The sequence below is a fragment of the Protopterus annectens genome, chromosome 2.part0 (genome assembly GCF_019279795.1).
Source record: "Protopterus annectens isolate FY-2018-M chromosome 2.part0, PAN1.0, whole genome shotgun sequence".
Lineage (NCBI taxonomy): Eukaryota > Metazoa > Chordata > Ceratodontiformes > Protopteridae > Protopterus > Protopterus annectens.
The window spans coordinates 723,308,679-723,452,857 of record NC_056728.1 but is presented as its reverse complement, the minus strand read 5'-3'; the positions used below and the strand labels follow the sequence as shown (position 1 = coordinate 723,452,857).

General features: G+C 41.9%; 1 protein-coding gene across 1 annotated transcript; it reads right to left on the bottom strand.

Annotated features, from left to right (window-relative positions):
- Positions 1-22,849: 22,849 nt before the first annotated feature.
- LOC122793208 (thioredoxin-like) lies at positions 22,850-119,122 on the bottom strand. The gene is made up of 5 exons (XM_044061043.1): positions 118,967-119,122; positions 100,175-100,279; positions 76,910-76,969; positions 68,423-68,488; positions 22,850-22,957 (listed from the first exon to the last, which is right to left on the bottom strand). The coding sequence occupies exons 1-5, from the start codon at positions 118,988-118,990 to the stop codon at positions 22,895-22,897; spliced, it is 318 nt and encodes a 105-aa protein (XP_043916978.1). The 5' UTR covers positions 118,991-119,122; the 3' UTR covers positions 22,850-22,894.
- Between the last annotated feature and the right edge of the window lie 25,057 nt (positions 119,123-144,179).

Genomic DNA, 144,179 nt, shown 5'->3' with positions numbered 1-144,179 from the left:
GTCTAAGCCACTCCTATAGCTATAGCCCTGGACTATACTACCAATTGGATAAATATTGTACAGTAATAATTGAACACCCTTTTAAGGGCCTTTGGGTAGCTGATAATTATTAGGTGGTGGCAGTAATTACTACCATATAGTCTGGGAAGAGGCACAGCTGGAGAATCTGTCAGCCTTTCCCAGGAGTGTCTGTGAGGTTGTATAAATACTTCTCAAGTGTGTGTCAGCTACTTGGGCATGGACACAAAGCACTGGTTGGACAGAGGATACTGGAGGTTAGCTTGCCAACTAAACTGAGATCTGGACCCTATAGCTGCACCAGCAGGGAGTCTTATTGGGGACCTGGGGAGCGACCAGACTCAGACTGACTGATCTCTGTGTGCACTTAAAGGAAACTGTACTTTACTGTGTGCATTTGTTATCCTTTCCTAAGAGACACCCTTTCTGGTGTTAGTGGTGAGGATTGAGGCTCCATGATTGCTGGGCCAGGGCACGGCTGTCACATGGTTTGCAGTGGTGGGATCCACTTCACATGTGGTGGCAGTGGATAGCCACGTCACATATTAATTTGTTGGCAAATACTAATTGGCTTGTAGTGGTATGGGGTAGAGTGAATCCTGTAGCTTATGTAAAGTGATCTCTGAAGGTGTTTTGTACTCTAAATCAGCTAGGCAAGGAGTTCAGATCACGTGCTTTTTCTTTTGTAAGCTTAGTCAGGGTGAGCAGGCAGCATGTCAGCAGAGGAGTATGGAAAGCTGACAAGGAGCCAGCTGGTGTAGATTTGCCAGGCTAGGGGACTAGTGCATAGAAACCTAAGGCAGACCTGATTGCAGCCTTGGTTACAGCTGCATCAGAAAACAGCATCCAGGAGGACAATCAGACTGGCAGTGGAGATGCAATATCCTCTGAGAATAGACAGCTCAACCTTTCTGCAGTGGACTTAAAGAAAATCCAGCTGGAGCCAGAGACTTGAAAGAGGGAAATTGCCAGAGTCATGGAGATAATGGGGAAGGGAGTAACTAGACCCCAGAAGCACAATAGGTCAGTACATTTTTTCCACAATTTAAAGATGGGGATACTTTTAATAGTTTCATTCATATTTCATATGTCTGAGAGGGTATGCAAATGGTATAGTGTTGACCAAATACTCTGGGTACAGTTCCTGACCCCCTTAATCCATGGGAAAACTAAAAATGCTTGACTGTTTTGATTATACTGTCAAAAAATGTATTTTAGAATGTTTTAAGCTAACGCCTGAAATGTATAGGAAAAAGCTTTGCGAGCATAGATGCAAGGCAGAAGAAAGTGTGTGTGTGAATATGTTGAACTGAGCACTTATTTTCATAGCTGGGTGAGTGGATGTCAGGTCACCACTTTTGAATGGCTGGCATACCTTTTGGTGAGGGAACAAGCCCTTAGCACTTTGCCTGAGGACATGAAGATCTGGTTAGCTGATAGACAATGTGCTACTTCAGATGAGTTGGGGAAGAAGGGAGACCTATACCTGGCCAGCATGGCAGCCCTGCACAGGAAGGGGACCCCCCAGTACTGCTCATGGGTCTAAAGGACCCCATGGTGGGCAGCACAGACTGCCACAACAGAATCTACCAGTAGCAGGGGAAGCCACTAGTCCAGGTACACATCCAGGAGCTAGGATTAAATGTTTTGAATGCAACCAGTGGGGCCATGTGGCATACAGGTGTCCATGAAGCAAGGTGAGGAACCAAAGGTGACAGAGCCAGTAAATGGGAAAGACAAAATGCCAATAGTAGGTTGCCTTGAGACAACAGGGGTACAGAACTACCATCCTACAGATGTCCTGAGAGGGAAGGATTTGGATGAGGCAGTACCATGTACTTATGCAGTTACACACGGTCAGGCTAGGAGACAAGCCTGTTAGTCTGGTAGCTGGGGAGACCCAGACAGACTGCATACTTGCAGCCAGGACTAGTAAGGTTGTTACTTCAGTCTCACTGCTACAGCGTAGCTCACTCCTGAAGGTGAGTCACAGCTGCTTGTGGGTACTGATGTTCCCTTGGACTGGGTAACTCCAAAGGTAGAGGTGAGTAGTAGTACCCAGGCTGACAGTCAGGCACCGCTGTCAAGAGGATGCCAGACTTCCTGTGGAAGGGGAGCTGGGAAGGGTTACAAGGAGAAAGTTGAGAGCTTCAGATCTCAGACTCTACATTGCAAGGCCTGAGGCAGGTAGCTAGGGGAGGCACCCGATTGTCAAGAAAAGGGAGAATCTGTATACTGGGACAAAGGGTTGCTATACAGAAAGTGGACCCCTGAGAGATGGCTAGAAGGAGAGTACAGCAGCTGGTAGTGCCTACAGCCTACCATCTGGCACTTCTAGCCATAGCCCATGATATTCCCTTTGCAGGTCATATGGGCATAAAATGTACAAAGAGGTGTATTATGCAGAACTTCTATTGGCCTGGAATTTCCAGAGATGTAACAGGGCACTGCAGGACCTGCGAGCAGTGTCAAAAGGTAGGCAAGGCAGGAAACAAGGTGAGAGTTGCTTTGATGCCTTTGCCTATGATTGAGAATCCATTTCAGAGGGTAGCTATGGATACTGTGGGTCCTCTAAGTACCTCAAGTTCCACCAGGAAAAAGTATATCCTAGTGGTAGTGGATTATGCTACACGATAATGGAGGACAAAGCCACTGCCTCAGGGTGAGGTAGAAAAGGTGGCAAATGCTTTGATAGAGATTTTCAGCAGGGTGGGTTTCCCAAAAGAAATACTGTGACAGAGGTGCTGATTTCATGTCAGACCTGCTGGCTTGCTGTGGAAGTCCTGTGGGGTGAAGCACATGAAGACCAATCCCCAGACTAATGGTCTTGAGAGGTTAAACTCTACAATCAAGTCCATGCTACACGCATTTGCATATCAGTAGTGGGAGAAATATTTGCCCCATCTGTTTGCTTACAGAGCTTCCCCAGGAATCCACAGGTTTTTCACCCTTTGAGTTGCTGTATGGGCATAGGGTGAGGGGACCTCTAGATTTAATTCAAGATGAGTGGGAATGTGAGTGCGAGTCTCAAGGAGTCTTATGGCTTATGTCTTAAACCTCAGGACAAGGTTCAGGTATGGGCTTGGCCCAGGAGAATCTGGCAGAAGCCCAACAGAAAAAGGTGTGGCATGACAGGAATGCTCAAGCTAGAGAGTATGCTGTGGGGCAGCAGGTAATGGTTTTCATTCCAGTCAGAGACAAGCTGCAAGCAGCCTGGGAGGGACCCTACAAGGTGGCAAGAAAAGTGTTAACTACATGGTGCAACTGCTAGGCAGAAGGCAAGGGCAAACTGTACAATGTTAACATGATGAAACCTTACCATGATAGGGAGGCCCTTGTGCTGAGCATTTGCAGTGGAATGCAGGGGGAGTCTAAGGGAGATCTGGGGACTGATCTCTGTGAGGCTCAGGCTGACACCTCAGTGGAAAGGGTAGCAATGTCCCAGCAGCTATCTCCTACCCAGGCTCAAGAAATCCAAGCAGTGTTGCAGGAATTTGGGGACATGCTCATTGGGAAACCAGGGTGCACCCACCTGGTGCAGCACCAGGTGGATACATGACCCCAAAGGCCTATTAAGCAGGCCCCTTGTAGGGTGCATGAGAGTTAGACTCAGAGGTACAGATGATGTTGGAACTAGGGGGTGATCCAACAGCTCCTGGGCCTCCCCAGTGGTGCTGGTGCCAAAGAACGATGGCAGCACCAGGTTCTGTGTGGACTACTGCAAATTAGTCAGTCAGATGATTACTTAATGCCTAGGACAGATGAGGCCCTAGAGCAGCTGGGTGGGGCTAAATATCTTACAACCACTGATCATACCAAGGGTTACTGGCAAGTGCCATTGACTCTCAGTGCTAGGGAGAAGTCAGCCTGTGTGACTCCTTTTAGCTTGCATGAGTTCACAAAGATGCCCTTTAGGATGAAGAATGCCCCAGTGACTTTCCAGAGGCTGGTAGATATCCTAGCAGGAGGGTTTGCCCTTGCTTACGTAGATATTGCCATCTATAGCCATTCTTGTAGAGAGAACCTTCAGCATGTCAGGGAGGTGCTGGGGAGACTACAGAGGGCAGGGTTGACCATTAAGCTGAGCAAATGTCAGGTGGGTATGGCAGAGGTCTCCTACCTAGGACACAGAGTGGGGAGTAGTAATGTCAGGTGGGTATGGCAGAGGTCTCCTACCTAGGACACAGAGTGGGGAGTAGTAAGAGGAGGCCAGAAAGTGGAAGCTATTGAGGCATGGCCTGCACCTGTTACTAAAAGGCAGGTGAGGGCATTCTTAGGGACAGCATGGTACTACAGAAAGTTTGTCCCTAGTTATAGTATCATAAGCTGCTCCCCTCACAGACCAGACAACAAAAAACAGGCCAGATAAGGTAGTGTGGACCTGAGCATGTGAACAGGCATTCCAGAAGATTAAACAAGCTTTGGGAGGACCCTGTCAGTCCAGATTACAGCAAAGAATTTGTTGTGCAAGTGGATGGATACTTCTAGGGAGTGGGGGCTTTACTTAGCCAGATTTCTTCAGAAGGAGAGCACCCAGTGGTCTATCTGTCATAGGCTCCAATCTAGGAAGAAATGCTATGCAGCTGTAGAAAAGGAATGTCTAGCCATAGTGTGGGCACTGCAGAAACTTCAACCTTCTGTATGGGAGAAAATTCAGATCACAACCCTCTAACATGGTGAAACAGAACCAGTCAACAAAATGCCAAGTTGCTAAGATGGAGCCTGGGGTTGCAAGCATATGATAAGTCAGTGCAGCACCGCAGTGGAGTTAACAATGCCAATGCAGATGGGCTCTCAAGACAGGGAAGGGGGTGAGGTACCCTCGGATAGACCCAACGCTTTCAAGCAGCATTTCCCAAGGGGCACTTGGCAAACTAGCTTTAGTTCTCCAGGGGGGAGAGATGTGAAGACTGGTGGTGAAGGCTGCCAGCCTAGTCAAACAGAATTTGATACACAATTCTGGCATTTGTAATGCTGTGTCAACAATATGGCAACATTGCCATCTGCTGTAAGGAAAAGTAGTCAAGCATTTCTTATTGGTCCTTCGAAATTACTTATGTCTGTTCCTTCGAAGTTAGAATTTGGAATAGAGTCTGGAGTAAGCATCCTGCCTATTGTTTTAAAGCTAAAGTTAATGACCAGAATTTACATGTATAATGTCCTTTATTGCTCTAAGTGTAAAAGAATGTAAATGCTGTTTCGGTGTGGCCTGGGAACCAGGAAAGTGTAAACAAATGATGTAATGTTTTATCAGAACTGCAGTTTCAATTTAAACGCGAGAACCAGAGATTAAGCATTTTGATCTTGGACATCTAACCTACAGCACTGCCTGTAGTCTTCAGTTATCTTAGAAGTGAGTTTTCTTATAGTAATAGCTAGGAAATTAGAAGTTAGTGTTTGTTACATCAGAATTGTACTACTGAATTAAGTTTGTGTAATCGCTGAACTCTTGAATAGCACTGTGGTGTAGTAGTATTGTCTTGTGTTTAGTATTAAATATTTTTAAACTCTTCTCAACTGTGGCTGGTTTATGTAGAGATAAGAAATTTTTAAACTCTTCTCAACTGTGGCTGGTTTATGTAGAGATAAGAATCTCTGGAGTACATTGCATATTTAAAGTTTACTGTCTAAGCCACTCCTATAGCTTTAGCCCTGGGCTATACTACCCTACCAACTGGATAACATTGCACAGTAATAATTGGACACCCTTTTAAGGGCCTTTGGGTAGCTGATAATTAGCCGGTGGTGGCAGTAATTACTACTGTACAGTCTGGGTAAAGGGGGCACAGCTGGAGAATCTGTCAGGCTTTCCCAGGAGGGTCTGTGAAGTTGTATAAATACTTACAAGTGTGGTCAGCTACTTGGGCATGGACACAAAGCACTGGTTGAACAGAGGGTACTGGAGGTTAGCTTGCCAGCTAGGCTGAAATCTGGACCCTATAGCTGTGCCAGTGGGGGGTTTTACTGGGGAGCAAGGGAGCGACCAGCCCCAGACTGACTGATCTGTGTGTGCACTCAAGGGAAATTTTACTTTACTGTGTGTATTTGTTATCCTTTACTCTTATAGGAGACTCCCTTTCTGGTGTTAGTGGTGAGGATTGAGGCTCCATGATTTCTGGGCCAGAGCGCAGGCATCACCCACTCCTTGGCAGGAAATCGGAACAAACAGATGCTTAACAAATGGAGAAACTTTCCAGTTAATGCCTTTCACACAGTGAAACTGGCTAAAAAAAGTTTACAGTGTGACAGTAACAAACGTGATTTAAAAGGTCTTTTAGTACAACCGTGCAGAGTTTCACAATAAAATACTGGAACAAGTATGCAATATACAATAAAAAGTGCTATAAATGGCTAGAATAAGCAAAAAAAAAAACCCCAGGATACATAGTTCTAGATCATATTTATCAGATCAGAGTTGGTCAGTGCCCCTCTTCCACTCAGCTTAGTGTGTATAGACAAATACTCTCAAAGTTAAGGCTTAAATACCAGAAGGTACAACCTGAAACAACTTAAAGTTCAAAAGAACCAATGAGTGCTTATTCCAGGCCCTAGACCAGCCAGCAGCCAAACAAAATAATTCTCGCTACAGTGAAGAAAGGCTTCTGCTAAGCCAAGATGGAACATGTGCTCAGAATCAAACACTGCAGACAACCAACCAGGCCCCAGAGACAGCAAACCTGAACTGGGCTGTGCTACAGCCATTAGCTACACTATTTTAGACAGAAAACACTACAAAGATGTTTATCACAGCAGAAAGCCAGCGATGAGCTTCTAAATGAACGTTTTAAACAGATAAAAGAGCAAGACTAGAGAATGCTTTTAACTACAAAAAGATCAGTTATAGGATACACTCTTGGCAGAAAATCATAACAGATGCTTAACACATGGAGAAACTTTCCAGTTAATACCTTTCACACAGTGAAACTAGCTAAAAATGCTTTACAAACAGTATGACAGTAACAAATGTGATTTAAAAGGCCTTGTTAGGCACACAATTTTAGTACAACTGTGCAAATTAGTTTACAGCAATAAAATACAGTAAAATGTATGCAGTAGAGAATAAAAAGTGCTATAAATGGCTAGAATAAGGAATAACTAATAAGCAAAAAAAAAAAATAGGATACTTATTGTTATAGATCACAGATCAGAGTTGTGGTCAGTGCCCCTCTGCTCAGCATGCATCAAAGAATTACAATTTAACATGTCTGACTTGGATTCACTTCAGAAGCTTCAAATATTCACTTCAGAAGCTTCAAGTACAAGTCTCGAATTTCAGTATTTTGAGTCCATGTCCTCGAATCCACAAAACAACGAAAACTAAACTGCAAAATTCAAAACCTCTAATACCGGAAGTTTTGAATTTTGCAGTTTTAACTACACACACACCATCCACCACACACAACTCTACATGTAAGCGGGTGGGGGGGGCAAGCACCCCTGCATCCCCCCATGTGGGGGGCTGTGCCCCCCTACTTAAATTCTGAGGTCGCACTACACACAAACCACCACCACACAAGCTACTTTCTCTTTGCACACACATCACAGCAACAAAACACACTGGACACCACAGCCCCTACCCAAACCCCCCCCCCCCCCCACACACACACGACCATAGAAGAACTTTAGAAGCGAGAAATTCAATACCTCCAGTATTCGAGGTTTTGAATTTCATGCTTCTAAACTTCGCTATTATGTGGATTTGGCTTCTTGGGCTCGAAATACTGAAATTCGAGATTTCAGTGTTTAGAGCTTCTGAACAGAAGCAGTCTGCCTTTACATGAAATTTTCACTGTCCCACAGCAAAATTTCATTCTAAATAAACAGTTTAATCAATCACATAAGATCAGCATAATACACAACACAGTAATCATTAACAAATTGCAGAGTTCATATGCTCATTAAAATACGTTAGCAATGCTTTGAGCTTAACTGCCTACAGTCAAGTGTGCATCATTACATTCAGCTTATTTAACCACTTTTTAAACTTCTACATGGTGGCACACTTAGCAGTAACCTACATGAATAACTTCACCCAGTTGTTAGATCAAGTAATCAAGGAATTTCAAAAACAGGGATATAGTACCACATTAACATTATGTAAAGCAACACAGGATATTTTGAACTCCATGCCTATTACTCAAGCGGATTCTAACATCTTCCTACTGTTATTTGTTTTGTTGCAAGACTATCTACTATAATTGTGTTGCAGACCTGTACACACACACACACGTCCCATCATGGTCCACAGTCCAAATGTCTTAAGGAATTCAAATTCCACTCGCACAGACCAGGAAGATGAAGATGTAGATTGTTTGCACATCACACAGGCGCAGGTGGTCTTCTGCATCTGTGCAACCTGAATCAAAGGGTGTTCTTAAAGAACGCCCTTAAAAAGTTTATTCTTAAAAGAAACAGGGCAACAGAGGTGTCAGTATGCCGTACGAGCCCCCCAAAAGCCCTGGTTTTATTCATATTTTGTGTATGTATGTTAACAGTATAATATTGACCAAGGGCTCTGGGTACGGTTCCTGACCCCCTTAATCCATCGTAAAGCTTAAACTGCTGCTTCTAGTCTGATATTGGTAGACTAAAGTAATATTTACTTGAATGCTTTAAGTCAACACCTGAAGCTTACAGAAAAAGAGTTGCGTAAGCATAAAAAGCATGGACACAAGGCATATGAAAGCATTCATAAGTGGATGTCAGGTCACCACTTTTGAAGGGCTGGCCGACCTTTTGGTGAGGGGAACAAGGCCTTAGCACTTTTCCTCAGGACAAGAACAGCCTCTGACAAATATTGTGAAGCCTGCAGTGGTTAAAGGTTAGCAATACTTGCTAGGGCAGTCCACTCTAGTCAGAGCTTTATAAGGGATCCTATTACAAATACCTTTGGCCAGGGTTCACCTCGACGACTGGGAGGGTGAAAAGGATGCAAGCAAGGTGGTGTATTGGAGGATCTCTCTGCATATGCCCTGATAGGGAAGGATTTTGATAATGCAGTACCTTGTGTGCATGCAGTTACACAGTCAGGCTTGGAGACAGGTATATGGGTTTAGTAAGGAAAAAAAACAGTCCAGAGTAAAAGTTGCTATAACATGACAATGACCAGCTATGAACAAAAAATAGCAACTAGCACAGCTCAGAAGACTAATGAAAAAAAAAAAAGTAAACCAAAACTTAGAAAAATAGTGCACAAAGTTTAATAGAAACAAGGCAAGTGCTTTCACAGTAACGGACTTCGCCAGAATTATGGAGGTAATGGGGAATGGAGTAACTGAACCCCAGAAGCAACAACTTAGAGGGATAATTTTGAAATGGTATGTAAACAGTATGCTGACAGAGGACTCTGGGTATGGTTCCTGACCCCCTTACTTCATGGTAAAGCTGCAACTGCTATTTCTAAATTGTCTCGTACCAGTTGCTTAAAATTATATGGTGAAGAACGGTCTTAAGATGCTTTAAGTTGACACGAAGCTTATTAAAAAAATTTGAGCATAGACACAAGGTAGAGGAAAATGGTCTAGCAGACCTTTGTGAGGTAACAAGCCTTTGGCACTTTGCCTGAAGACAGGAGAATCTGGTTAGCTGAGACAAAGCAGTACTGCAGATGAATTGGGGAAGGGAGACCTATACCTAGCAAGCAGGGCATCACTAGGAAAGGGACACCTAGTACTACTCATGGGTCTAAGGTAATCCCATGGTGGGCAGCCCAGAGTGTCAAGAGTCCACCAGTAGCAGGGGAAGCCACTAGTCCAGATACATGTCCAGGACATACATGTCCAGGACAGTTAAATGTTTTAAATCCAACCAGTGGGGCCATGTAGCATACAGATGTCCACAGAGGCAAGATGGGAAACAAAGGTAGGAGAGTGGGAATGACATGCCAGCCAGCAGTAAGTTGTCTCCAGAAAAGGGTACCCAAATACCACAAGTAGTTATATCCTTAATGGATGGAAAAGAGGCTACTGCTAAGAGACTGTCTATCTAACCATTGTGAAATCTGCAATGGTTACACAGAAACACTACTTGCTTGGGCAGTCTAGTCCAGAGACTTAGGAGGGTCCCCATTCCAAATACCTTTGGCTAGGGTTCACCTTGACTAGGAAGTTGAAGGAAGCCAGCAAGTAGATGTGTGAGTATATCCATGCAGATGTCCTGCTAGGGAATAATTTTGATAATGCAGTACCCTCTGTGCATGCAGTTACACTCAGTGAGGCTTTGAGACAAACATGTGGGTCTGGCACCTAGGGGAGACCCAGACAGACTGCACACTTGCAGCCAGAACTGGTGAGGTGGTTACTTCAGTGAGGGAGCTACCCTGTAGCAGTAACACTGAAGATGAGCCACTGCCACCTGTGGGTACCATGTTCCCTTGGACAGAGTGACTGCAAAGGCAGAGAAGAGTAGTACCCAGGCTACCAGTGAGGGCACTGCTGTCAGATTATGCCAGACTCTGTGGAAGGGGAGCTGGAAAGGGTTAAGAGTTGAGACAGGCTCAGCTCTCACACCTTTTGTTACAAGCCTGAGAGGCAGCTAGTGAGGCACCAGATTCTCAAAGGAAGGGGAAACTGTATACTGGGACAAAGGGTTACTGTACAGAGTGGACCCCTGAGGGAGGGCTAGAGGGTGAGAGAATACAACAGTTGGTAGCGCCCAGAGCCTACAGTCTGGCACTTCTAGCCATAGCCCATATTACCTTTGCAGGTCATATGGACATAAAACAATACATTATGCAAAACTTTTATTGGCATGGGATTTCTAGAGATGTAACAGGGTACTGCAGGACATGTGGGCAATGCCAAAGATTGGAATGGCAGGAGACCAGGCAACAGCTCCTTTGATGCCTTTGCCTGTGATTGAGGAGCCATTTCAGAGGGTAGCTATGGATATTGTGGGTCCTCTGAGTACCTAAATTTCCACAGGGAAAAAGTATATCCTAGTGCTAGTAGATTATGCTACCAGATACCCTGGAGTAGTGGCTCTGTCCACCATTGAGGCAGAAAAGGTGTCAAATGCTTTAAGAGATTTTTCAGCAGGGTAGGTTTCCCAAAAGAAACCCGACAGATGCCAGTTTCATGTCAGACCTGCTGGCTTCTCTGTGAATCACCCAAAGACCATCCCCAGAATAATGGTCATGTTGAGAGGTTACACTACACTCAAGTCTATGCTATAGACATTTGCAGACCAGTTTGGTTAGATTCCCCAGGAATCCACAGGTTTTTCACCCTTTGAGTTGCTTTATGGACATTGGGTGAAGGGACCTCTAGAGTTGATTTGAGATGAGTGAATCCCACAAGGAGTCTTATGGCACATGTCCTAAACCTCAGGACAAGGCTCAAGGAACTCTTGGGCTTGGCCCAGGAGAATCTGGCAGAAGCCCAATAGCAGAAAAAGGTCTGCTATGACAGGAATGCTCAAGCTAGAGTATGCTGTAGGGCAGTAGGCAATGGTTCATTCCTGTCAGACAAGCTGCAGGCAGCCTGGGAGGGACCCTTCAAGGTAGCAAGGAAGGTCAGGTCAGTGATGTTAACTACATTGTAGAACTGCTAGACAGGAGGGCAGGGTCACAATCTATATGTTAACATGACTATACCTTACCATGATAGGGAGGCCCTTGTGCAGAGTACTTGTATGGCAGGAGTGTGAGGGGGATCTGGTGACTGATGTCAGCAAGGCTTGGATGACACCTCAGTGGAAGGGGTAGCAATAGCCCAGCAACTATCCCCTACCCAGGTTCAAGAAATCTGAGTAGTGTTACAGGAGTTTGGGGGTATGTACACTGGGAAACCAGGGTGCACCCTCCAGGTGCAGCACCATGTGGATACAGGACCCCAAAGGACTATTAAACAGGCCCATTGCAGGGTGCCTGAGAGTCAGATTGAGGGAGTAGATGCAGGAAATGGACTATTCAGGAGTCCAGCAGTCCCTGGGCCTCCCTCGTGGTGCTGGTACCAAAGAAGGATGGCAGCACCAGGTTGTGTGTGGACTACAGGAAATTAAAAAGCCAGATGCTTACTCCATGCCTAGGATAGATGAAGCCCTAGAGCAGCTGGGTGGGCTAAGTATCTTACCAAGGGTTACTGAGAGGTGCCCTTGACTCCCAGTGCTACAGAGTTCAGCATTTGCAACTCCTTTTGGCCTGAGATCACGAAGATGCCCTTTAGAATAAAAAATGTCCCAGCAACTTTCCAGATGATTTTTGCCCTCCCTTACCCTAGATATTGCCATCTACAGCCATTCCTAGCAACAGCACCTTCAGCATGTCAGGGAGGTGCTGGGCAGACTATTACGCCTAGAAATGGTCAGGTGGGTATGGCAGAGGTCTCCTACCTGGGACAGAGTGAGGAGTGGCAAGATCAGGCCAGAACCTGCCAAAGTGGAAGCTATTCAGGCATGGATTGCTCCTGTTACCAAAAAGTAGGGAAGATCATTCTTAGGGAAAGTACTACAGAACTTGTCCCCAATTATAGTAACATAGCTGCTCAAGACCAGACAAGGAAAAACAAGCCAGATAAGATGGTGTTGACCCCAGCATGTGAGCAGGCATTTAGAGAAGCTTAAAGGAGCTTTTGAAAGACCCTGTGTGTTGGCCAGTCCGGAATACAGCAAAGTTAGTTGTGCAGGTGGATGCTTCAACCATGGGGTGTTTCCTCAGAGGGAGAAGAGCACCCAGTAGTACATTTCAGTCACAGGCTCCAACCCAGGGAGGAATGCTATGCAGCTGTAGAAAAGGAATGCCTAGCCAGTGTAGGCACTGCATAAACTTCAGCCTTCTGTATGGAAGGAAATTCACTGTAGTTCGACACAGTCCCTTAACCTGGCTACATTGAGCCAGCAAAATGCAAAATGCAAAGTTACCAAGGTGGAGCCTAGTGTTGCAAGCATGACAGTAGCACAGCAGTGAGGTTAGCAATACCAAAGCAGATGAGCTCAAGACAGGAAATGGGGTAAGGTATTCCCAGATCGGCTCTACCCTATCAAGCAATGTTAAGAGTCACTTGAAAAACTAGCTTGAGTTTTTTTTTTTTTGGGGGGGGGGGGTGATAGGGAAATATTGCCAGCCCAGCTATCTGGAATTTTGTAAATTTGGTAAATTTGGTCATTTGTGAATACGGATATGATTTATAGAACTGTATGTTATGTACTGAGCTAAAGTGTAACCACAGCATGCCCAGATTACTTAGTAGAAATGTATATAAATTATACCTGTGCAAATGTATGTTTCAACACTAGAAAAAGTACAGTTTTGTACCTAACATAAATGTAGATGTCCGATAGATATGCAACTGCAGTCATAACATATGGGTTGTCCTGCCTCAGGCAGCCCTCGGTCGGCCGAATTCCAAAGTCTGGGTCCGGCGTCAGCTGGTGTCGCCTCCTCTGACGTCAACGGCTGGAGTATAAAGGCATCGGCCCACGCCATCTTCAGTGTTTCTTGCCCCAGATGCCAGGTGCCCTCCTAGGAAGGCTAAATTTGGTGAATGGATAAAAAAATTCCAAACATGCACAACAGTAATAAACAGATACACCATAGGAGATACCCCCAGCTAATAGGAATAGGGGTAGGGACCCAAAGAAAGTTGCAGAGGGGTAGGAGGGTGGGAAAATCCGACTGCAGTTGCATATCTATCAGACATCTACATTTATGGTAGGTACAAAACTGCACTACGTCCTTCAAGAATGCAACTGCAGTCATAACACATGGGTTGAATACCATAGCCAAGCTGGGGGTGGATGGAACTAAGAGGGATGGTGTAGCTAAAATCCCCTGCAGGACTGCCGAAGCAAAGCCTGCTCGGGATCTGGAGTATAAGGGCAGGTTGTAGTGCTTGGTAAATGTATGCACGGAGCTCCATGTAGCAGCCTCTAAAATGTCCTTTGTTGCCACTCCTCTTAGGAAAGCTGTGGATGTGGCTATAGCTCTGGTGGAATGTGGCCTAATATTGGCTGGCACACCTTTTCCATGGAAAGAATAGCAGAATCTGATGGTGTCCAATCCATTTTGAAATTGTTTGGAGATTGCTTTTCCTTGTATTCCAGCAGCATAGGCTACAAACAGTTGTCAGACTTTCTGGTGACCTTAGTTCTGTCCAAGTAGTAGCGTAGTTGCCTGTGTATGTCCAAAGTATGCAGCAGTTTTCCCCCCCTATTTTGAGGGTTGGGGAAGAAAGTAGGCAGGTGAATAGCTTGATTTAGAGACACCCTGGAAATAACTTTTGGCATGAATGTAGGATTGGTTCTTAGAGAAACTCTGTCCTGATGAAAAATGAGGAAGGGAGGCACTGCCATGAGTGCCTGTATCTCCGAGACTCTTCTTGCAGATGTGACTGTCAATAGGAAGACAGTTTTCCACGATAGAAATTGCATTTCTGAAGTTGCTGCTGGATCAAAAGGAGGAAGAGTTATTTTTCCAAAACGAAATTGAGGTCCCATGCAGGTACTGGTTGTTTTCTGGGAGGTTTGATATTCTTTATCCCTCTTAGGAACTGTCTTAAAGGATGTGAAAACACAGGAGGGTCACAATTGTATTTTGCCGAGATTGCCGAGGCGTGAATCTTTGAGGGTCCAGTATGAAACATTTCTGCCAAGTATTCTAATATCCGAGGTATGTTGTATCCTGACCCCTGTTGGCATTCCAGATGCTGAATCTCTTCCACTTGGCTGAACAGGTTTTTCTGGTGGAAGGTCTGCGTGCTTCCAGTAAGATCTCTTGGACTGTTTTGGAAAGAGAGATAGCTGGAGGAGTCATGGTAACCTCCAGGCTGTCAGATGCAATGTTTTCAGGTCTTTATGGACAGTCCTGTAATTGTGTTGTGTTAGGAGCAGGGGCCATAGGGTCAGAGGCCATGGTCTGGTCCGACTTATGCTCAACAGCAATGGGTACCAGTGTTGCCTTGGCCAGTCCGGAGGCATCAAAATGCCTGTTGGTTTTTCTGCTTTGATCTTCAGTAACACCTTGGCCAGCAGAGGTAGAGGGGAATGCATAAATTTTTTAGGGAATTCCAGCTGAAGGAGAGAGCATCCGTTTTCCATGCTAGAGGATGGAGAGTCCTTGTGCAGAACTTTTCCAGGTGATGATTTAAGTGGGAAGCAAAGCTATCTACGTCCGGTCTTCCCCATGTCTTTGTTAAGTTTGAGAAAATGTGAGGATGCAGCATCCATTTGTGTGGATCCAAGAAATCTCTGCTCAGCTTGTCTGCCAGTACATTGTCCTTGCCTGGCACAAACTGGGATTGCAAATGTATCTTCAGACTCGGGGATTTTTCCCAGAGAAGCATTGTTAGTCTGCAGAGGTGATAAGAATGGGTGCCTCCCTGTTTGTTTATATACCACATGACAGTGGTGTTGTCTGTCCTTATTAGCAAATGTCCTTGTAGTGATTTTTCGAAAGTCTCGATTGCATGCATCACTGCCAACATCTCTTTTTAATTTATGTGCAGACGTCTTTCCTTTGGTGCCCATAGACCTTGAATGCATCTGCCCTCCATGTGCGCCTCCCCATCCATGATCTGAGGTGTCTGTTGTAATCATTTGATCTGCTTGAGGTCTGTTGAAAGACATGCCTTTGACTGGCTTGAGCCCACCACAAAAATTCCTTTTGCAGACATGGAATAAGTGGGATTACGTCCTCTAGTCTTTGGCTGTGTTGAGACCATAAGTTTTTTAAATACCATTGCAGCTTTCTCATATGAAGTCTTGCCAAAGGTATCAGAAGAATGCAAGATGCCATGAACCCCATGGCCTGCAGGATTTTCCTTGCAGTCAGCTGGGAGAGTTTTGCTAGGCCTTTGAAGTACTCTGGTAACTGTTTTTCCTCTGTGAGGTAGGCCATTTGAGTTTGTGTCCAGTTTGGCTCCTAGGAAAATAATCTGTTGGGATGGCAGTAGTCTTGACTTCTGAATGTTGACTGTGTATCCCAATGCCTGCAGTAGTTGAATGACATAGTCCAAGTTTGCTTTTAAGGTTTGTTTGTCTGCTTGTATGAGGCAGTCGGTCCAGGTAGGGGTATATTTGAATTCCCTGGAGTCTGCAGTGCGCCACTACTGATGCCAGGCATTTCATGAACACTCTGGGCGCAGTAGATAAGCCAGACAGCAATGCTGAGAATTGATAATGCTCTGTCCCTCAAGAAATCTGAGGTATCTTCTGCAGCTTTGTCTGATTGAGACATGCAGGTATGCCTCCTTGAGGTCCAGAGTGACCAGCCAAGACCCCTTGCCCAGCATGGGAAGGAGTTGCTGCAGCGTCAGCATTTTGAACTTTGGCACAATGAGAAAAGTATTTAGAGTTGACAAGTCCAGTATAGGTCTCCATTTGTTTTTTCTTGGAACAAGGAACAGTCTTGAATAAAATCCCTGGCCTTGTTCCTGAGGAGGAACCCTTTCTATTGCTTTTATACTTAACAGCTTTGAAACTTTGCTTCTGCCCTTTGATGATGTGGCAGGTTTGGCATGCCTTGTCTTATAGGTAAGTATGGAAGTGGAATCTGTAACCGTTGTCTATTAAATTCAGAATCCAGTTGTCCTTGGTTAAGATATGCCAGTTTGAGAATAAGGATAATTTTCCACCCAAAGGTGCTTCTCTGAGCCTTTGTAGGTGGTATGAAAGTAAAGTCATTGTGATTGTCCTTGTGGTGCAGCTGGGCCGTGCGCCACTTCTTTGATTTGGAGGTTGCCATTGGTGGCCCCTGTAGGATCCTCGGTATTGCCCTCTACCTCAGGCACGCCTGCTTTTTCCCCTTTGAAACTTGTCAGAGCCTGGGAAGGACCAATTCTTTGAAGGCAAATTTCTGCTGAATCTGGGTGGCTGAACCTGAAGGAAATCCTTGACTGTCTGTACTGACTTAGCTTTTTCCTCAATGGATTTCAACACATCTTGTGCATTAGCACCAAAAAGCTTTGGTTTTTCCAGAGGTGCATCCAGTAACTTTAACATGGTCAGGCAAAGACTGATCTTTTAACCAAGCATGTCTACGTATCACAGCCCCAGTCATAGCTGCCCTACATGAAGCTTCCAATGCATCATAACCACACTGAAGAAAATGGTCATTAACCTGCTGAGTGTTATGTATATGATCCTGCAATGCCTTAATAGGCTCAGGAGAGGCTATCCTTTTCTGTAAATCATCCAGTAAAAAATCCTGGTACTGAAACATGTGAAAAAGGCAGTTAAGTGACCTCATGGCTAGGGTGGTAGAGGTATAAACTTTTTTACCCCATCTCTCCAGGGACCTAGCTTCCCTGTCCGCTGGCAGTGGATTTTTGGCAGTGGAAGTAGCCACTCCCTTGGGGCCCTGTGAAATAGTTTCTAGATCCACAGAGTGGGCCTCGGAGATGCTTGTGAGTGTCATGGACCCTATAATATCTGTCTGGCTTGACAGGAGCAGGGGAGAGAGAATCAGGGTTAGCACTGGAGTCAAGAGAAATCATCCAAAACATCCATAACAGGTGGAATAGCTAAAGGTCTGTGCTGGGGACTTTGAGGAAGGTACGTAGCCTTTTCCTGGAATCAGAGAATTCCTGACCCTGCCATTTAAAATGTTCCCGCATAGAATGCAGGACTTCAAACGAGAAATCCTCTGGAGGGGAGGCAGAGGGAATTGATTCCTCAGCAGAGTCCTCGTAGGCCTGGAAGGATTCTTCTTGGGTATTAGAATGCTCAGAATCCCCAGAGGCTTCATCTGATGAGAGGTTGTCAGCCTGCTCAGTTCTGGGCCTTTTCTCTGCAGGAGGCAGAGAACCTCTGTCTGGATGAGGTTGAGACCCTCTGATAAGAGAAAGATCTGCAGCAAGAGCCATGATCTGTTTATCAGAAGGGGCCTGAGCAGCAGGTTTAGGATGGGCCTTGGCCTGGCTGGCAGCCTTAGCACATGCAAAGGCCTTGATGGACATGGATACAGGAGGCCTAGCAGCCCCACGTGCAGGAGTAACCTTGTCTACAGAAATGGTGTCTGGTAGATCCAGAACTTCGGTTTCCGGAGGAAAAACTGGCACCGGAGAGACCTCTGAGACCGAAGGTAGTGTTAACGCTGTCGTCAGCCTGGAGTGGTAGAATTACCGCTTCCGAAGGGACCGAAGCACTAACGGAGGGTTTAGGAGTAGCATCGGTGGTGGACGTGGGCAGAGGATGTCGGTCCCGGTCGTTTTTGGCAGATTGAGTCCGACTGCATGATATACATGAAAGATTCACCGAAAAAGTCCTCTGCAAATTCTGCCTGGCGCCTGAGAGTGCACTTATTAAAGCAGGCACAGGCAGCTACGTCATGGTCTGGGCCCAGGCAAGGAAGGCAGTAAGAATGGAAGTCCTTATGAGGTATTTGTTTACCACAAGACAATTAACTTTCTCAATTTGTTCTGACATCGGCTGAGGCAAGAAAAAATGTTCCCCAACAGGGTACTTAGCTTTTAGATGACTTCGGTACTGAAAACACTGGAGCCGACAGACCGGCACTTGCGAACTGCTTCTGCTTCGGGCACCGCGCGGCAAGAAAGCCTGAAGATGGCGTCGGCCAATGCCTTTATACTCCAGCCGTTGTGACGTCAGAGGTGACACCAGCCGACGCCGGACCCAGACTTTGGAATTCGGCCGACCGAGGGCTGCCTGAGGCAGGACAACCCATATGTTATGACTGCAGTTGCATTCTTGAAGGACAAATGGTCAATTAGCAAAACTTCAAGAAAATAAGCTGAAATTACACTGCTATTGGGCTACAGAAGTTCAGTTTCAGTGTAGCAGACAATGTCTAGAACTAGAAGTTTTTGTACTGTCTTGAAGTGATTACATTTAAAATGCAAGTGTTTTATGACTTCCAAAATCTGTAAACATCTGTGATATTTTTCATACAGATGAAAAATTCTGTTAGGTGAAAAAAGGTTGGGAGTGTGGCTTAATGGCTAAGGTGTTTGCCTTACAAACCCAAGGTGCAGGGTTTGAGTCTCACAAGGCATAACTGGCTAGGCTTAAAATGGCTCGCAAGGACAGTTAGCCTAGTAATAAACTATGAAAAGTGATGTCATCCAAATCTAAACCAGCAGTAATATTTGATATTTAAGAACGGAGACTGGGCATTTTGTCTTGGACCTAGCAAGAGCATCACTCATCTGCACTTGCCTTGCTATAAGATTTAGGGCATAGTATCTCAGATATGATAGGAATATATAGTAAAGATTAGTTTAGATGTTCTGTATTTGAGATAGTCCTGCAATGTTATTTTTAAATATTCCCTGTAATTTTGAACTTTGAAGTTACTGTGTTGATTTGCTGAGTATTGTCTTGTTTTACTATTAAATCTATTTAAACCTTTATGCCTGACATTTGAGAGACATATTTAGAGTACTTGCATATGTATTTGGTGACGCTGTACAGGCCACTCCTGAAAAGTCTTGCACATCTTGGTCAGACTACCATTTTAACATTACACAATAGGATTGGACACCCCTTAAGGGCCTTACAGTAGTCTATGTTGGTAGCAGTGGAAGCTACCTTACAGTCTGGGCAGAAAGGGAGAGAGCTAGTAAGCCTGTGCCAGCCTTCCCCAGGTGTGTGTTTGTATATAAATCAAAGCTCAGAGTGTGTGTCAGCTACTTGGGCAGGGACACAAAGCACTGGTTGGACAGAGGGTGCTGGAAGTTTTGGCTTGGCTACTCAGCTGAAACCGCAACCGTATAGCATCGGGGATCTGGAGAAAGCAGCCCCAGACTGGGGTCAGTGTGCTCTTAAGGGAAGGTGTGTGCATCCCCTAGCTGTTGCTAGTGGTGAGGACTGAGGATCCTGGATTACTGGGCCAGTGCAGGGGCATCAATCAATTCCTCAACAGATGGGTGGGGTAGCGCCAGTGTTTCATTTTAATTTTGATACCCAGTGGTTTTATTTTAGTTACTGGTGCATGATCTGAAATTATTGGCTACGTATCAGACTTATGGGGAAAATGCACATTTAATTGAAATATAAATTCCATCAAACTAGCCAAATGGGAAATTCTACATTAAAAGACCAAAGATGCGTCTTGGTCGAACTTAAAAGGCAGAAAACGGAAAATATTGAAGCGGCTACAAGTGAATTCTTTCCCTGGGAAAGGATTTGCTTGGCTGCTTCAGTACTTTGTCATTTTTGGCACTAGTGCAGTCTCTGTATATTTAAGTGGGGTGGGGGAATGAGGTGCACAGTCCCCCCCCACTTAATGTTTAAACTCATTTTAGTTGGAAAAGTGATTTTTTTCCACTGTGGGGGGGGGGGGTCACTAACTTGTAAGCTTTCGTTTACATAGGGCCAATCACCATTCGTTAAAAAAAAAAAAAAAAAAAAAGAGTTTGGTGATTTAATATAGACCAGTTGGGAAAATATGTAAATTCACTTACTCCTATTACGGAATTCATATCTTCCTATCTTCCATGCCAAATATTTTCATAAAGTTCTACCCTCGGATTATTTTCCCTTCTGGATCTCCCAGACATCTTCGCTGCTGCAAATAAAGTTCCAGTCCTCACAAGTAATATTCCTTGCTGTAAGCTCATCTCAATTTTCTTAAACCCCATTTATAGCAGTTTTAGATGGAATATAAATGCATGCCAGTGTACTCCTTCCTTGCCAATTATATTTATCCTCCATCACTACTGGAGCTCCTCTATCTCAAGTATTCTAAATAACCATCCAGAAAAAGCTACTAAATTCACATGTCCAGTTCTTTTCCAACCGCCTCCTATAGCATAGCCATTTTCACTCAATGTAAGAGACTATTTACATTCAAAGACATTACAGAAAGTATTGTTAAAAGGTGGGCATAAAAATGTGTGCAGCAGCTTTAGTGTCTAGTTCCAGCTTTGTTACATGCACACACTGCTAGGCAGGTTGACATCCATTTGAGCTTCACATCTTACAAAACTCCACTGAAAGTCCTAAAAAAAAAAAAAAAAAAAATAGCCCCCTAAAACCTATTAACCTCTTCAATATTTGAAGATGTACATCTTTTAAGTGTGGAGTTTTACCCTTCTGATAGAAAGTGTCCCAGACTGACAGCAATACTCAACCTGGGTTAACCTAAATGGTTCTCATCTTTATAGCTCTCCCAGGTAGGAAAACACCTGAATTCATAAAACATCTTCGCCATTTCAGAAAACTTCTCCTAGCCATTTCTCCATGTTTTTTCATTTGCTTTCTCTAAACTGGTTACTAGATCAACCTAATGGCCTTAATCCAGGCACTCCCATATACAAGAGTACATTGCCATTTTTGACCAGACTTGGTTTTTAAAACTTACAGTTCCTCCCTTTCCCCGTATTTTTCCAAACATTAATGACATTAGGGCATCTGCTTTTGAGTCCCCTACAAGTTCAAAGCCAAAAAGTCCAGTATTTCCAGATTTTCTTCTTCTGTCACGTTTCACAATCAAATGTTTTTGTAATCAACATTTGTCAATTTCCAAGTTACTGGTTTTACTTCCTGTTCATCTCCCAAATCCTGTCTGCTTCATTTTCATTGTACTCCAATTGTTCTAGTCATTTCCTTCTCAAGTATTGTCCATTAAAACACTGGAAATGGTTTCACCAGCATGATCTGTGGTCTCTCACTTTGGACAAGCTTTTGTACTGCATCAAGCTTTTGTACTGCATCAAAAATGTTCCCTCCAGGAGAGGATATTTAGAGTACAGCAGTTTGAATATCACACCTGCTCTGACATTCTCTGAACAGTTGAATACATTTATTCTGCCTGGTATAGTTTATTTCTCCACAAACACTGTTTCTCACTTTTGTCAGAATCAACTCCTTCTGTTAGGATTATACCTTTAATATGGGCTAGGTTGCTGCCAGGTTTTGAGCATACACATGATGCACCTTTTCAATTAAGACTCCTGCTGTGGAATACCACTCCAGTTACTTATTTGTGCTTTCACAAAATTAGTCTGTTTTTTGCAGCTTCTCTGGTACAGCAGAAAAGCTCAGGTTTCCCTACACATTCTGAACTCCAATTCTATTTTTAATAATCTCCTTGAATAGTCTCAGCCTTTTAATTTTAATATTTGATTTTTGCATTTAATATTTGATTTTTGCAGTTTTATCAACTGCATCTGAATGTACTTAAAGCTTCTTCCATTTTCCCAGCCTTTTATCAGAGTTGATTTACTGTTTTGTTTAATCAGGTCTGTGCAATTTTCTCATCCTTGCCTCTAGCTTACTGGAAGTCATGCCTGGAGCTTGCACTGCATTTTGCTTAGCTGCAGTACTCCTAGTCAGTGTTCCTCCCCTTTTGTAGCAGTTTTCAGGTCCTTTCTCTCCCCCCCCCCCCCCCCAGTCAACTAAGCAGTGCACTTAAGCCAGTTAGTGGAAGTTACCCAGAAATACAAGTCCACTGGCTTTCTCTGCAGTTTTCACACTGGTAGAGCTAGAATTAAGCTGTTACTCAATGTGCAGCCATCTTGGAAGTCAGAAGAGATTAACATTGATCCTACAAAATGCCAGTGTAACTGTAGGAAGGTTGCCAAACATGCAGCCAAATAAAATAAAATCACATCTATTTACACAAACCGCCTTATCAAAACACATCCTCCTGTTGAATGAAGTTCACAAAAAGTGTAAGTTACAGAATGCTGTGGATTGTAGCCATTTTAAAGGATATTACGACCAGATTAAAGTCAATCCAGTACTGAATTTACTTACAATTTCTAAACTGCTGTCTAATCTAAAAAGAAAGCTGCATCTTACCATTACAATGCTCTTCATAGCTTCCTTTAAGAAATAGGGATTTTTCCACTACTTTAAGCAGCAGCGCGTGTACAGCAAAACATGCAGTATGACCACAGAAATTTTCAACAGTATCAATAGTGAAATGCAAACATTCAGTTCAATAATTTTATTAATTTTTTAGTATAACCACTTGCAACTACTTTAGTCTTTCAATAAATTCCTGCAGTTTCTCTTTGTTGGCCCCAGAGAAGTCATCGACCTGTAAATAAACAAAGATTAGATACTAAATAAATGACCTCAAAATACATTGCCTAAAATGCTCAGGTTACACGTTAGCAAGCATGTAATATGGCACAGCTATGATCAGAACTAGCAGCACCCCCCCCCCAAAAAAAAAAGTAGCTGTACAAGTCACTATTAGACTATCATTTCCACATGAACAGCAAGGGAGTTCCAACATAACTACACAACCACCTTTGCCAAACAGGAAACCTTGTACAGGATGCTGTAGAAAGCTAGATACAGTAGGACTGCTGTGATCTTAGCCAAAAATACTATAGCATCTGTCACAGTACAAGCCTGTACTCAAGCTATGTACCCTCACATATGGCAAATACTTATGTATGGGATTTCTTTGTGGAAAGAAGTTTCAAAATGTTTGTGTTCCTTGAAGACAATTTGGGAGCTCTGTTCAGAGAAACAAAAGTCTGCCCTGCTAAGAGACCGTACAAACTGCAATTCCTATAACAGAACAGTAAAAGGTCACCTTTTGTATTAGGCACTGGAAAGCATGCAAAGAAATTCACGACTGAGTGGCCGGGGAAGACTAGACGTCTAGTTGAGAGGGTAACCCCCTTACCCGAAAGGGGGACTGCCTGTGGGTCCCATTCATATTCATATGCTGTGAAAGGTGTCTGCTGAGTGTTCACACTGCACAGGCCTATTTTGTGTATAGACTTAACTGGGTCATTCAAAAACAGATGTTCCATGACAAGTTGCAAAGTATGTGAGCATCTACAAGTTAATGCAGCATAGTTCTGATAAAGGAGACACAAAGCTACAGAACCCAATATCTTCCCGGTTTGTGTGGGGCTTCTATGGTAGCTTCATTTGTCAGTAAATGTTCTGCGAGCATACTTGTGGTATCAAAAAAAAAAAACACAAACTGTCCAGGCAGCAGCAGGAAACTGCTATATCAGTAGCTTTTATTGTAAAATCTCAAGCGCTTTCACCCAGACTCAAATGCAGGGCTTTTTCAAGTGTAAAACACATACCACACAAAAACACTCCCATTTAAATACCCTCATTCATAAAAGAGCACCAAAAAGATTTAAAGCAATATACACAATCCTACATCTAAAATACTAAGCAAAGATGCAGTGATTTTGAACAATGCTACATTAACCATTCACAGTGCCTCATATCAAATACATAACTCCTCAATATTAACATTCACTTAAAGTCAAAATAAAAAGCAAATAAAAATTCAATCCCTATACAGTCATAATTTAAACAGTATTTTAAAGGTGCTGAAATTATAAAATCACATAAATGCATTAATGTGTAAAAATTAATTAGCAATAGCTATATATATATATATATATATATATATATATATATATATATATATATATATATATATAAACCAAAAATTACATTTTCAGCTCTTAGAGATGTGGTTGTTCAATCCTGGGGGTTGAGCTGCATTTAATTTCAACTGTCAGTAGGTTTCCTTGCAGCTTAACCAGTTCTCCCAATCACCAATCCTAGGATCTACGCAAACTCGTTCCAGGATTCCTAAAAGAAAACCTGTGTGGTTGGGTTCCATATGCAAATGTCTATACAGTGCATTGTTCCAGTTTTTTCCTAATGTAGTATGCTCATGTGTAAGTGCCCTTTCGGATTTCCCTACATAAAACCTGCAATCGGGCCAAATATACTATGCCTCTGGTGGTACAATTACCTTCCTAAAGTGCACAATACTTCGTGTAGTTGTCCAAGGAAGGTGACAATTGCTTTTATGCAATATATTTGCAATATCCACATCTTCCACATTTTCTTGTTCCTTGGTCCCCCCCGAAATCTACCTATGTCATTGTTCCTTTCAAAGAGCCTTTTTAAGTTAGTCCCAATTTTAAAGACAAAATTGGGATTCTCTCCCACCCTGTGTACTATGTCTATTAAAAATTTCAACATTTTTCTCAATTAGATCTTTGATCTCCCTTGAAGCGGTACTATGTTATACCAATGCCCTTTTAAAAGTTTGCCAGTAGGCGCACCCACAGAAGTATTCTGAGGTACTACCTAACAAAAGGAAAGTACTTCACACCCCATCCTTCTATAACCTTATCAGCCACCTCCTCATACTAATAGGGTAACCCCTTGCTCTGAATGACAGACTCAGAGATCCCAGCTGTCTGATGGGAGGCCTGCTGTGAAAAAGAACCTTGAAGGTTTTGCAAAGGAGAGGAGACAAGTGGCACTCCTTCAGACCAGTCATGAAGTTGGAAACAGCTGCTAGATGGACTCTAATGGTGGAAGCAGAGGCCCCTTTGTTGAACAGTTCAGCCAGATAAATAGTGGTTACAGAGGCAAAGAACAGGTCTAGCTTCCGATTACATGACCAAATAGAGAAGCTTTTCCATTTATCCCTGTAAAGTTTCCTGGTGGATGGTTTATGAGAGACCAAGATATCAGATGGGTGAAGAGGGTTTCCTGCCTAGCAACTAACGAAGTGGAGAAACCAAGCTGTCAGCTTGAGTGGATAGATTCAGGGGAGTTAGCCCTTGTGGGTGAGCTATGAGGTCCTGATGAGTGTCTAGGATCCAAGGTGGTCAAAGGAAGGGAAACACTTGAGGCCAGAATGGGGCAATGAGGATCACTTTGCTTCTCAACCGAATATCTTTCTGTAGAGAGAATCGGAGGGTAAGCAGAAAGGAGACCTGTGGGCCAATCATGGATTAGAGAGTCTCTCTGCTACTCCAAGAGGGGGAAAAATGAAGTAGCTTTTGCATTTTGTCTTTGAAGGTGAGGCGAAAAGGTCGCAGCATGGCTGGCCCCAACGGCAAGACTTCCGCCGCCAGAGACCATTCGTGAGGATGAAGAATGCATCTGCCCAGTCTGTCCGCATCATGTTGGAAATCAATCAGTTGGAAGCTATCGCCCATTGCCAGATTCTCATGGCTTCGTGACACAAGGGGTAAGATTTGGTCCCTCCCAGTTTTATGTACCAGACCACAGACATGTTGTCTGACTGAACAATCATTCAGGGTGGAAGGAGCGGATGAAAAGCTTGCAACACTAGCAGCACCAACTCCAGAACATTGATATGCAAATTGACCTCTACATCGGACCACATGCCTTGTACCGACTTTCCCTGGAAGTGGCCCCCCACCCCATCAGGTATGTGTGGTCCATGTGGAGCTGGGCTGTGGAACCTGGAAGGGGTAACATTTTCATCTGTACTCATCCAGCAGAGGAGATCTTATTTGCAAATGTTGGTGATGAGAATGAGCTCAGGGGGGGTGAAGACTGGGTATCCACCGGGCCTGAAGGAGCTATTGTAGTAATCATGTGTAGTCTGGCTAAGGGTAGTCTGGCTAAGGGAACTATAGGGATGGCTGCAGCCATAGATCCCAAGGCTTGAAGGATTTCCCTTGTAGACTCCTTGCTTCGACAGTACCACCTGACCTTGTGCCTTTAGTCTCTGAAGCCTGTGGAGAGGAAGTGAGATCAGGCTTGACTGGGCGGGGAATATTACCCCTATGAATTCCAGTTGTGATTGTTGAAGGTTAATGTATGGTGATGCCTAATGATTCAGCAAGAGCCAGTGTGTAGCTGAGGGCCTTGACCAGAAGATGCTTGCTGGGGGCGGAGAGGAGCCAATCGTCTAGGTATGGAAATGCCTGGAATCCCTGAAGTCTCAGATGAGCTGCAAGACATTTCGTGAACACCCTGGGGGCCATCAAGAGACTGAAAGGCAGGGCTCTGAATTGGTAGTTATTGGCTCCCAACCAGAAGCGAAGACTCCTGGAGCACTTGTCCATCTTGATATGGACGTACACATCCCGGAGATCTAATGAGCACATCGATCCAGAATGGGGCCTCCAGTCCCCGGTTTTCTTTGGCACCAAAAAGAATGAGTAGAATCCTGATCCGCACTGGTCTGGGGGGACCTGTTGGATGGCTCGTTTTTGACAGCATTTCAGAAACTGCCTCCTCCCTTTGACTGGGTGGAACATCGGGGAAGGGATTTCTGAGGTCTTGGGTGAGTTATTAGTGGAATATGGTAGCCTCTGGTAATGACACTCTGCACCCACTGATCGTTCATAATGGAGAGCCAGGTGGTTTGGTGCAGAGAAAAAACACACCCCCCAACTGCTTCCGGAGGAAAGCAATCTGGCAGCGCTGATATGGTCTACCCAAGAAGGAATCTCTGGAGCCCTGGTTCTGGGGACCCGCTCTGCCCTGAAAGGGCAGTCTTCCATTATTGGAACCCCCTCTGCCTCTGGAGGAGTCCTCACCACGTGCGTCTTGGAAAGGACCTTGAGACTTGTGCCACATCTTTCCTCTCCTCTGACTCCTGGGGAAGGAATGCTGAAGTTTGAAAAAGCATAGGCCAAAAGCAGACAAGCTTTTACCATCTTGCTTACACCTGGCTACTGTATCCTTGACCTTAGCCCTGAACAGAGCAGATGGCTCGATAGGGACATTTAGGAAGACTCGAGTCCACGAGGTCACAAATGCACATCCAGGCATGGCATCTCATGACTATGCCTGCACCCGCAGCTCTAGCTGCTCCTTCGGTTGAGTGCGACAGCAACCTCATGGATGAATTGGATATGGATTCTATGGTGGCAAGTAGGGAAGCAACTTTGTGCTCCATCAGATACTTGACCCGTGAGAGTTCGGAGATAAGCTCTCTGGAGCCTCGTAAAATGTGCCAGAAAGTTCAGAGACCTAACCTCGGAGGTCGCTGACAGACTCTTCCCTAACCTGTCCACTGCCCAGGACTCTGTTGGGGGGGGGGGGGGGGTGAATAGCAGGACTCTTCTGCAAAGGTCTTTTCATGGCTGCCGCCGCCACCACCACAGCATCCACTGGCAAACCAATGGGGTTAATCCTCTGGAGGGGAGATTACTTTGATCTCCTGGGGATGGCCTCAATGGAGTCAGGGTTCTTCCAAGCCCACTGCACAAGTAGAGGGCAGAGAGCAGGCAGCCTGCAGGAAACCAGATTCCTCCGAGGAAGGGTTGGAGGACTTCCAGTCACCACTATGTTTCCAGATTTCCATGATGTCTCCAAAGGAGACAGTTAGGGGGTGACAGTGGGGACCCTTCCCCATCATAGTCCGTATCTTCCGTAAGGGACTCTTCTGGGGAGTCCATGTTTCCTCACACCCGTTTCCAAGGGGGTTCTTCTGTGGGAGCATCCAAAAAAGACTCAAAGGGAAATGCAATGGACAAGGGTTTCCTGGGCCTTTTGAGTCCTGGGGTGTGGCCTTGGACAGCTACAGCTCATAACGAACTGGGGGAATAACCAATGGAGGAGGATTGCTAGCAGCAAGCGCCCTCACCATCACTCGGAAAGCGGGCCTGACCTAAGAGGGATGGGAGCCCGAAAACCAAGACAAAATCGGAACCGGGGGTCACATCCCACTCCAGAAGGTCTGCCCTCAGATCCGAAGTCTGGGCTGAAAACTGTCTAACAGAGACTGCACCCCCCCAGGAGCATGAGATTGAGGAAGGGTGGGTTCTGATGGAACCAACACCCAAAGGGGTTTTGAGGCCTCACGTCTGTTGGCACCGAGGAAGGAAGTCCTCTAGTAAAGGTTGGATAAATGAGCCTTGGAAAAGAGGGATCCAAGGGAGGAGTAAATAGGGGTTGCTAGAGAAATCAACCCAAAGCCTGGAGTGGGATAGGGTCTAGACTGATTTGAAATTCCCCTGGCGGTCAGCAGCTGGTCAAGAAGGTGCACCACATCCAATTAGGAAAGGCTCCTGGTGGATCTCACCGATGCCCCTGAGGGAGAATGAGGCTGGTCCAAAAAGGGGCTGCAGGCTTGTCTGGCAAACTAGTCCAAAGTAGATGAGTATCAGGTCCGTGGAGTCACAGAATGGCAGACTATTCCAGTTTTGCAACTGGTAAAAGTATGGTCGGAGCCATGAACAGGCTTTGAGCCGAAGTTAAGACTGTGGTGGATGACAAAAACGGTTCTGAGATAGTTGTCAGAACAGATATCTGAGCAGAAATGGGCAATGTCTGCACAGAGAGAAACAGATATGCTGGGTACCGATGCAATAGACCATGCTGTAGTAGTCAGTGCCAGGGTAGGCACCGAAGGTGACCTCTAATCTTCGTTGGAGCTGAACTCTGAGCCGATGTAGTTGGCACAGTGATGTTTAGACTGTGACTTATGGGCCTTGTGCTTGTGACTTTTACCAGCTGGTAAAGAGGGGTCCAATCGAGGATGTTTTGTCCAAAGGAGGGGCGAGACCTCAGTTGCAGAAAGCCTCCGAAAAAGGTGAAGCAAGCAGGCCCTTAAAATCTGTTTCGTTACAATGTTCATTCTGCGTCCGCTGACTGAAACTAGCACAAATATCGCCGACAAATGCAGAATGCCCAAACAGTAAACACTTTCATGGAGGTCACAATTTGTTTACCACTGCAAGAAGAGCAGTGTTTACACCCCGTAGTTCCCTTCTTTTCTGACATCCCAGAGCACACCACACAAAAGGGAATGAGAGGAAGTGGAGAGAAAGGAAATAATGGTAACAAGATACCACAACCTGGTAAGAGACATACCTGTGCATAGAGCTGAAGCAATATAGAAAATTAAGAACAGATTATAAAAGGAGAAAAAGGTTTTCAAACTAGTAAACACATCTGAAAAAAGCCCTTTGCTGAACAGCTTGGTGAAATGCTGCTATATGGCTGCACGGCAAATGAGATCGGAGGTAACTGAGCAAAGGGCATTGTGGGTAGCAGCTTAGCTAGAGAGTTTTTGGTGCACGCAAGCTTGGTACAAGTCCAACTCTGAGGGCTCGGAACCGTACCCATCAGTGATGGAATAGGAAGATTTATCAACTTCAGATTGATTTAATTGATTGAAACTGGTACATATACATTGTCATTTTAATTGATTGAAACTGGTACATATACATTGATGTCATTTAAAATCTCCTGCATTCATATACATTGATGTAATTTAAAATCTCCAGAATTTTACTAGAATAATCTAGTGTTAACCAAGACCATACCACCCCCCTCATCAGGTTTCATACTGTGGATCTCCCTACCTATCAATTTGTCTAGAATTTGTTTTTCTTCCATGGTCAAGTTGGTTTTAAAACACTTCCTCCTATTTTTTTTTATCAATATTTAAAGCATAAATATCAGACGCACAAACCTCCTCAAAAACTTGCAAAGCCAAGTGGAGGGGAGGATTACATGCACCTGCTTTCCTAAATTGAACTATACCTCCTCCATCAGGGTGATCAAATTAGAGCAAAATTCAGTTCTTATAATTTTAGCTCAATAAGGGTATCAAACAAACCTCACAGATGGCACAAACCTCTCAAAAAGGTGAAAATGTTCCAATCTTAATACAAGAGTCACCTTAACTGGGTCCACAACTATACCTTCCCTTTTGGTTTTCACTTGACACGTCCCTATTCCGGTGAAAAATCCTGCTCACTCACCTCCTCGTTCCCCGCCAGCAACTGTGTGCACAATAAAATCAAGCCCCACCTTCGGGTCCAAGGGGTTAAGGTGTTTTTAAACCTGAGGTTGGTGAACTAGTGTCAGTTGCATCAGCCAAGGCATGTGGGTTACCTTCCATCTATAATCACCTCTCCACTACCATTTTGAACCAAGGCCACAGTTTCAACAGTATTAGACTGTCTGTACACTCTGGTTTTAGCTATGTTCCCTTTGAAAACACAAGCCCTGCTCTCACTATACTGTTGTAGATCCCTAAATAACTTTGCTTCCTTATATCTTCACACTTCCTTTCTACACGGGTGAAACTGTGCTCATATATATCCTTAAAGATAGTCATTCCTGATGGCTTTTTCTGCATCCTTCAATAAATCAACTCAAGGCTCTTTGAAAGGAACGACAGAGGTAGATTTGTGTTGCAAATATTACAGATAAAGTAACTGTTACCTTGGACAACTACACAAGTATTGTGCACTGTACCACTAGAGGCATAGTATATTTGCCCCCATGCAAAGATTATCCCAGGTTTTATGTAGGAAATCCAAAAGGGCACAACGTATTTGTGAGCATACTTAACATTCAGAAAAAAGAACTGACAATGGAACCCAACCACACAAGTTTTCTTTTTGGAATCTTGGAACAGGTTTGCATAGATCCTAGGGGTGGAGATTGGGAGAACTGGTTAAGCTGCAGGGAACCTACTGGCAGTTGAAATTAAATGCAGCTCAACCTCCAGGATTGAACAACCACATCTCTATTAAGCCCTACTTAGTTAAGAGAGCTGAAAATTGTAATTTTTGGTACACACCCCACACACAACTAATTTTTGCACATTAATACACCTAGTTTATTATGTGATTTTCACACCCCACACACAACTAATTTTTTACACATTAATACACCTAGTTTATTATGCGATTTTATTTTTTCAGCACCTTAAAATACAGTTTTTATGACTGTATAGGGATTACTGAATTTTTTTTGCTTATTTTGACTTGTGAATAGTTTTAATATTGAGGAGTATGTACTTGATATGGGCACGGTGAATGTTTAATGATGCAGGGATTACTGAATTTTTTTGCTTATTTTGACTTGTGAATAGTTTTAATAGAGGAGTATGTACTTTATATGGGCACGGTGAATGTTTAATGATGCAGTGATTTTGAACAAAGCTACTTTGCTTAGTATTTTAGATGTAGGATTGTGTAGTTGCCTTAAATCTTTTTGGCACTCTTTATGAATGAGGGTATTTAAATGGAGTGTTGTGTGGTTTTACACTTAAGCCCTGCATTTGAGTCACGGTGAAAGCGCTTGTGAGATTTTACAATAAAAGCTACTGATATAGCAAGTTTCCTGCTGCTGCATGGACAGTGTTTTTTCTTACCAGTCTGGTATACAGCCATTTGTCTTTGTTTACATACTTGTGGTATCAGTTATCTGCTCATGTAAGATGCAGTAATGGACATCACCTCAATTCTAAAAAGCAATGGATGATGTCAAATGATTTACTGGCAAGGCCTCACCATTACAGTTTTTAGGAAAAACACTCAAGTGTAGGACTTACCTTGGTAATTACGACTAAAGACAACCTAGAACTTTCTTTGGACACCAAGTAAGGTTTAGCTTAACAAGGCCCTTGCTGTGGTTACATTCCTTCAGAGTGGTCTAGAATACATTTTTATAAACGCTTTCAGACAAAAGGGATGGTATATATTTAAATAGTAAAGACAGCAGAAAACCCCAAGATAGACCAGACAGAATTTAGGAATTGTTGGCTGCATTCAGTTCCCTGTCGCTGGATGGGGACAAAGATAATTACAGTGGTGGGTAGGATTTCAGTTTTAAATCCAGCCAGTCAAAATGTCAGCTGCTGTATACAAACATGATTATTCAAAGGCGGGGGGTGGGGGTGGGGGGGAATAAAGCCATAAAAGCAAGGCTAAAAACACCTTTCTAAATAGGCACTTCAGATCAAAATACCTCACCAAGTCACATGACCTAAGAACTGGTCTTAAAGGGTCAGTTCCACAGAATACCCTTCTACCATCTGCATGCAGTTCTAAAATTCACTTCATCTCTACATTCCGTTTTATTCCTTAGCTCATCTTTTCTACTGCTAGGTGCAATTCCAAAACTACAAACACTTTAGTACGACTGCTGTCATCCTCTAGAACATGTTTATATAGTGCATTACTTGTCATTCTTCCTGACGTCATTTCAATGTTCTCCAATTACATCTTTCATACAGCTTAAACTATTTCTGTAATTTGCATAAAAACCAAAGACCTAGCTCTTACTCACTGGATGTCTATAGGAATCACTGCTATGAATATATTTGCACATGTTGCAGTCTACATGGAAATGTATCAGACAGAAACCTTAGTAGATTTACAACAGCAACTGTTTTATTGGTTTATTTTACATCTAACAGCATGCATCCAAAATATGTACTCAGCAACCTGGTAAAGAACAGTTGTACAAATATGCTGTTAAGTGCTGATATCATTTAAGAATTTTAACTTACTTTAAATGTAGAGGTTGAAGCAGTCTATAACGTCCTCCAACACAGGAGGGATATTGCTAAACCTCAATTCTGACAGTAGTGAGGAGTGAAAAGATCTCCAACACAAGAGGCTCTAACTTAAGATTGTTTGATGTATTCTATGGATGTTCAATCTGCAATATTAGGAAAAACTGGCAACAAGCATCTGATAGGTATAGGGGGTCAGTACTGACTTTGTGAGTTAACTGTTTAAAAGATGGTTTAACAGTCATTAGATCTGATGAAGCACATGTTTAGAAAGGTGCAAAAGCTCTTCTGTATTTTAGCCTTGCTTTTATTTTCCTTTGAATAAAATATGCAGCAGCTGCAGTGGTTGACTGGTTGGACTTCTGTTCATTTTTTTTTTACTTAGCTGGTCAATGTAGAGAAAATCTTTGTAGACTCATTTCAGTAACATTTCTGAAAATGTGCCTAGGATGAATGCTATATCATTCAATCTGTCAAGCGTATGGAGGTTAGTCAGGCTGGGTGCACTCTTGGCTCAGTCCTTGAGATTAACAGGAAGGAGAAACTTGCCACAACTGTACATGGGCAAGTATTCCTCTGATACAGTCTTGTCCTTGATACCGCAACCCCACCAGCAAGTCTCATTTCCCCTTACATTATGGCTTTGAAAGACTACCCTTCACTTCACCAAAATAGCACTGTTTTATGGGGGGGGGGGGGCATTGGCATGCCATCTTTAGATCTTTAAACCCCAGTGGTAAAAAGTGGACAGTTTCCTGTACTACGCCTACCCTGAAGATCCCCAGTTTCTCTCAATGAGAGATATGGGGGGGGGGGGGCAGTGGGGAAATGGTGAAAACTAGATTACATGAACCAGCCCAATGTAGGGTAAAAATGCAGAAAAAGGGGAAGGTTGGAGGTACCTGGATAATTCAACAGTACTGTACCAAGTTGAAGGTTGTGAAGAGGGCCAAGGCTGAGATGTAGTTCCTGCAGACACTGCTTGCAAGTCGCCTCTGAATAGGGACAGCATACAGTGGGCCTACCTGTCTGTATTATGGCCATCATCCTATTCATTGCCGCTGTCCTAGCTTTTGGGAAGATTTCCCCAAGGAAGAAAGGTGCTTGGCAAGAGAACTTTGTTGCCAAGTAAAGGCAAATCCAACCATAGCATGTACAAAGGATCAAATGGCAGCCTCCAGGATAAAAAAGTGTTGTGGCGGCTTTTAGACTTAAATTGGAGTCTCCTACTGCATCCTGGTGGAATGGGCTTCAACATTCCTAGGAAAACATTTACCATGAGTCAAGTTAAAGCCATCTGAAAAGTGGTTTCCCCTTCTATTTGACAAGGGGAAGGTAGATTTCTGATTCAAGTACCTATGCACAGCCAAGGAAAGTGAAGCGTGTTTTGTTCCTTAAGATTATGCCCCCCCCCCCCCCAACTGATTTCCCTCCTTGGGATTAGCCAGAGTAGGGGAATGGAGAAGGGCAGCAACTGCAACGGTGAGCAATTCTAACTTCTGTTATGGGCAAGGTCTGCTTGTACAGCTAAACTACTTTCATTACTCCTACTGCTGTAGTGGCCTTTAGGCTATATTGGTTGATTACCAAAGTCTATCCAACCTGGGAGGAGTAGAGTTAGTCCTAGCAAAGGACCTAGAAACTAAATCCAGTTGATAATGCTTTGTAAGTGTAAATGAGATTATGCAGCTACTTCTAGAATACTTCCACCCCTTTCCAGTATGCCATTGTAAAGCTATAGTATATACCTTGATGCAGCCTGGAAACCTTTGATATTATGGGAACAAGATAATAGAGAGGATACTCACCTAAAAATAGGTCTCAACCTAGGCACCAGTATGCAGAAGCTTGCCTGCCTGTTTTTTAGGTTCTATGTAGAAAATGCTACAGATGGCTTGATTCAAAGTAAACTCTGAAGCCACTTTGGGCATGAATGAGGGGTTCCCTGTGGCATGCTCAGCCACCATGAGAGCTTTGCTACAGTATACATTAGGATTCCCTGCCTAGGGCAGCCAAACATCCATCCAGTATATGAAAGCCTTAAGATGTGCTATATATCACACGTACTCCTTGCACAGCATAGGGCATGGAGACATCTGTACTACCATCCTCAGAACTGAAATCCCCAGTAGGAATGCCAGTCAAGGAAAACTGGAGGTAACCAGTACATCCAGCAGAGAAATGGACTACAGGAAGGAGTGAATACTGCAACAGTGAAGGGAGGACATCTACTGTTATGGCAAGATTACCCAACTGTACTACTTCCTTCCATATCACTATTGCAGTATTCATTACAACAGGGAGTGTGCCAAAGCTCAGAAGGAAGGAGCAGCAGAGCTTTCTTGGAAGCCATTAAGGGACGGCCCTAGCAGTGTCCCAAGGAAGTTGAAGCAGCAGGCTCAAGAGGAGGCAGTGTCAATTTTTCCAAAACCAAAATCCCAGGGAAGAGTTAACAGGCTTCCTGGGAGGCCTAATATGAAGGGCACCTTTAAGGAACTGTTTAGCTTCAAATCTGGAGGCTAAAGAGAAAGGCATACCGAGACGGCAGACAAGTGGGCCTTAAAAGAATAGCCCAACCCAGCATTGAGCAATTCATACAAAACAAACCAATGGAACTACAGAATGTGGTTCTAGGTTATGACAAAATGGAAAACACCTATCATTTGGTCAAGTAAGATTTCCTGGCCTCCTGCAAGACCCTAAGCATGTCCTCGGGAAAAAAAGTCTGCAGAGCCAATCCCATCACCCACAGCGTCAGTTAAAGAGAACGGGTAGGAATGATTAAATATCACTTTTCTTGTGCGAGTAGGTCCATCCTGTGAGGAAGAGGGAACCAATGCAGTCTTTGCTGAAAGGGAGTCAACAAGACTTTGGAAGAGTACTGCTGAATTTTGAATAGGACTTTTGGAATGAGGGGAGGGAAAAACATCCCCCAAGAGTGCATCCACCTTGCACACCAGAGGACCTGGGATTCTGGTACAAAATAGAGGAAGTTGCCTGTGCCGAGGGGGCAAAATAAATAGTACCCTACTGGTGGACAATGTCCAGAAACATCCCAGTGAAGCATCCATTTGTGGGACTGAGTTAAGGACTTTGTCAGAATATTGTGGCAGACACTTTGACCTGAGGGAATGAAACACGAGTTGCTTGAAAATCCCATACCAGGAGTGCCAATCGGCAAAGGATTAAGATCTTGTTCCCTCTGTTTACAGGCACCTTGAGTGGCCCTGGATGAAAATCCTGAAGAGCCAACAGAGGGCCATCACCTCTAACACGGATGTGTTCCTTTTGTTGAACAGGACTGCCACACCCCCTGCACATTTAGGGAGGCCACAGGTGCTCCTCATCCCATGTCTGAAGTGTTTGGAACTCCTGAGCAGGAAGAGGGGTAAGAAATGGGAGCCCTGATCTTAAGGACAACTGCTGGATCCACCAATTAAGTTCATTCTTGAGAGAAGGTAGAAGAGAAACCAAATTGATTTCAGGAACCACTGCAAGTTCATCCTGCAACCCAGAAAAACATGGTCCTGAGAAGGAGTCTGAAGACTTTTTGAAGTGCATTGCAAACCCCAGGCTCTTGACAAAGAGAAGGCAAGACACATTTGCAACAGAATTGAGAGGATGCCTGAAACAGCAGGATATCCAAGTAGGGAAATAACTGCCTGAAAAATGGGACGGATCGGAATATGGATTAGCATCCTTGAGGTCCAGAGGACCACAAGCCTGAAGGAAAAAAAAAAAAAGAGGGAACATTTGAAAACTGGGCACCTTCAGAAGTGTTCATGTAAATCCCCCTCCCCTTTTGGGACACTGGCACCTCTTGAATAGTACACCCGCCCCCCCCCCCCCCCAGTCAAAAGGTCCCAAAGCATCTCTGGGGAGAAGGGAAGTCATTCCCTACCCTTGGCAAATATGGAAAGAACCCAGGAATCCTGAGTAATCTGTAGCCAAAGAGATATGGGTGAAGAGAAAGAGGAACATGGCTGGGAAGAAACTTTGTAAGAGAGCACCTGGTTTATCTAGAAAGTTAACAGAAGGTGCCTGCTTACCACGCTTAAGAGGGCAAGATTGCTTGCAAATGAAGGCTGGCTTATTGGGTTGGTTTTCTGAAATTTAGGAGCAAGAGAAAAACTGTAAAACCTTCCCCTTATCGTGAAGTGGCTTCAATAAATCAGCAGCAGCTTCCCCAAGCAAGCGTTTATCAAGAGGGACAGCCATCAACAACCTTGATATCTAGCAATGGTTGAAGCTAAAGCAAAGAATACCTCCATGTGGACCCAAAAGCAGCAGTCCTAGAAGAATTTGCTGCATCATAACTACACTTATGGAACAGAGAGCCACCTGTGAGGAAATCCAACAGGGAAAGAGCAGAAGTTCAACTCAAGAGTCTGGAAGATATCCCAATGAGCCTCAGACAGGACAGCAAACACATACAGGTCTGATAATAGACATCTCAAAGTCAAGGAGGTGTAAAGTCTACCTAGCCTTTCCATGGATTCTGCTATTTATCAGAAGGGAGTAACTTGGGCAACGGAAGCAACTGAGGCTAGTCAGAGTTTACAGACCACAGAAGTGTCAGCAGCAGGACACTTACAAAAAGTTAGTCCTCAAAAACCCTATAAAATCTGAAAAAAAAAAAAGCCACAAATAAAATGAAACACTGTTTTAATACATCCACAGTGCTTGAAAGTGCCTTAAATGTGGATGTATTAAAACAGTGATTAGTTTTATTCGTGCCTGTGTTTTTTTTCAGTTTTGTTCATTGTTTTTTTGCCTGGCAGTTTATAGGGTTACAAGCCAGCTACATAAAGCAAAGGGTCTTGGGAGCATGGGTGTGAGAATCCAGAAATAGAGGCATTGGAAAATGCATCCAAAGCAGCCTAAACAGGGGGAACAGCAGAAGGTTTAGGAGATTCCATTTGCAGCAATTCATAGCACTCCATTACAGATCCGAGAGCAGAGCACAATCCCTTTTTTAAAAACACACACAATCCTCCTGGAGATAGTGTCCCCAAAAGAAACCAGTGTATCAGGGCTGGTACATTCCTCTTCCTGACCCACAGTACAAAGTAGAAGGAATTTAAGAGTAAGGAAGGGATTCCTCAGAGGAATCCTGTTCCCTGGGTTTTTTAACAGGAGTAGAGGACCAAGGAGAAGCTGAAAGGGGCCTTGAAAATTTTGTTTTGAAAGTGCAGATCTAAGTGTTCCCCAGTTCCTGGAAGGCCCTCTCCAAGTGAGATTCAGGAAGGTCTGTTCTGGTCCTGTTCAGCATGTCTGCCACTTGTTTTCTACAAGAGACTAACAGTCTAATCACTGGATCTCCTGCAAGATATAGATCACAGACATCCACAAGCAAAGTCCGATGAATCTGTAGTAAGAGAATGGTTTAAGATTTGAGGGGGGAAAGGGAGACTACACTCAGTTCCCTGACACTCCCATCACATTCTGGAAAACTGGAATTTGACACTCCAGAGAATGTAAACTGTGCCAGTGTGTTTTTTGGCTTCATTTCATCAAGCCATGAACCATAGGATCCTGAAGAATTCTCTTGGAAGTGACTGATCAGAGAAGCTCAGGAAAATTTTAGATAAAATTCATCTTTCAGTTAAGAAGGCTTGGATTTTAAGCATCTATAAAAGCAACCCTGAAAATCCTCAGAGGCAGGAGTCTTGGATTTTGCTACATTTATCTCGTAGCCCTTCTCTGACCAAAGATAAGGACTGGATAAAAAAGAAGTTATGTACTCACCATAAAGTTCCATCCGAGTAGATACTTCATTTGTCTGCAACCTTGGGTAGTCTGATCCGAAATCGGCAGCTTTCCAAGCTTCAAGATCTGAGCTCCTAGCTCCTCCCCTACCCATAATCCCTTACTACCAACCACATTACCTCAGATCAGTTAATTTTGCCCTAAAGGCTAAAGGCTGAGAAGAAATTCTCCAAAGGACAATACCTTACCGACGTTCGGGGGATGGCGAGTCGGTTGCAGACAAATGAAGTATCGACTCAGATGGAATGTTATGGTGAGTACATAACTTCTTTATCTGAAGTAGTTACTTCATTTGATCTGCAACCTGTGGGACAGAGTCCCCAGCTTACCTAAAAGCCCTGGGTGGTCCCTACGGAAGGATATTCCGAAGCACCTCGGAGCCAAAGGAAGCCCTACTTCAGGAAATATTGTCCAGCTTGTAATGAGAAATGAATGTATGGGAAGATGACCAGGTAGCTGCTGAACAGATATAGTCTACTGGAACTCTAAACCAAAAAGATGTTGAGGTAGCCACATCTCTAGTAGAATGTGCCCGAAGGACAACCGGAGCTGGCTTCCCAGCTGAAATGTATGCTTGTCTTTACACTGAGAGATCCAATTTGCTACTGTCACCTTAGAAATTGGTTTGCCCATGGCTGATTTAGCATAAGAAACAACTGATCTGACTTGCGAAAATCTTTAGTCCTATGCAAGTAAAAATGTAGTTGTCTGTGCACATCCAATTTGTGCAATATGTATTCACCTTTGTTTTGGAAACTAGGAAAGAAAACAGAGAGGTTAATAGATAAACATGTCTCTGTGGCTACCTTGGGTAGAAAAGGATTAGTCCTGAGGGCCACCCTATCTGTGGATACTTAATGCACAAAGCTTGCAACTCTGATGCCCACTTGGCAGAGGTAATAGCAACCAAGGCGGCAGTTTTCCAAGATAAGAATTTTAAAGGCACTGAGGCCGCCGGTTCGAAAGGTGGTCCTGTTAATGCTTGTAAGACCAAGGTAAGATCCCATGGAGGCATAGCTGGTTTAATGGGAGGCTTTAAGAGAAACATGCCTTTTAGGAAGGCTTTGCATATCTTTGCTGATGCCAAAGGATTTACGCCATCCCCCACATGATGAGAGGGCTGCAAGTTGGACTTTAAATGGTGGACGCACTAGCTCCCTGCCTAAAAAGGAGGGATAGGAAGTCCAGGATAGTGGGAATAGGAACCGTAAAGGGATCCAATTCCTTATCCTTTGCCCAGATGGAAAAACGTTTCCATTTACTGTGGCAGAGCTTTCTGGTGGATGGCTTATGAGCTGCCACCAGAATGGCCTTAACCAGGGACGAGATACTGGGAGTCCTTGCCATTAACGGAACTGGATCAGCCAGGCCGTGAGCCTGAGGTTGACCAGGTTCGGAGTGTGGCATCTCGTCGGATGTGAGATTAGGTCTGGGATCCAGAATCCATGGGGGGGGGCACACAGTGAGACTGCAGAAAGGGGAACCAGACTTGTCGAGGCCAGAATGGGGCAATGAGAATCACTCTGCTCCCCAACAGACAGGCTTTCTGGATGAATTTAGTCATAGGAAGAGGATACGCATAAAGGAGACCGGGCGGCCAAGCATGAACCAGAGCGTCCCTGGGGGGGAACTATCAAAGTAATCGCTGCATTTGGAGTTTAGGGGAGAGGCAAAAAGGTCGCAGCGAGGTTGACCCAGTTTGAGGAATATCTGCTTTGCGACAGAGGGATTCAGAGACCACTCGTAAGGGCTGAGAAATACCAGACTTAAGTTGTCCGCTATGTTGGCCCGCCCCAGAATGTGCGTTGCCATCAGAAAGCGATTGGTGGAAATAGCCCATTCTCACATTCTCATGGCTTCGACACAGGGGGTAAGACCTGGTCCCTCCCTGTTTTGTTTATGTACCAGACAACGGACATGTTGTCCGTCTGGATTGCAATAGTCCCCAGAGGTAGAAGGTGATGGATAGCTTGCAACGCTAACAGCACTGCCCTCATCTCTAGGACGTTGATATGCAATGCAGTCTCTAGAGAAGTCCACGTGCCTTGGACGGACTTGCCTGTGTAATGCCCGCCCCACCCGAGGCAGAAGCGTCAGTGGTCAACGTGGCTTTGACTGGCGGAATCAAAGGGTCTCCCTTCTGAGTTCGAGCCTGTAACCACCAAAGTATGGAGTCCCTGCATGCCCTGCTCAGAGGAATCAGCATGTCCAAGGGATGGAGCGATGAGACCACTGGACCTGGAGTCCATTGCAACACTCTCATTCGCAGACGGGCATGGAGAGAAAGGCCAATCGCTGCCGACATAGATCCTAACGCCCTCAGGACTAATTCTGCTGGAGGAGCGGGGCTCTGAAGAATGTCCAAGACTTGGCGAGACAACTGTTTAGCCTGACAGATGTCAGAACCACTCTGGAGATTCGGGTATCCAACCTGGCCCCTATGAATTCTAGGGCTTGAGTGGGGCAAAGGCAGGTTCTTTAGATTCACTGAAATGCCCAAATGACCAGAGATAAGGCGTAATCTCTCACCGTAACCAGTAGATGCTTGTTGGGGGCGGTGAGGAGCCAGTCGTCCAAGTAAGGTAACACCTGAATGCCCTGGAGTCTCAGGTGGGTTGCAACCACTGCCATGACTTTGGTAAACTCTGGGGCCTGAGGTTAGGCCAAATGGAAGAACCCTGAACGGATAATGACTGGCTCCTAGCCGGAAGCGGAGGAACCTCCTGGATAGTCTGTCCATTAGTATATGGTAGTATGCATCTTTGAGGTCCAACGAGCACATCCAGTCGTTCTCCTGCAGAAGGGGGAGAATAGAGGGGGACGAAAGGTCTAGAATGGGTCTGAGGTCCCCAGTTTTCTTTGGCACCAAGAAGAACCTGGAGTAATAACCCGATCTGGAGTGATCTGGGGGGACGGGCTGGATTTTCTTAGCAACTCTGAAACTTAGAGTTGCGGACTCCCTTTGAAGGGGTGGAACATCGGGGAGATGTTTGGGTGGGTGCAAGAACGGTATCGTGTAACCTCTGGATATTATCCGGAGCACCCACTGATAGTTTGTAATGGACTCCCAATTTGATAGGTGCTCCGATAGTCACCCCCCGACTGCCTCCAGAGAGGGACAGTCGGGCAAGCCCTCAGGGCTGTTGCGCGGGTCCCTCCGAGAAAGGTTCTCTAGACCCGAAGTTACGCGGGCCCCCTCTGCCTCTGGGCCGGTGTCCACCTTGTCCTCCTCTGCCTCTAGAGGACAAGTTGTCTGCAGCAGGACGGGATTGCTGAGATTTACGGAACCACAGCTTTTGCCCCCTCTGATTCCTGGAGAAGGATCTTTGGGGGTTAGAGAAGCGGATGGCCGACAGTGTCTTCCCATCCTTCTCGCTTTGGACTAGCGTGTCGCAAACCGATGAGCCAAATAAGGCCAAACCATCGTAAGGGGTGTTCGCAAAGGACGCCTTAAAAGGGATCCGTGAAGTCACAAAGGTGGAGCCAGGAGTGCCGTCGCAAGACTACTCCCGCTCCACTAGCTCTAGCGGCTCCTTCCGTGGCATGGGAAAGAAGCCACATAGATGTATTTGATATCAGAGTGGCCATTCGAGTCTCAAAAACCTTTTTTGTCTGGGACTGACATGGACTCCGAAGGGGCTGCAGCATATTCTTTAAGTCACGCTGTAGCCAGATAGTGTGTGCCATGTAGTTCAGCGACCTTATGGCAAAGGTTGCTGAAGCAAACATCCGCTTCCCAATACGGTCCAAAGCCCAGGACTCCTTGTCCAGCGGATGGACCGAAGAACTTTCTTGGGCAAGTTCTTTCTTAGTGGCCGCCACCAACATGGCGTCAACCGGTGCGCCTTTGGACCAAGAAGGTCTATCGGAGGGCTGAGGACCTTATATGGGCGTCTAGGGATAGGCTCCACTGTCGGGCTCCTTCCAAGCCCTGGTGGTAATTGGGTCCACCAAGGGGTCGGCTGGGGGGGGGGGGATACCCAGGAGGTAGATGGGCCTGCCTCAAACACCTCCAGAAATACCGACTCGTCCAGGGAGGGCTTTTGGGCAGACCACCCCCCTCTTATATGCAAGATTTCCATGATGTCTCCAAATGAGACATCTTCAAGGGGTGACCTTGGGGAACCCTCCGCATCATCCAAATCTGTATCCGTGGTAATGGACTCAGGGGAGTCCAGGTGCCTCCTTTTGCACTGGTGCTTCCGAGGCACCTCTTTGGCGGGGCTGTCTGAAGAGGGCTCGTCCACCGGGTGGTGTTCCTCCCTAGGAACTAACTGGTGGCTTTGGGCAGGCTGTCCAGATGGATGGATGGATGATCGAAGACAGACCCTGATACAGTGGGGGCACGGGTGGATCCGAAGGCCCGGTCGGGGACCTGGATGACAGACAGTACCCTCTCCACCTCAAAAGCAGAGGGAGATTTCACTATCACCAGCCTGAGAAAGCAACCTCCTCGGCTCAAGAGGATAGGATCGGGGTTGGAGCTGAAGCAATCGGACCCGAGGTAGTGGTGTGCTCCGCCCCAATCGGCGCCGAAGACACAACCACCCCCTCTGATCCGATGCTCAACCCTCTGCCCGGAGAGCCTGCATCAGACACGCTCGAAGGTATAGTCGGCATCAAAGACACTATCCCTGTCGGCGCAGATGTATCCCCAGATCCGAAAGGGCCTGGATCTGACAACTCAGAGACCCGATAACGGGTTGGAGAAGGAGCGATCAGGGCAAAAATGGGGGCTGCACTCCCTCCCGGGGGGGGGGGAGGGGAGGCAAGAGCATCCCCATCTGCATCTGGAAATCTTCGCATCATCCGATCCATGTCTGCTTCGGAGATGCTTCCAGTGGACCGCGAAGAGGTAGTAGAGGCAGGCCGGGAAGGCCGCCTCGAAGACAGAGGGAGACATATCCTCCTCCTCCGGAGAAGAAGGTGAACGGAGCCGAGAGGACAAGGATCCGGAGACCCTCTCAGGGGACTTCAGTATCTTTCAGGCAGAGCCAAGGGATGAGACTCGGCCCGCCTTTTTGAAGTATGGCCCTCTCTCTGTTTCTTCTCCCTGTGGGAAGAAGCAGACTCCACAGAGCTAGTACCAGAGGATTGAGTCCCGGGTACAGCTAAGGGAGTAGCTGGCGCCGAAGCTACAGGAGTAGCTTGGACCCAGCTGGGAGAGGAAGAAACAGATTCCCGAGGGAGTTTTCCCGCCAGGATCAGCTTGTTCTTCCTGTCCCTAAGTGCCAGAGGATTGAAGGCCGCACAAATCTGGCAGGCCTCCGACAAATGTGCTGCCCCCAGACATAAAACGCAAGTGCGGCCATCAGCTGGGGAAAGCTTGTGGCCACACTCAGTACACTTCGAAAATATAGCCTTAGACTCAGCCATAACTCTCTCACAAAACACTAAGGGGGGAGAGACAAAACTAAGGAGAAGAGTTTTTTTTTTTTTGGTGGGTTAGACAGGGTTTGACAATTTAAACTAGAGATTAGCAATAGAAAAAAGGAACAATCTCACCAGGCCAGGAGCTCTTCACTGAGAAGCAACTGTCTTTAGCCGCGGCAAAAAACAATCTGGGGTAATGTGGTTGGTAGTAAGGGATTATGGGTAGGGGGAGGAGCTAGGAGCTCGGATCTTGAAGCTTGGAAAGCTGCCGGTTCGGATCCGAGGTCGGATCCAACTACCCACAGGTTGCAGATCAAATGAAGTAACTACTTCAGATCAAACATTCTACAAAGGTATGTAGTTTAAGGAAAAATGTAAATGCCATTCACTCTACACTACACTGTAGACTAGACATTGTGAATACCCTTGGAGGTGTAGATAGACCAAAGGGCTATGTGCAGAACTGATATGACCCCTAAAAAAAAAAAACCCTAGACCTTTCCTGAAGCCTATGGATATGGGAATGTGGTAATAAGCATTTAATTCTAGAGTTAATGCATCTCAGGAATGAGGAGTTACCAGTTCTGTAAGGTAAGCATTTTGAACTATTATGTGCAAGCTCCAAAGTTTTCGTACTTGTCTCAAATACCAGAAACACTAATAGAAGCTTTTTGCCCATTTGACTTGTGGGCACTGCTATGCACTGCATCAGTAAAGACAGAAGGTCTAGAGGAAAATATTCCCATTTGTATCAGAGGGTGGAGAAGTATTCCCCTGAAAGGAGAAATCTCTATCCAATACAATTCAACTCTCTGCACCACCCTTCCTGAAAAGATTGAAGCTTATATTAAATGTGGAGGACCAGTTTAACAGATTTGTTGAGATACTTGTCAGAGGGGAAAAAAAAAGGCAAGAACAGTACAAGACCACTCATTTCATCACCCCGCCCCAAAATACAATTCTCAATTTCTGTCTGCCGTAAACACTGGCTTTATTGGGCAAGAGGAAGGCCTTAAATTCCTTCTCAGATTGTATGAGAACCTGGAGAACAGAAAAGCCAAACAATACCTCTAAACCAGAATCCAAGACTTCAGACCTTGCCTCAACCACCTTTTACTTGTGCATCCAAGCATACCTTGGGAAAAGTCAATCTGCACTCTTCAAAGCATGTTCAGATGCCAGACAGGGTCGTAAAAAGTGGAAGCCAATTCCCCCAGAATGCACCTATGACAAAGCTCAAATCTCCACACAGCTGGAAAGAGTCAAGGCCAACATTCTCTTGCTACAATCTTGTCACCATGTAAACACTCAAGGACCAACCTGTTGTAAGGAGACAGTAGCTGAAGTGGCAGCTGGTTAAATCCAAGGTGAAGTAATTGCTTTTATCACCCTTTTTTTTTTTAGATGGGCAGATATCAGGATAAGCAGTATTCAATATGTCCTCCAGGGCTGGCAGTATAGGAGAGTTGAAAGAGGAATGAAGTCAAGTCTGTAATATAGTAACTCCTCCATTAAAGGGGAACATATGTTGTTCCCATAAAAATACTATTTTCCTGTCAACAATGGTCTGGTCCGATTAAAATTCTTAGTGTGGAAGAATCTCTCAGAGACTTGGGGTTGGACTCTGCATAAGCTCTGTTAAGTCAGGATCAGTTTCCTCAGGAATAACTTTACAGGGGATACCCACCTGTAGTGGTTTGTGTACCAGGATTTACTGTCTGTAATGGTGGTCTTTCCAAGGTAATGGGCTGTTTACTTCAGAATTCTCTTTACTGGTGTTCCAGTACAGGGCAGACTAGACAGGGGCAGATGTCCCCTTAATTATCTCTGGGGCAGATGTCCCCCCTTAATGATTTCCTGCCCTAGTTACCCCAAGGACTGCCCAGACAACCTGGTTCTCTCATGCCCATATTGCATACTGGAACAGAGGAAGTAACGGACTCCTGGTGTGTTCTGGTAGAAAGGAGTGCAAGATAAGCAAGGTGTACAGCCAATGCACATTCAGCTGTTGGCTGAGGTGTAGACAAGAGTCCACAGCAATGGCACTCTTCAGTAAGTGATTTTTTTCTTTCTAGGTAGAAGCCAGCTGAACCAGTTAAGTATCCAAGCTGTAAGCTAGGAAGGGTTAAGTGCAGCTGGAGAAAAAGTGATCACTGAATGTTCATAAGCAGCACAAACACACACTTTCCCCTCAGCCCCATTCACAAAACTTTCCTGCCAGTAAAACACTGAAATGCACAGACAGAAAATATGGCAGGTAGGTTGTCAAAGTGAGCATAAGCATTACACTAAAACATTTCTGCCGTCCATAAATGTTTAACAGTTCAATACTATGTTTAATAGGAGAAATGCAACTTTAAAAGCCAGAAATGCTTATTTGAAATAGCAAGAAAATACTAAATATTCTAACTGCTGAAGCAAATTGTCTTTGTACCCCCAGTCGTTACATGGTCTAACCCACACTACAGCAGTTGAGTCAAACAGGAAAGCTACCATTACCATAGACCACACAAGGATTTACTCATACAAGTCTGCAGTGTCAGAAGCCTTGATCATATCCAGATATACTGGAAGACACTTCAGACATTAATGGTATTCTAGCAGGACCTTCCTTTGGCAAAGAAATTGGTGGATCATAGTTCCGTTCAATGAATGTTACCTCAAATGTCCTTAATCTGAAATGGTGTCAGTTACTAGGGTTTTATGGCTAGGCCACATTACAAAAACAATTTTCCTGGCTACAATAACCAGTAGAGAAGTTTACATTAAAACGTTATAGGAGGTTCAGATAAATTGCTTGATCATCAGCATCAAATATGGCCTGGTATATTACCAGGGCCCACAGATAAGGTGCTTAACTTTACACTGGGCTAAGACAACTTGTTCCATAGTAAAGAGGGGAGAGTTGGCATTGTAGTAGAATTTAGCTACAGGTGGTGTAAAATTTACGGCAAGTCAGGAAGGATATTGGCCACTTTTGAAGAGTGGCCAATTATTGTAGGTGTTGGTTCTCCACTTCAGGACACTAGTCAACTAGTTCCTCAAACTCTGGGTAGGTAGAATGGAAACATCCAAGCATAAAGTAATTTCTCATAGTTTATACCAATTCCACCATAAAGAAAGTATTGGAGGAAAACTACAGTAGACTTTACGTAAGTAAAGGTCTGCTTTTGAGAAAGTGTTAAATGCCAACATTGGCTGGAGAAGTACCACTTTTAAGGTAAAGCATCACCAAGCTGTGGTCTAATTTAACAAGGGAGAATGATAGTGTGCAAAAAGCAGTTGAGGGAAATATTAAGGGCATCACTGGAGATTTCAGTTAAGGTGTTAAGATAGCTAGCAGTCATGCTCAGGAGACAACAGCAGGATGTCCTTTATCATGGTTAAAAGTATTCTGTGCATTATGTCTGGTACAGGCAGAGAACCAAGGTCCTAGGGGTTTCCCCAAATTTTAGTTTGGGAAGGGGTACCTGGGACCCTCCAACTCTAGGTCAGGGTCAGATTTGTTAAAGCAAAATTCCTTAAAAGGTGAAAAAATCCAAACATGTGGCTTTTGTAGCCAAGGATCCCAAAAAGTACAGGACAGGGACGGTTTTATGCCCTCATTGGCACTAAAACCCCCACAAGGGGGTATGTCCCTGCCTCTGCTCCCTGGTCTTCTGCCCCTCCCAAGAGATTTAGCTTTGGCATATTCCTCCTATATCCTCCTTCCTCTGGTCTGAAGATTGTCCCCAAACCCTCCTTTGAAGAATTATCCTTTGGGGATACAGTGGTCCACATAATGGAACACTAAGTGGGACTGTTCCCAGATTTCTGGGATTCTGGGATATTATGAACTTCTGCAAATGGAGTCCTCAAGACTCTCTGCAGTCCCTCGGGTCTCTGCTACCACTTGGGCAGCATTTACAGCAGCTTCTCAGGCTCCTGATCCTCAGCCACCAGCCCCCCAGACAGAAATTCCTGTAGACTACAAGTCCTTCATCTGATCCTACTGTTTTCATGTAGGCAGCTGAGCTATCCAAACTGGTTTCCTCTTCCAAACTTTTACGTTTTGACAACAGCTTTGCTATGGAGAGGTATTGGGGGAGGGGTGTTTAGGAATATTGGACTTGCATGACTAGTTCTATCCTGGCTCTTCTCTTAAGGGGTGGGGGTTGATTATCTGCAAGTCTTCTGCTCCTTGGTAGATCATTCCATTAATGCAGCTGTTGCCACTTCTAGAGCAGCTGAATCTGGTTTTGACATGAGGAAATGCTCTTGGTTGCACCATCAAGAGTTTTTGGATTTGCCTTTAAACAATTTTGCACTGCTGCAGGTTTTTCAAAACCTCCTGTACTAAGTTCCAAAGGAACTATCCATCCATATCTTGTTTGTAGGCAGCTTAGACAATGTTAGGAGTAAGTGTTATTAAACTTAACCCCACTCAGTTTTATAGGCTAAATACTAGGATCTGTACACTGATGCTATGATCGGGTTGTTGAGGAAGCTCCCAAGTGAAGTCAAAGGTCTTGCTCCCCATTAGATAACAGACCACATTAATATCAGAGACTAGGGCTCTACTCCTAGCATTCCAAACCCTTTGTGTTCTGGGTCCTCAAATGCAACACATGACTGGTATTGTCTAACAAGACAAGCACAAGACTGTACCTTCTATGTAGGCTGGCTCTTCAGGCTTGGGATTTTGTAGTACATCTGATTCTTCAGGCAGTTTACATACTATCAGAGTACAATCTAGTGCAGACTCAAGTAGGTCCAGGACTTTTAGCCTCATGAACGGATGCTTCAGAGGAGTTTCTGGATATTTTACACTGGTGAGGTACTCTGGTAGATCTAGTCTCCACCTGAACAGACATCCAAGTTCAAGTCCTTTAGTTGTGGACGTATCTTTCTTGAAAGGGGATGTTTCTGTATGCCTATCCTACTCCTCTCTCCTTCTCAGGGTCCAGCACATTATGTGGACACCCAAAAATCATGATGACCTTTTGGACTAGACAGCACTGGTTCCTCCTACTTCACATGACCAGGGGCAATCACCAAAGTTCCTCCAGGACGAGTCTTCTCACACAAGATGAGGGATTGCTCCTTCACCCTCAAGTACCTCACACTGTTATTGGAAAAATGGTTCCTGGATGCAGCCAGAGCAGCTCTTACTGGAATCCTAGGATTCTACAGCTGAATCAGCTAATGGATGCCTGAATCTTTAACCCTGTAGAATTAGTCAGGGTCAGAGTAGGGTTAATGGAATCTAGCTCTACTGATTAATGATAATCAATGACCAGAGACAGTCAAAACCTTGAAGAGGCCTATCAAAAGATATGGAGTAAGTAGATGCATGTAAAGCACATGGGATCAGACCCACACAGACCTTTTACTCTGCTTAGTATCACGTATATTTAGAATCCCCTTGAGTGGGATCCACACCACCACCCAACCAGAACAGTTGCTGGGAGAAGCCCGAAGCCTGCCCTAGGCAGAAAAGCTGTCAGACAGTACAGTGCTTGTGCCTTACACTTCAGAGAATACCAGCTTGGTGGTCAGTGAGGCAAGCTTCAAGCTGGTACCCTAGTCTTTAGTCAAGGATAAAGGCAGCTGAGTCACATCAGTGACTTTGTGCATTAGTTTAGGCAGGCATGCAATCATTTTTCACTTGGAACTGACTAATCTCCCTCAGAATGCACTCTGGGTAAAGCACAATGCAGACAAACATTCATCCACTGGACTGATGCAGATCTCAGTCTTATGGCATTACTTTTCCACACAATATAACAGTCACAGAAGACCCAGAATTAGCCAGACAATATCTAGACCATGAGGGGGGCCCTATGGGGTAGGCTTCTTGAAGGCTAACAAGCTGAGAACTCTTGACAACATACACCTTTATATAGCAAATGTGAGCCAACCAGGCTACCTGCAGTACCTACTACTACTACTAGTATAGTACGCATATCCTTTTTACCCCAGGCATTACTAGAGATCAGAATTGGTATCCATTTTCCTTAAGTAATCTTGACAGTAAATGTTTGATCACCACTGCAGTAGCTTTAGCTATATGGGTAGACAACCAAAGCTTATACTTCAGAAGGATTAAGGGCAAGAGTCCATGAAGAAAGGGACTAGCAAAGCCTGCCCCAAGCCAGGAAAAGGAATCTAGTTTGCAGTGCTTTGTAAAGCTATTTCTAGAATCCACCCCAGATTGATATATAGGTTAACTTTTTACTCTGGAAATATAACCAGGAGGCACTCCAGGAAAGTCATCCCAAGGGAAGGAATGGGTTTTCAAACCCACAGTTTGTCTAGATACCTTACCCACGTGAGAAAATCCTGTCACTCTGAAAGACTCTAAAGAGATGAGCTATCACAGGAACTAAACACTTTGGACATCTTTTAGTAGATAAAGAACTGAATGTGATCCAGACCCAGAAAACATCCAAAATCTGGACCTACAGCACTGGAATGAAGTGAGTCGCTTAAAATCAAAGGTTACAAGAAAATCTCATCTGGTTCATTTGACTAAATTTGTGAAGTTATATTTGTGCTTTAGCATGATCAAACACGTACAAAAAGGAAAGATACAGAACTGCTCTCCAAGAACCTCTTTGGCACCAGAAAGATCCTTGAATAAAGCCAAATGAGGTGGTTGGCACCAGAAAGATCCTTGAATAAAGCCAAATGAGGTGGTTGGACAACTATCTGGGAAGAGCATATACTGAATGACAGAAGGGAAAGTTTGACTGGTGGTTCAGAGAAACTCAGAAAGGGGTGGGGGACTCCAAATGTTTTGATGGAATATTCAAACCCACCTCCTCTGTTGCAGAAGAGGAAGGAACTACCAGGGCACTGCATGGTCTTCCTGCAGGTCCTAACTCATTCGTTTCACTGGAGTTTTTAAACTTCCAATGGGTGTGGCCTGACTGAAATGGAAATTACCACCTCACAGCTCAAATGTTAATCTCTAGAAACAAATGTATTATTAGAAAACAATGGCAAACTATTCAGCATAAAGTAATTTTTACAGTGGCATTTATTCATTCTAGGACTTGCAACTATTTAGAGCCAAGATAATGCCTTACAATATCAGTATCCATTCAACACATACTGCAGCAACATTTCTCATACAACACTTCTTGCTTCTGTAAGAGGCCAAGCAGTTCTGTTAATGTCACTTGTTTGACTAGGTCGAGAAATATGAAAGTTAAAATACAAATAAAACTGAATACCTCTGTAGCTGCACTACACAGAGCTCAATTACAGCTGTGTGTGCCAACACATCAACTTTAAGATGACATCCAATACCTTATTTGCAGCATGGTTTTGAAATTAATCAAATATGAACAAGCAATGTTTTTTGAAGTCTAGAGAAGGTAACTACAGAAACAGTTGAGGATCAGGGTTGCTTGATCCTTTGGTACTGAAGAATACAGACAAACATGCTGCTTTGAAACTGTACTTTGACACTCCTCAAAATGTAATTCTTTTCTATTTTGAGAGAGAAGAGGTCCTAAACATTTTATCTATGGGCACAGCTTGACAATTTCTCTGTATATGGGCTTTTTACTTTGTCTTGCTCTGTAGTGAGCAGCGCTTTGGGGTAGCTCCCACTGAACTTGGGTGCCTTGAGTCAAGTTGCCCGGCCACCACCTCTTTCACTAGTCGGGTAGGACTAAGATTGCAGAAACTTTATCCTCAGTCAGGTCTCAAAATATTTACTATCATGCCCACACTTACTGGAATGCCTTACACACGCAATGTCAGTTACTGCATCGCCCCTTTCAGAATTTTCTGATACCCAGTCACCAGTTATGCATATGGGGTCTTAAGGATCTGAAAGCTATTGTAATTACTGTACATGTCCCATCCAAAAGGTGGCCAAGTATGCTATTTAACCTGGACAGGGGAGTCCTTGTCAACAGCATGATGGTACAGTAGTACAGGACACCCATCCACATCACGCTTCAGGATCAGGCCAAAAAGATACCTACAGCAGTACTGATGTGGTATCAGTCTGCCACAATTTATAAAGCTGATGTGGTATCAGTCTGCCACAATTTATAAAGCTTTTATTGCGGAAACACCACCCCTGACAACATTGCCAATACAAATAATGGTGACATTTGATGAACATTCGTACCAATGTCTTGATTGCCAAATCCTCTCTCCCTTGAAAAGGCCACTGGAAGGTGGGACACCTAAGTTATGCTGACCATGGACTACATGCAAGCAAGAACTGCAGAAGTGTCTAGTAAGCCATTTTCAGCTTCTTAATGCAATACTTCTGTTGTGAAACTAGTTAGGACCACAATTTATTCAGAATACTATGGTAAAGTAAAAATTCACTGCACACATGAAAAATCTACAGACTGCCATTTGCAATATACAGTGGGGGGCTTAATTACAAGTACTAGTTTCTAGAGCCCCTCAATTTCTGGAGAACAAATGCCCACTACACAAAGCCTGTAGACAGGTTTCATCCCCAAGGAATGGAGGATTGCAACGGTCATCCCTCTACACAAAGGCAGACCTGCAAGTTTCAGTAGTGTGCAATGCCATGGAAAGAAATAATGTGGACCTGACAGACAAGAAATATTCAAACACTGGACCCACCCCAGTTTGGTGGTGTCAAGGGCAAATTATGCCTAAAACTTTGTGGACTACAAGAAGGTCACCATAGCCCTGGACAAAGGCAGAAGTACATACTACCTACCTTGACCTGGTAAAGGCATTTGCACAATACCTCACTTGGGTATTTTAGACAAACTCAATTTAGACAAATCCCAGTTACCCAATAGACAGCCAAATTGATCAGACAAACTTGGGGTGGGTGGGGGGGGGGGGGTGGAAATCCATCACCAAGAGGCAAGTTACTAGTGGTGTCCCACAGGGCTCTGTACTGGGACTACTTGTTTGGAATATACTTCTCTGAAGTGAAGGTAAAATGTGAAAAGCCCTTGGCTGACCACACTTGCTGACTGCAAGCTGGGTGCAGTCACTGAATGCCCCCTTCATTGAATCCCCTAAAGATGTAGATATCCTCCAAGAAAGGAGAACATAACTGGTGCCAGAATCATTGCCTAAAAGCATAATCATGCCTCTTGGAAAACTACCACACCTACAAATTACAACATTGATAACCCAACCCCCCCCCCCCCCCCCCCCCAAGAGTAGACCCAGAGGTAAAGGACTTGGAACTCAGCTGAAAGTAACCTGAACATCAATCACCATGCATCCATGGTAGTAAGAAACTCTTTGTACATTGCATCCAAGAAGATTATAGTCCCATTATACTCAGCCCTCATGACAAGAGAGCAATGGACCCTTTGGCATGTACAGTCTATGCAAACACAATTTGGACCAAAGGATGGAAAATCACAAATTCAATCTTGGTTTGTCACCCATGGCCCTTATGGACAAGGGCATTTTGTAGATGCCCCAAACCACAGGGATATACCAGATAATTGGGAAAACTGGGCATGAAAAGCTATGCTTAGGTTCTAGGGCCATTATACTAGATTATATTCTTTGGTCAACAGCATGTCTAGCATTTGTTTTTCCCATTAGTTTATCTCCCTTATTGCCAAAATGTTCTCTACCTTTAAAGCCTCATCTCTGGCAGACTGTTCTCTGCTTCAGCTCCACTCTGCTTCACTTCTGAATCCACTTTCCAGTCCTCACCTTATTGAAAAACTTATTGCAAAATAAATAGCTGGTACTTGTGGCAGAGTCTCCATAGGCAGATTTCGAACAATAAATTTTAAAGACTGCTCCATGCGACAAATTTAGTAGAGTGGGCACTAACGATTGAAAAGAGGCACTGTGTAACTACTGTACACAAACATGGCACAGTAGTCAACATCAGCTCTGTTAGAATGAGAGCTACAAGCAGTTGCCTGTATATTCTGTGGCATTACCACAGCTGTTGCATCCTGGAGTACAACCAGAAACTCAAACTGCCTGAAGCAGCAAAGCCAGGAGTCTTATCTGAACCTTTCCATCAGCCTACTGAGATTTTATCATCTTTGATATGGGGTGGAAAGCTTTGTAGATCTTCCTACCAGGACTGAAGTCCTCTGCTTTGAGCTCCTTCAGTGCTGCAAGAGTATTCCAAGTGAGTGCCACTGTATGAGTTAGGCAAAGACTGAAGCTAAGGGAACATCTTCCCCCCATACAATCACACCCTGTTCATATATAGGTCTCTTCACAGTATCCAGAGCTAGAAAGCCTGATGGTGTTTCAAGGGCTATCTTATGACTCAAATGAGAGCATGCATAGAAGTGCTGAACTGTGATGGGTAAAGAAATCAACCCTAATCAAGTTCTGAAATGACTGCCACCTGTTACCCAGATGGATTTTTGCTCCTTCAAATACCTTTCCAGTGGATTAACTACACTGTGTTGCAGCATATACTTCCAACTTCAGTGTTACCAAGTAGCACCCTCCCTAGGGTTGAGGAGCCCATGGCAGTTAGCCTGCTGGGAAAGGGAGTGGAAACATGGATGAAGCAACCTGGCAAAATATACTCTATATGCAGCCTGTGTACAGAGACGTGTTATCCCCCAACTGGGCAGTGCTGTTGAATGTGAAAAAAAATTCTCGTTTACAACCAGCAGTCAATGGTAACATTTTCTCCTCCCTCTTGGAGGAAGAGCCAGTCCATTTGTTCCCCAGCCAAGATAACAGCCCTATAGGTTTAAACTGCGAGCTTTGGCCGGTTAAGACCTGCATGCTATCAACTTAAACACCTAAGTGAAGCTAAGTAACTTTTAATCAAATACACGATTTAAAGTAAATTTGTTTGTGTTGCATTGAGGAAGGTCTAGCTGGAAGCAGTGACCGTTTCAGTACGTTCCCACCCACCCTCTGTTTTTGTGTTGGTGTTAATCTTGGTGGCTTTGAAACTGCCCACCCCTCTTGTAAATTTGCACTTGGATACTCCTCCTGGGCCCATCTCATTTGCTCACTCAAAAAATCTGCTTTTACTGTATTTGTTTCTTCCTACTTTATTTTGCTTTTGCATCATCTTAAAAGTACTCAATTGTATTTATTACTGCTTGGTGTAACTCACTCTAAGCCTTTTAGTTTAAACACTTGGGCTTTAAACCAGTTTTACATTAAGGTTTGTGCTCTGCACTGTAGTGGCAGGACAGGTAGCTTACATCCTTCTAAGTTGGAACTGCTGATTGAGGGCTCAGCTTTGAGTACTAATCCAGGCATTCTTTAAAGTATTCAATTGTATTTATTACTGCTTGGTAGTAACTTGATTAAAGTGTAGCTATCATTCTAAGTCTTTTGGATTTAGCTCTTGGGCTCAGACCAGTTTTACATTAGGAAGGTTTGTGGCCTGCACTGTGGTGGCAGAACAGGTAGCTTACATCCTAAGTGGGGAACTGCTGATTGAGGGTTCAGTGTCTTATTCTAAAAAAGAATACTGGTTCTGGTTTAAGCACTTGGGCTTCAGGCCAGTTATTTTACATCAAGAAGGTTCGTGGTCTGCACTCTTGTGGGAGGAGAGTCTGCCCTTCTGAGCTGGGAATTTCTGGTTAAAGGTTTATAGTGCCTGCATATTTGAACTGTTTTACTGAAATTGGCACACCTTGTTTCCTGTAGCATAGACTAGATCCAGGCCTGCTGAATCTAACTTGTTTGTATGCTTGTTATTTCCCTGAAACACTAATTACACCTAAAACGTGGCTTTTCAGCGCTTTTGTGGATCCCTAGTGACATCTGCATTGCTTACCATACTTATTTCCTAGTTTCACTTGAAAGTTACTGTCTCATTTTTGCATTTAAGTTACCTGTAACACATTGCATTTAAGTTACCTGGCACTAAAGCAATTATATAAGTCAGCACTAAAAAATTAAAGCAGTTCACCCTCACAAACCCCTTGAGTACCTTGTTCCCCATTGGCCCCTTTTTTCAATTATAAAAGGAATTCACAATACTATTCTAGCATGTCCAAAGGTCAATCTCCTCTCCGGTCCAGCTGGTGAATCTGGGAATCTTGAGGCAATGTTACAACTGCCTCATGTACACAGATAACCCTCTTCCAACACATGAGATGCAACCATATAGCAAAACTGGAGGCTAAGCTCTCAACTTAGTACTGGCGAAACCTGTCAGGAGGAGAAAGAAATCACACTCACTACAATTCCAGTCTCACATAGACCTCCCACGACAGCAAACCAAACACACAAAAACATACTCTGAGGCTCTAAATAAAAATCTGCCTAAGCAGCAGAGACCTCCAAAGCAGACACCCAAGCAACCGCTACCCCAAAACAAAACACGTGCAACACATAGCTCACAAAGCCAGTGTGCTGAACAGTCACAGCCCTTAAGGCTAAAAACACACCTGATGCACTTAATAGGTGACTATTCGTCAGGCACACTGACGTCCCGCTCACCAGGCTGAACAAGGTCACGGTGAGCTGCCTGTCATAACACAAGCACTCAGGTCACTCCAAGGAAAGTACAAATATGACTCCTGTCATTGTCCATGCTGGTGTAAATGACCCGAGACATACCTCCCTGGACTACATGGAGAGACGGGTGTAAATGACCCGAGACATACCTCCCTGGACTACATGGAGAGAGAGGAGCTCTGAGCATGTGGCCCAGGCTGGTATGACCCTGACCTTGAGTAGCATCTTACCCTCACCAAGAATGCCACAATATGAAGACAATGCCACAATATGAAGACAAGATGATCAATTTCAACAACTGGCGTAAGTATTGGTGTCATCCAAAAGGGATCAATGCCAGTCAGCCTGGGATGACATGCTCGACAAGCCACAATGCTTTGCTAGGGACGGCTTTCACCTGTCACCCCTGGGCTTTTGGGTATTGGCAAAGGCTCTTGCTACCCCCATAGTGCCTTTAGGCAAGGCTCAAACGACAAACCCACCTCCATAGGTATCACAAGGGATAAGAAACTTAAGTAATGCTACCAAACGCCAGAAGTCTAAACCAAAATGCATGCACTCAAAACTCTCCATAGCATGGAGAACATTAATATCTGTGCAGTAACAGAAACCTGGTTCAAGGCTCCTGAGAGCACCCCAGCACTACCAGGTTATACCTCATACCATGCTTTTCGGCCCCAGAACTTGGACAGAACCACAAAAGGGGGGGGGGGGGAAGTACCAATATTCAAAGATACTCACCTCCAGGTTGGTGGCACAGCACGAAGCAGAGACTATCCATGTGCAGCTAACAGTGGGTAAAACTGCCTTCCAGTTTATAGCCTGCTACAGACCACCCTCCCAAACCCAGGAACCCTACGCGGCCTTCCTGAAAACACTGGAAAATATGAAGGTCTCTCCAAACACCATTATATTGGGCAACTTCAACTACCCAAACGTAGACTGGGAGCATTACTCTAGCTCCAACACCCTAGCTAGAAAGGTTCCTAGAATTTATAAACTCTAATGCTATAGAAACTTGTTACTACTCCCACAAGAGGGGAAAACATACTGGACCTGATCAACATGGGGACTCTATGCTCCAGACCAGAAGTGTATCCCTCACTGGTAAGATCAGACCATAAACTCATCTCACTGGATATTCACATTCTGACCCCACCCCCTGCCCACAAAACCACAGTGAAAAACTAAAGCAAATTTTAACACTCCTCAAAACCGAGGTGGAATCCTTCAAAGTCCCTGGGCCTGTGGAAAATACGGCCCAGACCGCAGAATCCTTTATAAATGCATTCTATGAACACCTTCAGGAATGCATGGATCATGCAATCCCAAATAAAACCAAGACCCAATCCTCCAAAGGCAGACGTCCTGTCTGGTGGATCCCAGCCATAAACAAACTATATAATAGAAGGAGGAAGCTACTACATGATAGAGCAAAATGGAAGGCATCTCTGATCAGTGTTAACAAAAAACTATGGGCACTCACAAAATTGTCTAAGGTCAGCATAGAGAAAAAAATTGCACAGGACACCAAGGATAATCACAAGGCTTTCTTTACACAAAGATGAAACCCGACTTGTCTGTATAACGGTAATAAAGGCTTACGCAGCTTCCCAACAAAGAGCTTTAATACACACAGAATAACTCACGACAAGTACATATTCCACTCAAAAAGTCACATTTGTTAAGCGCTTTCATCTGTCATAAAGCAGACTTCATCAGAACAGATAACTTCTACTACTCCATATTTTATATAAAATTTGGCGCCAAAACACCATTACATGTTTAAAAGCAGGAACATTTAAAGGTACAAACACTTAGAATAATGTCAAAATTGATATCCTTCAAGATCTTTAAAAATAGATGAGATAATTGTAATAAAATGTGTCAAAATGCAATGTATATAATTCTACATATAGAGAACGATCTCTCAACTGTCCATAAATACATAATTATGTTAATGAATAATAAATAAATGACAATAAATACATAAATACGGTATAAAATGTAATTTGATAACTGGAATACTTAAGTCTCTCTTCTACCTATATATATATACTATATTCTAAATTAATAGCAGTCTCACATCCTATCAACTTCCTATATTTTACTAACTACTATCAATAAAAACATAAATAACATAGTATTGTAAGAATTATCTGGTTTATGTCTATGATTACATGTTATAAATATGTGTAACATGTATACTAATATGCTGTAAAATTCATGACTAGATATAAATATACTTATGAAGTGTGTAATAATTCAAAAAACACTATATATACACACTGAAAAATCATGTAATACATATGTAAAAAACTCTATATAAAAACTGTGTAAAATGGTATAACCAATGTGAATAATATAAGTAATGTTTAATTCAGACAGATGTGATTATCGCATTAATAGAAATGGCTTTATACTAATATAATCATTGAGGCCAGGTTTAGTTGTGGCATCTGTTAACATTTGCCAATTGCTTTCTCTACAAGCTAATCTAGTTTTCCAGTCACCACCTAATGAGCTTATATATTCTTTATCAATAATTGAGAACTGGAATAAATGATTATTCCCTGCCTCACTATAGGAAAAACCGAAAGACGATTGAGGCAACGAATCTATGAACACTATTATAAGATTAAATGTAAAGATTTGAATAATGCACTTTGCAAACATATTAGTGAGGCAGGGAATAATCATTTATTCCAGTTCTCAATTATTGATAAAGAATATATAAGCTCATTAGGTGGTGACTGGAAAACTAGATTAGCTTGTAGAGAAAGCAATTGGCAAATGTTAACAGATGCCACAACTAAACCTGGCCTCAATGATTATATTAGTATAAAGCCATTTCTATTAATGCGATAATCACATCTGTCTGAATTAAACATTACTTATATTATTCACATTGGTTATACCATTTTACACAGTTTTTATATAGAGTTTTTTACATATGTATTACATGATTTTTCAGTGTGTATATATAGTGTTTTTTGAATTATTACACACTTCATAAGTATATTTATATCTAGTCATGAATTTTACAGCATATTAGTATACATGTTACACATATTTATAACATGTAATCATAGACATAAACCAGATAATTCTTACAATACTATGTTATTTATGTTTTTATTGATAGTAGTTAGTAAAATATAGGAAGTTGATAGGATGTGAGAGACTGCTATTAATTTAGAATATAGTATATATATATAGGTAGAAGAGAGACTTTTAAGTATTCCAGTTATCAAATTACATTTTATACCGTATTTATGTATTTATTGTCATTTATTTATTATTCATTAACATAATTATGTATTTATGGACAGTTGAGAGATCGTTCTCTATATGTAGAATTATATACATTGCATTTTGACACATTTTATTACAATTATCTCATCTATTTTTAAAGATCTTGAAGGATATCAATTTTGACATTATTCTAAGTGTTTGTACCTTTAAATGTTCCTGCTTTTAAACATGTAATGGTGTTTTGGCGCCAAATTTTATATAAAATATGGAGTAGTAGCTGAAGTTATCTGTTCTGATGAAGTCTGCTTTATGACAGATGAAAGCGCTTAACAAATGTGACTTTGAGTGGAATATGTACTTGTCGTGAGTTATTCTGTGTGTATTAAAGCTCTTTGTTGGGAAGCTGCGTAAGCCTTTATTACCGTTATACAGACAAGTCGGGTTTCATCTTTGTGACAAGGCTTTCTTTAGTTATGTTAGGAACCTGGGTGGGAATTCCCAGATATGCTCAGAATTGGTCCAAAATGACAAACACACCGAACTCAGACATTGCCAACATTCTAGCTGACAGGTTCAGTGCAAACTCCCCCCCACCCACCAAAAGGGCAAATATCTATCCCAGCAGAGTGCTGCCCCCCCCCCCCCATCTCAGATGCTCAGGTAAGAGCCACACTCTCCAAAGCAAAAAAAACACAGCATCAATGGACCAGACGGTGTCCCGGGCTGTGTCCTACATGAACTCCAAGAAGAGCTAAACCCAAACATAAAACTACTGTTAGATCTCAGCCTTACCACAGGATATGTACCCAAAGAGTGGCGTACAGCAACAGTGGTACCTCAACAGATCCTGGAAACTATCACCCCATAAGCCTGACTAGCTTGGTCTGCAAAGCTATGGAAAGGATCATGGACCTCATAAAGATATTGGGGACCTACAGACACTGGATCCTACCCAGTTCGGCTTTAAGGGCAGATCCTGCCTCAAACCTGGTCGATTTCTTTGAAACCGTTACTAAGGCCATTGACGAAGGGAAGGTGGTCCACACAGCCTACCTGGACCTCGCAAAAGCCTTCAATAAAATCCCACTCTGGCATTATAAATAAGCTCACCAGCTTAAATATAAACCCCTATGTCACTAGATGGGTTGCAAACTGGCTCAAGGACAGAACCCACATGGTTAGAATTGCTGAAGCCATGTCAGACTCCAAACCAAGGCTCAGTCCTGTGACCTCTGTTTGGTATATATTTCTTGGAGGTACAGGCCAACATGGAAGGACTGTGGCTGACCAAGTTCGCAGGATGACTGCAAACTGGGTGCTATAAGACTCCAGCCAACACAAGCATCCTTCAAAAGGGCCTCAAAGAAGGACAACTGGTGCCAGAGCCATGGCCTCAAGCTAAACTCCATAGTCATCCCCTTTGGCAAAAACAAAGTGCCCACAAATTACCACATAGGTGGTAATCCATTAAGTACGGAAGTAGTAATTAGGGACCTGGGGACCCAAATCTCTCATTTGACAACCACGTGGCCAAAGTGGTTAGAAAAACATTTTATATAGCCCACCTAATCATGAAGGGATTCACATCTAGATAAGGGGAGGCCATAGTGCCTCTTTACTCATCCCTCATCAGGCCCATAATTGAGTACAATGCCCCTTTTGGGATGTACCTTACCAGACACCTGCAGCAACTGGAAAGACCCCAAAAGTACCTCACCTAGAGGATCAAAGGACTCAGATGCCATATGCTACCTGGTTAAAGAAACTCGCTCTACTCGGTGGCATACCGCCTGCTCAGAGGCTGTGCCTGACATATAAAGCCATGTCCAACCTGGAATTAATGGACATGCTGCACCTCAGAAAATCCAAATCCCATCGAGCTACACACTCTAGACTTGAACCTCAGCACTGAAATAGGACATGCTGGAGGGACAGATTCATAACCCAGAGGCTCCCTTCACTCTGGAATAAAATCCCAGTCCAGGTTAGGCAGACTCCGGCAGACTCCCTCATTGACTCTCTTCAAGAGGAATCTTGATGAGTGGATGGGAGATGGTAGGTTTACCCTGGGTATCACTTCTGTGTCACTGTGAGACAGAGGCACAGTATACTAACCTCGAAAAAGGGCATAGCAAAATTTAAAATGGGTGGCGAAAGCCAAACACTCTGGCTAGGCTTATAAATGCCCTAGGGCAGATAGCCTAGTATGAACCTATAGCCCACCTTTCTAACTGGGGGAGTTGCAGCATGACTAAAGTGTTCCAGTGATTTAACACCTGGTGAGAGCTGCACAGATGTTATGCCCGCTATTGGCAACCTTGCACTCTTGTGCAGCAAGTCAGGCCATCACCATCCACCCAGGCTGGGTAATTCAGCTGCTCACTTGGATAGCTTTGATCCTCTCAGCCAACCACTACTAGATAGAGAACATGCAAGGGGCAGTCTAAAAACAGCTTTAAATAAATAGGACAAAACTCAATTCCCTCAAGATTCTCTGTCACAGACTACATCTTTAAGGATACCAGCAAAAATCCTTAAGGCAAGCAGATACTGCCTCTCACAAATGGCATCAGATCTTCACTAAACTGACTACAAAAGTAGCTTCTTAAAATGCTCTTGTTACTCTTATGAGCAAGCACTACCAATTTGTATTCCTGGATTCCAACTATTGTGCCTTGCCTATAACTTAACATGTACATTAATAGTACTTTTGAAAATTGTAAAAATCAGAACACACATCAATATACTGCTATGGTAGTCACATAATTAACTCGCTGCTCCATATGGAGAAACTTTGGTATTACGACCCCATAAATATAACTTTGGGAAGGATTTTATATTTTTCCTCTAAACCTCACAGAAATATGCTGTGGCCACTGCTGTTCTTACTTGGAAGCATTTACTAGTTGCTGATAAGTTGAAAGACCAACTTTTATACAGTTAAGGTTGGGAGCTCTGTAGCCCCTTGTTTCAATCACACAAGTACACAGCATCAAAAATTCAACGATCACCACCTTTAACTGTGGTCTTCAGTGGATTGTGTGACAAATTAGTTAGCAGCCTCATGGTAGGGGGCTCTGTTAAGCTTCCTACAGCACAAAGTACTGCAATAAAGGGGCGGTTCACTAGCAGATTTACATTTTCTGAAACACAATGAACAAAAAGATCCCAAGGCTGCAAATGAAATACTCTGCAACAGTGCCAAACACAAAGCCTTCCCAAACCAATTTGTTCTGCAATCCTCCATATTCCTCAGTGAGGACGAGGCTATCATAAGTTTGCCTCAAGCATTCCAGCAACACTATTTTGTACGAGACTCCCAACTCCAACCCTGGGCAGAAGCAGAATCAATCTGCATCACTGTGGGAAGCACCACGCTTAAGTCTATCTACCCCCCCCAGGAGAAGCATGCCCATCATATCCACACTCATTCCAACAGATAAGAGTTACTACACTTTAGGTCACTTGGGCTGTAGCATACCTCAACTGTCCAGACATTTGCTTCATTTTGCCCTTTTCCTCAAATTTGTGGTCTAGCAAACATGACATACATTTTAGGTTCAGACTTAACATGTCAGAAAATGCTAGAATCAGATTTTGCATAATCATATATACACACACACACATATACATACATACACATATATATATATATATATATATATATATATATATATATATATATATATATATATATATATAAAAAACATCCCCAATATTTGGCCTTGTTCTGATTTCCTCAGCTTAGAGCTGTAAAAAAAGGGCATTACTCATTTTGCCAAGCCTGAATTCTTCTCTGGTGAACTCTAGAAAACAAGTAGTTGAGTGCTTTCACAGCATGGTGTACTCCATTGCTACTGGAGCATCCATAATTGCTTACATTCCTTAAAGGATTTTCACACAATTTCAAGCAAATTTTAAATAGAACATTTACATCTCTGCCTGGTGCACCATTGTTACTATACAAATATAGCAATTGTTACTTTTTTTGTATGCCACAGTACAGCTATCTACTCAGACAGGAGAGTCATCTAAAATTTACACATTAAAAATAAAGCCTAAAAATAAGTAACCAAGAATGCTGCACTTAAGATGTCAAGACACTATTCTAAATATGCTGCACTCATTCATCACTGCTCTACAAACTGTATTCGGGGTACTACATACCTAAAGAAAATTTCCCATTCTACCTTGCAAACTTTACTCATTTTGGCCAAAAACAAGTAATTGTAATGTTCAAATTTGAGCACTGTTGCAATATTCTTAACATCTGAACTTTCCCCTGCAAAAATCCCATCCAGCTAGCTTAATCTTCCCCCACAAGGCACAATTCTACCCTTGCTTGCATTAGAGAAGCATACACCTATGCCTTACTCAGAGCTTTCTTGCCTAAAGAAAAGCCGAACGTCTTCCAGTAGTGCATTTGAATCCTATCCATAGTTAACAGAACGCATTTTTTTTATGGAAGGGGATTAGGGAATACTAAACTCCAGGCAGGGGATTAGGGAATACCAAACTCCAGGCAAAAGGCTCGAAGGGGGGACGACAAAACAATGGAAAGAGGGTACCAGAACAGTTTACAGGGATTTATTTAGGCATTTAAGTTACCTGCACAACTGTAAGTCAGTTTGTTGCAATGAACTTCAGTCATTTGGGGGGGGGGGGTATTCCAGAGTTTAGGATACAAAAGACAGCCTAGCAAATCCTGTTTTTGCTTTATATTCAACATTCTATGTTGCAATGCTTAGTGAAGGTGTACAGAGGATAGAGTTGCTGCTTCAAGCATAGTCTGCCCCTTGCATAAAATCTCATGGAGTAGTTGCCACATAAAATCTCATGGAGTAGTTACCGCTCACTAGAGTGGGCATTTTGTATGCCTAGGAGCAATTTGCCACAACTTGTACAAAACAGAAGACAACTGCAATACAGATTCATCTGGAACTTAAGGTACCAGAAAGTTAGATTTAAATGACAAACTGATTAGATTTTCAGACCTCTCTAAAACCAGCCATCCATGAACATCTTGAGGAATAATTTCTCCCTTTTGAGGATTTATAAAAAACAGTTGCCTGAAGACATTAAGAGTTAACTGAAAAAAATTCTAGAGGTGGTTTAGCAGTGGTAGTTTCCAATACACAATTGGAATTCCAAGGAGAAGCCACTGTGTTCTTGTGCAGTGGCTAAAGACTTGCCCTGATACAGAACAAGTCAGAAAAGGTATCTGTTGCCACAGCTTGTGTTTAGAGTAGAACAGATTTCTTGCCTTTTTGCACACAGATCTATCAGAGGAACTCCTAGCTGGATTAGAGGAAGATGTGGAGTATAATTTAGTGTAGACTGCTTGCAGGTATTCTGAATGGCTACTTTCCAAGCTGGCACTGCTGGTCTGCATAGGGAGCAAAGTATTTGTCGCTATGCTCTGGACGGGTGGAAGCTGCCCCCCCCCCCCAACAATTTGAGACGTACACAATCCAAAACTGGGGAGGTATCTTGAGAAAACTGCCTTCTCTTTTTGGGAGAGGCTTTTTCAGGCTATAAAGATTGTAGAGCCTAAAACAAAGCAAGACATGACAAACCAGTCCTCCAGGAAAGTTACAAGTACATTTATTTTTTTTAAACGCTCCTGGCACTAGGAGACAGCTTTATGCTGCCTTTTCTGTTGGAAATCTTTACAGCCACTCAATTTTCACCGCTGTCATAATATGGACTCTAGACCCCCCCCCACCCCAATTGGGAACAGCTCTTCGTTCATGATCACTCTATAGCCTCCAAAAAGGAGACATCACTACAGGACCTGGTTGAAGCAGACAGATGGACTGGGGGTCCACAAAAGCAAATCACCAGGAGCCACAGTGACCTTGAGAGGGGTTGAGAAGGTCCCATCAGTAATTTGCACCTTTGGTGCATTAACCTTAGGCTTCTTTTTAGCAGGAGGGTCAAATGCCAAAGCTTAAACAGATCAGTGTGCACTTTTCCCAGACAGAGGGGAATATGGTGGCTTAAGACTTTATGAACCCCCGACACACTTGACAAGATTTCACATCGTTTTGGTCTAGGGTATAACAAAGAATCCCCAGTAGGGTACTTGCCAGTTTCTCTCTCCAAAGTTCAGGAGAATGTAGTTTGCAAACTATTAATGTGGAGAAGCGTGTACAGGGGGTCTTCTCAAAGATGTACACTCATGTCAGGAAACTGGCACACGATTAGGAAAGATATATGCTAGGAAAGGTGTATGCCTTAAGCACTGGGACTGTGGCCTTTGCAACAAGTCCCAGATGTCAATATTTTAACAGTGACCCAATAACCAATTTTCTACCTTACAACAATCTATACTCCATTAGCAGTCAAAATGCCAGCATCTGTATCCTTTATGATGCTTTAGCTGCCAGTGGAAGCCTCACCATTTAGAGTTAAGTACACTAATATACAAGTGCTCCACTTAAGGACAACTACACTAAGCACATTCCTAGAGTTTATCAATATCCCTTACTCGCACATTCCTAGAGTTTTTATCAATATCCCTTACTCTTACATCATGTAGTCTTATTGCATCAGATTTTCTTTTGCTCCAGAATGCACTACATCAAGATGTAGGTTTCCTCGTTAAACCCTTTGAGATCATAATGATATCCAGTTTCAAAATTCATAGCTTTGACACTGCACTGTCAAAGTAGCAAACTTTGAAGAAACAAAAAAGTGAACCAATGATGAAGTGGAACCAGCAAGCAGAAAGTCCAAAGCACCAAAACAAAAAGCAAGTTCCACTGCGTTGTATGAATATTTAATAAAACAAAGCTTTCTGACAAAAAGTCCTTCTTCAGTGTTAATTATTATATCAGGACATCACATCCTTTATACTTAAATCCAACAAACATGACACAGCCTACCTATCACAAACCAACTACAATAGAGTAATTAAAGCAATTAATGAGATACCCTACCAAAAGGAATATTGCATTCCCTTATTCTATATATGTATAATATAATCACATTTCATTTAAAGATATTCACATTTCTACCTTATCAAACGGAATGCTAATGTACATATTCATCTGTTTATAAGCACTTATTAAATGCATACAATTCAGCATATTCATACCAAAAAAATTCATTGCCAAAAAACTTGGTCAATTCACTTAGTAGGCCAAGAGATAGGATTGTGGAGCACAAATCAGAAAGGTGGAAGGTGATTCTCTCCCTCTAGCTCAACATACAGGAGATAAATGAATCACATCACTTTGTGTAATAGATTACAAATTCTAGCATTAGATGTGGAGAATTAGATTGGACACCAGGGAAGAGTGGATTGTCCGCCTATATGTGGACACCTACCCTGGTTCTAGCATTAGATGTGGAGAATTAGATTGGACACCAGGGAAGAGTGGATTGTCCGCCTATATGTGGACACCTACCCTGGTTTGAATAAACAGGTTACAATAAAACCAGTTTTGAAAAGGAAGCAACAAGTTAAATAATTATGAATAACCTGTACATTAGTGAGTGCCCCCCCCCCCTTTTTTTACTTCAGCAATCTATGAATATGTGTATGCCTTTGAGGTAATACTAAGTGAATTGTGACTATACTGTTTTTTGGCAATGCATTTTGAAATGTTGGTACGAATGACATTTCTTGTTCTAGCACTGTGTCTGTATTTGAAGTGACATATGAATTGTAGTAATATTTTTAAATGTTAGTATAAATATGCTGAATTGTATGCAAAGTGCTTACAAATGGAGGATTTATTCAGTTGGGGGAGGTAGAAATGTGCATATCTTTAAATGAAATGTGATTACATTTGAAGTAAACTTGAAGACACAAGGTAAATGTAATACATTCCTTTAAAATCCAACACACACATGACACAGCCTACCTATCACAAACTAAAATCAAGTAATTACAGCAATTAATGAGATATCCAAAATCTTAAAGTATAAAAGGATGCAATGTCATGATATAATTTTTTAACACTGAAGGACTTGTCAAAGCTTTGTTTTATAAAAAAAATATATATTTGTACAACGCTGTGGAACTTGCTTTTTGTCTTGGTGTTAAAGTAGCAAACTTCCCCTCTCTGGGGTAAAAACTGCAAGCCTGTTACAGTCTGAAAGTGAAAAACTCCCCACTTTAGCACAGCTTCAGTAATTGGAATTTAAGCTAGAAATTGCAAGCTATTATGGGAGAAAGGCAAGTCTGAAACGAATACTTTAAGGCTGATCTCAGCCATTTTTAAATGGTTGGACTAGGTAAAAACATAACTATGGGACTAAGTAAAATAATGCAATAGCAACCATTATGCTATCACATTTCCTTATGGCAAAATTAATCACATCAGCATATCTGTTCTCCCATAGGGAACACTCAGCAACATACATTTCAGTCTCTGAAGGATCAAATACAAAAAGTGACTACATACCAGAAACATTAAGGGTCAGCTTTATGCACTTTTTTACTGGACCCCAAAAATATGCAAGAAGTGACCTCTCATAGGCTCAACAGCTGCAAGGCTAAAACATTAAGTTGTAGCTCCAGTGTTGTAAGCCCCCTGGCTTTAAATCCAAGAACAGAGAAATTAAACAGTCATAGAAAGTACACATTAAGCTATACATTACCAGGTGATTAGGCCAAAGAAAAAATGGCTAGTGTAAAAATGAAAACCATACCTTTTGTCCATTCTTAAAGAAGATGAATGTTGGAACTGAACGTACATTATGACAGTTTGCCACCTCCTACGAAAGAGTGCATTACACAGAATGAATAAAGCATTCAACATTGCAATTTATAACAGCAAAACAAAACAAGGTTAGAATCCAGCATGCATTACTTACATGCAAAATATCCCTACATCAAGCATTCAGAATTATACCTGCTGTCTGGCCTCACACTTATTTCCCATTGCAGGAAGCTGCCAGTCAGGGAGGCCAGTCCAAGGCAGAGACATTTCCTTTTTTCTCCCCCAGTGCCCCCTTCTCCAGCTCCTCTGCTTGGTAAAAATGCACCTCCCCATTGCCCATGATCTCCAAGCCATACATTTATCCTGTGGCTGCCAGCACCACTGAGTTTCCAACCTCCTTCCCTCTTAACAGGTACAACTAGCTGATTGCAGTTCATTCTAGTCTTAACAGCTCCTTTAGTTCCCAGGTTGCCAGTTGGTCAGATCTACCCCATGGATCCCCCCCCCACCCCTCACAGAACAGAACTGGCTGGAATCCCCCATGATTCTGAAAGCTGTATTCATGCAGCTTTATTCGGAAATTAAAGCTTCAGAAGATGCCAGTCCCTTTAAAGCTTAAATTTTTTGAAGACTAGAGTGGAATATATTCGTTTTTGACAAGGCAGTTTTCCAAGCTGAAAAGGTAAAACCTCTATAAATATAGGTACAACATTTGTATTGCTAGGTCAACATACTTTGTATTCTTTATTTTCAAACATGCTAAGATCCAATGTCCCAAGTAGACACTCAATACAGTATGCCAACAGCACAAAAGCAACTACTGGAAAGCTATCCTAGTGTTCCCATCTGCCATTACCAGCAGCAACTATAATTAAAAACAAATGCATTTGCTGTTTTATAACAGATGCCAGAGAGGACCTTTGTAGGCTAAAAAGTCATAGGTTGAGAATACTATAAAAGGGACTGCTGGTGACCATCTCAAAGCAGATTTTCCTAAAAGGTGTAGAAGTCTGTAGATCAACTGGGATAAGTTAATAATTTAGCGTACATAGTTATGGCCCCAGTTGGCAGCAGTTGCAGGTGAATGCTACATAATGTTCTGCAAGGATAGCCAACATTATGGGTTAGCTCAGAGCTTGATATTTACAACAGTCCTGTTTGTATGAAATGGGAGACGCAGCTTTTGCTACTTTGTGGCACAGTACTTCCTACTTTCATCTCCATGTTGATTGTACCTGATCCAAGGTATGCGCATTTACATAAAATAGATACATTTAGTGCAGCTGAAGTCAGTCATAAATGGTAATGTGCTATGAAGTAGGAGTGTCAGCATAAAAACATTGTCTGGGCGGGTCTATTAAGTTTGTTGAAAGACATCTCCATTGACAAAAAATTCACTTTGGCGATTTGTGGAATTTGCCAGGGTAAGAAGTTCTCAACTCCACAACTTTACCCTCATCTCCACTGTAGTACGATCTCCAAGTTGGTATATATAGTTTGGGGTGGGCATGTTTCATTGCCTTGGGTAAAATTACACGAATCTCTGAAGTGAACTGCAGGCATAACTGGTGCACTAGGTAATCTTGAAGTGTTGCATTTCTATTAATGGGGTATACAGTTTAGGCAAGTTTTATTACAAAACCAACAAAGGCGAGCTCGGAACACCCTTAATGTACTTTATTTAGCACTTTCATCTCTTATACAAGATGTATCAAAATCACAAGTACATTAAGGGTGTCTTGAGGTAACCTTCTGGGTTAGTTTTCTAGTTTGTGCAGGGTTTGTATTTTATCTAGTTTTATTATACTTTAATAAGCAATTTCCACATTTTTACTTTGGGTTGGTACCATCTTCATTAAACCTGCTCGTAAGAGCAGCTTTGTTATTACTTGTAATATTGAGAGGCATCAATAGTTTTAGACTGCAAAACACTTAGCCACAGAATACTCAATTATATGAATAGATTTTATTCCACCAAATATTAAAAGACATCCTGTAATGCATAAAAAACATCCAAATACAAGCACTCTGGCAATTCAGAAACTTTATCAAGATGAATGAAAATGAGAGAGGCACCACTTATACAACATACCCCTAATCTTCTCCAACCAATAACAGGAAGCAAACACTACACTAATTTAAGAACTACAATTATTAAACACTTAAAATATTAGATTAGTATATTACATAAAAAGCACTGGTAAACAACTAAAATATATTTATATTTCTGTACACACACTTTCACAAATCTAAACAATTTAATACCCGTATCTAACCAAATCTATTACTTAATGAATTTACTTAATTAAAATCAATTGCTACCTATATGAATAAAATAATTTATTAACAAGTTAAGTTTATATAACTACACAAGACCTAAAATCAAATTATTCATTCACTCTTTCAAGGGCTTTTAATTTCAAAAACATGCTATGGAAAAAAAGCCCAACCATAGAAAAAAAAGCCCAACCATCGCATGGCATTAGTTCTCAACTGCTATAAGGCCTCCAGTTCCAGTTTTTCTAGCTGAAGAGGCCATGGTCCACCTCTCAGGTCCATCTGTAAAAAAATCAATTGTAAACTTAAAACAATGCCCCTTAAAACTCATTACAATGTTTGGCCAGCACATTAGTGTCCCTCTAGTCTAATATCTCAGATGCTCTTATATATGGCATCTCAACTTCCTCTGTCTTCCCTATATAGGGACAGGGACATGCCATGCACAGAGCACCATACACTACTTTCTCAGTCTGGCATGAACCCTTCCTAGCCAGCTGTACTGGCACCCCATTGATATTAAAAACTGATCCTTCTCTAATGTGGCAGCAATAAATTGCAGGCCCCACATTTACTCATGGACCCTACATATTGCCCCCTACCCTGGGCTTCCAACATGTTTTAAGACAACTCCCTTTCCTAGAAGGAATAACCGGTCTCTCAGTAATGCACTGCCTTAAATCATTCATTACACGAAGACAAATCACCCAATTCTTTGAGGATATCACCAATTTGTCCACTACCCACATATGTGGTAATAAAAGCGGATTGAAAGTTACTTCCACCCTTCCATAGCGCTCAACCCATTAAAATTCAACTGGGAATTACCCTCAATTCCTCTAATGGGACTAGTAGCCCCCTGCCCATCTTCTTGAGACAGATAGCCTTAAAATGACCCCTCTCATCTCCAACATCACCTCATTAACCAATCTACATTAACCAATCTAGGAGGGTATCCTCTCCAAAAACATGTTCAATAAGTCAAATTAATTCAAGAATGAATCAAAGAGAATACCATCCGGGCCGCCCTTACAAATTGACCCTTTACAACTGCCTTTTTCAATTGGTGGAGTAGGTTTCTTGGTTATCTTACAGATTAGTACCTCGCGGGCGGTACTGCGCAGCTTTGGGCGTGTCTGGCATGATTGGCAGTTTTTACTGACAGGTGTGGTTGTCAAGGCCAGCATAGACATGCCCACGACAGCTACTTCAAATGTGAAATGTGTTGCACAAAAGAAGGATTAACAGTAACAGCGAGTAAGCTATTTTCAATGCAACACAAAAGTATTTAGTGCCGCGACTACTTGCCGCAAGAGCGGTTTCTAGGAATGTTGTGGCGCGACTAAGGATTCTGCATCGGTATTGTAACAGTAAAAGCAAGTAAGCTGTTCTTGTAGACCAACCCTCTTCAAGCTTTAAAGAAATACACCATGAGACAGCATATCATATGTGCAATCGACTTTATTCATACAAAGGAAAAGGTAAAGGAAATATATACTTTTCCTCACTGTAGAGTGGTCTCGGAGTTGGTATATATAAGTAGGGGGGTGCAAGGGGGCCTGCCCCCCTGCAAAAACATTTCTAAAACTGTTTTACGTTGTGTTTACTTTGTTTACAGTAATTTATTTACAACATATGGCGCATATTGCGTAATGAGGATGATACTCATGTTAATATTGCGTAGCCCGGCCCGGAGGCGTGTCAGGGCGGGATTTGCTACTGTGCATCCTGCGAGGTACTAATCTGTAAGATAACCGGTTTCTTTACGAAAAGATAAACATTCGTGAATCATCCTTTATCGCACATCCAAATATGTAATTATCAACATTGTGTGTGAACTTTAAAAAGGAAGTTGAATTGTTAAGTCTATTACCATTTCTGAGGGCCCATCCCAATAAATAAAAATATCATCCAAAAATCGGATGTACATTTTACAATGGGCAAAATAGTGAGTTACATAAAAAAATCTCTTCTCCCACTGCAACATGACTATTTGTGAACAGGCCCCCACATAGTGAACCCATGGCCACCCCTTCCTTTAGCAGTTTCATCCCACATGCATCTTTGTATCAAAATCACAAGTACATTAAGGGCGTCCCGAGGTCGCCTTGTTTTTTGTTTTCTAGTTGTGGTTTTTGTATTTTATCAAGATTTATTATACTGTAACAAGCAATTTCCACATTTTTACTTTGGGTTCTTTGGTAGCATCTCCATAAAACCTGCTCGTAAGAGCAGCTTAATTACTTGTAACATTAAGAGAGGTATCAATAGTTTTAGACTGTAAAACCCTTAAGTCACAGAACTTCAGAATATTTGGATAAGTAATGGGACAACAGGCCTGAGGAGAAATCTGAGATTCATAGATTAATGTGAAGGGGTGAGATTAGTCCTTCAACAATGGATAGGATCAGGGTTACTCTGGCTTTACTGAATTTAGCCACTAGCATTAAGTTTTACTTTTTGTTCTGCCTAGAGGTTACCAATAATGAGGGCACCAAAAGGTAACGAGGAGAGCAGGGGCAAGTGTAGTTTTAGTTGCAAGTTTTTGGCACTATAAAGCATCCCTACATTTTGGTGTTAAATTCTACCTGCGTATGAAAATTGCATCAAATCATCCCTAATTTGCTGTGAGAAGAGACTTCAATGGTCATATCAAGAGTATTTTAAATGGTTTTTCTATGACAGGAATTGAGAGGGTAGGGGGAGCAAGTTACAATGCCATGTTTCAATGGGTGTTACAGCTTCCTGAGTAACACTAATATCAGAACCTGCCACAGTTGTGCAATGTGTTGGCAAGAAATGTTAGAGGGGACCAAGTATAGAGCAGTGTGCTACACCAGTGGTGACTGAAGTATGGAGATAGGGTGGAGTACCATTTTACTGAAAAATTCCCATTGAAAAAATAGCTTTAAACCATAGAAGGGTGGGCTAGGATAGCTCTAGTGAAAGCATTTGAAGTAGAAATTTGCTGTGATAAGCTATGTTGAAGACTTCAAAACAGGTTTAGAAACAAGAATACTAGGTTGCAGTTGCCTAGATTTAACGACTGCATCTATATGTAGCACTATGGGAGGGGCAGAGTGTTGTGCCTGGGATGAAAGTTCTTCCTGTAGGAGATTGAAAAATTTCAAAAAACATTACTAAATGTGCATTTTTCTGGGGGTTTGTGTGATTCCTAGAGTGACCTATTTTTAAGGATTGAGACAGGATAGGCAATGCTACTGGCTCAAGTTTTAAGGTGCTCACTTGAAAGCCATCAACTGAAGTACAGCTTGATTTTGAGTTTAGCAGTAGCTATATACAGGATACAGGCACAGGTTTGAAGGTAAAAGCATGTGGTGATGCATGTTTTTTTTGGGCAGGGAGTCCTTGGTTAGGAATGCTATACTGTCTATGAAATAAGTCTACTTCTGTTGCAGAATTGTGCGGAGTTATTGGGTAGGGGTTATGATTGAATGTTTTTGCTGGATGCAAGATTTAATTGCAGACTGGAAATTTTTAGTGTCGAGTTTACTATTCTGAATGATAAGTACTAGCCTACTACAGCCGAAGTAGTAGGGTCTAGAGTGGTTTATAGCAGAATTACAGCATGTCCACATTAATCACATACATTTGTCCCAATTTAGAATATACAAGGTCAGCAAAAGGGTGGTGAAAATCCACAAGCTACATGCACACAACTATAGATCAATATTATTCTATACATTAAAGCAAATGCATATTACACAGGAGTTCTCCCGAAAGCTTTGAAGGATTTAAAAATTCCCCAGAAAATCAGAAGTCTTTGGCAGAACAGAAGGTCTTGTACAAAGATAATGGTAACATTTTATATGAAGATAAATGGTAATATTTTATATGAAGATAAAATGTTGGCAGCAAAGTTAACAGTACTGGTACACTGCTCAAACAATTTAGGATGAACACATGGGGATGTGGTTCTAACCAGTCTTCCTATGGAATAAGCTGCTATGGCAAATGGAACTCAGTAAGGATTTGCTGGAAGTGAAACCCAAAGCAGTGGCAGTTTGAGATCTAGAAAACATGGTAATTACTTGCCTGGTTAACAAAGTAGTTAGGAAATACTCCTCCATAGATGCAAGGAATGTTGGCATTTACACCAAAGGAGAAGGTGTTCAGCTTTAACCTATTACTGCAGCTTGCCTGGTAAGCTGTACATTCCCAACAAACATTGTGGTGGGGGTGTAATGGAGACCTTTGCTAATTATTCTGAACTGTTTCAGAGCAGATCTGGTGACTGCCTGTTAAGGTTTGATAGTAAGTGCCGTGTAATGGAAACACCTGTTGCCATTCGTGCTTATGCAAAAATACAGGATTTAGAGACCTTGTGCTTAAACAAGCAAAATGATTTATGCATGGACCATCAGTATCTTTTACATGAGCTTACACCCTTGTTCCATCTATGCATCATATCTTGAGCCTCTGGAAGCCAAGGTAAAGATATTTAGTAGGATTTGGTAACCAGAACACAGGCAAAGCTAATCTTGCTTACAGATTAAATACCAATATGCCTAAGAGTTTGACACGCACCCTTTTTAGAAGGGAAAAAGTTACTGCAGTGAGTGCCTACTCATGTAAAGCAGAATTGAAGACTTCAAAACTTACATTTACAACTAGACCAGAGGGTACTCCATTGACTTTTGGGCTTCCCTTATACAATTTCAAGTGAATGTCCAAATTATGTTTTCTGAAGGTGGTTAAGCAAGCAATGTTATCTGAGAACCAAGATCTTTTCATAATTCTTGGTTTCATTCCATTAAACTGTGGAAATGATGCAAGACTGCTTACGAGTCACATTACAACCACTTGAGCCTTACCAGGATAATACTTGGCCCCTGGAGAAAAAGATAAGGTAAACCATCTTTAAACTACAGGATCTCACCCTATGGCTTGGGGGGCATACTTCTCAACTGTCCAGATTTTTCATCTCATTTTTGGTCTGTTCCTCATTTGCAATTTTCTGAAATCTGAAATTTGTGGCAATCAACGAGGACTATATTCACTAAAATTTGAGTTTGACTTCATATCCTTCAGTAAAGCCACATTAACAATACATTTTATTCTAGCAGCTAAGTTTACAAGAGCAATATTTAAAGTTTGTCCCTATTTTGGGGACTTGTCCCATTTTTGTCTGTCCAGATTTTTGTGTTGAGGTTGACAGCTATGCTTGGGAGCTGTTTTAAGACCCAAAATGGTTCTACACTTCTACAGTGCTTAAGCAGGTTTTAAATCTCAACACAACAGGGAAATTTTCATTCTAATTCATATGTAGAAGTATTCAAAGTGCATGCAAGAAAGCTGTGAAGATCACTGTACACTCAGAAAACTACTATTGGACTGTGGAACTGGCAGTTCATGGGATTTGGGGAGGTACCTCACTTGGAGAATACAGGGAATTACCCCCTCCCCTCCAGAGAAGTTTTTGGTCTGTGCAGGCAGATTTAGTCCACAAGTCATTCGCAAGTGAACACCTAGTGCATCTCCAAATACAGCACCTAGAGGATAGGATGGCAGTTCAGTGACCAGCAAAGATTGAATTCAGATATCCAAAGCCATAACACCAGGGGCCAAACTTGCTCCTTTAGTGTTAACGACTTAATCCTGTTAAGGCCAACCTACAAAGTAGGTCTACACTAACTCTAGCCCTCACTGTTACAACTGTAGTACACTGACAGAAATGCCCCTTCCTCCCATAGCATCATGGACTCACTATTAACTATGACCAAATTAAAAAAAAAAGTATCCCAAATAAGATGCCCGAGTGCAGTGGTGGTGCTGCGGTAGCATTGTCACCTCAGTTAGACGTTGTTGCGTTAGACTGAGCGTCTTCTGTGTGGAGACATGCGTGAATGGGCATTCCTTCGTTGAAGGTTGTGCATCAGGCCCGGCAAGTCTGCACGTAAAAAATCTGCCAATCATTAGCTGACCGGAGTTCTGCTGTGGCGACCCCCTAACTGGGAAAAGCCGAAAGAGACAACATTCCAAGAAAGATGCCTGTTGAGTGCAGCATGACAGTCAATGACAGACATGGTGAGATTCCACTTCTAGCAACAAACAACCTGACTACACTTGAACCTTGGAAAAGATTTAGATATACCTAAATTTAAATCTGCATCTGTAAATTACTGCATTCCTAAGCAAATTTAGAGTTCAATTAGGACAAGAAAAGCAAAAAACTTACCTCAGCTTCATCAATGTCGACTTTAAGAAATAAAACATCTTCGTACTTTCCAGCCATTTCCTGCAAAATATCAGTTAAGACATTAAGGCTACATTTTATGGGAAAATACGGTCTAATTACACACTTTTACCATTTTGCTTAAAAAAAAGCAACAGATTTGTGGCACATTTAAGCAATAGCAATAGCAAATACTTTGTCCCTTTCTCCACAAATCTCTCTCTCTGCACAGTTTCCAAACCTCATGGTAAACTGCAAAATAGCATGCAGTGCCCCTGCAAAGTGCAAAATGTTACGATTTGTGCCTCATTCCAATACTACACCTTCTGCCATGCTGAAGCATCAGTCTAGCAAGAACTAGAGTTGTAATGCAAAACCTAAGCAGTACCATCACCAAAAAGGAGTGGCAGAGTACAGTCAACTATCACTGAGAGAAATGCAGAGGACAGTCTTTCCAGACACCGATACCAGTGATGTCAAGCTTTTTCCAAAATCCCAACCATTTCACTTGGTTAGTGTTAGAGTGACCCACTTGCAAAGAGTACTGAAAAGCTACCAAAAATGGCTGTCACCACATGCTGTAGTCACTACAGGTGTCATCCCAAGATGACATCCCAAGATGACATCTCACTCAACCACCCAGCTCTGGAAGCACTGCAATAAAATGCTAAATATGCAACCAAGATGAGACCAAAGCAGAACTTCCTGTTTTTCATACAGTGAAAAGGGGAGTTTCATAGCAAATTTTAAACACTGAAACTTTAAAAAAAAAAAAAAAAAAAAAGACCTGTGAATCTTTCATAAGAATGTGTTAGATTCCCTCCATAGGCATAGCCATCATTCCAGTCCTTGTAGATATTGCCAGTGTGCCTCCTAAACATTACAATTTTATTTAAAAAAATGACATTTCCCTTTTCAGATCTGAAATTTATTGCTAGTGACTACAACTGCTCAAACCACCACACACACTCCCTAAAGTGGAAGCGTACTCGCGTTACATTCTTGGTTACCAAGCTACCATTACTAAACAATGTAGGCCTGAACCAAACTGTCGGGTCCAATACTACACGACAAGCAACAAAGCAATGAAATGCACAAATGTACAACTTGATACTCTAGTCATGAACCTGTATTCCACTTTGGGAGAGTACTACGCCTGGCATACATTGTGGAGTCTTTTCTTGTGCCATCTTTGATAGTTACAGGCACTTCACCCTCCTACATGAAAATGGCAAAACTGGTGGAAGAGATTCATACAGGAATTGTAGCTGGCTTTGAGAAAAACCTTTTCTTGTGCCATCTTTGATAGTTACAGGCACTTCACCCTCCTACATGAAAATGGCAAAACTGGTGGAAGAGATTCATACAGGAATTGTAGCTGGCTTTGAGAATGCAAGGACTCCTACTGCTTTTCGATTTGGGGAGGTGGCATTTTTGTTTTATTGCTCCAAACCCTATCTGTAATACTCTGTAGTGTGTTCATATCCATTTAGTACAGCCCACTGTAGCATAGTTCAACCGGTGAGGCAACACACCAGTTATTCAATTTATATGCACATAATGCTAGCTAAGTGGGCTTTGATATTACCACACAACAGGACAGTTTGCTAGCAGTTACTTTTGTAACACAAGCCCTGTAGTTGGGTTGCCAGTATTCAAACACTGGTCATAGAGAATATTAAGATATGTACCATGAAGAGGAGTGGAAGCATGCTATGCTGCTGCACACAATACTACCACTTACTGCTGTACACTCAAGCTTTCTGGACTTCCCATAATTCCCACACCAAAGACTTGGGGGAATTTCTCCAGCTGGTTTGGAGTACCCTCTTGGCACACAGGACAGCTGCATAAGCAAAGCCTAAGTGTTAAAGGCCAGAATATGTATGAGCAAGATGGACCATCTACATGGATCTGGAGGGACTCTAGTAGCACAGCACATATTTCAGAATATAGTGCAAATAGTTCTTGGTCCCACTGTCCACCCCCTCCAAGAACGGGTGGAGTTGCATATGATCTTCACTTTAGAATCTAGTCACATTTTGGATGTTTAGATAAGCACCCCCACACTACATGCACTCATTCATATTCACACATGCACAAATATTCCTCTGCTGAGTGTAGCAGGAATTCAGTCATCCTTGGGGGAAGAGGGAACTTTAAGCCAACTCCTATTAAATATCAAAAATTATGCTACATATAAAACCATTGAAAGATTCCATCTTAAAGCTCACATGATGGGCAACATAACTGATAATTCTGCATCAGCACCAGAGGGCAGTTATGACGTCTAATACAACTCCCAAGTGACAACTGCATAGCCTCATGAAAACTCACAGATGGGGCAACAATGATGAGGGCACCAAGTGCTTAGAAATGTACTAAAGTATTTAGTGTGTGAATCAGTTTGGCTATCTTTGTGCTGAGCAGTTTGTGAAAAACTGTCAGATGCAGTCATTGGGAGTAAAAAAAAAGAAAAAAAAAAAAAAAAGTCTTCTTACGATGGAAGGAGAGGCTGGACAGATTTTGCAAGACCTAAAGTCATTCAGAAGGGGAATTTTTGCAGAAAAGATGAAGGTGAGTGTCCCAAGGGCCTCCAGTGGCAACTCAGTCTGTCTTAACAGGGAAAACTGTATAAACCATTTGGTAGATGAACTTAAGGCTTCACAGAAACTATATGCAGATGTGACAATTCTTAGCACTACAGTTTCAACCACTGGGGGATATCTGAATGGCTCCCTTCCCAAATATAGCAGTTAGTCCAACTAGTATACCCCCCTCCATACACCATTTTGCATGTGGAGTTGAGTGTCACTTCAAGAATCTAGAGCAAAGATTCACACTGCTAGGTGGCCAAACCCTGCTAGGATGTTCTATACTACACTCGCACGCTCACACTTATGCCAGTTTAGAGTGTCCAATTCACCTACAGCACATCTTTATAATGTTGGAGGAAACTGCTGGGAGGGCATGCAGCCTCTGCACAGAAGGCATCCCAGCTGGGAACCAGAAAGTCTCTTGCTGCGAGCAGACAATGCTATCCATTGTGCCACTGCCACCCAGATAATCCCTCATATTTTCATTATCTCCTCACTACGCTACAGCCCAGTACAGCAAGCAAACAGCATAGGAAACCATCAGAATTGGACCATGTATGTGTCTTTGTACCCTTCTGTAGGGGTGGCACACCTCCCTTTCATCCTCACACCTACCTTAGCAAGTGCAAACCAACTCCCAAGAACAAAACCTTTCCTCCCTGTCAGGCAGAGTTCCTTACACAGAAATGTGAAGTGTGAGGTGGTCAAACGTTGCAAAAAATTATGAAACTGATCTGAAATACCGCCAATATCCTCCACAGTTTCTGTAACTTCACTTAACCCCAATTGCTTTAGTCTCGTACCATCTTTAATCTCAGGAGACCACACCTCTTCCTTCATAATATACCTACAATTCAAACCCACTTCAGCAAATTATTCTCTCCCATCTCTCATTTAAAATGTTCCCTCTCTTTTGTACAAAAGGCCCACCTACAGTAATAAGCAAGGTACTTGCCATAAATGAACTTGAGTGGAGAAGGTCAGTTGTAACATCGGAGATGCAGTCTTCACTACTTAAGCTCTTAGGCTTATGAAGTCCTGTCCTAGTCTTGTGCCAAAATTTCAAAAAGGCTCATTTATTCCATCTCTTGCCTCTGGCTGTTTGCTTCAGGTGGCCAGAATTGTGATTACAGGAGGAATACCATTCTACAAGAACAAAAAATTATGCAGAAAGCCTTCAGAGTTAAACAGCAAAATAAAAATGTTTTTTGCTTATGGAGGGTGAAGGGATGACACCTTCACAGAAGAGTTTGTAGTACCTTTTATGCACAGCTGTGACCTCCCTCAGGGAGATCACTGTAAAGAGGTCAGTAACACAAGCACTTGCTAAAGGGTAGCAGTTACATGATCCAGTGACAAAACCTGCACTACTCAGGCTGTGCACCAGCTATTCGGGGAAGGTGAGTGAACTAGTGTCACTATGGAAGCTGATGTGCGTTACTGATGCAGCAGTGTCACTCTCTTGGGGCAATATTGTGCACTAAGCATTCAGCTTGATGGTTAAGCTTTCTGCCCCTTTCCTAAAAGGAATGGGTGAAGTGTGCCAGATGGCAGAGTCCATAGGCCTTTGAAATCTGAAAAAGCAGCTAGTTTATCAGAAAGAATGCCAGTCACAGCCAGAAAATGGAAGGACATGGTTCTGCCCAGATACGACTTCCACCAAGCATCATGGGGAAGAGGAGGAATGGCAAATTCCTGGGGTGTGGGGGCCATGTCCCACGTAGGATGTCCACAAGGAGATCAGAAGCTGCTGCATTTTGTAAAAGCTAGCATAATATGGCAAGCCCCCACCATCACTATCTAAGTGCTTTCCTTTTAAGGCGGAAGAATCATTCATGTGTCATCATACAAACATGGATACATTCTGCAAGAAAGCTGGCTTATCCATGGAGTACACTGCTAGCAGGAAGAAGCTACAGCCCATTCCATTAGTTTCATGGATTTCCTGACAAAGGAAGAAGATTCACCCCTTAATGGCACTGCCCATTTGGAATAAATGGCAACTGCACCCTGGGGAAAAGGTGGTGCCTGCAGTGAAACCACCACAGAATTTCCTGTGCAAGGATGACTTGTCTGTCCATGTCCCTCGGATTAATCTGTCTTAGCAATACCAAAATCCCTTTGACTGAACGTCTTAATATCCCACACCTCAGGGCCAATGCAGTCATGCAGGAACAGCCATAAAGCTTAAAGACCTTGCCAATGCACCACTAGAGGTGCCTGCAGTTAGAGACATGAATGTTTAGGACAGAGGGTCTGATATCTGGAACCACTGAAATTATCAACCATAAAGTCCTCAGTATCTGGTAAAGGGAATTACTAACGCCAGATTGAGGGCTAAAGCCACCATAGGAGTAGGCGAGATTCCACACAATAGGTCGTGGAAAAGGACAATGGCAAAAAGTTGACTGGCTCCAAATAGGGAATAGTTAAAATTGATACTCCCAAGGAATGAGTTGCAGAAAGTCATACTGAGTGAGGGGGTGTATGGAAACACTCCTATCCTGCACCATCAAGTAAGCTGTCAGTACCACCATGCCTTTGGTGGAAATTGTTGGGGGAGGTGTGTGGAAAGACCAAATAAAGGAATCTGAACAGTGTCCAGCCCACAAATGCAGAACTACTTTGTTACGAAGGCAACTTGTGGGTCTGTGCATCCAATTGCTTCCTTAAGGACTGTACAGTGACCATCCAGCATTACAACTCATGCTCCAGTAGGCTACTTAAAATTTAGTGTTAGTGAGGTCCCTAGTCTGATACCAGAAAGGAAACCCTAGACCTTTACTGCTCTTGTGGACACAAGACTTACAGGTTTGCAAAACATTACTTGTGGCCACTTCCTTCTTCCAGAGAAGTGGTGACACCCTTAGAACATTGTAGGCTCTTGATAAGAGCTCTGTTAGAGGAAGAGCAACAGCTGTAGATGAAGGGCTATTCTTATCTGCTACAGGAGTAACTAGTTGGGCAAGCTCTTTCATTGTACCTGGTTTCCACAAGGCAGGGTACAAAGACTCGGAACCCTCTCACCTATATAGCAGGTTCCATTTGGGCAATTTCCATATCCAAGATTTGCGATTCCTAAAAAGGTTGATTTGAAAAGGCCCAACAGCAAAGTCCTATGCACTCTGGTTCTCTACACTTTTCAGAGAACCTCTTGTCAAGGAACCTGAACAGTAAGGACTTCCAAGCCTACAGCCACAAGAAATCAAGATTACCCACTTGACAGCTTGCCCTTCACTTGAGGGCCAAAACAATAGGACCTGTCATACCAGTCATAAGTGAAAGAACCAACTCAAACTGTCTGCAAATTTGGTTTGCCCTTGCTGCTGCAGTTGGCATTGAGACTATTCAGGCACTCCAGCACAGGTCAGGGAGATCTTTCTCTGTAGTGTATGTTCTGTTAGAGCATAATAAAATAGTGCAAGTCAGCTATTCTATACCATGAAGAATGACCAGCAATAACACATGCATCCTTGTCCCATAAATTCTTACCACACGTCTGTGCGAGTGTCTGTAATAATGCCACCACAATCTCTGTGCGCGCATCTGTGTAATAATGCCACCATAATCTGTGTGCACATGCCACCATAATGGAGTTAGCCACAAGGATTTTGTTCAAGATAGGCTGTGAGGATGCCTAGAGGATCTTTTCCTTTAGAAGCAAAAAAAAATCTGGTTGTCAATGCCTACCCACTACCAGCACATACAGTCAGTTGGAGGGACCAGCCAAAATGTAGGTGATACAGAATGGAAGGCTACCTGTAAGCATTCTTTGGAGGGGATTATGCTCTGGCGAGCCAGCCTCTCCAACGTACAAGCTCCACTTCCTTGAAATAGTCACCCGTAGACTGAAGGTCTCTTCCATCCAGAGGGTTGTCTGGGGTGATGGACTCAAGTGGGGAATGCAGATCTCCCATCTACATCCTCTTCCTCAGTACACAAGAGGTAACTGGAAAGTAAAAATGGTTGAGAAGTAACATGATTCAGTGACATCATGGGGTGGTGAAGGAGAAGCAGACTTCTAGGCATTCGATGTCACAACAGCACACAACCCTAAAGTGTAAACTCTGTACTTGTGCAAGGATTAATATCTTTGCTGGACAGACTACTCCCAAGAGGAAAAAAAGCATGAAGGAATCAACTGAAAAACTAAGCACTTTGGTTTATTTTGAAGTGCATGTCAAAATTTGTATTTCAAAGTATATTAAATATTTTTGACATGCAAAGTATATCAAATGTTTTTGACGTGCATTTCCAGGATTTGTTTAGCCTACTTAGGCATCTAAGCTTTTGCTTAGAACACTTCACTACTCCCAAATTTAAATAATGTTAATTCCAACTGCCACAGGTTTAACCAATTCCCCCTTTTGTCTTCAATGTACAAAAACCCAACAACTATGTCTTGAAATTCAGTTAGAAGAATGCCTGCATAATGAATTGTTTAATATATTGATGCTTGGACTCTGCAATGCATTTCCTACTTACACAAGCTGAATTACACTCAAACCACTTAGGGGGGCTGCTGAAGTGCCTGTCGGTTTGTTGGGAATGGCAATACTGCCTCTTGACCTGTGCTCAAAGCTTTCAATTATTGTTTGTATACAGGATTGTTTCAGGACCCAGCCTGTTTAAGTTTGTTGGGAATTGCTCATCTGGGTTCCTTAAGCTAGATTTTTGTGCAGTACTTTTGAGTGATAGAAGTCTGTTTGTAGTCTGCTTGAAAGTTCAAACCAAATCATGAGGAATGATCAGTCTTGGGATATATACTGAAACACAGATCACTTCTGCAAGGCCTCACATGAGCAAGTCAATGTTGTAAGCCTGCAATATTAAAATGCGCAGTCCCAAGTTGCAATGCTCTCTCCAACTGAACAGTTTGCACAACTAGAAAAATAGTTCCCCCTTACTTATGGATCACATTACAGTTTAAGGTGCCCTGGCAGAAAGCGGTTATAAAAGCAGTCGTACCATGTGGACAGCTTTCACATCCTTTGGATGGATGTGAAGAAAATTGTTGTGACCAGGTGACCTACACACAGGTTGAAGTGGTACAGTAAAATCTGATGAACTTCAGAGACCATCGGGAAATAACAGTACCATTTTTTGGGAAAGCTTGCCATTGTTCACCAAAATTCCTTCCATTTTATATCAAATCATATCTAATCACTTCAATTTGAAGTTGAAAAGGCTCCTCATAGGTCTTTTGAGACAGAAGGCAAATTCAGAACTTGTATGCCCTGAATATCAAACCTCTGCTCATTTGCCCTGTACTGAAAGTGTGCATTAGTATTACTTCTAGATCCAGAACAGGCTTCCAAAGTTGAGAGCTAGGCATATGACCAGCAAGGACCATGGCCAACACTAGCATTGGCACCAACATTACTGCACTACTGAAAATAATCTGCTGTTGCAACTAACCATTTCATAATCACCACTCTTCAGTACACTGAAGTTTTAGTAGTCATTTTTAACAGTAAAGTTAGACCCTCAGACTCCCATGCATGCAAGAGCCTACTCAAAATCGCTTCCAGCTGTTTGGCACAATCTCGGGTAATTATTAGGAATACCCCAACCACTGACCAAGAACAGCTTTCCAAGTGACGGTAGTGCTAGAGATGTGGTCTAAATGGTATGCAATTTGGATTCCATTGTACTGGTGGCTCTATTCCAAAATTTGCAAGTTTCATAGGCTGTTGCAAAGTTTGCAGTCAAAAAAAAAGAGGCAAAAAAGCTCAGCCACATTTGGTACTGGTGGGGAAGCTAGCAGTGCGCCCCTTATCAAGTAGACTCTCCACATGCCTGAGGAAGTTTGTGATCATCCAGTCAGGATTTACAAGAGTTCATGTACTCCAGTCCGTAAAAAGGGTGGGTGCTGTGTAGGCACATGCCAGCTTGTCCGTTTTACTTTACCAATTCTATTTAGGAGTTAGAGTGCCAAGTTATTCATGGCAGAGAAAGCCAAGCACTTCTTGGGATCCCTTTGTATACATTTGTGAGAAAATCAATATCAAGGGGCAGAACCATACATCTCAACTGTCAAGATTTGCACAGAAAGTCTGGATTTTTGGTCTGTTCCCATGTTACTCTAGCTCAATATTAATATTTAAAATAGGTCCCTATTTTTGGGCTTTTGGCCCCCCATTTTGTCAGGCTTTGTCCAGATTTATTGCACTAAAAAGTTGAGGTATGGGTGGGACTGAGGACAGAGCCTTGTGGGTCATCACTTGTGATTTTCCCAGTCTACAACAAATATCGCAAACCTAAACTGTGTAGGTTCTGCCAGCCAGCCAGTTACTAATACAGTGAATTATACAGGATTAGTGTCAAGATGGAGTGACACTCCCTCATGCTGGGTTTACTGGACCCTTTCAAGTCAAGGTTGAGCAGGCACAATCTGCCTTTTCAAAGCCAATTGTGTATGAAGGAATAAAAAAGGTCACTTATTTTGTCGTTTATTTGTTCAGCTGCAAATAGGTTACAAATCCTTACAAATACTAGAGGTTGAAAGGCCAGTTTTCCAGGGTCAGTAAAGGGACAGACCTTTATGCAAGAGCACCACAACTGCCATCCTCCACTCCTTGAGGGAAACCAGTGGAGACTCAGGTTGAAGAGGTGGAGGGGTTTTGCCATGCGGGACTACACTTCAGGTGTCCAGGAATACAGTCAGGACCCACTGAAGCACTATGCCAAAGACTTTGCCCAAATTGATCTCAGACATGAGAGGGGGGAGTATTACAAGGAATGGAAGGGACACTGGGCGGAGTACATTAGCAATGTCTGAGGTTAGGAGGGACCACATGAGACTTGTGCAGTACTGATAGCAACTAGATTTACAAAGACCCCCAGTTTGTCATGTTTGTGACGATCAGGGATGTTGAACTTAAAAGGGGTGTATAAACAACCAAGTACTTCTGGGTCACTGGATATGAGGCAGCAAGAGGACCAACGGTGAAATATTTTGCTCATCTGACAGGTCTAATGTGAACTCCCACAGTGGCAGACAGCTTTTAGAAAGCTTGCATTCCTGATTACAGATTGTGAGTTTCCAGTGCACAGGGCTGTATGTATACTACCACTTCAGCATTTAGCAAGTGCTGTGTCAGACAGCAACTAAATATTTGAGAAAAAGGCAGGGAGTGATGTTTGTAAACCTCAAACAGAACTACAATTTTAAATATGTTTTTCCAAATAAAAGTGAATTAATGTGCCTTCTGAGGCCAGACTGTAACCAAGCCATGTTCCCAGACTACTACTCTTGCTGGGAACATGGTGACTTTGCATGTACTTGTAACATTAACTAATACAAACAAGCAGCAGTCAGGTGTATACGTTGGCAGGGGACATACTAGGGAAGAGGAATTTTGCCGTTATTCCTCTTCCTGTGAAGAGGAACAGACAAGAATACACACCCCTTGATAGTACCTTTATTCAGTCTTCCCAATATTTTCAGTTGCTTGTAATCCAAATTTCCAGCCTTACATTTCTTAATGGCAAGTTTGAGGCTTGCCAGGGTGATGCTAAATTTATTCCCACCCTTTGTATAGCCATGCAGCATTCAGCAGCAGATTTAGTCCATTAGTGCATCTTGTACTGCTGTAACTGTGCAATACATTTACATACAACTGCACATCTACACAAAGTTTACTATTAAAGCATTAATGCATGCTGTATTCACCAGCAACTTTGTTATGTGCAGTCAATGTTTTAATGGCAGTACTGTGTTGTGCAACACTTGTTAAATGTACTAACACTGTTGCCCAGGTGTCAAAAGGGTTCCTGGACCAGTTCACAATGTACAAATCAAGCATCCAAATTTCATTGCACACAAACACTGGAGCCAACATTGGACAAGTGGGGTAACTACCCTACACCTTAATTTACTACTGTGATAACTGCACTATATTTGCTTATCTATACTGAAACAAGAGGACAAAGGATCAATTATTCAGACTATGTTAAAAGAACCTATAAAGTAACTCCATTACCCTAGCTTTACATCCTATATTGTTATATTCTAATTACAACATCAAGGAAAGTGGTTTGTGCAATCTAGTACACCAATATTTTTATCTTGCTCATTCGATAGGTTCACCATCACTGCAGTAGACTGACACGTGCAAAGGTGACACCAGCATTCACCAACACCCAAGTTACCAAAGAAGCTGTGACCCTGCACTTATCTATTGAGACTCAGCAAGAAAAAGGTCATTGAGGTTAATCAAATCAAATGCAATATGTTAAATTCAAAGTTACTGTTAAAAGTAGGGTAATTTTTTTGGTACACTATTTTAAGCCCAATTATCAGTGCACATATTCTCTATTGCAAGTCACTGATTTGTATTACAATACATAGCAGCACATGTGATTGGACTGTTTTTAAATGAATATATAAAGAATGGTTTCTCTTGTTCGGGGGGTGACATTAGTACAGTCAAGATAGGCATTTCCCAAATTTTTGACACCCTGAACTCAGGTTCACCATCATTAGTCTACTACAACTCTTGCATAGTCATGTACTCAAGTTGATCTGCTTCTCTCCCAGGCCTCCACTGAAAATGGGCTCACTATGGCCCAGTGGACCATCCCAGTAAACAAATGAAAATAACATAATGTGGGAGCCTCAGATTATCCAAATGGCAAAGGGATGAACTGAACATTGACGCTACATGGAATATGAAGTGCTTTTTACTAGACCCTCCAAGCTGAAGATAAACAGCTTTTTTTAAACACTTCCTTAGTTATCAGTACTGCTTTCTTGGGTGATCTCTCTGCTGCCATGCAGACATTAGTAAGTGCCTGCTACAAGTAATTGAGACATGCAGACATTAGTAAGTGCCTGCTACAAGTAATTGAGAAGTGTGTGGGTCATGGAGAGTAAAGTTATTTCGGTTATATTTTTCACACTGAGCTGCAGTAGCAAGAAACTTTTCCTTGCTGGTTGAGAAACCAATTAGAAGCAATTCTGACAGATTTGTATCACTGCACTGATGAACTTAATTTGGAAAAAGGTTGTGTGCTTACTCAAGAAGGGGAGCCCAACACTGCACTTTGAATTATGCATATGATGCTGTAGCAGTCTTAGTGTCACTCATACATAAAATGTTCCATAAGGAACACAAGACTGTTAGATTGTATATAAAAGACCTTGCCAAGTGTTAGATTAGTTGTGGACAAGAGAAGTCAGTGGAATGTGCCTTAAAGGGAATTATAAATCTTGTATGACACCATGTTGGCCCAGTGGCACTAGCACAGTATGCTGCAGGGTTTTGGATTCAAGTTCCAAATGACCACCAAATATCCTTTTACCAATAGTGAGTCTGGAAAGTACTTTTTGCTCAACTTCCACGGGTATCCATTTTGCAACACCTTGCATGCCAAGTTGTCATAAGACTTACACAAGCATAGGTCCTGACCAGCTGGGAATCCATAACCCCTTATGTATTACTTATTTCACCTAAACTTCCTTTATTTTTTTCATCTCTTCTCAACACCCACTTGCAGTTTCCACTTTGCCTTGCATTCTACCTTATTCCACAGAGTTTCCTCTTTTGGCCTCTATACCCCTTCCTGACATTTAAAATCAGCCTCAATTTTTTTTAATGCAACTCAGCCACATTGCCTTCCATACCTTCTGAACAAGTCATACCAAACCTACAGAAACCCTACCAATGGTGGTTTCATATAATCTGCTGCTCTAACAGAAGTACTGGGGCAAAGGCACAAGTTAGATGAAGGGTGTACAAAACCAGATTTGAAATCTCTACTTGACTACAAAGACATTTACACTGTACTATACTCCCATGTATATAGTTAAACTATTTCACTACGCACTTGCATTATCAATCAACCAACTTGAAATCCTAAGCAGGATCCTTAAAACTTTCAATCAGCTCCAGCCAACAGTACTTTCATCTAACCTTATTCTACTCACAGCTGTTAAGCTGCTTCCTGTACTGAAAGTACTAGCTTTATTTCTATTTGCCTACTGTGTAAGCAACTTGTACAGGAGTTGTGAGTTCTTGTCCCAGTGGGCTTACACACAAATTCCCTCACAACTGGTCAATGGATTTCTGGGAAAGTCAAAATCACTACATCAGAAAAAAAAAAATCATTGAGAAAGGTCAAGGGTGAAACTCCATTCACATTAGTCTCATTCTTTAGAAACAGCACTTTAACCTGCATCTCATTTCTAAGCAGTGCACATTTTGATCCTGTACCTTTGAGACAGGATTCCTCACTTCTCCCTTCCTGTAGGCCTTTCCATTAGAGTATATTCACTATACAGGTTTTGCTTTGTGCCTTCCACTGTTGCAGCTTTCTCCAGAATGCTGTAGTAAGATCCCAAACATCTCAGATACTTTACACTTGTTCTCTCCCAAATTACCTACTCCTGGTTTGCTTCCAGCTCTTAGGAAGGTGAAAGTCTGAGGATACTAAGTTTTTGAATCACCCCTATGTTTTTGAATCACCTGCACATCAATCCATTCCTGCTATTAACCCACAACCTCTTGTCATTTTTCTTTTAGTACAGGCATCCTATAGGCTGGCTCTTAATCATCTAGTGTCCTTTATAGTTCCATAGCAAAAAAGGGACTGCAAATGTTTAAAAAAAAAAAATCACCACTTTCTGCAATTCCACCACCTCCTTCAAAATCAGACTACAAAACACACACCTAAGCATAGTCTTGCTTTAGCAGCTATAAAATGTTTTGAAGAGCTAAGTGTCCAAGTAATTTCACAATGTCCTCTTATTCACACCTCTTGGAAGAAATCAGCCTCCACTGTTGATTTTCCTCCTCCATGTTAAGATACAGAGCACCAGTTCAGTTTTTTGGATCCTGAAGGTGATCTTTTGGCAAGATGTTGACACTAGGCCAAGGCATCATTCTGACCACCCAACATAGTTCATAGATTAGGACCAAGCAGTAGGGTCATATCTGCTCCCCAAATTGTTGGGAAGCATAATCTATTTAAATGGGAGAATACCAAATCTCTGCAGCTGACAGACTTCATTGCCAAGTTCTTCGGCCTCCCATCCTCCCTGTTCTTTCAGCATGCCTGCTCCTGCTGAGGTAGAGGGGAAAATTGTTTGTACAGACAAAATGAGACATGTGCAAGAGAACTACTTGTTCTTTTATGATCTCAGTGTCTTGAAGCCACTGTCAGCATTTGCACACTTGCGCCAACTGGAATATAAACCTCAAATGTGCACACCTGCACAAAGATTTGCTTTTTGCTGCACTACCCAACACCCTATTAAGGCAGCACTTGGCAAACAGCTCTGACTTGCTCTGCAAGGAGTCTGAAGACAGTCCTTCACAAGGGTGCCTCTTCAAGTAGCTGGCTGCTTGGTACAGTCTAAGCTAGAAAATACAGCTGGAAGCATTCCACAACTTGCATAGCACTGCAGATGCTGGCGTTAGTTTCAAAAGTGCACAGAGCGAAGATTAATCCACTTCAGAACTAATGTAGTTTTCGTCACATGGAATGCCATATATGTTGCGATTGCCTACTATACAAGTCCACCTGCTGAGGTAAAACTGTCCCAGGCACCCTCCCTCACCTTCCACTTGTGCAGCACGTGGACAGTGTAATGCTAAGGATGGAGCTAACTTGCTAAATAAAGATAAGACCACTTACAGCCCTGCCACAGGTGTAGCAGCTGGAGGAGTCATGTCAGTACTTTGTGGAGATCACTAATCTGACTCCCAGGGTCAGAACACAGCTTAACAAAGCTCCTTTAGTACCTACCTGGTATGACCTTCCTAGTGTCATGTCTCATAGTTTGGAGCTAATCCTCACCATCACCTTTTGCCACCCCCCGCCTTGTACATGCAAAGCAACCCCATATGCTTAGACTCTGCAAACTTATAGCCCCTTGCACATCATACCCATCAATATAAAAAGGGACTATGCATCCTCAACGACCTTTATGTGCCCTCCTGAGAGGTTCCTCACTGCCTGTCATTCTGCAGGTTTCAGTGATCATATCTGAGCAGGAGTAGTTGAACAGAAGTGGTACTATTGTTAGTATCAATACTTCTGAGAAGGACTCATTTGTCCATAGTTAAACTACACTCCTGGACAGCCAGTGTTAAGATGATTTAGCATCTCCCCCTGCTCTCTTGATACATTAAATCACTTCTGCTGTCAACCTGCATGCTGGTATTTTTACTATAACATTTCTTGTAACTATCCATGACGGTTTTGTTGGTTTTAGATATGTATAGCACAGTACTAAATTGGTTTTAGATATGTATAGCACAGTACTAAGTCAGAGACTGATTACTGCCAAAAATTAGTTTCACACCCTGACAACCTTACAAAGGACTAAAACAAAAACTAATTAAAAGAAAAGGCAAACGTAGCTCAGTCTCCACAACTAAAGACCAAGAATCCACCAGTTCCAAAAGAACTTCAGACTGGTCTATGATTAATGTTAAAGTCAGTCAAACTAGATGCAACTCCAATGTGCACACTAGACTACTCCAGCAAATTCCACCACATCAGTCTTTCTTCCACCCAATAGTTACTTCACTAACAAAAGCATATCCTGCAAATACACATTAGAAAAAATGTATTGCTAGGAATAAACAGTAAATCAACTCCATTTGCCTAGTAAGACTAGCACTCCCCTATCTACAATAAGTTATTCAGTGGCCGAACAATATAAAGCCCTTGTTACATGAAACAAATACCTCCCTGAACTAAACTAATTTGGATTCCCATAACTAAAGATTACCAGGACCTACAAAAATCTAGCAAAGAAACTACATAAGTTGCACATAAACACCACCAAAACCCTATTAGAAAGGTTTAGGGACCAGCTTACCCACCTACAGTATCAGACAGCACTAACCTCAAACTCTTCTGGCAGCCCTTAATCAACCATGGCAAACCCTCTACCTCCCAACCCACCACAATACAGGTAATATTAGCAGCTCCACTCAAAAGCACTTTTAATTTTGACACTAAACTTCAATATTCCACACCCCCTACAAAATTACTCTAAACTTGACAGTATACCCACCAATAAAAATACCTACTAAAAAAAAAAAAAAAAAAAAAAAGTGTACAGCAAACCACCCTAGCAGCCAAAAAAATACCAGCAGAGTACCTCAAAATAACAGAAGCTATAGCATTCTCAGTATCCATACTCAAAAGCCATAAAGAAAACTTTTTCCTCCAACGTGGAAAATATAAAGCATACCTACATAAAAGGTGGTGGAAATTCTGACCTAGCCAACTACTGTCCAATAAGCATCCTTCCACTCATCAAGATAGCAGAAGTGTATCCACACCCAGTTGCTAAAATACCTCAACAAAACCTACTCCCCTCAACTCAACATGGCTTTCAGCCTAATCATAGCACCAGTACTGCCATTTAAAACATTCTAGTTTAAATCAACTCCAGAAGAGTAACCTAGTGTCAGTCTTCCTAGACTGAAAGTGTTCCATACTGTCCACCAAAAACTCTGGGGAACTACTCTCTAGGCCTCAATACCCCATCACTAATGTGGTTCCACGGCTACTTATCCAATAGGAAACAAGCCTATTCAGATTTCCTCAGTCTGTCCTCCAGGATCAATTCTAGGACCCCTACATTTCAACATCTACATCTTAATCTACACAGTCTACCACTAAACAAGCTACCCTAGTACAATATGCAGATGCCACTCATTTGCTCAGTCACAATACTGTACTCCCTACAAGAACACACCCAAAAAAGGCCTTTCTAGCCATAGAATCCTGGCTAGATAGCATGCAATACCCCAGTCTAGCCTTCCCCACACAACTTAACTCTTTTACTTAACCCTTCTGTAGATCTTATGCATGTAACACCTATGCATGTAACACCTAAACCTTGTCACTACAATAAACAGAACAGGCCGGAGGGATAGATTCCTGTCAGAGACTTCCCATACTCTTAACTACCCATACTCTGATATAGGTAGTTTTATTCCAAACAAAGCTCCTCATTACCAAGAAAATCTTGATTGGATGGGAAATAGGAAATTCACCCCAGGGATCACCTCTGTGGCTCTGCTCGACAGTGGCACAGGAAAATAATTTTCTTGGGTGGCAAAAGCCAGGGTACCTTTTTGGCTGGGCTTGTACAATCCCCAGGGCCAATAGCCTAGTACCTACCTATGAACCTATAACATTCTCACCAAGTTCTCACTGTGCATTTTCCCACAGCTGTCATTTACACTACTCTACAGACTGCCATTCCACCCGCTACCTTCTTTCTTGCCTACAAAATACAAACCTCCACACTTCAATCCCGCTAACCCCCTCGCTGTCTTTGCTACCCTTCTCAATACTCCCAAATAAGCACATTATGTATCCACTATATCTATGCAATTTCTCTAACAAGCTATGTCATGAAAGAAAAGTACTTAGTGTTCTAGATTTGTCTGTCAAGTGTACTTGCCGAATAGGTAGAGCTTTTCACTTCGGGCTTCACTGAAAGTGAGATAAACCTCCAGTCAGAGCTTCCCAGTAAATTAAGAAAAAATAATGAGTCAAGTTCTTCTTAGAATGCAGCCTTTAACCTAGACAGTTCAATATCTTGCAGCACACTAAACTTTAGCCACCACCAGGTGCAAGATTTTCCAAACTGAATTTGCCCAATACCAAGTGTCTTGGCTTTGTAAGATGCAACACTAAAACGAATTACCATTATATAAAACCAAAGTGCATTTGAGCTTTCAAACTGCCACAGAAATTTCAGATAGATGTACTAATGACATCCTGCATGCCAATGCAGGGTCTTCAGGAAGAGTCTCCAAGCTCTCTGAAACCAGAAAGGCTGCCTCACTCACAGGTGAGACATTCTACCTCAGGGGAGCAGTCTCAAATTACTTATACTACCCCCCCATCTTTTTATGACTAAACATGAAAGCATGCATGTTTTCCATCAGGGGAGGGGAATGGAAATGTTCAGGACATCAGATGCTGCAATAATTACTGTGAAATGGAGCAGCCTTGTACATTTAAACTTTAGATCATAAGGTAGTTTGTATTCCATTATACATTTTAATCACTGTTCCTGCTAACATGCACACTGAAGGGTACACAATAGAAAAAGTACATACATTTTAAATTTGAGGGGATGTAGATTTACTCCTTTCAACTCCAAAATTTCCTGTGTGCCTAATGCCTATACAAATCTTCTGAACAGCTAATGTGTGGCACAATCAAGTGTTTATTCTACAGTTCAGGGCTCAGCTGAGATGGGCTGTGTGGAGTCTGCATTCTCCCAGTCAATGAGAATTTACTGGGTGCCCCTTGCAAACCTCAAGCAGATGCAACAAATTCAAAAGGATTATCCAAATTTTATTTAGGAGTACCCAAAGAAAGCAAAGTGCAAATTATATCACAGCAGTAAAAAAAAAAAAAAAAAGCGCTACTGACAGAAAACTCACAGGGCATTAGCAGACAACGTCTGACCTGGGATATGGGCAGCAATGATGAAACAAAGGCTCATGCCTAGAACAATCAGCCTATCAACATTTGTCCGCTTGTTTATACACAAGCCACTAGCATGCTGGTGAAGACAGCCATTGTACTGGTTGGCATGTATTCTTGAATGCTTACAAGATGAAAAAAGCTGCTCCTCAATTCCAAAAAGTGTGGAAGTTTCAATGCATTAGGCAAGTACTAGGGGGAAAATGCAGACCATTACAAGCCTAGTAAAGCCATATTCAAACCCCCCTCCAGCCTCAATGAAGGCAATACAAGAGATAGGAGAATGAGGCCACCCAAATTATCCAGGTTTTTCTGGAATGTTGCAAGGGTGCTACTCTGGTATAATGTAGCCATTTGTTGAAGAGGTGGGAGAAGAGCATCTATTACAAAGACTGATCTTCTGTTTAGGGCTTAGCTCCTCGACCTCAGCCAAATCTAAATATGCTGGAGGTACCAAGTAACCAATATCCACTGTTCCAGTACATTTGAGATTTTAGAGACCTTCCTTTAATACAGATGAAATATCCAGACAGAGGTTTGATAACATGCTCCACAGCTTTATGTACAAGCACAATGCGACTAGTTACCACAGTCTCTTGGGCCATCCTTAAGCAATGGCAATTTTCAAGCTTCAGCAATATAACTACTGGAGAGACTTAGAGGAGGTTAAGTATGGGGTTCAGCCAGGCCATGTGGTATTGAATTAAGCAGCCTGGTAGGTTATCTAGGTCCATAGAGATGTGCTTAGCTTCTGAGATGGCAGAGAAAATTTGTTCCATAGTAACTAAAGGGGTGCTGAATACAGATAACTGGGGTGTGTGGAGGAACACAATATGCATTTGTCTAGTCAGTAGACAATATATACCAATATTGAAGACTTGGGTGTTGGTTCTCAACTGGCAAAGATTTGTATTTTTAATTTTAGTGGTCATTTTAAAATCAAACTCCTCACTTAAAGTCTGCTCTTAGACTGGAGACTTGAACATAAGGTTTCTTTCCACCACCTCAATGTGTTTAAATTCACTATATTTGGTGCAGATAAGGTCTGCTTTATCAACCTAATGTGACAAGTCACAAGCAGTGGCTTTAACCATAGGATTCACTGAAACACTTTGCTGATTCACTCTGCACAGATGTAAAATGCACACCTTTAAAATGTGCTTCAAATTAATATTTACTAGGTTGGAGTGTCTGCTGCAGTAGAGGTGCTGCGGTAGCATTGTCACCTCACAGTAAGATGTCCTCACAGTAAGACTTTGTCCTGTTCGATTCTCAGCAAAAGCGTCTGTGTGGAGACGTGTGAATGGGTGTACCTTTGTTTAAGGTTGTGCACCAGGGCTGGCAACTCTGTACGTAAAAATTTACTGTCAATCATTAGCGGACCGGAGTTCCGCTGTGGCGACCCCTAACCAGGAAAAGCCGAAAGATACAACTAGGTTGGAGTGTCTGAGACTGACTGAAAATGGCACTATGGGGTAGCAAAAGCCTTAGCCAGAATACAAATGCCTTGGTAAGAGGAAGGGTACAGAACATTCCTAGGAAAGCAAAAAGGCTTACCAGTCATCTCATTCCAAGCAGACATGCTAGATCCTCCAAAACCAATTGTCAAGACGATCAAAGGACAGAACCACTTTTTTGCCAAAATAAAAGCTTTTGTAGCATTTGCGTTGCTTATTCTATTTCAAATATTTATGTGCTTCAGGTACAAAATAACTTTTATGCAACTAAATAAAAAAATTAAGACAAAATATAAGGGCAAGTGTCCTGAGACAACTGCCAAAGTGGGACTGTCCCTTGCAATGAGGACAGGTGGTAACCCTAGATGAGCTTAGTCAAAAGCAGAGCCTTAAGAGCTTGAAATCTGCATCCTTGAGATTTATACAGGTAAGGGTACTGGCTAGGTAGGTTGCTGTATAAACTAATAGCGGAGTTTTGTCCTTAACCTGAGAGTATTACTGTATACCAAAACTGCAGCTATTACCCTACAGTTACTTTGCCCAGGGATCGAGTGGATTATGCTATCATTGCTGCTAGTTTTTTGAAAACTTGTTTGCTTACTACAGAGCCATCGGACTTGAACCTACCACTTGTTATGCATTACCTTGCTAGGTTACTCATTTTCTTAATGGAGTTAAGCTGTACTGTTTCTCGTGCCCTCTTCATTAGACAATATGCAATCTGCCAGTTTATGCCACTTCTGCAGCTAGCTGACACGGCTTCAAAATACATACTGCTAGCAAATGCAGTTTACCAAAAGCTTTGCTACATTAATCATTCAGCATTCAGTGCAAGGACTTCCTGAATTTGGAGGCCAAATTCTCACCTTGAACACATTCAGTAAGCACATGTGTGCATAAAACACCTCTCAAAATTCAGTGTTAAGCTGGTTCAACTGAGAACTCAACTGAGAACTGTAGTTTCATGTAGTCATCAGTACAGCCAGATGTGCAACATGTAAACCACTAGAGTTACAAACAGCATCTGTAGAGCAGCAGCTTTACAGCTTAATAGGCAAAAGTACTAGGCTAGCTGCCCTAGCAGACCATTTTAAGCCTAACAAATTTCCATTTCTGTGCTAGAAATAACCTTTCATTGACCTTTCCCATCTCAGTCTATAGACCTTATCCTTAATGAGAATAACTGGGATCATACCCTAGGGGATCCATGCATGAAAAAGCATTTCCAAGCTGCCTCTGTCCACTATACCCCAAGACTGCCTCCTGCAGTACAATTTTCTGTTTCCCCATCCAAAGATGGAAGCTATGTTTGAATATGGACAGGGATGAGCTTTGTGTGTGGGGAATCTGTCCCACAACAGCAGCAGTATCCTCAGCAAGATATACTGGTCCTTCCAAACAGTCAATGGTGCAGAAGAGGATCCCTACACATTTTTTCCAATGCCATTTTATTTGCTAATGTGCAGTAAATCCATTGGTAATTGGTCACAGAATGTCTTTTATGCCAGCCACAGGTCATCTTAGCACTACGTAGGTTAGAGTACAGCAACAGGGCTTCAAGTCTTTAGATGCAGTAAATGCACAACTGCAACAACTGATCAAAACAGCAGCACAAAAAAGTCGCCATTTTCTATCTACCAAAAATAGAACTTTCACAGACTTCTCTAGATATCATCTGAAAACAGCAACAAGCAACCATGCAATATAACACTACAGTCACTAGAACTGACTTGCAGTATGCAATATGTTTGTAGCAAGACACAGCAAACTGAAATTTGTCTACAAAGATGAATATGCCTTACCACCACAACCTAGTCTGAGGCAAGTAACTTAACATGAGAAGCTGGTTGCACTGAACTGTGCAAATCTGCTACTTAAAGTCTCCACCTCTATAGAAGCTGGCCAATCAAAGACAGGCTCTTAAATCATTCTGTAGCCCAAACTGAAGTAGTACTTGTGGAAGCCTCTGCTTTCACCAAACTTAAGACCACATAGAACTACTCCTGGGAAACAGACAGCACTTGTGTGGGGAAACAGGAATAACAGGAACCCAGAGGGAAAAGGGCTTTATATAGTCTTCACAGCAGCCCAGCACGAAGTAAAATGAACTGAGCAAACTACCTCAAACCAGCAAATCTACTCCAAATGCCCTGCCCAAGAGCAGACGCATCAGTGGACATGGTCACCAGATGAAAGCTCTACCAGATTCCACCATTATTTGCACTTCCTAGCTATTCTAATCAGAGTATCCAATACAGAACTTTTAGTGCCCATCCACTGACACCCAGGACTCCAGCTTAAAGGCTTCTGATAAGGGACTCGGTAGCTTGTGGATCAGGTGACATATGGCACAATGTTTGAAAAACTATAGTGGAGCCTTTAAAGCCCATGGGCAGTGTCATGACTCTTCAGTTTAATGTTCACAAGGATTGGAAAAACATCCCCCGATAGAGGGCTGTAGACATCTCATACAAGTGTTGACCTTGGATAACCTAAACCGCTCTAGAAATACACAGCTAACTTAACTAGGTGACTCACCCTTACCACAACTTCAGTACACAATGAACTACTGGGAACAAACCGCCAACTGCAGTACTGAAAAGCCACCATTCTACTATACAGTTATTTCCCCCAAACCTGTACTAATACTAAACCTATACACCCCCATACAGACCTCATTTCCACATCCTACATCCCTAAATTCTTTCAAACTAGGTTAAAATTTTCTGCAAGTCACCACCCTGAAGAAACAGGTATACACCACAGCTTTGAGCACGGTCCCTTATACTATTCCAAACACTATCCTAACAGACTATATCTGCCTCCTGGCCAAAATCCTGAACATTCTAGAATAAATCAAAACCGCAACAGGCTTAGACACCTTTCAGTACAATTGCCATCTACTCACTGACAAATATACATGAAACACATACTGGTGCAATCTTTCTAGAAGTCAACTAGAACTTAGTATGCCAATCCAGTGCTTAAAGCAGGTAAACTGTTCAAGATCCTAAGTCTCAATCCTTCTCAGCCATGAACCCAAGAGCCCTAGCAATAGGTATACTTATTCCCAAGGTTAGATACACCCTAGGCCTTGTAGAACTGACTCAATGTTCCCTTCTAAAGAGGACAGAAAAAAAGTCTGCCCATTTAGAAGTAACTGGCTGTCACTTCCAGAAGCAAGCTTCTTAAACTACAATACCTTGCTGCTCATTGTAAGTCAGAAAGCAACTCAAGCTACACCTTCAGAACAGATAAAGTGTTCTTAATTTGTACAAGACGAAGCTTTAAGACTTCCTTTCCTTACCCAAAACTGGCTATACAAACTCACTTCCATGTTTCCACAAGTTTGTCCACTTACTACATTCTACACAATAACTTCACAAATATTGTTAGTGAAGAACTTGCACAAAGCAATGCAATTCAAAAACAATGTATCCTCCTCCATTCAAATTCATGCTTAGAATGTTTACACTGAGAAACACAACAGACATGGCAGTCATGTGACCAACTGACTCACCAAGTAAACTGAAATTTTCATTCTGGAGAGATTAATTTTGCAAAGCTGTGTGAATGTCAGACTCACTACCATTAGAAGTAGTTTGCACAGCATCAGTTCACCAGAGTGATGAGACATCATAATATTCATCAGCAGTTGTTACTACAACTGTACAGCGGTATTGTGACTGGTATTTGGAGACTACCAAGCTACACTGTAGCACCAATTCCTACCAAGTACTTACTTCAAAAATAGGTGCAATCATTTTGCATGGACCACACCATGTTGCTGTAAAGTCGGCAACCACAAGCTTCCCACCAGCTGCACTCAGTTGGTTGTCAAAGTCAGCCTACAAAAAAAGAAAACAAGTTGTAGTTAACCTGTTTAAAGTACCACAACTAGCTGCAAGCTGCTTACAAGGCACTACACACTCCCATAGTCAACCTTCCCAAAGGGATAGCTGCAGGCACTAGCTAAACTCCTTGTAAACAGTACATTTGCAATATTCTTTATTGCAACAAATGGTTAATCAAGTAGACATTTTCAAACGGTTTTCTTTACAAGAGATGGTGTACCCCCCATATTAAATACAAGCACTTTTAAAGGTCACACATTTAACGTCTACCAGTTTTCCTTTCACTGCTAGAAGCTTGGTTACAAACATTCCCAATTTCATTTCTTTAAAGGTTCCCAAATCAGACAGCAAGGTACATAAATCCAACATTAAACACAAGTCAAAGCTTGGCAGTCAAAGGAGAGGTGTGGGTGGCACACAACTACTCCTCAAAATAGGGGGAAATTCACCAAGAGTCCAAGGCTTCATACAGGTGAAACACTGGCCGTCCTCTATTTGAAGTCAGAATTTTAAGGGTACTCTTAGTGGCACCAGTTATGCATGTTGGGCAAAATCAATTGCAATGAAATAAATCTGGTTTGGTCTTCGGATGACAAGAGAACTCTGTTTTTGTGCATTACTTTTTGGATTTTTATCCACTTTTTCTTTAAGTGGATCTTGACTTGGGGTTGGCGGCTATATAGCCGTGAGCACATCGTTCCTCCGGTATTCATTTGCCGGCTGTGTTGCCACGAACGGTTTGTACAGCTTCTGGTTTGGCGTTTCTTTGGAACTGCCCGTTGGTCGCCATTAGGAGATATTGAAGATTTCCCTTACCGGTGGCTACACTCGTTTGGCTTTGTCCACCGATAGTTTGCTGGACATATGTTGTTCGGTGTACATTCTACTGGATTGTTGGGACATTGGACACTTGTGGCTTTTGACAGGTCTATTACTGTTGTATTTGTATGTATACTTAGGCGGGTTGGCCATTTTTTGGTCGTCCATTATTATTATGTGTTTAAGTGGTTTTTTAACCACATTTTGTTCAGGTGTGCCTCTACACACTTGTGTTGCTCACAGGCAACACCTTTATAATATATGTATATATTTCTTTGCAATTTATGTGAGTTTTGTGACATATATCGGATACATTGCAATAGTTATATGATATACTAGTGTACAGTTCTGACATTGGCAAAATGCTTACCTTTGTCTAAAAGAACTTATTTACCTTTGTCTAAAAGAACTTATTTTTTAAGTGATTTTGAACTTTATAGGAATGGTAGTCATCCTTTGGTTCAGTCTTGGTATATATATTAATTTTTTTGGGTTTCCATATTTGGGCTCAACCTGCCATGTTTTGATGTTCAGTAACAGGTTTGCCAATTTTGATAATGTGTTTCTGGTAATCAATTATTTATTACTACCATTCTTTGTCCATCGGACTTTCCAGACCTACACATAGTTTTCTATACCGATATTTTAAATAGTTTTCTATACTGATATTTTAAATATTGATGAACATTTTCCATTGCTATAGCTACAGCTACATAATATTGATATAATTTGGGGGCTGACATTATATGTGCCCTAAGGGGACAGTATAAACTTTTGACATTATTGGATTTCAGGCTCATTTGCTCATTCCATGGTAAAAAAGGAAACAGTGTTTCATACAAATACGCAGCGTGATAATTTGATTTATTTTTGTCACTTGGCTGCTTATTGTATTTGTTGATGCAAGGGAATACCTATAAGACCTATACACAGTATGAAGTTTTAATATGATTTATCTCATTACTGTTTATTGTATTTTGGTCTTTTTTCTTGTTTCTTTCTCTTTTGACTGGTGTGAATGAGTTGGCCAATTTTTTGATTGATTATATGCTTTGTACCCCTTTATATTGGTATTTATGTGTAGCTGGATATATTTGTTTATATAGTGTTTTAGTGTGGTCTGGTCCTTTGGATTAAATTATGGCACTGTCACCCCTTATTCAGGGGTTATCATCTGACATGGATGATCTCTGTGTTTGGGTTGGGTCCGCACAGTTCAACACATTTTTCTTCTATTGGTGAATCTAACCTGAACACTCAATGTGATGTTCTTTAGCTCACTTAGTAAAAATATGAAAATGGTCAGGACCAATGTTTGGCATTTACGCCTTTTTAAGGCATACCAGCGGAAAAATATCACGCCTCAGGGTGAAGGTGCAGCCTTTGGTTTGAAATATTGATGACTATTAGAGGACTGGGGTCATGTTCAACAGTTAGCTTCCTCATTTGTTGATGCCTTGGCAGATTTTTATGAACGAAAAGTACATAAAGGGGTTAAAGATTTGGAAACTATATGTTTAGATGCTAGTAAGTTTGAAACTTGACTCATTTCAAACACAAGTCAAAAGACTAACATCTGATTTATCTAAGATGGAACTGACTCTAAAGGAAAGAAAAATCAAAAAATTCTTTAGAGATGTAGGTGACTACGAAAAGGGTAAGCCTTTTGATATATCCAAAAATGTCTCCTTTAAGTTACCTAGGGAGAATAACAATGGGAACAAGAGATTCTCAACCCCGAAAAGAAAAAGACCAAAATGGGAACAAGAGATTCTCAACCCCGAAAAGAAACCAAAATCTATTCTTAAGAATAGTTTTGAGTCTTCTAATTTTACTTCAGGGGAGGATACTTCCTCCAACACAGAAGGTGAACTTGAGGAGAATCATTTGGATGTTTTGCCCAATGCCAAACGTGATAACTTGTTACACCCTTCCGGTCTACTTACAGACGAGGGGGGCGGAAAGACACACCAAAACAGAGTATGGAGGCACTCTTGAAAATGATGACAGAACACTAACATTTCATTCCAATGTACATATTTCCTCTGTTGAGTTAACTGCTACAAAGGGCTTAATTTTGTCCCCGGCTTTTTTGTACCTGAACAGTCCTTAGCCCAAGATGTGGTCAATTTCTGTCGATTGCTAAACTTGAAATTACTTTATGCAGACAGTGGTGGGGGTAAATCTATAATAATTTGTCCAATGATGAAGTATGCAGTCTTGATGAGCTTGCTAACAATAGAAATCTAGTTATCACACAAGCTGATAAAGGTGGGGCAGTGGTGGTACTAGATAAGGACTCCTATGATCAGGAGGCTATGAGACAACTGGGGAACAAGGATTATTATATGGATATGCCCTTGGACCCATCCCCACATTTTCAACGTAAGATTGAACAGTTTCTAACACAAGCAGTGGAGGAGGGTATAATTACACAGGCTACTAAAGAACAACTGATTGTTCTGTCCCCCCAAGAAACAATATCTGTATCCGTTACCTAAAATACACAAACATGCTAGCAATCCCCCAGGTCGACCAATTGTTTCAGGACATGGTTCCCTTACTGAACCATTGTTTGAATATCTGACTCAATATTTAAAACAGTTACTTGTGTTAATTAGAGCTAGGATTCAAGACACTACGCAACTTTTGGACATTATTAATGATATACAACTTGAACCCCACTGGTTATTATGTACTCTGGACATTACGTCCCTCTACACTAACATCCCACACTGGGCAGACCTACAAGCATTGGACTATTGGTTAGTTAGATCTGGTTTATATAAACCTGGTTTCAATACCTTTTTGGTTTGCCTTACAGAATACGTATTGACCAGCAACGTTTATCAAAACAAATGTTTTTGGCAAACTAAAGGTACTGCCATGGGTGCATCTTTTGCACCCATTTACGCGGATCTTTTAAAGGCATATATTGAGGAGGTAATTTATGATGTCAATCACAATATTTATATGTGCGAAATGAATATGTGGCGTAGTTATCTGGATGATAGTTGGTTGGTGTGGAAGGCTGATGAGCAATATCTTCTGGAATTTGATTACCTTAACAATATATGGGGTATCGAATTTAAGATGAATTTTCATAGATCAAAAATGATATTTTTGGACGTGGAAATTAATAGGAAAGATCATACTCTACTACATTTAGGAAATTTCTAGAATATAATTCTTTATTACATGCCACCAGCTTCCACCCACAACATATCATCCAGAATATATCTAAATTACAATTTTTAAGAGCTAAAAGAATATGCTCTAGCCAACAGTCCTATGCTAACATCTGTGATGATTTGGCCTGTAGATTTAAAGATAGAGGGTATCGTTCAGGTACTGTAAATATGGCCAAACAATGGGCTTCTAACTTAAACAGACAGGACTTATTGCGTTACAAAGATCGTAACCAGGATGGGGCTCAACAGCCGTTAAGGCTGGTCACCACCTATGGACGTAACACTCGGGGGTTTATGAACATCATAGACAGACATTGGAATATACTTTTGGCTGAGAAACTACATACTGTTCTCAGAGATGTTCTTTTTCTTTTAGAAGGGGACGAACTATTGGGTCCCAGCTGAGTCATTACAAGAGGTTATCGTCTGACCCTAAGGTCTCTACTCAATTAACTTTGACAGGGGTACCAGTGGTAGGATGTATCCCATGTGGGCATTGCAAATTTTGCATCAGGGTTACATGCACTTGCGAATTTAGTAGTAAGAATACTCCTGAGGTTTTTGAGATCAAATTTTGGGGCAACTGCAGTACTGAGTGGGTCATCTATTTGGTGACCTGCACCTGTTCCGCGTTCTATGTAGGTCAGACTTCTAGGGCTTTCAGTCTTAGAATCTGTGAACACCCAAGTGACATTAAAAATAAACGTTGCAACAATGCATTATATAAGCATAGTTTGAAACACACATCAGCTATTTTTATGTTTAGGACTATTGATTGCATTAGGGGCAAATGTCAAGACAAGGTTAAGTGGCATGAGATACTTACTTCTAAGGAGAGGAAATGGATCATCAAACTTGGTCTTAATGACCAATTTTGAATTATCCGTTATGGATTTTGATTGGAATTATCTGTTATGGATTTTGATTGGCTCTCATATTCCCAGTTGTATATATGTATAGTCACTGGGTTTGTCATCACACTAACTATTTAATTCTCACTGATGAAGGCTCTGTTGAGCCGAAACCGGTCTGTATGATTTATTTGATTCATGGGGGATTTTTCCCTCATGCCTGATTAAATATCTGGTTTTCTCAGTTACCAACAGCTGCTGGCTCTGTTTGTTTTTTGGATTCGTGGGAACTGTATGTACCCATGAACAGTTCCACCAATCACCCCCCCTACTTTTGCACAATGGGGGTGTCACTTGAATTACATCTGCAACCAATGTTCAAGCACTGCTGGACTGCAAGCACACAACACCCTGGTGCACCAGCAGAGGTCTGCAATGAAGGCAACCACTGCCTTAATGGCAACAGCCCACTCCAAATGGCTACACATGGGCAGTACACTACTGAGAGTACATCTGCTGTGCATCATTCTATAACCAACACTTTATGCACAGCAAAAGGGTAATGTATTGAACTGGCAAGCAACAGCATCAGGATGTCCTGGGTTTGACATTCTGACACAATCAGAAGCCTTTTTACCAAACAGCTCTGTTTTTTTGTTTAAATATACTTCAGTGCTCTCATTAAACCCTGATGCTTTTAAAAACACTAGCCTGACTTTAGTAGGGTTACTCGAGCTGTGGCAATGGTAATACACTCTGGAAGCAGTTCAGTCAGAAGCTTCAGAAGCTTTTATGACCTGAACTGACCAGTATATTGATATGTTTGTTCACTTGTGTTGAGTTTTGACTGTGGTGGCTGTTTTTGCAGTTACCACAATGTTTCGTTGCAGGACGACTTCAGTAGCACTCCTGGCAAATCTCAATACAAAAGTCTTAAACCACCCCTTTCAAACACAAAAGTCCTTGCTACTATCACACTGAGCAGCAACTAGTTACCCTGGCCAATGAAAATGACAGAAGTGTAGCTACACTGTAGTGCAGAGATAATATATGCGGTTTCCATCATCATGCAGTAGAACAGTGATCCCACTTCATTTAAGGAGAGGATCTAAAACATGTACTTCACTGTGGTCATCTCCTAGGATTACTCAGGAACATATGCACATCACATTAAATACCCATTCAAATACTGCTGTTTTTTGCAAAGGTGACTAGAAGGGCAATTTTGAAGAGCCTCCAAAGGAGGCATTTCTGCCATACACTTATAAGTCCAAACACCTTGGTGTGCCTTGCAATCAGAGGCCAGAGCACATATTACTTCTGAACTTCAAATCTGGCAGGGCTGAGAATGAGCCTAATGGTTAACATCACAACTACACAAACTAGAATTCACTAGAAAGGATACACAACAGATACACTAGTTGTGGATGAAACTGCCAATCATGTACAACATAACGCAATAAAAACATGTGTAGTTAAAAGCAGCTCCTTCAGCAAACCCTAAACTTTCAAACAGCAAACTTTCATACAAAACCATCCCATAAGTTTCAGACAAACTTAAAGGGACAATCCCAGTGTTTAAATTAGGGCCCTAGTTAAGCTGACAGAAATCACGCCCACTTAAGACATGTCACTTTCAGTCTCGCCAACAGTGAGATTTTAGTCTAAATCCACAGTTGGTCTGGTTTCATCTCTCAGGATAAACTAATTGGATTGATGTCCCTCTGACTTTCACTGGGTGGGGAACTATGCCCCCAGCTCCTGGCTCACTTAAAGAAATGTGTGCCAGGGAAAAGGGACAGTCCATACTAATGCTGCTACAGATGCACACACAGCCCCCTCAAAAAAAATACCCGACTTAGCTTTTTCCCAGTAAGGGGTCGCCACAGCAGAACTCCGGTCCGCCAATGATTGGCAGTAGATTTTTACGAAACAGACGTGCCAGCTCTACACCCAACCTTCAACGAAGGTATGCCCATTTACACACGCATGGACTTCGAATACTACCCAACCGTGGGGAGGACATGCAGACACACAAAATAGTGCATTTGTTTATTATTCAGAAATCAGCACATGTCAAACTAAAAGCTGAAAAAGGAACAGAAGAATGTGTCTACTAATGCTCCAACCTTCTGTCACACACTTCCTTTCTATGGAATTACTAGCCGGTTAGAAAGTCACTACACCAGCCTAGTATTCAAAAATCAGAATACAGTAAAACATGAAAGAAAGCTATTGTTTGCTCAACTCAGACAGGTTGAAGCCATGTCATAAAATTGTTGTAGATGACCATGACCAGGATGCACAATCACATAAAATATGCAATGGAGAAAAAAAAAACCCGTTTCCTCAATGTTTTAAAAGCCTTGCATTAGATGTGCTTTCTAGAGTAGAGGCAGCAATAGGTCATAAAATGAGTGAAAGGCTACTTCTCAAAATGCACAGATTAAACTAATGAACGTCTCAGGGAAATTGGCTAACATCTTTGAAGCTTCCTTCAGGCACTCTTCCCCCACCCCCCTCAGCCAAAGGTGAGCATGCTCAGAAAGGCAAACCTGAAATGCCAACAAATGCTGAATCAAAACAAAAAATCCCTGTGACTGTCCCTTTAAAGCAGGAAATTTGACTTTCAAAAGATGCTTCAGACAAAATTTAACTTTCCAGAACAAGAGCCAAGGACCGAAGCTAACATTTAAACTAACACTGCACAGAAAAAATTTCCAGTGTAAACACAGCCCTTAAGATTGCAATAAAGCTAGTGATTAGTGTTAGACAGTTTCAAATCTTCTCATGATACAAAATTAAAAGGCAACAGCAGTAAGTTATATACCCACACACTAATTTGATCCAGCAATATTCATAAACTCTGGTGGCAGCTAAGGATATGGGAAGAGACTAAACAGAAGATAGTAAAAAAGGCAGATATGAAGATACAAGCCATTAAAATGGCTAGTCCCTTTAGTTTTACATACAGGTCAGGCATACTTTTATCAACCGGAGGAGAGGAGAAAGTGTTGGAAGGATTTATCTGGGAAGGGAAGACAGCAAGGGTCAAGTGGGATAAACTGATTCTACCAAAAGAACAAGGTGGACTAGGATTACCTAATTTAATGGGGTATTTTAGAGCAACAGTCATGGCTCTTGCACATAGCACAAGCAGAAAACTGAGGAAAGGAATGATGTGGACATGGAATGATGCGGACATGGAGGAAACTCAAGATTGAGATTTTTGGATGCAGAATATTAAGGAGAACCAAAATCATACAGAGTATTATCCATAAACTACCAGGGAGCATTCAAAGAATAAAACCAGCATGAGAATGGAGAACTGCTGATTGGGATGACTGGTCAGGGAACTTGATAATAGGAAAGGGGGGGAGCTGAATTTATTGGAGAAAACTGGCAAAGGAACCAACGTATTGGGAGCAAATAACTACAAAGGGAAATGTAATAAATAAAGCAGAGGAGAATAGGTTGTTATTGCAATTTTTGTTGATAGAGCCTGTAAAGGAGAGAAGAGCAGTAGAAGTGCTATGGAAAGGTCTAAAACCATGTTGGGAGTCTGCCAGTAGGTTATGAAAAAGATGATTTAAAAGTTGGTGTATACAACGTTCTATAATTTTAGATAGTGGTGATAGTAAGGCTATAGGATGGAAATTTGAAAGTTCATTAGTGTTTCCTCCTTTATGCAGTGGAATGATATGGGAGACTTTCCCAGGGGAAGGAATAGTAGATTTGGTTATTGTTCTGTTAAAGATGGAGACTGGGTATGCTAGTACTTCTGCTGCTAGCTGCAGATATTCAGCTGATAGTTGGTCAGCTGAAGGATTGGTTTTTTTGAAAGTAGTAGCTAATATATAGGTTGTGGAGACTGTACTAAATTTTTAGAGTGGGGGCGATGTTATCAGGAGAGGTATTTTGAAGTGATGTGGGGGGAACCATGGTCTTTGCTAGAGAGGTGACAGTTTCAGAAAAGTTGTTGAATGTATTGGCTATTATGTTAGGTGGGGTCTGAGCAAAGTTAGCTGGAGTAGGTGTTTTGGAATTCCCTGGATGGTGCAGTTTGATTCCTGACCAGGGGTTATGATTTTGATTTTCTTGATATTGGAGGTAAAAATTTTTTTATCAAGAAGGGCGAGTTTTTTTTTGTAGTATTTCTAAGGTATTTGAAGTTTTGATGGTCAGTTGGGTTTTTAGTAGTTCTCTATTTTGTCCATAGTTTGTTCCTTAATAGCATTGTTTGCTTAGTTTCTTTAGAAAGCTAAGGAGCAGCTTTGGATCCTGTTCTAATTAAGCAAGAGGGGGCGTGACGCTCAAGAATTTGGAGGAATGTGTTGTTGAAATGGGTGCCTCAAGTGGGAGGTGTTTTAGAGCTGACCAGTTACATCCTTTGAGTTCCATCAAGGAAGTTTTGAAGGATGAAGTTTTTTTTTTTTTTTTTTTTGTTATGTATAGTACGATAGCTAGCCTGTTTGTGATTATTTTTTTTGTTTAGCGATATAGGTGAGAACATGGTCACTGATAGTCAGAGTATTCCAGTTTTATATGAGAGGGGATTATTGTTGACCAATATCCAGTCCAAGACGGCCTGTTTATTGGTGGATTTGTGAATCCTAGTTGGGGAGATTATGGTTTGTTGAAAGTAAAGAGGTTTAGGTGATAGTTGGGCTTGGGGGATATGCAGGAGTTCCAATCAATATTGAAGTCCCCTAGGATTATGGTTTCCTGAGGAAAGGCAGTGGAGAGCCAGCTAAGGATGTTTTTCAAGTGTATTTAAGTTACCAGGAGGGATATAGGAACATATGTATATGGCTTTGTTTTTATTTACTTGGAATTTGCTACAGAGTATTTCAGCATTGGCAGGGGAAGGGGGCAGGGAGTCTAGAGGCCACCTGCAGTTCAGATTTATAAAGTAAAGCAACTACTCCACCCTTTTTGTTTAGACGATCCTGCCTTAAAATGCTGTAGCCAGAAGGAATAATTTCATTGTCCTTGTTACCTGGTTTAAGCCAGGTTTCAGTAAGACAGAGGATATCAAATGAGGAGAGGTCAATTAAGGCATGGAGCCGTGATTTTGTTAATGCTATGAATATTTAGGTGTGCTACTGAAAGGGAGTTAGAAGAGAAAGGTGACCTTTGGTCTGAGAGGGTGTGAGAAAGGGAATTTCAGGGCCAGGGTTGGGGTGAATGTCTCCGTGTAACTGTTTGTGGAAGTGGAAATATTTGAGTTTATAGGGTATTAGGTAGAGCTTTCTAGTTGTGTGATACCTGTTGGGAGTATTTTGTGATAGTGAGGGGGAAGGTAAGGGCAGGATGACAGGAGGTTCATATAGGTTTGTTCAGCTAGAGGAAGGACAGAGTTTGTGCGTTTAGCTAAACTAGGAGATCTGCTAAGGGTATGGTATTCGTAGGAAGTAATGGTATAGTATACAAGAAGGGTATTCAGGAGTAGCAGTAAGTAAAGTAGCTTAAGAGTCAAGGTCATATTGAGTTTGTTAAGCTTAGCAAGATTGATTAGTAGTACTAGGTTGGTAGGGAGTGGGGTGTGGCACTAAGATAGGAGTGGAGTGTTGGAACGTGTGAACGAGGGAGCAAATATGATAGGATACAAGTAGTTTGGGGGTGTGGCTGTGCAAATATAAGGTTAGGGCCACTGGAGGTGGGTGGAAATTGGGGGTAGGGGAGCAGAGTGAGCCCACAGGGCAAACGGAGCAGGAAGAGCCAGAGGGGACCAAGGCAGAAAACAGTGAGAAGTGAAAGAAGCACTGGGTACAAGTGAGAGGTAGGGGTGGACAGAGGAACCAAGAGCTGTTTTTCAGGAAAAGAACAGCCCAAGTGTGGTACAAGTACTCCTGCATACAGGTGAGAGCAATTGCTAACATTTGACTTTTGCTATCTAGGTAAGGCAGAACAGTTTCAATGGTTTTAATTGGAAAAGTTTAGACATGTACAAAAGTAAACCTGGAGCTCAGCTAAGAGAACCAGTTTCCATCTGTGTAAGAACTGTAAACTGTCCTCTTCACTAGTATACATGCCAGAGAGAAGGAGAGTAAAAAAAAAACAGAATGGGAGGTGGAAGGCTGAGAAGAGACCTCAAACCCTTATGGATGTAGACCAAGTAGCAACTTCAAGGATGAAACTGGTATCCAACCCCTTGAAGAAGGCACCACAAGAGGAAAGTCCCAGTGGAATGAGCTCTGACAAAATTAGACAGATTTGCTATGAAATGAACAAATAAATGATCTTAGACATCCAGGAGGGATGGTTTCCTTAGCAACAGGCAAACCCAATGACCTGGGATGAAAGGAAACAAAAAGCTTAGTCTTACTATTAGTCTTTATTATATCCAAGTAGTACCTGAACTATCTGTCCAAATCCAAGTTACGCAAGACAACACATTTACTACTTTAAGCATAAAAGGAGGATTAGTACAAAGGGACACCCTTATCCCTGTAAAAAATAAACAAAGGAGGAATGGCCACAAGGGCTTGAAGCTCAGAAACCCCATATCCAGAGTTGCACAAATAATTATGTTACAACTGTATGGCATTGGAAAATCAAAATGTGTCTGTAAAGTTGCCAAACAGTGGGTCCTGCTGGACAGAGAAGAAATATACAAGCGAGACTATGTATGTATGTCAGCAAAGGACATTAGAAGCAAAGGACATTGGAAGAGGAGGGTTAAACAGCTAGCTTACTTCAAAATACTGTTAATTGGACCACTTGTTGGGCCATGACAGTGCTCATCTCGCAGCTCTGAAAAGTACCAGAGATGGCATGGCTGGCAGAAGCCTTTGTTCATCAGCATAATAAAAACAGGTGAAGCCCTAGCAACTGAAACATTAGCAAAACTTTAGATATGCATCTTATCGCATCTATGCTAACATCCTGCCTCAAGCTTCAAAGGGAATAGTGCGAGAACCTAGAATCAGGTGACCAGATGAGGTTATTCTGCCAGCCATTGTGGAAATTTTAAATACTGAGATCTCTTTGCAATACATATTCTGTCTTGGGCCTAAAAACAAGGACCATTCACCACATCTGCCTAGCTCTATTAAGCAGGGAACAGCAATTGCTCCTAGATTCAGTCAGGAAAATAGTGAAGCTTAAGTTTTATATAGTTTTTCTTGGAGTCTGTCCACTAATTGTATTTTCAATATTTCCTATGATTTGAACTCTGATTTACTGTGAATGTACATAAGTTTTTATTGTGGCTAGTCCTTTCAGAAAATATTCAACCTCTGAGTGCGCTTACATTTGGTGATACTGTGTGGGCCACTCCTGAAGGCCTAGCTGTCTTGGCCAACTACTTCCATTTGTAATAGTATCATTGTATTGGAATTACACAGTACAACTGGACACCCTTTAAGGGCCTTACAGTAGCTGACTGGCGTGCCTGGTGGCAGTGATCACTACCTTACACTGTGGGCAGAAGGGGGCACAGCTGGTAAAAAAATTTGTCAGCATTTCCCAGGTGTGTGTGTGTGAGAGAAAAATGAAATCTCAGTGTGTCAGCTACCTGCAGCAAGGACACAAAGTACTGGTTTCACAGAGGGGTGAAAAACTTGGCTTGAGCACTCAGCTGAGGACTTTACTCTGAAGCTGTGCCAATGTGGAGCCTTACTGGGGACCTGGGAAGAAACTCAGACCCCAGGGGAATAGTGCATTCCTTGTCTGCTCTAAGGAAATTGTGCTTTATGCAGAAAGGTCTAAATCTAGAAATACTGATTATCTAGATCTCTGAAAATGAGCCTCCCCCACAGGTTCAGTGGTGAGGATTGAGGCTCCTTGATCACTGGCCTAGAGGGGTCATCACAATTCCCTCTGGCCAGAGGGACAAGGAGGGGGAACCAGTGCTGTCTCAGCCAAAACAGAATCACTAGCAAGATTTTGGAGATTTAGACTGTTGAAAGTAGAGAAAGGAAAGCATAAAGAAACATCCCCCTTCCAAGGAAAAGGGCACTCGTCTTCCATGCCAGATGGCATGGCACTCTAACCTTTCAGAGAGGAGGCAAAAAGATGTACCAGAGGAATATGCCACCATTGGACAACGTCCAGAAAAATGCCTGAAGCATCCACTTGAGCCCTTCTTTTGGACCCGTTCTGAAAGTCTGCCACTAGAGCTTGTGCTCAGGAATGTACACTGCCTGAAGAGTGGACCAACAGAGAGACACTTCAAGCCCAAGAGCCATCCCACAGAGGAGACAAGATTATAACCCCCCCAGCTTGTTGACATACATCACTGTAGTGTTGTCTGTGTACAACTTCAAGGGGCCAGGAGAGAACATGGCATGAAGAGCCTAAAGGGTCAGAATGAGAGCCCCCATCTCTAATGTTGATAGTCTGTCTTCTGATGGGAAGGCCAGAAGCCCTGAAATTTCAGATAACCAAGAGAAGCCCCCCCAATCCCATGTCTAAGCATCAGACAACTTTTCAGAAAGGACTGGAGGCTGAAAGGGTCAGCCTGGGTTGACAGTGAACTGTTAAATCCACCACTTGAACTCATTGAGAAAGGGAAGGAGGAGGTACACTGAGGACAATGCTACAGCCAAACTACCTTGAGCTACCACTGAAGCTTCCACACATGCAGTCTGCCAAAAGGAAGCACTGCAATAGAAGAGGCCATGAATCCCAGGGGTCCAAAAACTCCCTGGCTGGCATGGTAGTCAGAGGAAGAGAAAGAAAGTAGTCAATGACAACACCTTTGGAAAGAGAAAACAGGCCAATAGTGACAATCTGAATGCCTTCGAGCTTGCAGAAGGCAATCACAGGAGCTAGGCATGGGGCAGTAGAGGCAAAAGGGCAAAGCAGAGAACTGAAAATAAGACAAAATTTAAAGTTTCCCCGAAGAGGGTGAATAGGGATATGAAGGTAAGCATCTTTTGGATCCAAAGACACCAGAAAAGCCTGGAGTAATAAGAGGAAACTGAATAAGCATCCAGAAGGAAAGGCTCCTGAGAAAGGTGTTGATCCAGGTGAGATCCATAGGTCTCCCAAGTGCCCTCCTTTTGAGGAACCAGGAACATCCTGAAAAGCTATTCCCACTTGGAAAGAGAGGGAGGACAGGTTAAGTAGTTCACCAAGGACCTCAGAACCTCTGGATGAGGAAGTTGCTCTAGAGGTTGTGATCTCTGAAAAGAGGGAAAGACTTCCATACCATGAAGCAACCCTGAAGGTTGATGGAAATAACTACAGTATGAAGACGCCAGTTTAGAAGACAGAGCTGAATGGACAAAGGAACCTGGTCTAAGAGGGGGAGAAGCAGGCTTATTAGATAAAGAAGGCTTCTGGGACAAAAATTTGAGAAGCCTTAGCAGAAGGGACATTCCTCCCACTATTCCTACCCTTGGAGGTCTGGCGGGGTTGCCTTCGAACAACCTACATCTAGAAGGATAACTCCTCTGGAACTTGGGGATAGGAGTGGCTAGCCACTTGAGCAGCAGAACCAGAGAATTTGTCTTCAGAATCAGGGAGATCAGAGAACTAGACAAGCCTTGTCAACCAAGGCAAGAGCATACCTGGTTACGTGAGGCTGGTAATTAATAGCCCTAAAGGCCAAAGTAGCAGTGCAAACAGTCTTAAAAATAGTAGTGCTATGGAGAGGATTAATATCAGAAGATAAAAGTTTACAAGAGGGCAAAAGTTTAGGTCTGCCAGAAGAGACCAGGCACCACAGAAAGATCAGGACATTTAAATAAAATGACATAGAACCTATCAGGTTCTTAACAGCAGGAGGCTGAAAAAATCAGGAGCAGCAGTCAAAGTATCCAAGAAGGCAGCAAACACAGGATGAACTGTCAATGGCTTAGGAGTATCAACACAACCCATATCTCCAAGTATCAGACACTTAATTCCATCAACCTATTAATTGTATACCCAAAGGACAATTCCTCTAAAGGAGACTCAGGGCTAACACTCTTCTTCAGTGCCTGAATAGGGAGACCCCTCAGACACTGAATCCTCAGATGAATCCGGTTCAATAAGCCATTCTGAAGGGGTACAGGTCCAAGGAAGAGCAGGTACCAAAACCCTTTGAGGCTTTAAGGGGCATTAAGGCAGAAAACAAGCAGAGTAAACTCTTGCCATTCCTTTTGAGAATGCTTACAGCAGATCGAAACATACATCAGTTTTGTCTTAGAAGAAAGAGTAGTCCTAATAACTGGAGGTTCTGTCCCTTGGTGAGATTCAATAAGAGAACCCAAACTCCCCCCTGACCAATATCTGAAGAACCCCCTCAAACTATCCAGGATATTCAACTGTGGCTCCCCCTCGACATCCAGAGAAGACGCCTGCAAAGCCACAGAGGATGTGTGAAAACAGATCCATGCTAGCCTCTGATGGTCATAGAGGAATCTGTAGACACCAAACTACCTATAAAACTATTACCTGCTTCTAGATAGACATCCAGCAGAGGCTGGACAGCTAAAGAATCTAGCCAAGACTTCATGGCCTTCTTAAATAGTGGGTTTGCCATGTTACACTAGGCTAACTATTTAACCCGCTGGTTGTCAAGATAAATGGTAAGCAGCTAACTACCACCACGAGTAGAATGTAAAAGCTTAATATAAATGATAAAAAACAAAAGTTAACGTTCACGGCGGATGGCAGCTCTTCAGACAACATAAATAAGTGTTTCAATACTGAATTTATTCATAAAACCCCAAATCAAACAGGAAGCCAGACACTGTACATCAAACCACAGGCTCACAAGACTGCTTTGATAGTGTCATTCAAACCAGGTGTCACATTTCAGTAAAGTAATCCATCTCATGACATTTTGTAGTGCTTTGTTGAATAATCTCAGAATCTAAAACAATGTGCGGGGCAAAGTTAAGGTTGCCACCTTTTCAAATGGCCAAAGTGGGCCATTTTCAGGACAAATCAGCTTTTACAGGCAGACATATCCACGGTCAGTACAAAGGATAGAACTTTTTTGCCTACATAATAGCTTATTCTTGTAGCAGTTTAGTTGCTTATTCTGTTTTATAACGTTTAGGTATTTTAGATACAGAATTAACTGTTATGTAACTATTACATACAATATCTCTTACAACAATATTGTATTACAATACAAAAATCTCTTCACACACATCTAGTATCCCAATAGGAATGCTCTTGCTCCCACCCCACATAACTAACACTAGCAATTCCTTCTTTCCCATGTTTACTCCAGCAATTTTCCTCATTTCCCCCAACTCACATTATTATACCCATGGTATCTACAAAGAATGTACTATACTGCACCTATTAAGTTTATGCTTCTTAAGTAATAACTACTCTGTATCACTTTGCAATATTCCTTTTCTTAGTCTATAACATCTCCAAGTTTCATCACTAGTCTATCGTTTCTAATGTTTGCTGTACTTTTGAAATTTGCTTGAATCTTTTACATTTGTATAATTATCATTAGTAACCTGCTTTTCTCCCCAGGACTCCATTGAAAGCGGGTTCATTTTGGCCCAATGGACTATCCTGGTAAACAAACTACAAATAAAATATATGACAATTATGTCCTACAATCTCAGGACATTTGCCATTTTTTGTCAGGACAACTGCCCAAAGAGGGACTGTCCCTTGCAAAGTGGGACAGGTGGTAACCCTAGGCGAAGTCAAGAGCCCATCTAGTGAAGGTATTCGTAGACTTATTCCGAAAGTCACCTAAAAGTACTTTCAGCAATCAGTTTTTTTCAGACATGGAAACCTATTTCTTTTAATGACTTCTTGCCACAAAAAGAATATAGCTACAGGTCCTAGTGCATGTTAACTATTACCAGGGGAAAGATATATTACACACCTGCAGCGCAATTCATAACTGTGTAAGGATTTTCTTCTTTGACATCTTTTAACACCAATTTAAACTTTAAGGCATTCCATTAAAGAACGCGAGCACAACTACGTATCCATTTTTTTTACATTTAAAAAACAAGCTTAAGTTTAAATAAACAGATCTCTCAGACATGCTTTTAAAGCGCATTTTTCAGCTTAAATTTCAAGCTTAACACATGCGCGTCACTTCTGGGCGTGACGCGACTTCGATATTGCGCGTGCTTCTGGAAGCCTGCACCCCCCCCCCTTACGCCAAAGTGGCGGAACAGTCCAACATGCAACATCGTCAGTTACGTAACAATGATCTCTGCACCACTCCTCAAAGCCACGGATGTAGTTTCACTAATCTAAGCAAGTTACTCCACTAACAAAGGCCAATACAGGACGAAGCCAGTACTCGCCCGCATGCTTTTAAGAGCCTTGATTAACCGAAATCGCATACCTCAAGTAGTTCTACTACAAGCTCTTATCACTTAAGACAGTCTAAATGCGTCACTTGTTACTGCTGCCGACTACCGTACGGTGCAAGTGTTAACGAAGTCAAACTTCCGAGACGCTTTCCTTTCGTATTGTGTGTGGGACAATTAGGACTGCAACCCTTTCAAATTAAAGTGTGACATTTTTTTGCAGAAACGCCAGACTTTGCAAGACAAAACCGATGCAAAGGACAGAACTTCACTTTTCACTTATTACAGTGTTCCTGAATTTTAGGGGAAAAGTTGAGGAACAAAAGAGGCGTATGTTCTGCGTTTTTATATACCTAGAGTACCCACCAGCTTCCATTGAACGACCGGAAAGGCTGGTGAAAAGCTAATCTCGAATATGCTCTTTTAGTCCCCAACCCCCATATGGGGACAAGCCCACCACATCCCCAAACTTCTATATATCCAAACTCGAAGATCCCCATACCTCGAGCCAGAGGAAATTCTCCAGAAAATAGCCATTTCAGAGTTAGTTGGCTACCGGGTTAGTCCAACTAGTCTAATTACATCTTTTCAGGGGAGATAAGAGGTATAATATTACTGACCCCCCCCCCATGCTGCACTTCAGTGTTAGTAAGTGGCACCTGTTGCGCCTTATACACAAGTCTGTTCTTTTCGGCCATTCAGGGTCCGTATTTCGGGAGTAGCTCTAGCAGGTCCCCACATTTGAAGTGGTTAGCGTTAAGTCACCATGTGGGGCACTGAAACTATGCATCGTTACCAAACTTTTAGGCAGACACGACTCAAATCTTATACAATGGGATAAAGCCATACTTATCACAAGAATTCTGGACAAAGCTGGAAAAATAATGACGTAATGGACCAAAAATCAGAAAGAGTAATGTTCTTATTAACTAACACATTTTATTTAAACGTTCGTGTTATGAGAGGTAAAATCCCAAACACACAATGTTTTATTTTGGAACCTCACTCCTCAAGGATTTGCTAAAACAGATTTCCGAGGAACATACCAAAACAGGAATACATATACAGCAATATGGAAAACTAAAAAGTGGCAGCAAATATTTAAAAATTACAGGTGTCAAACAGGATTCCTTATTCCTTTACAACTTGCCTTTATCTGAATAGCAATAAAAATAAACTTGCTAGAAAGGTAAGGTCACAAAAGGGGGGCCGCGGTTAGCGTTGCCACCTCACAGCAAAAGGTTCTCCGGTTCGATTTTCGGCTGGGGTGCTTTGTGTGGAGTCTGCACGTCCTCCCTGTGGTCGCGTGGGTTTCCTTCCAAAGACATTATCTAGGTGGATTGGGCACTAAATTGGCCCTAGGTGTGGAAGGTTGGGCACCGGGCTGGCAACTCGACACCATAAAACTCCACTACCAATTATGGGCGGACCGATTATCCGCTGTGGTAACCCCTAACAGGGAAAAAGCCGAAAGAAGAAGAAAAAGGTAAGGTCACACCTACAACAGGACCAAGTGACAATATACGGTTCTCTTACCTGTTGAGGTCGTCGAACACATTTTTAATGCCACATAAAAAAAACTCTTACCTTGGTCTTAATATGATGAATCATTCTGAGAAGAAATAGCGCCTAAAAGAAATGAACAAAAAACGAATTATTACTTTTAAAGAGTAAAAAGAAATAAAGGAGAGCGCCTGCTGTTCTGCTTTTATAGTGGGTTGGGTGGAGATTCCCACGGCAATAAGACCCACCCCAAAAAGAAACTCAACCTACTGGTCACGCAAATGAGCCAGCAACAGCACTAAAGAAAAAGAGAGAAACAAACAAAAAAAGGGCAGGACTGCCTTGGAAAACTGGTGAGCGTACCGCATAGTAACACCATTTAGAAACCGTTCCGTTGCTTAGCTATTAAAAAAGATCACCCAAACGGCTAGTGACTTATTTTGTATTTCAAATGAAGTTTAGTTCATCGCATGTTTTGTTGATGAAAGTTCAGCTTGTTTCATTTTTTTGTTCAAATCGTTGACTGTTACCGCCCCATTTGGTAGATATTTTAAGCTGGGCATCGGGGAGAGATAAACACACACATGTTTATAATTGGTTTCATAGCTCTCAACCTTCCATCTCCAAAATGAGGAACACTAGCCCTCATAATGTGAGATAAATGGGCAAAATGTGGAACACATACTAATGGCTTACTAACAACTTCAACTGGGAAGGCCATAGGATGGTTAAAATATGCTAGTTTCACTTTATAAATAAGATATTTTAATGAATTAATATGATTCATTTATGTTTACCATGGATTTCACTGAAAAAAGTTCCAAACATTGAATGTGTGACAGTCTTTCAATGAGGAACTTTGAGGAACATGAACTTTTTAGTACCTCAAATGAGGTACGTTCCTCGTAATGAGGTACATTTGAGAGGTATGATTGGTTTGTTTGCTATAGAAGCCTACTGACTCTTATGTCCCTTTTCACATAAGACACAGGATTTTATGTCTTAAGTGGTGGTGGTAGGGTTACCACCTGTCCCACTTTGGGCAGTTGTGTCCTGCAAAAAAATTGCAAATGTCCTGAGATTTTAGGATAAAATTATTTCCTATATTTTATGTAATAGTTGCATGAAACAGTTTTGTATCTGAAACACCTAAATGTTTTAAGAAACGGAATAAGCAACTGAAATTATTCAAGAATAAGCTTTTATTTAGACAAAAAAGTGAAGTTCTGTCCTTTGTACTGGTCGTCGTGGGTATGTTTCGGCCTGCAAAATCTCACGTTTGTACCAAAAATGTCCCACTTTGGGCATTTGAAAAGGTGGCAACCCTAGTACTGTGGCAGCTTGCTTTGGGTCGAAAGGCAAAGCAATACTTTGGAAATCGAAACAGAAAGAATTAGTTCATTAACAGCTTATACCGTATTTCCCTGAAAATAAGACTGGGTCTTATACTTTTTCCCCTGCTGAAATATGCATTAGGGCTTATGATCAGGGGATGCCTTATTTACCCCCGCTAACAGTCTACATTTATTCATGTACACAAATTGACATTTATTTGGTACTTTTCCGTTAATGGGCAACAATTCTAGTAAAGCGTTAACAGTTGTGTGAGAATTCTACATAAACACATTTCAACTTCAGAATATCTACACCTTGGCTTTCACTGTGCAATATTTCATGCTTAACAAAAAGTGCAGAAAAATCTCAATACATGTATAGTGGAGGAGGGGAATAAAACAGGTGAATAACTGCCACTTTTTGAGTGGTGATGTTTTCTTTATTTCTTACCCAAACTGTAAGAGAAGAATGATGGAAAGTCATAAAAATGAAGTCTGGGATCTAGTGGCCTTACTTTGTAATTAACCCTTGATAATGAAACATTACCTTAATACAATAAAGTCAAAAAAACTGACAAGAGCTTGCTGGCAGCTGAAAGCAGAAGCAATCCATTCTGTTGCCCCGATAATGGAAAAGTTATTCAAATACAGTCATGTCATCTTCTTCTTCTGGAACGTTGGCAAAAGTCACCAACCCCCGAATTCTGGCCTGAATTTCTTGCGACTCCATTTCCTGTAGAACCATTGGCCCGAATCTGTCATGCCCAGCAATAGAGATCTCCTTAAATGAGCACTGCTTGTCCATGTAGCCTGCTCTTAGTGCAATGGCAACACAGTTGCCAGTGATTTTATCCCATGAATTCTTCACCCAAGTCATGACCTCTTGCGGGCTAGGTTTCACAAAGTTTCCACGCTGATTTCTCTCCATTCTATTTTCAATGTACTCATTGAGTTCCATGCACAAATGGCCCTTGAATGGCTTGTTTATTGGACTATTAAGAGTCTGGAGATAGGCAGTCATTCCTGCGGGAATCATTATTTGATCTATTCTTCTCTGTGCAAGGAAGTTCATGTCTTTAGCGCGGTGAGTGCTGGCTGAATCCCAGACTAGCAGACCTCTTTCTCCACCTCATAAAACAAGTGGCAGCATTACATCAACCCACTTCCTTAAAACTGCTTGTGTGCACCAGGCTTTTTTGGTTTCAAGAATGCAAATGCCTGAAACATGTTCAATCTTATCTTTCTTGCCCTTACTAATGATTAGAGGTGGGGTTTTCTTTCCATCTAGTCAAATTGCCAAAATACAGGTAACGTGCACTTTCGTAACCAGTGGAGGGAATGTAGATTGACGAGGGCCCCTCTGATCAATTGTTGTTTGAGATTCTTGGCCCATAAACACTGCAGTTTCATCCATAGCAATCATTATACTGTTATTGTCTTTGTCTTGACCTTTTATGTTGTTGTAATTTGCGGAGCTTTTCTCCCCGGGCCTCCACTGAAAATGGACATATATCCAGCTGGACTAGCCCGATCAACAAATGTAAAATAAATAAGTAAAATAAATAAATGTTGGGAGAGTTGGTATTTAGAAAAGTTGATGCCATCAGCAAAGGACTTAAATGCAAGTGCACGTTTAATGACTTCAGTATCTTCCAGCTTGAACAGTGTTGTCGATTTTCTTAGAGACCGTTCATATCACTGAAGGGAAGCCATCCAGCCAATGCTATTTCTAACTGTGGTGCCATTGCAAGGGCAAATGTTTGAATATCAGCCCTGCGCACAATCAAAGCCTTTGCTCTCCTGTTAGCAATCCATTCACAGATGATGTCTTCCAGCTCAGGAAATAATGGTTGCCGACCTGATTCACATTTGCACTTCTTAGCATTTCCATCTTCCACCTGTTGACTGAGGTTATCGTACTCTTCTCGCCATTTTCAGACCATTCGGAGACCCAACTTCTCTTTGCAGAAAGCCATCAGATTCTTTCCCCGGGAGTCCTCCATGATTCCTTTCTTGTACTCGATGGAATAGTTCTTTCTTTTTGCACTCCTCTTGTCTGGGGGGGGTTAATTGAAGACTTATGAGACAGGAGTGGCAACAAAAATGGTGACAGTTAAGAAGACACAACCACAGCCGTTCGTTATCAAGTGCGCACATTTTACATGCAGTGTCTGTACTTTGACCAGTCAAAGTACACTTGCCAGTGCTTATGGGCCAAGGATCTCAAATGTCAAGTGAGAGTGAGGATTAGGGTTACAGTAAGAATCGTGCAGGATTCCTGGGGAAAGAATCTTATGATTTTCTGCAAAGAGAAGAAGTTGGGTGCCCGAATGGGCCGAAAATGGCAAGCAGAGTACGATAACCTCAGTCAACAGGTGTCAATAATATCATTTTATAATTCAACACATCCATTGTGTGTTGTTGACTATCTTAACTGGAGCTTATTTTTGGGGTAGGGCTTATATCATGACCAACCTGGAAAACCATGCTAGGCCTTATTCTTTGGTGCCCGTGTCACTGGAGGACCGAGCCAGAACCATGCTTGCGTTCTACAGGATGGCATGTCTTCCTGAGGATTTTGGTATGATGGATTACTTTCATGTTGCCATTAGTACTACACGGGGAACAATACCAACATAGGAAGGGCTACCATTCCATCAACTGCCAGGTAGCATGCTATGCATGGAGGTGTATCATCAATGTGTCAGCCTTACATCCTGGCAGAGCCCATGATTCTCATATCTATTACAGAAGTGCACTCCATATTCTCTTCTTGCATGGTAGTATGCCCCATGGTTACCTTGTTAAGCTGAAAATTTTGCTATAATTATGGAATACTTTGGAAAAATGTATTGCTTAGTAATAAACCTCCCTGTATGGGTCCCCCCCCCCTCATTTTATTTTCTTGTGTTTTCCAGGTAATGCAGGCTATCAACTCAAGCAGTGGACAATGATACCTGTACATAACCCCAGGGGAGATGCTGAAGAAAGGTATATAACACCATCCTGTGTAAGACACATTGTCTTGGACACTTGTGACTACAAGACTTAGGTTGCTTCTAAAACCACCTGGACCTAGAAAGCTGATATAAATAATTTTTTTGCACTTGCTCTAACTGTCCCAGTGCTGTTTAACTTCTGTGCTGCATTTATTGATTTTGTTGAATTTATCACTGTTTTTCAGCCTGCACTTGTTAAATAAACACCATCTGTTTGTTACTGTACTGCGCTTACATTGTTTTAACAGTATTCTAATACTTTTTAACCTCCTCTGGTACTGCAAAAGCTGATCTAAGTTTGCCAAAGTTCTCCCGAGTCTGCCAAAATATATCTAGTTTTGCAAAGTGTTACTGTGTTGATGTTCTCTTACATTGTGCACTTTTTCTATATTTTGTTGAACATTTCTCATGGATATTGAACTTATTTACAAGGATTCCTGATATTGCATGGGTTCTGACTTTTGTTGCAAAGCATTTGTTACTGCACTTGAGCTCAAAACCAGTTTTGCGTTGAGAGTTCTTTTGCACTCTGGTGGGAACAGAGTTGCATTCAACCCAACCAAGTTGGAAACTGCTGGTGGAAGTTTTTATCTGATTGGTCTGAGGAATTAACTGTGTAAAGTCTTTGATCCTGCTGGTATAAAAGGATTACATTTTTGTGAGATTGTGCTCATTTATTCAGAGCTTTCCTGTGCCTGGCTTGGACACATGTAACTACAAGACTTGGATTATTTCTAAACAACTTTTGGACCTACAAAGCTAAGTATTCTTTTGCACTTGCTCTAACTGTCTCAGTGCTGTTACATATTGGACCTGGTCATCACCAACATGGGGACTCTATGTTCCACACCAGAGGTAAACCCCTCATTGGTAAGATCAGACCATAAACAAATTTCCCTGGGCATCCATATCCTGTCCCCACCCCCAGCCAAGGAAATCACTGTAAAGAATTTCTCAAAAGCCAACTTTGCACTTCTCAAGACTGAGGTGGAATCCTTCAAAGCCCCTGGGCCAGAGGATAATACAGCCCAATCCACAGAATCCTTTACAAATGCATTCTATGAGCACCTGCAGGAATGCATGAATCGTGCTATCCCAAATAAAACCAAGACTCACTCCTCCAAAAACAGGAGACCAGTCTGGTGGACCCCGGCCATAAATAAGCTATACAACAGAAGGAGGAAGCTACTACATGACAGAACAAAATCCCAGAAAGGGAAGGCATCTCTGATCAGTATTAGCAAGAAACTTCGATCCCTCATAAAATCATCAAAGGCCAGCTTTGAAAGAAAAATTGCCCTAGACACTAAAGATAATCACAAGGCCTTCTTTAGTTATGTCAGAAACATGGGCGGAAACTCCCAGATATGGTCTGAATTGTTGCATAATGGTACAAAATATACTGAACCTACAGACATAGCCAACATCCTGGCAGACAGATTCAGTGCAAAATTCTCCCCCCCCCCAAAGGAGCAAATGCCTATCCCAACTGAATGCAACCTCCCTGACATCACAGATGCACAGGTGAAAGCTGCCATCTCCAAAGCAAAAAACACAGCATCTATGGGACCGGACGGTGTCCCAGGATGCGTCTTACACGAGCTCCAAGAAGAACTGAACCCTCACATTAAGTCACTGTTCAAACTTAGCCTTACTACAGGATATGTACCCAAAGAATGGCGTACAGCTACAGTGGTCCCACTCCACAAAGGTGGTGCCACAACGGACCCTGGAAACTATCATCCCATAAGCCTGACTAGTCTGGTCTGTAAAGCTATGGAGCATATTATCATGGAACTCCTAAACAAAAACATTGGGAGCCTCCAGACACTGGACCCTACCCAATTCGGCTTTGTTAAGGGCAGATCTTGCCTCTTAAACCTAGTTGATTTCTTTGAAACAGTTACCAAAGCCATAGATGAGGGCAAGGTAGTCCACACAGCCTACCTGGACCTCGCAAAAGCCTTCGACACAATACCCCACTCGGGCATCATAAATAAGCTTACCAGCTTAAATATCAACCCCTATATCACAAGATGGGTTGTAAACTGGCTCAGAGACAGAACCCACATGGTCAGAATCGCAGGTGCCATGTCTGAATCCAAACCAGTTACAAGTGGCGTCCCACAGGGCTCAGTTCTGGGACCTCTCTTGTTCGGTATATACTTCTCTGAGGTTCAGGCTAACACGGGGGGATTATGGCTGACAAAGTTCGCAGATGACTGCAAACTGGGGGCCATAATTGAATCTCTAGCTGACACAAGCATCCTCCAAAAGGGTCTCACACAGACGGATGCTTGGTGCCAGAGCCATGGCCTCAAGCTAAATGCTAAAAAGTGCATAGTCATCCCCTTTGGGAAAAACAAGGTGCCCACAAATTACCACATGGGTGGTAATCCATTAAGTACAGAAGACGTAATTAGAGATTTGGGGACCAACGTAGATAGTAATCTCTCCTTTGATAATCACGTTGCCAAAGCCGTTAGAAAGACCTTCTATATAGCCCACCTTATCACAAAAGAGTTTGCATCTAGATTAAGAGAGGTCATTGCGCCCATCTACTCGTCACTCATCAGGCCCATAATTGAATACAATGCCCCTTTTGGGATGTACCTTACCCGACACCCAAAAGTACCTCACCAAGAGGATCATGGGCTACAAACAGATGTCCTATGCAGCTCGACTAAAGAAACTCCAGCTCTACTCAGTTGCTTACCGCCTACTCAGAGGCGATCTATGCCTGACGTACAAAGCCATGTCAAACCCAGAATTAATGGACATGCTCCACCTCAAAAAATCCAAGTCCCTTAGAGCTACACGCTCCAGGGACCTAAACCTCAGCACAGAAATAAATAGGACATGCTGGAGGGACAGATTTATTTCCCAGATGTTCCCCTCACTCTGGAATAGAATCCGAATTCATGTTAGACATAGCCCCTCGCTGACCTTCTTCAAGCGAAATCTGGATGCGTGGATGGGAAATCGCAAATTCACCCCTGGGATCTCTTCTGTGTCCCTGCTAGACAGAGGCACAGTAAACTAATCTTAAAAGGGTACCTTCTGTGACCTACTTTACAGAGGCACAGTAGGCTAATCTAATAGGGAGGCAGAAGCCAAATACACTCTGGCTAGGCTTATAAATGCCCTAGGGCAGATGGCCTAGTATCTACCTATGAACCTATGAACACTTCTGTGCTGCATTTATTGAAATTTATTGGTGTTTTGCAGCCTGCACGTGTTAATGAAATGCCATCTGTTTCTTACTGCACTGCTCTTGGGTTGTTTTAACAGTATTCTAATATATTTCCTAACCTACTCTGGTACTGCAAAAGCTGTTCTGAGTTTGTCAAAGGTCTCCCGAGTCTGCTAAAATATTTCAAAGATTTGCAAAGTTTTTCTGTGTTGTTATTTTATGTTGTGCACTTTTGTCTGTCTGTATTTTGTTGAACATTGATGCAGACAAGGTTTTGATATTATGAGAGATTTGTGAATAATTGATAAAAATGAGAGCGATGATATTGTAATTTTGATTGACCAATGCTAGGTTGTGGGGTGATCATTTGAAATTAAAGCTGATATCTCTTATGCCTTTAATTTATTATCAGAATTGAATAAAGCATAATGTTAAATCTATTGAATAATTGAATAGAAGAATTATTCAGATGAAGAATGTTGAAGATATATAAGAAATTTCCAGATTTACTTCTATAATTATCTATTTTATGTCTAATTCCTAAAATGTTGAATCTGAAATGTGCGTCCTTTAGTTAACAACATGTTGAGAATCCTTTATCATCCCTTACTTTGTGAACTTGAAAGTTCCTTCTTTACACTACAAATGAAGTAAAAGTTGATGACTTTATTCTACACAATTCTTCTTTCAAACAATGAGGAATAATAGGAGGGTTATTTTGGTTTCCATCAACAACTCAAGAATTATATAGCTGTATATATTCCCTAACTATTGTGGAGATTTATGATAAGCGATTCCCCATGGCTGGGGTGCCCCATGGGCCGAATGTTTTTTATTAGTTGGGTGGGGAGCTAATGGTTATTTGTTAAGGAATTTTTAGTTTGACAAAGGCGGCACTTTTTTTATGTTTTGGTGTAGCCATGGGGTCACCCTCTTGAGCCAGTCCATGCAGTCATGATCTTGGCCAACATGGTTATGGCGTACATGTTTATACTTATCTTTTTTTTAAAACACACTGTTAACTGCACTTTTTCGACACTTGTGTTCTACATTTTCTTGATATTGATGTTGGCGTTGGGTGATGGTGGGTTTGTTGGTTTACTTGGTTTGGTTTGGGTACTTTAACCTGTTCACACACACTTTTTGACAGAGTTCACACATTTGACTTTTGACATTTAACTGACCCTTGACTTTAGGTGGACAAGGCTTCTATTTCATGGGAAGGTACTTTTTCTGTCACAAACTTTTCACTATTCAAGTTGTCACCCATACCACCAAAAGGCCACATATTGTTAACCAAAAGGTTCGGAAAGCAGGTTATAAACAAGGTTGACAGTTATAACTGCCTGCGTTGATCAATGACGAGATGATGAATTTATGAAGAATATGTAGCTCGAGGCTACGCTGTGTAATGTGATGCTAATGAATTTTTAGCGTGAGTCTTTTTAGATTTTAAAGCGTCATTTTGAATAAATTTATACATATAGAGTAGGTCGAGCTTCCATGATACTAATATAAATGTGATGATACTGAACATGTGTGAGAAGAGGTGAATAATATACCTCCTTCTTTTATATTCTTATATAGTTTATAACTACATATAATATGGATAGTTCTCAAACTTTGAAATCTTTAAAAGAGTGACAACAATGTCTTTAAGTGTGGTAAATAAATCTTTAATAGTGTAGTACAATATCCTTACCTCACCTACAGGAGGTAAGACTAAATAACTATTGTGAACTTAAAAAAATAACACAGGGTATACCAGGCATGAGCTTATTTTTTGCTGCATTAATTTTGACAGGTTATATGTTTAAGTAACACACTTCACGTTGACCGTTGGAAATGGAGAAACAACTGTAAATTAGTTTTAGTTTTAAGTCTTGCTCCAGTTTTGTGCTTTTTTTTATTTTATTTGCCCTGAGAAGGAAAAGCTCAGAAAACTGATGTAATACGTATACGTAATAGCAATAATAAAAAATAAAAAAAGAAAACTAAATAAACTAATACTTTTGCTGGCACGTTGCCCCAAGTTTTATATTTTTCAAGTTTATTATTGATCATCAAGATCAGACCTGATGTTCTTAAACTTGATGAATTTAAACTTGATTAGCAGATGAATTATGTAATGCCTATGACTGCCTATAGTTTAAATGAAAATGATATTATTATTATAAGTAGTATTTAATTAAAAAAGTTAAAAGCGTTGACAGTAAAATAAAATAAATGTTACATTAAATGTTTTAGCATTTGTATTTGTATTTAGGTTTTGGTTTAGAGAGTTTTGTACTTTGAATTTTGTCAAGAGGGTGGTGACAATTTCATTGTGTTGTTTTATTCTGTATTTGATTGGTTACCCTGATGTATTTAAATGAATCTGTGTGCTTTGCACTTTGGATGTCGTTTTGTGTTGTATCATAAAGCAGCGGCTTTTTAGTTTTTCGTTTGTGCTTTTATTCTGCCCAGGGGATTTATCTGTTTGTGTCGTTTGGGTGTTTTCTAGTTTGTCGTTTTGTTGAACATTTCTCATAGTTAGTGAACTTGGTTCCAAGGATTCCTGATATTGCAGGAATTCTGACTTGTAAAGCATTTGTTACTACACTTGAGCTCAAAATTAGTTTATTTTACATTAAGAGGATTGTTTTGTGCTCTGGTGGGAGCAAAGCTGAATTCACCCCATCCAATTTGGAAACTGCTGGTGGAAAGTTTGATTGTGTTTTTATATGATTGGCCTCATAGCCGGCCTTAGGCATAGGTCAACTAGGCGACCGCCTAGGGTGCTGCTCTAGCAGGAGCACTTTTCCAGTAAACTGGATGGTGTAAATAGATGAGGATGGGGGTACCAAGTGGTGGTGGTGTTGGGGGGGGGTGCTGTGGAGCCTTTTTGCCTAGGGCACCACTTGACCTAAGGCCAACCCTGATTGGCCTGAGGGATTAACTATGTAAATGTCTTTCATCCTGATACACAAAAGCGGTTCCCAATGACATTTATATAAGCAGACCTGTCTAGTTAAAAATTCTCTATAGGAAATGCTCTCCATAGATTCTCACTGTTCACAGCTGTTCGAAGAGCTGCCAGTTTGTACAGAGGGCAGGACCACTGCAGGTCATCCAGCAGGAGCTACTCAATGTCTGGCAACTTTTGCCAGAGGTCTGGAGAGATTCTGCTGAAATCCAAAGGATCCACCACTAAAATCAAAAAAATAATTAACTTGTGAGTTTTCTTTCACTTTGCTGACTTATCTTCCAATTTTGCTGATTTTTACTGTATTTTTCTGCACTTTAAAAAAGCTGTTTTGTTGCCTTAAGTAGCTAGTACAAAGCATAGACTAGATTCAGATCTGCTGAATCTAGACTGTATTGTTACATTTGAGCATTATCTTACATTAGGCATTACATTGTGGCAGAAGTGTGTAATCTTGAGCTTCATCTGAGTTGGATATTACTGAAGGAAAGCTTATTGTGTGCTTTCACATTGGTAGTTTAGCTTAAAGTGTTTAATTTCACCTGTATTTAAACTTCATGTTTGCATGGGTTTGCACTCTTAACCTGAGATTCTCAGTGTTTGGCAACTTTTGCCAGAAGTCTGGGGGGATTCTGCTGAAATCCAAAGCATCCACTGCTAAAATAAAAACAAATAAGTACCTTGTGAGTTTTCTTTGCAATTTGCTGACTGTATTTTATCATTTTGTGGCCTCATTTTACTGATTTTTACTGTATTTTCTGCACTTTAAAAAGCTGTTCTTTGCTTTAAGAAGCTAATATATAGCCTAGACTAGATTAAGATCTGTTGAATCTAGACTGTATTGTTACACTTAAGCACTGTTCCAGCCATCTTATATTAGGAGTGCCCTGCCTGCACCCTTGTGGCAGAAGTGTGTAGTCAGAACCTCATCTGAATTGGAGATTATTGTAGGAAAGGTGTGTTTTCCCATTGATAGTTCTGCTTAAAGATGTTTAATTTCACTTATATTTAATTCTTGAATTTACATGTAGCTGCACACCACACAACGGGGTTCATTGGTATCCTGTATAGACACAAACACCATGAAAGACAATTTTCTCCTGGACATCTGTTAGTGGATTCTCCAAAGCTTCCCTGATGCATTGCAGGAAACTCTTGTTATTCACTGAGAAGCATTGTCATAGTTTATAGCTGTAGCCTTCATAAGCCACTTTGTTAATCCTAGAGCAAAATCTGATCAAACTAGCCCACCCCCCAATAGTAGTTGATGGTTAAAACCTGCCATAATGGATGGTCAGTTTCCATCCATTTCTCCATCCAGCCTGATTGACATGGGCATCCTGAGGCAATGTAGTAATTGGCTTGTGTATACTGACAACCACTTACTCCTAAAACAAACAAATACAGTATGTGAGAGGTGTAATTGCAATGAATTTGGAATCAATTCTCTCACATAACCACAAACTGGACATCAGACAGGTTGTCAGGACACACACACATCACCTCTCGCACAAAACAAGGTCACAACATATAAACCCACATAAGTGTAGGTACTCAGTAGAAGTCTACCAAAATATCACAGACTTCCTAATTGCAAACCTTTTGCACACACTGCAAAGTAAATAGAATCCACTACACATAACACACACACCTGTGTCTCAGCAAGTAAGCCCGTAAGGCAAAACACCTCAAAACCAAATGTCCTGGTCATAGGCGACTCCATAGTGAGACTCACAGATGTCCCCCTCACCAGGCTGGACAAGGAGAAGGTCACGGTCAGCTACCTGTTGGGTGCCAGGTTCCATCAAATCACACACTCGAGTCACTCAACATCATTTACTGTTATGACTGTGTCATAGTTCATGTTCGGTTGAATAACTTGAGACATACCTTTCTGGAGTATATGAAGAGAGACATGACTGAACTCTCAGATTGTGTCCCAGGCAAAGGTGTGTTCCTAACCCTAAGCAGCATTCTACCTTCATCCAGGATGATGCCACAATGTACACAAACAGTGATTGACTTCAACAATTGGTTTAGCTTCTGGTGCCAATCCAGGGTGGTCCAGTATCTGTCATATAGGCAAAGGTGCTTGCCTCCCCCATAGTGCTTTTTTAGGCAATGTCCAAACAACTAAACGTCTGATATAAAAAAAAATCCACTCAAGACAAACTCAAGGTTATGTTGTGTAATGTTAGGAGCCTAAACAGGAAACTGCACTCCCTGGAAGCACTCCTCACCTTCGAAGATGCTGAGATCTGTGAAGTCACTGAGACTTGGTTCAAGGCTGTAGAGAGTACCCCAGCCATGCAAGGCTACAATGCTTTACACACATTCAGACCACAAAATGAGTGTGAAAGAACCAAAGCTGGAGGTGTATCCATCTTCATTAAAGCCAAATACACCTCAAGACTTGTTAAACAGTATGACTGTCTTGAGCTACTCTAGGTCCAACTAACTATAGGGAAAGCAACCTACCACATCATTGCTAGCTACAGGTACCCCACCATGAACCAAGAAAAGAACACCGCCCACTTGGACTTACTAGGGTCACTCACTACACCACCCACTTGGACTTACTAGGGTCACTCACTATACAGCCAAACACTTTGGTCATGGGAGATTTCAACTATCCTTCCATTGATTGGGTGACATACACGAGCACAAACATGCTTGCCCTGAGGTTCCTGGACTTTGTCAATATAGATGCCCTGGAAAAGCTACTCTGCACCCCCACAAGGGGCTCAAATTTCCTAGACTTAGTACTCACCAACATGGGGGGGGGGGTCACTGCACTACCCCCTGTGTGTTGCCCTCCCTGGAAAGGTCAGACCATAAATCTGTCTCATTCAAAGTAATGATCAGACCTGACACCCCCACAGGAGTAAAAAAAAAAAACTGAAACATTTCTCCAAAGCAAACTACAGCCTACTAGGCGATGGTATAAAAAGTTTCAAACCCACTGCTAATACAGCCATCAATGATTCCTATGCACAGGAGTACACAAATACCCTGTATAACCACCTAAACAACTGTATACACTCTGCTGTACCTGACCGTCTCAAAACCAGGTCTTTCTGAAAAAACAGGCCACCCTGGTGGATCTCAAATATAAATAGGTTATATAACAAAAGGACAAAACTGATGTCTAAGAACAAGAGGGAACTTAATCAGCAGAAGGAAAAGAATACCCTCCACAGCTTGAACAAGCAAATCAGATATCGTAAGTCCTCTAAAGCTAGTTTGTTTGTGTCTTTCAGCTTTTCTCGGTTAGGGGTCGCCACAGCGGAACTCTGGTCCACTAATGATTGGCAGTAGAGTTTTACGTGATGGCTTGCTGGGCCTAATGCATAACCTTCAATGAAGGAACGCCCATTCGCATGTTGCCACACAGAAGCTCTAACTGAGAATCGAACGGGCAACGTCTAACTGTGAGGCAACAACGCTACCGCAGCACCACCACCACAGCCCTCTAAAGCTAGTTATGAAGCTAAATTAGCATCCCTAGCTAAGAATTATCATAAGACATTCTTTAGCTACATCTCAAATATACAAGAGAATGTCCAACCATGTGCCGAGGTTTTAGTGGATGGTACTTCTCATACTGAAGCTGAGGAAATTGCCAACCTGCTAGCTGACAGATGTAGTGCAAACATCACCCCCCTGTCCCCACCAACCATACCCCAAAGTATACCTGACATCAGTCCTCTACCTAGTATCTCCAAAGAGCAGCTCGTATCCATGCTCTCAAAAACCAAATGGCCTCTATGGGACCAGATAACATCTCAGGCTGCTTACTAAACAATCTAAAACAAAATCTAGTGGAACCACTTGGCATTTTCTTTAACTTCAGCCTGAGCACTGGATTTGTTCCAGCACAGTGAAGAACAACAACAGTAATCCCCTTGCACAAAAGGGGGTCCATCAACTAACCCTGGGAATTATAACCCCATAAGCCTAACCAGCCATAAGTACAAGGCCATGGAAAGAATCAACCGTGAATGAAGGCAAAACAGTGCATACTGCCTATCTTGACTTAGCCAAGGCTTTTGACACAACCCACCACTCGAGTATCATTGAGGAACTCCCAGCTGGGGATTAACCCATATGTCACTAGATGGGTAGCCAACTGGCTGACTGACAGAACACATACTGTCAAAGTTGGGAATTCCACCTTTACCAGCAGACCAGTTACCAATGGCATACCACAAAGATCTGTGCTGGGCTCTCTACTGTTTGGAATCTATTTCTCGGAAGTCCAGGCAGAAGTGAATGGCCTGTAGCTTACCAAGTTCACTGATGACTGCAAACGGACCACAATCATTGAGTCCCCAAATGATGTTAACATATTACAAAAGGGGGTAACACAGACAAATGATTGGTGCCAAAGCTACGGACTAAAACTAAACACAGAAAAGTGCATTATTATCCCCTTTGGCAAAGAGGAAGTTCCTGTAAATTACAATATTTACAACAGCCCCCTAAGCTGAAACCCAGTGGTCCAAGGAACACAGGCTAGTAGCAATCCTAAACTTCGATCACCAGCAATCCTAAACTTCGATCACCATGTGTCTACAATGGAAAGGAAATCCTTCTACATTGTGCATCTCATAAATAAGGGCATCACATCCAGGGTTAAAGATGTTATAACTCCTCTGTACTTGACCCCCATCAAACCACTAATAACGCACAGCTCCCCCTTTTGCATGTACCTCACCAGACACCAGCAGCAGCTGGAGAGACCGCAGAGGTTTCTCACCAAGAAAATTCAGGGCTTCCAAAACATGACCTACATGGAAAGACTGAAAGCCCTCTCACTGTACTTTGTATCCTATAGGCTGCTGAGAGGCAACTTGTGCCTGTCCTACAGAGCAGTCTCTGACTCTGCCTGAATGGAAATGCTGCACATCCACAAATGAATGGGACAAGAGTCACTCACTCCAGGGATCTCAACCTAGCAATCTAACCTGTGACATTAACAGAACATGCTGAAGAGAGAGATATATCTCCTAGAGATTGCCGCTTCTCTGGAATAAACTCCTAATTCATGTGAAGCATAGCTCCTCGATGACTCTATTCAAATGCAACCTAGATAATTGTATGGGAGACCATAAATTCACTCCAGGTGTGGCACCTATGTCCCTCATGGACAGGGGCATTCAGTGCTGATCATAGATTCACTCTGCGAATAACTACCATCTAACCAAGGTCAGTTAAGGAACATGGGAATAACATGGCTAAGCTTGTAAAGCCCCTAGGGCCATTAGCCTAGTAATCTCCTATGAACCTATAAGGGTATGGCCTGTTGAAAGCCCATTTCCACTGCCTGGATGAGTCTGGGAGTACCCTTTGATATAATACTCCTACTGCTTGCAGGATGTTTACCATGGGTTGCATTTTGCACCACATGATCATGCTCCAGTATGGTGGTGAATAGCCCCATGATGGCATTGCAGTTCCCAGTGTAGGTTCTTCCACAAGTTATGATGTTGTTTGGTGGCCAGCCAGTAGAAGTAGTACAGGACCTATGCAGCACCTTCTACATCGTATACAGCTGCATGTGCAAAGAGTGGGCATCTAGTTCGCAACTATGGATTGTAACATTCAAATTAGTATTACCCTTATTAAGAAAAAACATAGAATATAATTGATGCATGCAGTTTTGTGTGTGGACTATGCTGTGTGGTGCAAGGTCTACAGTTACATATATGTTTGTTTATTGGCACCATATAGTCAAAGTCATGTCTGACTCTTCACTGAGATATGCGCAGTAAATGGCATTGGCACGATTTTAAATGTGGAATGTATAATTTTTTATTGTATTGCTGCACGTGCTTTGGTTTGGGACTGCATTGAAATATGCAGGTATTTTTCTGCTGGTATGTTCATTACCTGATAATTAGTCTTGGAGGACTTATCTGAGGAACTCGAGCAAATGTGTGTATTTCACCATGTATTGTTGATGAATTCCACCTTGCAGTTTACAAGAGGTTCTGCCTTCAGCCAGAAGGGAAATTTATATGACATGTTTGATGATAAGTTGTAGTGTTTGTTTGTTTTTTGTATTTTTTTTGCATAAATAGTTAATATTTTTTTTCTTATCTCTGAAGGTACTGCACATCAGAGTATTTCAGTCTGTCACAGACACCTGCCTTCAGAAGTAATATCAATCATTTGTGCCGTGCTGAGGATGAGGTGGCAACAGTGAATTTGTGTTACTCCAGTAAACATTCATTCCCCCTGTGTGTTAGGCCATTAATACTTTTCTACATTGCACTTTGCTGCTCACCGTTTGTAATTTTGTTTTACTTTTCATGTTATTATAAACATTAACATTATGCAAGTCAAACACATGCTGCTGAACAGGCCCTTAATACTGTCCTACAATGTAGTCTGCAGATTCCCCCTTTTCTTTTTTAATTTTTTTATCTTTCCTGTTTTAACCATTAACATTACTCGTGCGAAACACATGCTATTGAGTTGACCAGACTGACCTTAATACTGTTCAACACTGTAGTCTGCAAATCACCCATCCCCCCCTTTTAAAACTTTCCTTTTATTTTAATAAGTAACATTAGTCAAATTAACACATGCTGCTGAATTTTCCCTTGTGATATTTTCACTAGTGGCACTGTGCACCTTTCTTACAGTAGGTCAAATGTGTCATAGAGGACATCTTCTAAGGATATGGTGGTTGATTGTGCCTGTGATCATGAGGAAGTACTAGCATGTGAGCTTGATGATGAGTTGCTGTGATGATGTGACCTACTGGATGCAGGCGATGTTATAGATGGTGATCTCGCAGTGCTTTGTGAGAGAGACCTTGACTGAGAGGTTCTGCTACATGTTGATGAAGGCTGACAAGGTCTGTCTGTCTTCTTTCATATTTTTCCCCTCACTTTTTCCAGTATACTTTCTTGAGAATTACATTGTATGCAACCTACTATGCCACAACTTGTCACTACAGTACCCATCCTTATCCATATCCACCACTGTTTCCTACTTGAGTCTATTTGGTCTTGTCTAGTGTGTGCATGAAGGTGGAGATTGCTGCTGTGTGTGCCACCATACTTTGCTTGAGTGAGATGCTCTCTACAATTTCCACATACTAGTGGAAATTCTCACTTACACCCTGTAGTGCTCTGACCATCTCCGACTCTCTCTGGTAGTGGACTGAGCCTGAACAATACCCTGGCACATCTCCTTCTGGGCAGTCAAGGCTTTTCTTGTGTCTGGTGCTAGCAGGTCTATTTTAATAATTTGTATACTGATATTAAGAGTAATCATTCTGGTACAGCTAGTTTTCTCTTTTTTGTTTTGCTCCCCCTTAAGGAACTCTTGCACTACCCTTAATTAAGGCTGGAAAACTTTATTTCCTTGGTACTAGGTTATCTGTGTATATATGTATGTATTTAATGTTTAAGATATGTGTGTAATAAATATTACTGAAATGTATGTATATATGTACAGATACATAGGTATGCTCAGATTATTTCAAGAAACACTTGCACATATGGATGTACTTGCACACTGTGAGATGCATAAAGTTTTCAGATAATGCAGTGTTCATTGTAGTTCAGAAATCACTTCCTATTGTGCTAATTTGGTAAATAATCTGTAAGTAACAAGAAATGGTTGTTCATTCATGTTGTACAGCACCAAACTTATGAAAAGATGATCACAATTCAAGAATCCTGACAGTTATATAGAAATATAGAATAGAAATGTAAAAATAATATGTACAGAAAGGTTAAGGATGATTACAGTATACATCTGACTGTTTTGATAACCAAAAAAAATTAAATTAAGAATGCTAGTTCTCCTAATGTAAGCTTCATGACATTCGTAACATAAATTTGCAGGAGTAGACAAATAAATGCCTCAGACAACTACAGATACTTTATGCTATGTGCTTGAAAGCTGCAAGGCTGTTTGTGTTATATATTTATAACACTCTACAGTAAACCTCAGAAACAACTACAGGTATCTATATAATACATGTACCATTTAAAAATATTGGCTCAGACTTATGGATTCTGACAGAATCTGTAAATTATCTAATAAAAAAATTAAAGGCAAAGGGCAATCACTGCTACATTGCATAGTTAACATTTGCTAACAATTTGTTCAGTACTTGTGTGGGCAATACAAGTAACGGGCACACACAAAGAAAATGGAAGATACAAAAGAAGATGTGGGGTATGGGTGAAGAAAAGGAATACACAACAGGGATGTTGGAATTGGAAAATCTGAGAGAAAGTCAGAGAGGCATGGTCACTGTATTTTCTTCGTGGGAATAAACCCCTTTTTTAAAGAATCGAAGGAAAGGTAAACATAGGGAAAGAGGAGGTGAAGGTAATCACAGGAGGTATACCAAAGAACAAATAGCACAGCACAAGACAGACAAAGATTAAAAAAAAAACAGTAAGGACAGGTAAGTTACATATACAGCACAATGCACAACACGGGCAACAGAAAGTTGACATTCTGGGTGGGGATGCATACCAGCCATGGTAAAATGCCGAAAAAACATCTCTACCTATGCACTGTCATGTTATGACATGTTGCAAACTGTGTGGCAGTCATAACTGGATGTGTATGAACAATGGTAGATGTGTGTTCCAGGATAATAAAGTAGGATTACAGTACACATTGGATAAATATACACATATGCAGTTAGTCCATCAGCAGCAGTGCACGTGTAAGGCATGCCACATCACAGATGAGCAAATGCAGATCTAACAATGGTAGATAACTCAAGAGGACAGAACCAAAACAATGACTATTAATGTGAAAATGCAAACAACCAAGCACCATGACAAACAGAAGTACTGCAGAACAGCAACAAATGCTGCTACATGCACAAGTAGATGTACTCAACTCAAAACAAATGTGTAATGGAATATGTGTATGTTAAACACATATGCCATGTCAAAGACAACACACAGATGGGTATGTACGTCCATCGGTGGCATAAATGGAATGTATATGAAAACAAGTTCAATACACATATATACACCAGTGACATGTCATAATATATTCAAAAATGTAAAAGTACAGCATAATGAATGTAGCAGGTTGTACACATGGATATGAAAAAAATACACTGGGTAACACACAAGTATAATGAGAACAAAGATGTACTGCAAGCATTAGCCAGCAACCTCTGTGCACAAGTCCTGCATTTTACACTGGGCATAGATGTGGCACATGTTCACTGTGCCAAATTAATAAATGGCAATGGGCAGTAGTTTTAACAAAGGCAAGCACACCTGCAAAAATAATATGGAAATACGAAAGTGGGAGGCAGGTGGATATCTTTGGCCCACATCATAGTAAAGCAGTACACTGTAAGTTGACACAATGTAAATACATATGTAAAGCACACAGGGTGTTGTAGAAGCTACACAGACATACATTTAACCAAATGGAAAATGTATACCAAATGGCCAGATGGATTGGTGATGTCCACAGTACTAGACATGTATAAAACACACATACACAGTAATGTGCAATCGCGCAGCATCAACATGCATAGGTAAGCAAGCTAAAAATTCAAAGCACATACACAGATAGTGACATGCAAATGTCAACTAAAGAAATGCAGTTGTATGCCAATTGCCCTGCTCATTATGGAGCAGAGGACGCTACTGTGAGCATCATTACAGCACATCAGCAGTAAATAACTGAATGCTCATATGTCAAAGGTACATTTCTATGTCAGTATGTATGCAGGTATGTGCACACACACATAGTTTTTTAATGTGTACAAGTATTTATGGAAGGTGTACACCAATGTCACTATGTCATGGGTGTAGAAATGGGGTCTATACTATCTCCTCAAAAAGGCAGTTCAGTGAACAGCATTTACATAGAAAATGCTGGTCAGCAAACTCACTCTGGGGGGCTGTGCTCCCACACCCCCTGCTAATTATTTATACCAACTCCAAGATCGCACTACAGTGGAGGAAAAGCCAAATTTTCCAATCTTTACTGTACCATGATCTCACTTATGAACAGTTTGCTGAACAGCATTTTCTATGTAAATGCCGTTTGGTGAACTGCCTTTTTGAGGACATAATATAGACCTGTAGAAATAAAAAAACACAAGCCTGTAGGTGTAAGCAGCAGCAGGTTTAATCACATAAACGCCACACAATACAAAGCGTTTTTGTCCACCAGACTTCTTCAGATGTAAATTGAATGAATGAAGGCTGTGCCTGCTTATATACCCCTCCCAATTTAATTAATAGTTAAAACAATTGTTTAATTGACACCAATTAAATCCTGTAACTAAAAATATTTGTAACAACCTACCAACTTGCCACAAATACAGATGAAAGTAGATAAAAACATGCACATTTTTTAAAAGAACTTTAAAATAAATATATAAATACTAAAGCCATCACAATGTGTTGGACAGATAAATAAACTTGAATCAAAAACCAACAAAAGGAACTTGCAAAACAATATATGTACTTATTTTATACTTTTGCAGCCCTCATTTTTAAAACGTCTGAGACCCATTGTGGCAGCAAATGGCTCTAAAACCCATCCGTTGGCCAAATTTTTGGATATAAAATTAAAAGATATTTGGGTTAGGGCCAATGGTATGCTTAAGGACTCCTGGGAATTTTTGAGAAGCATTAATAGCAACATGTATTCAGATTCCTTAATATTTGTAACCCTTGATATTCAGGATTTATTTAATGTGATTCCACATTCTACAGTGTTAGAATGGTTCCAGGATGCCATTCACCAACATGGAAAACTCAACCACAATACTTTTCTGGTTTAGAAACAAAAAATGAACGAACTAATGAAAAAGTTAAAAGTGGCACAAGCGAATGAACTGGAATGGAATCCTGGAACATGAATTCTGCAACACAAGCAAAATACGACAATGCTCTTTATTAAGGATCCTTAATAAAGAGCATTGTCGTATTTTACTTGTGTTGCAGAATTCGTGTTCCAGGATTCCATTCCAGTTCATTCGCTTGTGCCACTTTTAACTTTTCTGGTTTATACAGAGTTGATGGATTTGGTATTGAAACACAACTTTATATTTTTTGAGGGTGAGTTGTTTAAACAGATCCAGGGAGTGGCCATAGGGGCAAGTTGTGCCCCTACTTATGCCAGCATTGTGCTCATGGTTTGGGAAGAGAAGTTTGTATTCCAGTCTGAATATGCACAATATTAGGTATATTACAAATGCTACCTAGATGATATTTGCATTTTTTGGAAAGGTAGTATGGAAAAGTTAACAGAATTCATAGACTATCTAAACCATACCACTCATTTTTTGAAATTTACTTCCCATATTACACATGACTATATGAACTTTCTGGATGTCACTATTAAAAAAGACATCCTAGGGTAGCAGTTTACATCTAATGTATATAGAAAGGAAACCTTTTCTAACTCATACCTATATTTCACTAGTTCCCATCCATTTAAACAGAAGAGAAGTATTATCAAGGGACAATTTGTCCATAGTTGTAGGATGACCTCTTTGGACTCGGACTTTGAAGACGAAAGTCAGAGAGTCAAAGAAATGTTTATATCTAGGAAGTATCCTAACTATTTAATTGATGAGGTTTTGGAGGAATTAAAGAATGGGAGAAAGGCTAGGTTTGCCCCTATTTTGGGAACAGGAGATACAAGTGTGATAGTACCAATAAATGTGCAGGGTACCACACAACAACCAGGGGTGATGTTACCAGGGATGAAATCAAAAAATCTTGGGGGTAATTATGTGATGTTTTATAATCAGAATACCTCTAGGGTTAAAACATTATTACTCAACACTGGAGCAGGTTTAGGTGTTATTCAGAATTGGACGTTTTGTTTACCAACACCCTAGGATTCACATATAAAAAAGGCAGGAATCTCAAGGATTTGCTGGAGCATAATGGTTCTATTGTTTCATGTAAGAAATTGGGAACCTACAAATGTGGGGCATGTGCCCAATGCCCATATATACTTAGACAGGATTCTGTACACATCCTGTCAAGAGACTATCAGATTCAGAGTAGTAGTTTTTCCAATTGTAATAGTGAAGGCTTGATTTATTTAGCTCTATGTAAAACCTGTGGTGCATTTTACATTGGAAAAACTACTTGTAAACTCAGAAGGAGGATTTATGAGCATTTATATGCTATTAGAGTCGAATATATTAAAAATGCCTTGTTTAAACATGCACTGACATGTCCCCAAGCAAAATGGGGCTTCTTTGTTGTAGAGAAGGTGCAATGTGATGTGAGGGGGGGGGCCCGTGGGAAAATAGGTTAGAGGTGAGAGAAATATTTTGGCAGTTGTTATTGTAAGCCAATAGATTGCCAGGGCTGAATGAATACATATCCATTGCCCCTATTTTAAAAATGAGAGCTGCTTAGTTACAGGATTTAATTGGTGTCACTTAAACAATTGTTTTAACTATTAATTAAACTGGGAGGGGTATATAAGCAGGCACAGCCTTCATTCATTCATTTTACACCTGAAGAAGTATGGTGGATGAAAACGTTTTGTATTGTGTGGCGTTTATGTGATTAAACCTGCTGCTGCTTACACCTATAGGCTCGTGTTTTATTATTACCTTCTGCCTCTTTGGGTGCCTGTTGTGGTTTTACTGGTTCTTGGTTCTGTGGCACCCTTTCCTTGGAGTTTTTGGATAGACCTGTAGAAATGGTACATACAACAAACATGGCATAATGTACTGCGAAAGAATATGTTATCTTTATCATTCTGTACAAATTAATATTACATTTGCTGTTTGATGTATGTGATACCACATTGCATCAGTATTGCCAAACCATCACACAACACCACATCATGACAATGGGGCATCACAACAACTGTCATTCGAAAACATGTGGAATGACACATCTGTATTTTGCACATACCTGATATGACAAAACAAAAAAAGGCATATCACACTGTTAGTGATGGAGTACAGACAACATATACTGTCTTTCAGTCACCCCAGTAACCCACATGTTTACTGGCTTCCTCTTGCAGCACTATCTGCAAGTTATCTGCAACAGTGCATGGACAATTGAATATATGTGGCAAGTGTAATGTGTATCATGCACACATTTAAACCAAAGTAAATGTCACATGATAATGACACATACATGGTATGCATGCACAAGAGTGCATATAGAGTTCAATCAATGAAATGGCAATCACCATGTTGGCAACATAACACAAGTGGAATACACAGACAGTGTTTACTGACCAGAAGGACTAGGCTGATGGGGATCAGACTCATGCATGATCTCATGAGGTATCACTCTGAACAAATCCCACATAGCCAGTGCCATATCCTAAAAGAAAGTCCCCATGTCCCTCATCTGTGTTCAGAAACTATTGGCCATGACCTCCCAGATCTCCTCCAGAAAATCATTTTTATCCCAGTTCTGTTGACATCTCCTCTGGGGTGCAGGCAGGGTGGCTCAGGCAGGGGTGGTTCCAGGTGCATTGGCATGATCATTGTCACTGTCATCTTTGGAAGAATCTGGCAGTGGTCTTGCATGTGCATGTCATTTTCAGATTGGAGAATGGGCACAAGTACCATGCTCTCTAAAGATTAATGCAAAACACAGCACAAACGAAAATCAAATGTCTATCACTCAGAAGAGTCCCATGAATATCATAGCACAACACAATATGATTATAATGACAATTTACACTGGCACCAAGACACGTCCATTATGGACAGGGTTACCTATGGCCTTATATGTCATACTCCTAAAAAGGACAACAGTATTCTTTTCTAAATAATACTATATGCTTAGACACACACACACACACACACACACACACACACACACACACACACACACACACACACACACACACACACACACTCTCTCTCTCTCTCTCCCTCTCTCTCTCTCTCGTCATTAGCTTTCTAAAAATGCCTGAATGCTCAGATCAATATATTGTACTGTCTGCATTCAATGCTTTATATGAGCAGTCACAACATGTCATTGTTAAAATGAGGAGAAAGTGATCTGACAATATTGTGGACAAAAGGCAAGCTATATGACAACCTAGGCTGTAACTGTGTTTCCACAAAAACACCCAAGGAGTCTGAGGTAGATACAATATCACTGTTAACTGAAGGCCATGCCACATAGTCTGCAAACAGCAATGCAAACACTGACAAAGCAGATACCCATTCACTCTGCGAATGGGCACACCATGGACAATGGATCAATCATCAGAAAACACAGCTAGGCATACAAATGTGCCAACTCATACATCATAAGTGCTAGTCAGACCACTTACACTTATATGTAAAACATCTACCGTAGAAGATGTGTGACAGACACACAAAAGCAACTGCCATTTAACTTGGAGTACGTTTAAAAATGTGTGCTGAAAAATGGCTCAAAGATACATAAAATATCAACATTATTAGATTTTACTCATAGTTATAAGCACAACTACTGTGTGATGACTTCACTTACCTTAATGAAGCATAATGGGTATTCCTGCATTCTAATCAATAAACATGTTATTATGAATAATACAGGCCTGAAAACAGGGTAAGATGCATTTCATTTAATAAAAATTATAAAAGAATCAACATACCTCTCTCCCTCTGCTGATCCTCAAGCCTGTGCATCCACTCTGTGCACATGGCTCTGTTCCAGCTGTGATCATCATTGACTAAAATCAAAAAATAGAAACTATGAAAAATATATTCCTCAAATAACATTGATGTACATTTCTTAACATAGATTTTAGACACTTCTTTCTGAAAAACATTACATAAGCACAATACACAGTTTATATTTAG

Excerpts from the sequence above, each read along its gene's own strand:
- LOC122793208 (XM_044061043.1), bottom strand. The coding sequence starts at position 118,990 with ATGATTCATCATATTAAGACCAAG. Across the intron at positions 76,970-100,174 it reads TGATTGCACCTATTTTTGAA|GAAATGGCTGGAAAGTACGA; the intron begins GTAAGTACTTGG and ends GATATTTTGCAG. Across the intron at positions 22,958-68,422 it reads TCTTTAAGAATGGACAAAAG|GTCGATGACTTCTCTGGGGC; the intron begins GTATGGTTTTCA and ends GTTTATTTACAG.